The 124,793-nt window shown below is 46.0% G+C and overlaps 7 protein-coding genes and 1 long non-coding RNA gene across 26 annotated transcripts; 5 read left to right on the top strand and 3 right to left on the bottom strand.

Annotated features, from left to right (window-relative positions):
- Positions 1-14,110: 14,110 nt before the first annotated feature.
- On the bottom strand, positions 14,111-34,711 carry PYM1 (PYM homolog 1, exon junction complex associated factor). 2 transcript variants are annotated; one of them, XM_010805224.4, is made up of 4 exons: positions 34,660-34,704; positions 33,497-33,559; positions 15,623-15,716; positions 14,111-15,059 (listed from the first exon to the last, which is right to left on the bottom strand). In XM_010805224.4, the coding sequence occupies exons 1-4, from the start codon at positions 34,691-34,693 to the stop codon at positions 14,576-14,578; spliced, it is 675 nt and encodes a 224-aa protein (XP_010803526.2). In that variant the 5' UTR covers positions 34,694-34,704; the 3' UTR covers positions 14,111-14,575.
- A 2,971-nt stretch (positions 34,712-37,682) lies between these two features.
- DGKA (diacylglycerol kinase alpha) lies at positions 37,683-60,197 on the top strand. Of its 5 annotated transcripts, none has more exons than XM_024991483.2 (24): positions 37,683-37,875; positions 43,605-43,752; positions 44,172-44,245; positions 44,571-44,703; positions 44,972-45,046; positions 45,420-45,469; positions 46,045-46,119; positions 46,309-46,428; positions 46,541-46,655; positions 47,703-47,791; positions 47,923-48,042; positions 48,236-48,334; positions 48,514-48,597; positions 48,786-48,859; positions 49,137-49,211; positions 49,611-49,696; positions 49,788-49,877; positions 57,797-57,957; positions 58,215-58,279; positions 58,512-58,602; positions 58,892-59,090; positions 59,211-59,331; positions 59,524-59,584; positions 59,838-60,197. In XM_024991483.2, the coding sequence occupies exons 2-24, from the start codon at positions 43,689-43,691 to the stop codon at positions 59,919-59,921; spliced, it is 2,205 nt and encodes a 734-aa protein (XP_024847251.1). In that variant the 5' UTR covers positions 37,683-37,875; positions 43,605-43,688; the 3' UTR covers positions 59,922-60,197. The 5 variants fall into 5 exon arrangements, with proteins under 5 accessions (XP_024847251.1, XP_024847252.1, XP_005206587.3 ...); XM_024991484.2 differs by lacking the exon at positions 37,683-37,875 and adding an exon at positions 38,625-42,993; XM_005206530.5 differs by lacking the exon at positions 37,683-37,875 and adding an exon at positions 38,625-43,104.
- A 79-nt stretch (positions 60,198-60,276) lies between these two features.
- Positions 60,277-69,089, bottom strand: PMEL (premelanosome protein). 2 transcript variants are annotated; one of them, XM_005206504.5, is made up of 12 exons: positions 68,676-69,089; positions 68,320-68,444; positions 65,989-66,099; positions 65,697-65,843; positions 64,487-64,621; positions 63,949-64,110; positions 63,012-63,692; positions 61,990-62,106; positions 61,662-61,746; positions 61,347-61,552; positions 61,152-61,239; positions 60,277-60,526 (listed from the first exon to the last, which is right to left on the bottom strand). In XM_005206504.5, the coding sequence occupies exons 2-12, from the start codon at positions 68,393-68,395 to the stop codon at positions 60,385-60,387; spliced, it is 1,950 nt and encodes a 649-aa protein (XP_005206561.1). In that variant the 5' UTR covers positions 68,396-68,444; positions 68,676-69,089; the 3' UTR covers positions 60,277-60,384.
- Positions 69,090-69,170: 81 nt separating this feature from the next.
- On the top strand, positions 69,171-74,736 carry CDK2 (cyclin dependent kinase 2). Of its 3 annotated transcripts, XM_010805175.4 has the most exons (8): positions 69,171-69,521; positions 70,255-70,332; positions 70,450-70,570; positions 71,220-71,390; positions 71,840-71,941; positions 72,608-72,751; positions 73,055-73,258; positions 73,513-74,736. In XM_010805175.4, exons 1-8 carry the CDS (start codon positions 69,406-69,408, stop codon positions 73,615-73,617), a joined length of 1,041 nt encoding a protein of 346 aa, XP_010803477.1. In that variant the 5' UTR covers positions 69,171-69,405; the 3' UTR covers positions 73,618-74,736.
- Positions 74,737-76,269: 1,533 nt separating this feature from the next.
- On the top strand, positions 76,270-91,903 carry RAB5B (RAB5B, member RAS oncogene family). Of its 4 annotated transcripts, none has more exons than XM_059886608.1 (7): positions 76,270-76,531; positions 77,564-77,622; positions 86,456-86,717; positions 87,793-87,944; positions 88,214-88,336; positions 88,889-88,982; positions 89,296-91,903. In XM_059886608.1, the coding sequence occupies exons 3-7, from the start codon at positions 86,555-86,557 to the stop codon at positions 89,409-89,411; spliced, it is 648 nt and encodes a 215-aa protein (XP_059742591.1). In that variant the 5' UTR covers positions 76,270-76,531; positions 77,564-77,622; positions 86,456-86,554; the 3' UTR covers positions 89,412-91,903. The 4 variants fall into 4 exon arrangements, with proteins under 4 accessions (XP_059742591.1, XP_005206708.1, XP_024847771.1 ...); NM_001206191.2 differs by having other exon boundaries at positions 76,297-76,331; XM_005206651.5 differs by lacking the exon at positions 77,564-77,622 and having other exon boundaries at positions 76,270-76,331.
- A 1,919-nt stretch (positions 91,904-93,822) lies between these two features.
- LOC132345301 (uncharacterized) lies at positions 93,823-94,295 on the bottom strand. The gene is made up of 2 exons (XR_009494542.1): positions 94,159-94,295; positions 93,823-94,068 (listed from the first exon to the last, which is right to left on the bottom strand). It is a non-coding gene; the product is annotated as an uncharacterized lncRNA (long non-coding RNA).
- Positions 94,296-94,395: 100 nt separating this feature from the next.
- SUOX (sulfite oxidase) lies at positions 94,396-98,691 on the top strand. 3 transcript variants are annotated; one of them, XM_059886253.1, is made up of 4 exons: positions 94,396-94,672; positions 95,863-95,928; positions 96,178-96,355; positions 96,788-98,691. In XM_059886253.1, the coding sequence occupies exons 2-4, from the start codon at positions 95,873-95,875 to the stop codon at positions 98,195-98,197; spliced, it is 1,644 nt and encodes a 547-aa protein (XP_059742236.1). In that variant the 5' UTR covers positions 94,396-94,672; positions 95,863-95,872; the 3' UTR covers positions 98,198-98,691. The 3 variants fall into 3 exon arrangements, with proteins under 3 accessions (XP_059742236.1, NP_001029538.1, XP_059742235.1); NM_001034366.1 differs by having other exon boundaries at positions 94,422-94,450; XM_059886252.1 differs by lacking the exon at positions 94,396-94,672 and adding an exon at positions 95,052-95,139.
- A 588-nt stretch (positions 98,692-99,279) lies between these two features.
- On the top strand, positions 99,280-124,188 carry IKZF4 (IKAROS family zinc finger 4). Of its 6 annotated transcripts, XM_024992079.2 has the most exons (9): positions 107,777-107,831; positions 110,781-110,930; positions 112,662-112,755; positions 114,040-114,144; positions 115,129-115,389; positions 116,359-116,526; positions 118,946-119,095; positions 119,546-119,677; positions 120,359-124,188. In XM_024992079.2, the coding sequence occupies exons 2-9, from the start codon at positions 110,844-110,846 to the stop codon at positions 121,117-121,119; spliced, it is 1,758 nt and encodes a 585-aa protein (XP_024847847.1). In that variant the 5' UTR covers positions 107,777-107,831; positions 110,781-110,843; the 3' UTR covers positions 121,120-124,188. The 6 variants fall into 6 exon arrangements, with proteins under 6 accessions (XP_005206728.1, XP_005206727.1, XP_024847847.1 ...); XM_005206671.5 differs by lacking the exons at positions 110,781-110,930; positions 112,662-112,755 and adding an exon at positions 99,280-99,543 and having other exon boundaries at positions 107,780-107,831; XM_005206670.5 differs by lacking the exons at positions 110,781-110,930; positions 112,662-112,755 and adding an exon at positions 99,280-99,543.
- The last annotated feature ends 605 nt before the right edge of the window (positions 124,189-124,793 follow it).

The following is a 124,793-nucleotide window of genomic DNA, read 5'->3' as shown; positions in this document are numbered from 1 at the left end:
GTATTCTAGGGAATTACCTGGTGATTCAGTGGTTAGAACTTCATGCTTTCACTACTGGGGCCTAGGGTCAATCCTTAATCAAGGAACTAAGATCCCACAAGTCAGGTACTGCTGCCAAAAAAAATAAATTGTATTTGCTTTTATTTTGTCTCATTTTGTTTTTGTAAAAATACTCTTAACACAACATTCTTGTGATTAAGTCTTTACATACTTCCTTGTATTTTCCTTAGGATACTGTCTTGCAAGAATAATTGCTTTCTCAAAAAAAAAAAAAAACCTTTTGTAGGCCTCTCATTAACATTTTTAAAAATTGTGATAAAATATACATAGTTTAAACATTTTTTAACTAAAAATAAAATGGCATTAAGTACGTTCACAACATTGTGTAACTATCACCACTGTCTATTTCCAGAACTATATTATCTCAAGTAGAAACTCTTTACCCATTGTAGCAATAATTCCCCATTCCACTTCTCCCAGCTTCTACTCTCTACTCTACCGGTCATCTCTATGAACTTGCCTATTCTAGGTACCTCATTTAAGTGGAATTATATGTTTGTCCTTTTTGTGTCTGACTTCTTTCACTTGCATATTTCCAAGGTTCAATCATCTTGTAGCATGTAGCAGAATTTTATTGATTTCATGGCTAACATTATATTATATGTATATACCACATATTCTTTATTCATTCATCTGCTGATGGAAATTTGGGTTTTTCTTGATTTGGGGCTAAAGGCCTCTAATCTTTTTGATAAATTGTCCCTACTAGAAAGCTTTGACAATGTGCACTACCAGAAGTATATATGCACCCATTTCTCTGATACTTATGCACACTATACTCTTTTATATTAGCAACATAGTAGTAAAATATATCCTACTGTTGTCTTACTTTTCATTCCTGATAAAGACACATTACATTTGGAAAAACAAAGATAGCAGTGCAAGACAGAAGACAATGTCTTTAAAGAATGACATCTTTGAAGTAAAAAAAAAAAAAAATCCAACTATAATTCTATAATGAGGGAAAATTAATTTTCTGTTTATTTCTGTCATGAAAAAGTAATCTGACAGACTAGCTCTCCCACCATTCAATTTAAAAAACTAGAAAACTACAGAATAGATGAAACAACTGTTTTCAGATATTGGACAAAGGCAACACAAGACAACGATCCCTGAGAGAAGAGGAAAGAAAACAAATTGTGTTAGCCTTCAATTCTCCCAACTATCTGACAAGAGATATTCCCCAAACAATATTACAGGGACAGCAAATCCAAGCACAGTACGGTGATTTTGCTAAGATGAAGGGACAGAGATTAGATTTGGGGAAGGCTGAGGAGATATGATCTTGTGGAAGAACATACTAGAGAGAAGAGAGCTATGCAGAAAAGGAGCTCCACAAATTTTCATAGTGGTCCTGTGAGTCTTTGACTAATAAATAGACTGCCCATCCATGGAAGTGCAAGGGGAGAAAACATGAAAATGGCCAAAAGTCAACTACCAGGTGAAAAACAACTGCTGAAAAATTACAAAGTGAAAAATTACTGGCACCTACACAGGGGTGGGAAAATTTGGGTTCCAACAGTCAGACTGAACAGACCTTGTTGAATACTCAGAGCATTCAGTAGAGATCTCAAAAAAGCTATGCCTTAGAAGTAGGACTCTATAAACCTAAGAATAGAACTAGACCTATCCTATGGCACCCCACTCCAGTACTTTTGCCCGGTAAATCCCATGGACGGAGGAGCCTGGTAGGCTGCAGTCCGTGGGATGGCTAGAGTCCGACACGACTGAGAGACTTTACTTTCACTTTTCACTTTCATGCATTGGAGAAGGAAATGGCAACCCACTCCAGTGTTCTTGCCTGGAGAATCCCAGGGATGGGGAAGCCTGGTCAGCTACTGTCTATGGGGTCACACAGAGTTGGGCACGACTGAAGCAACTTAGCAGCAGCAGCAGCAGACCTATCCTAACATAGTTTAAATACATGCCTCAAAAGTATCAAGCTGATAGTCAAGTAAATTAGCTGCCTGCCAAAACAAAGTCCAATACTCTTTAAAAGAGAGAAATAAAATCCAGAAACTGAACAATGTAACATTGACAATGTCTAGCCTCTAATAAAAAATTACTAGACTTGCTTCTTCCAGCCACCAAATAATTTAAATTAATTAAATTAAAAAAGAAAATGTGACCTAAAGTCAACAGAAAAATCAGACAATAATCCCTTAGAAGAAATGGAGTAGCCATCATGGTCAACAAAAGAGTCTGAAATGCAGTACTTGGATGCAGTCTCAAAAACGACAGAATGATCTCTGTTCGTTTCCAAGGCAAACCATTCAATATCACAGTAATCCAAGTCTATGCCCCAACCAGTAATGCTGAAGAAGCTGAAGTTGAACGGCTTTATGAAGACCTACAAGACCTTATAGAACGAACACCCAAAAAAGATGTCCTTTTCATTATAGGGGACTGGAATGCAAAAGTAGGAATTCAAGAAACACCTGGAGTAACAGGCAAATTTGGCCTTGGAATACGGAATGAAGCAGGGCAAAGACTAATAGAGTTTTGCCAAGAAAATGCACTGGTCATAGCAAACACCCTTTTCCAACAACACAAGAGAAGACTCTACACATGAACATCACCAGATGGTCAACATCGAAATCAGATTGATTATATTCTTTGCAGCCAAAGATGGAGAAGCTCTATACAGTCAACAAAAATAAGACCAGGAGCTGACTGTGGCTCAGATTATGAACTCCTTATTATCAAATTCAGACTTAAATTGAAGAAAGTAGGGAAAACCACTAGACCATTCAGTTCAGTTCAGTTCAATTCAGTCACTCAGTCGTGTCCAACTCTTCGAGACCCCATGAATCGCAGCAGGCCAGGCCTCCCTGTCCATCACCAACTCCCGGAGTTCACTCAGACCCACGTCCATCGAGTCAGTGATGCCATCCAGACATCTCATCCTCTGCCGTCCGATTCTCCTCCTGCCCCCAATCCCTCCCACCAGCAGAGTCTTTTCCAATGAGTCAACTCTTTGCATGAGGTGGCCAAAGTACCGGACTTTCAGCTTCAGCATCATTCCTTCCAAAGAAATCCCAGGGCTGATCTCCTTCAGAATGGACTGGTTGGATCTCCTTGCAGTCCAAGGGACTCTCAAGAGTCTTCTCCAACACCACAGTTCTAAAGCATCAATTCTTTGGCGCTCAGCCTTCTTCACAGTCCAACTCTCACATCCATACATGACCACAGGAAAAACCATAGCCTTGACTAGACGGACCTTTGTTGGCAAAGTAATGTCTCTGCTTTTTAATATGCTATCTAGGTTGGTCATAACTTTCCTTCCAAGGAGTAAGCATCTTTTAATTTCATGGCTGCAGTCACCATCTGTAGTGATTTTGGAGCCCAGAAAAATAAAGTCTGACATTGTTTCCACTGTTTCCCCATCTATTTCCCATGAAGTGATGGGACCAGATGCCATGATCTTCGTTTTCTGAATGTTGAGCTTTAAGCCAACTTTTTCACTCTCCTCTTTCACTTTCATCAAGAGGCTTTTTAGTTCCTCTTCACTTTCTGCCATAAGGGTGGTGTCATCTGCATATCTGAGGTTATTGCTATTTCTCCCGGCAATCTTGATTCCAGCTTGTGCTTCTTCCAGCCCAGCTTTTCTCATGATGTACTCTGCATATAAGTTAAATAAGCAGGGTGAAAATATACAGCCTTTACACACTCCTTTTCCTATTTGGAATCAGTCTGTTGTTCCATGTCCAGTTCTAACTGTTGCTTCTTGACCTGCATACAGATTTCTCAGGAGGTAGGTCAGGTGGTCTGGTATTCCCATCTCTTTCAGAATTTTCCACAGTTTATTATGATCCACACAGTCAAAGGCTTTGGCATAGTCAATAAAGCAGAAATAGATGTTTTTCTGGAACTCTCTTGCTTTTTCCATGATCCAGCGGATGTTGGCAATTTGATCTCTGGTTCCTCTGCCTTTTCTAAAACCAGCTTGAACATCAGGAAGTTCATGGTTCACGTATTGCTGAAGCCTGGCTTGGAGAATTTTGAGCATTACTTTACTAGCGTGTGAGATGAGTGCAATTGTGCAGTAGTTTGGGCATTCTTTGGCATTGCCTTTCTTAGGGATTGGAATGAAAACTAACCTTTTCCAGTCCTGTGGCCACTGCTGAGTTTTCCAAATTTGCTGGCATGTTGAGTGCAACACTTTCACACCATCATCTTTCAGGATTTGAAATAGCTCAACTGGAATTCCATCACCTCCACTAGGTTTGTTCATAGTGATGCTTTCTAAGGCCCACTTGACTTCACATTCCAGGATGTCTGGCTCTAGGTCAGTGAACACACCATCATGATTATCTGGGTCATGAAGATCTTTTTTATATAGTTCTTCTGTGTATTCTTGCCACCTCTTCTTAATATCTTCTGCTTCTGTTAGGTCCATACCATTTCTGTCCTTTATCGAGCCCATCTTTGCATGAAATGTTCCCTTGGTATCTCTAATTTTCTTGAAGAGAGCTCTAGTCTTTCCCATTCTGTTGTTTTCCTCTATTTCTTTGCATTGATCGCTGAGGAAGGCTTTCTTATCTGCCTTGCTGTTCTTTGGAACTCTGCATTCAGATGCTTATATCTTTCCTTTTCTCCTTTGCTTTTCGCTTCTCTTCTTTTCACAGCTATTTGTAAGGCCTCCCCAGACAGCCATTTTGCTTTTTTGCATTTCTTTTCCATGGGGATGGTCTTGATCCCTGTCTCCTGTACAATGTCACGAACCTCCATCCATAGTTCATCAGACACTCTACATATCAGATCTAGGCCCTTAAATCTATTTCTCACTTCCACTGTATAGTCGTAAGGGATTTGATTTAGGTCATACCTGAATGGTCTAGTGGTTTTCCCTACTTTCTTCAATTTAAGTCTGAATTTGATAATAAGAGTTCATGATCTGAGCCACAGTCAGCTCCTGGTCTTGTTTTTGTTGACTGTATAGAGCTTCTCCATCTTTGGCTGCAAAGAATATAATCAATCTGATTTCGATGTTGACCATCTGGTGATGTTCATGTGTAGAGTCTTCTCTTGTGTTGTTGGAAAAGGGTGTTTGCTATGACCAGTGCATTTTCTTGGCAAAACTCTATTAGTCTTTGCCCTGCTTCATTCCGTATTCCAAGGCCAAATTTGCCTGTTACTCCAGGTGTTTCTTGAATTCCTACTTTTGCATTCCAGTCCCCTATAATGAAAAGGACATCTTTTTTGGGTGTTCGTTCTAAAAGGTCTTGTAGGTCTTCATAGAACCGTTCAACTTCAGCTTCTTCAGCATTACTGGTTGGGGCATAGACTTGGATTACTGTGATATTGAATGGTTTGCCTTGGAAACGAACAGAGATCATTCTGTCGTTTTTGAGACTGCATCCAAGTACTGCATTTCAGACTCTTTTGTTGACCATGATGGCTACTCCATTTCTTCTGAGGGATTCCTGCCCGCAGTAGTAGATATAATGGTCATCTGAATTAAATTCACCCATTCCAGTCCATTTTAGTTCGCTGATTCCTAGAATGTCGACATTCACTCTTCCCATCTCTTGTTTGACCACTTCCAATTTGCCTTGATTCATGGACCTGACATTCCAGGTTCCTATGCAATATTGCTCTTTATAGCATCAGACCTTGCTTCTATCACCAGTCACATCCACAGCTGGGTATTGTTTTTGTTTTGGCTCCATCCCTTCATTCTTTCTGGAGTTATTTCTCCACTGATCTCCAGTAGCATATTGGGCCCCTACTGACCTGGGGAGTTCCTCTTTCAGTATCCTATCATTTTGCCTTTTCATACTGTTCATGGAGTTCTCAAGGCAAGAATACTGAAGTGGTTTGCCATTCCCTTTTCCAGTGGACCACATTCTGTCAGATCTCTCCACCATGACCCGCCCATCTTGGGTTGCCCCACGGGCATGGCTTAGTTTCATTGAGTTAGACAAGGCTGTGGTCCTAGTGTGATTAGATTGACTAGTTTTCTGTGAGTATGGTTTCAGTGTGTCTGCCCTCTGATGCGCTCTTGCAACACCTATCTTACTTGGAGACCATTCAGGTATGACCTAAATCAAATCCCTTACGATTATACAGTGGAAGTGAGAAATAGATTTAAGGGCCTAGATCTGATAGATAGAGTGCCTGATGAACTATGGACTGAGGTTCATGACATTGTACAGGAGTATGGACTGAGGTTCATGACATTGTACAGGAGACAGGGATCAAGACCATCCCCATGGAAAAGAAATGCAAAAAAGCAAAATGGCTGTCTGGGGAGGCCTTACAAATAGCTGTGAAAAGAAGAGAAGCAAAAAGCAAAGGAGAAAAGGAAAGATATAAGCATCTGAATGCAGAGTTCCAAAGAACAGCAAGGCAGATAAGAAAGCCTTCCTCAGCGATCAATGCAAAGAAATAGAGGAAAACAACAGAATGGGAAAGACTAGAGCTCTCTTCAAGAAAATTAGAGATACCAAGGGAACATTTCATGCAAAGATGGGCTCGATAAAGGACAGAAATGGTATGGACCTAACAGAAGCAGAAGATACTAAGAAGAGGTGGCAAGAATACACAGAAGAACTGTACAAAAAAGATCTTCACGACCCAGATAATCATGATGGTGTGTTCACTGACCTAGAGCCAGACATCCTGGAATGTGAAGTCAAGTGGGCCTTAGAAAGCATCACTATGAACAGAGTTACTGGAGGTGATGGAATTCCAGTAGAGCTCTTTTAAATCCTGAAAGATGATGGTGTGAAAGTGTTGCACTCAACATGCCAGCAAATTTGGAAAACTCAGCAGTGGCCACAGGACTGGAAAAGGTTAGTTTTCATTCCAATCCCTAAGAAAGGCAATGCCAAAGAATGCCCAAACTACTGCACAATTGCACTCATCTCACACGCTAGTAAAGTAATGCTCAAAATTCTCCAAGCCAGGCTTCAGCAATACGTGAACCATGAACTTCCTGATGTTCAAGCTGGTTTTAGAAAAGGCAGAGGAACCAGAGATCAAATTGCCAACATCCGCTGGATCATGGAAAAAGCAAGAGAGTTCCAGAAAAACATCTATTTCTGCTTTATTGACTATGCCAAAGCCTTTGACTGTGTGGATCATAATAAACTGTGGAAAATTCTGAAAGAGATGGGAATACCAGACCACCTGACCTACCTCCTGAGAAATCTGTATGCAGGTCAAGAAGCAACAGTTAGAACTGGCCAGGGAACAACAGATTTTTTCCAAGTTGGAAAAGGAGTGTGTAAAGGCTGTATATTTTCACCCTGCTTATTTAACTTATATGCAGAGTACATCATGCGAAATGCCAGGCTAGATGAAGCACAAGCTGGAATCAAGATTGCCAGGAGAAATATCAATAATCTCAGATATGCAAATGATACCACCCTTATGGCAGAAAGTGAAGAGGAACTAAAGAGCCTCTTGATGAAAGTGAAAGTGGAGGGTGAAAAAACTGGCTTAAAACTCAGCATTCAAAAAATAAGATCACAGCATCTGGTCCCATCGCTCCATGGCAAATAGATGGGGAAACAATGGAAACAGTGACAGACTTTATTTTTGGGAGCTCCAAAATCACTGCAGATGGTGATTGCAGCCGTGAAATTAAAAGATGCTTGCTCCTTGGAAGAAAAGTTATGACCAACCTAGATGGCATATTAAAATGTAGAGATAATACTTTGCCAACAAAAGTCCGTCTAGTCAAAGCTATGGTTTTTCCAGTAGTCATGTATGGATGTGAGAGTTGGACCATAAAAAAGCTGAGCGCTGAAGAATTGATGCTTTAGAACTGTGGTGTTGGAGAAGACTCTTGAGAGTCCCTTGGACTGCAAGGAGATCAAACCAGTCCATCTTAAAGGAAATAAGTCCTGAATGTTCTTTGGAAGGACTGATGTTGAAGCTGAAACTCCAATACTTTGGTCCCCTGATGCGTAGAGCTGACTTATTTGAAAAGACCCTGATGGTGGGAAAGATTGAAGGCGAGGGGAGAAGGGGATGACAGAGGATGAGATGGTTGGATGGCATCACCAACCCAATGGACATGGGTTTGAGTAAACTCCAGGAGTTGGTGATGGACAGGGAGGCCTGGTGTGCTGCAGTCCATGGGGTCGCAAAGAGCTGGACACAACTGAGCGACTAAACTGAACTGAACTAGTCCCATTCATGAGAACTCCACCCTCATAACCTATTCACCTCCCAAAGCTCTCACCTCCTAATACCCTTTGGGGGTTAGGATTTCAACATATGAATTTGGGGTGACATGAACATTTGGATCATAGCAACTGGCTTGATTATTTGATGAAGGAGCTTGGTCTCCATTGGGTAGATGAAAGGGAAATAACCAAAGGTTGTTGTCTGATGAAATGATACCATCAATGTTGGGCTTAGGGGAAGTAAATCTTTCTGAAGAACAAAGTCTGTGGGACTGATTGGGGAAGTGGGTGGTGGAGAGAGATCTAAGTTGGAGACTAGTTAGTGTGTTTTTGCAGTCGCTCAGACAAGTAGTGACTAAGACACTCACCTAGATAAGGATAAAAATTATATGACTGCTGTGAAAACCAATAGCCTCAGGCTGCTTTCAGTGTTTGGAGATACTGGATAGGCTTATTTTATAGATGGTCTGGTTAGAGAAAGATTAGGAATTATTAACACAGGTAATTATTGAAATCACAAAATTGAAAGCAAATTTACCACGTACTTTTCATGGTGCCATGCGTTTGTACTTACTTGCTCCCCCTACCTTTCTTGAGATGCTAGTCATGATCTTATTTAACATCTAACTCCATCATTTAGCCTCCCCATCCTCCATAGTCAGAATAGCTTCTTTCTTAGCTCTCCCTCAGCTCATTACTGATACCTCTACCACTGCACATTTGACTAGTACTTAGTGATTTACATGACTGGTGCAAAAGTAGTTGCAGTTTCAGACCATGAGTTTTAAATCATTATAACTAGGCTCCGACACATCTTTATTAATCAAAATAGGAATCATTACAATCAACACATTTTTGTCAATGAAAAATAAGTTTTTTATTCCTATAGTGTAAAAATCCATGCTTCAAGATTCGATGAACTCTTGAAAAGCATTTTCTGCATGTTGCTGGTCGTAGAAATGTTTTCCCTGTAAAAATTATGGAGATGCGTGAAGAAATGGTAGTTGGTTGGTGAGAGGTCAGTTGAATATAATGGATGAGGTGAAACTTCGTAGCCCAATTTGTTCAAATTTTGAAGCACTGTTTGTGTGACATGCAGTCGGCATTGTTTTGGAGAAGAACTGGGCCTTTTCTGTTGACCAGTGCCAGCTGTAGGCTCTGTAGTTATCAGTGCTAAGCTAAGTCACTTCAGTCGTGTCCGACTCTGTGCGACCCCACAGACGGCAGCCCACTAGGCTTCCCCGTCCCTGGGATTCTCCAGGCAAGAACACTGGGGTGGGTTGCCATTTCCTTCTCCAGTGCAGGAAAGTGAAAAATGAAAGTGAAGTCGCTCAGTCGTTTCCAACTCTAGCGACCCCATGGACTGGAGCCTACCAGGCTCCTCCATCCATGGGATTTTCTAGGCAAAAGTACTGGAGTGGGGTGCCATTGCCTTCTCCGGTAGTTATCAGTACATCTCATCAATTTGCTAAGCATGCTTCTCAGGTATAATGGTTTCACCAGGATTCAGAAAGCTCTAGTGGATCAGACCAGCAGCAGACCACCAAACAGTGACCATGACCTTCTTTTGGTGAAAGCTGAGCTTTGGGAAGTGCTTTGGAGCTTCTTCTCAATTCAACCACTGAGCTAGTTGTCCCCGGTTGTTATATAAAATCCACTTTTTGCTGCATGTCATAATCCAATCGAGAAATGGTTAGCTGCTGTTATGCAGAATAAGAGAAGACAACACTTCAAAATGAATTTTCTTTTTTGATTTGTGGTCAGCTCATGAGGCACCCACTTATCGAGCTTTTTCACCTTTCCAACTTGCTTCAAATGCCAAATGACCTTAGAATGATCCATATTGCATTTTTTGGCAATTTCTCATGTAGTTGTAAGAAGATCACCTTCGATGATCCTTTCATTTGGTCGTTGTCAACTTCTGATGGCCAGCCACTGCACTCCTCATCTTTGAGGCTCTCGTCTCCTTTGCAAAACTTCTTGAACCACCAATGCACTGTACATTTGTTAGTAGTTCCTGGGCCAAATGTATTGTTGATGTTGCAAGTTATCTCACTGCTTTATAACTCATTTTGAACTAGAAAATTGCTCGAATTTGCTTTTTATCTAATATCTATAGTCTAAAATATATATAAAATAATAAGTCATTAGCAAAAAATATAACACATCAACATGATATAACATAAACACGTTTATTTAAGAATGTATTCTAATATCAAACAGTAAAGTTCAACAATGCAAAAACCACAATTACGTTTGCACCAAACTTAATACACTGGGCTCATAACTGCCTCTCTCTAAACTAGCCCAATGATTAAGATCCAACAAATAATCAAAATAAACTTTAATCAAACCAAAGATCCAGGATATTTAAAGGTTTACTGTGAGAAGTCCTGTTGCAAAGAAAATAGTCTCTCCTTAATAATAATTGTGAAAGTATAGGGACTTCCCTGGTTGCCTAGTGGTTAGGATTCCAGGCTTTCACTGTCATGGCCTGGGTTCAATACCTGGTCAGGCAACTGAGATTTCCCAAGCGACACTGCATGGTTAAAAAAAAAAAAAACTTAAAATATAGATTCCTCTATAACCTATGAGCTTACAAATCATCAAACACCTACTTATAAGTTAATTAAATCTTATTTAAAATCTTTATAATTGTAGGGGCCTTATACAGGGGAGTTTCTCTTTCAGTATCCTATCATTTTGCCTTTTCATACTGTTCATGGGGTTCTCAAGGCAAAATTACTGAAGTGGTTTGCCATTCCCTTCTCCAGTGGACCACATTCTGCCAGATCTCTCCACCATGACCCGCCCATCTTGGGTTGCCCCACGGGCATGGCTTAGTTTCATTGAGTTAGACAAGGCTGTGGTCCTAGTGTGATTAGATTGACGAGTTTTCTGTGAGTATGGTTTCAGTGTGTTTGCCCTCTGATGCCCTCTTGCAACACCTACCGTCTTACTTGGGTTTCTCTTACCTTGGGCGTGGGGTATCTCTTCACAGCTGCTCCAGCAAAGCGTAGCCATTGCTCCTTACCTTGGACGAGGGGTATCTCCTCACAATGCCAAAGAATGCTCAAACTACCGCACAATTGCACTCATCTCACACGCTAGTAAAGTAATGCTCAAAATTCTCCAAGCCAGGCTTCAGCAATATGTGAACCGTGAACTTCCTGATGTTCAAGCTGGTTTTAGAAAAGACAGAGGAACCAGAGACCAAATTGCCAACATCCGCTGGATCATGGAAAAAGCAAGAGAGTTCCAGAAAAACATCTATTTCTGCTTTATTGACTATGCCAAAGCCTTTGACTGTGTGGATCACAAACAACTGTGGAAAATTCTGAAAGAGATGGGAATACCAGACCACCTGATCTGCCTCTTGAGAAATTTGTATGCAGGTCAAGAAGCAACAGTTAGAACTGGACATGGAACAACAGACTGGTTCCAAATAGGAAAAGGAGTTCATCAAGGCTGTATATTGTCACCCTGTTTAACTTATATGCAGAGTACATCATGAGAAACGCTGGGCTGGAAGAAGCACAAGCTGGAATCAAGATTGCCGGGAGAAATAGCAATAACCTCAGAAATGCAGATGACACCACCCTTATGGCAGAAAGTGAAGAGGAACTAAAAAGCCTCTTGATGAAGGTGAAAGTGGAGAGTGAAAAAGTTGGCTTAAAGCTCAACATTCAGAAAACGAAGATCATGGCATCCGGTCCCATCACTTCATGGGAAATAGATGGGGAAACAGTGGAAACAGTGGCAGACTTTATTTTTCTGGGCTCCAAAATCACTACAGATGGTGACTGCAGCCATGAAATTAAAAGACACTTACTCCTTGGAAGGAAAGTTATGACCAACTTAGATAGCATATTCAAAAGCAGAGACATTACTTTGCCAACAAAGGTCCGTCTAGTCAAGGCTATGGTTTTTCCTGTGGTCATGTATGGATGTGAGAGTTGGACTGTGAAGAAGGCTGAGCGCCAAAGAATTGATGCTTTTGAACTGTAGTGTTGGAGAAGACTCTTGAGGGTCCCTTGGACTGCAAGGAGATCCAACCAGTCCATCTTGAAGGAGATCATCCCTGGGATTTCTTTGGAAGGAATGATGCTAAAGCTGAAACTCCAGTACTTTGGCCACCTCATGCGAAGAGTTGACTCATTGGAAAAGACTCTGATGCTGGGAGGGATTGGGGGCAGGAGGAGAAGGGGACGACGGAAGATGAGATGTCTGGATGGCATCACTGACTGGATGGACGTGAGTCTCAGTGAACTCCGGGAGTTGGTGATGGACAGGGAGGCCTGGTGTGCTGTGATTCATGGGGGTCGCAAAGAGTCGGACACGACTGAGCGACTGATCTGATCTGATCTATGCAAGGGAACCTGGGCTTTTGGTCTCATACTGAGGTGGCCAATCAAGTTCTCATTAACCTCTCAGGTGTGCAAGGCACAAATTTTCCCTCATTTTCTGTTTCTCCGTAAGGCTTACGGCTTCATTCATTCAGCCAAATATTTGAGAATTTACTATATTAGGCATTGGGATGCAATGATAATAAACACAAGCCTAATGCTCCAGGAGCGCATGATCTAATAAGGAGGAGGATGGCTAACAAGAAAATACGTGTGATAGCATAATGTAATAAATGGCATTATAAACATTAAGGGTGGAGTGTTAAGAAAGGAAATTAAGACACCTAGAGGACTTCCCTGGAAAATCCCATGGACGGAGGAGTCTGGTAGGCTGCAGTCCATGAGGTCGCTAAGAGTCAGACACGAATGAGTGACTTCACTTTGACTTTTCACTCTCATGCATTGGAGAAGGAAATGGCAACCCACTCCAGTATTCTTGCCTGGAGAATCCCAGGGACGGGGGAGCCTGGTGGGCTGCCGTCTGTGGGGTCAGAGTCGGACACGACTGAAGTGACTTAGCAGCAGCAGCAGCAGCAGCAGAGGACTTCCCTGGTGGTCCAGTGATTAAGACTCTGGGTTTCCACTGCATGGGGTATGGGCTTGGTTCCTGGTCAGGGAACTAAGATCCCGGATGCAAAAAAAGACCCCTAATATTTGAGGGTAACAGAAGTCTTCCCAGGGAAGATAACATTTAGGCAGAGATCCAAAGGTTAAGAAAGAATTGATTAAGGAGAAGAGATCAGCAAGTGTTCTTGGCAGAGGAACCATCAGGGACAAAGGACTAAGGCTCAGAGAGAATATGGCTCATTTGATGAACTGAAAGTAGTTCAGCAGAATTGAAGCCGTTTGACCAGAGTTAAGGAATGGCAAGAAATAAGGCTGGATTGAGTAGGACCTTAATAGTTAAGCTAAGAACTTTTGAACTCTTCAGATAGTTCATTAAGGCTGACTTCCCTTCTGTTCTGGTAGTTGGCTAGAAAGATTGTGCTAAGTGAATGTGTGGAAGTCAGAGGATATGCAAAAATTAAGTGACAGCTTAATTTCGGCTGTAAATTCCTCTTCTTGTTTGCCCCACAATGCCATCTTGGGGTGGCATCTGATAAGGTAAAATTTCATAAGAGCTGTCCTGGGACTTCCTTGGTGTTCCAGTGGTTAGGATTTGGTACTTTCACTGCAGTGGCCCAAGCTCAATCCCTGATTGATGATTTTCAGAAATAAACAGTAAGGGAGATACTAGGGCTCCATTGCTAGGCAGCACGATAACGATAATACATGCAAATTAATATCAAATTAAATTTGTTCTAAGTTACATTTTATTATAACACTAATTTCTGTTCACTGAAGTCTGAGCAAACATGTACAGAAATCAGTGTTGCTAATTTGGTGATACATGTTAATTTTAAAAAGGCAAAAAGAACACTACTCTGAACACTTATCTTCCTGTGCCCAAATGAAGAGGATAAAACAACTACTAGAAGCTGAAAAGAAAAGAGACAAAGCAAGACATGTTGTCTACTTGAGTTTATTCTGTTCTTTTTAAAAAAAGGAAAAAAAAAAAAGAGGTGAGGGATGGAAGGGGAGATAACCCATAAACACTGTGAACAGGAACCAAGACTCCAAGACTTGGGTGTACTTCCCCAATCCTCAACCTCAGTTCTCCAAGAGACTCCCACCCACCCAATTTTCTTTTAAACAAGACACCCAAATCAGCAGCAAAGGTACCTGGGATAGTCACTGAGATCTTGAATACTGGGGATAGGAGAGAGAGAGAGAAGTCCAAAAAAACAGGAGTTAGGGGAAAAAGGGAAGGAATGAGGGAGAGGCTAGGCTCTGGAGGACGGAGTCGGGCCATGAGAAGTGGAAGTGAGCCAGTCCAGGGATACCCCTCCCGACTGCTGCTGCCCACGTTCCCCAGGACCCCAGAGAGCCCCACGGTTTGTTCTGCAGTCCATCCCCTAATCCCCAAAGGCCTCACAGGCCCAGCTCCAAGTCCTCAAGCTCCTCCTCCAATGCCCTCCTCCTCGCTAGCTTCTCCAGCTGCTCTTTGCTGGGCTGGCTGATTTCTCCAGCCTGGATCCGCTGCTGCAGCTCTTCCACCTGCCGAAGCTTCTTCTTTAGATTCTTTATCTTCTTGGCCTTCTCAGTGGTGGCAGCTGAGTCGGGCTGGTCTGAGGCAGCCGTTGGCGCTGCCCGGGAGGCCTGTGGGGCACTGGGGACCTGGGCTGTCTCTCCCAGGGACACTTTCTCAAGAGTCCGGCTCAAGGCCTCCGCCTCCCCTTTCTCTTGCTGCTGCCGCCTCTTCTCCTTCCGCTTCAGGTTGCGTTTGGCAGTCTTGGAGAGGGCTGGCTCACCGCCTTCAGGCCTGGAAGCGGTGATGGGGGCAGTGGCCTCTGGGCTCAGGCCAGGGGGCAATTCTGGTTTACTCTTGAAAAACTTCACATACTTGTTCTCATACCTGTGGGGAACAGTGTCAAAGAATCACTGACTTTTCAAGTCCTTTTCCCAACCTCATAATTTACATCAGCCTTTTCATTTTCCTGCTGCCTTCCTCTCCCTCCGGGCCCTCCCTGGCTTTCCTCAGCTCTGCAGATTGGAGGGTCCCTAGGTTTTGGTGGCTGATGGTAAGGCCTGCGATGCAGGAGACTCAGGTATGATCCCTGGGTCAGGATGATCCCCTGGAGAAGGGAATGGGAATCCACTCCAGTATTCTTGCCTGGGAAATCCTATGGACAGAGGAGCCTGGTAGGCTACAATCCATGGGGTTGCAAAGAGTCAGACCGAGTGACTAACACACACGTAGGTCCTAAAGCTCTGGATCTCTGAATGCTTCTACAGATTCTGCTGATCAGAGGCCCTAGAAACTGGACTAGTCAGTCATTTGGTTACTCATCCCTCACTCACCCCTGCATCGCAGCCCCCTCCTTCCATTTCTTAGGATCTTGGGACCAGGAAATTCACATGTTCTTTCTTGCTGTATGGTGCCCATTAAATACCCCCACCTCATGCCTAACCACTCACACTGGGACCTCCTCCTGGGGCACATAGCCTTCTTTCACCCTCCGCTGCTTTCGCCAGGTCCCGTCAGGTCGCTGTGTTGAGGCGATGTACTTGCCTGAAATGGGAGAATTAGGTTGGAGAGTTACTCTAATTTTCAAATAGCTCCCAAGATGAAAGAATGCATGAATGCATGGTTTCCCCCAGTCCCTTCCACTAAATGTACCCATTAAGGCATTCTTTTCTCATATCAACCTTTACTCTCTATTTACTGAGTGCCTATACACTGTATAATACACCATTCCTGCCCTCAGAGAGTTTCTACCTTAATAATCTAGTTGGCAAGATGTGGCAGACACAGAGGAAGTTTAAAAAAACACAAGCGACATGAGGACATCAAAAGATAGTACATGAATAAGAAGCCAGGAAGGGCAAAAACAAGAATCATAAGAGGGAGAAATAACCAGAGATGTTATAGAAAATAAGTTTTACTAAGGTGGATGGTTAAAAACACTGGTCAACTTTCAGGAATCCATACTGTAGAAATAAAAGGACCAGCACACAAGGCTATATGCAAAGGATGCTCACATTATAATAATGTTGCTACATTATTTAAATTAGCAAAAAGCTGAAAGCAACTTGAATAGCCATCAACAGATGACTGAACAAATAGATGTAGGTCATCCGCAGGATATAACACCATGTTATTTAAAAAAAAAAAAAGATACAAATGAACTGACCTTGAATGGTATCCATGATATACTAAGTGAAAATGCAAGCTGGAGGATAATATGTAGAGATCCTCAAACTTTTTTCAGAATCTCCCATACACTCTTATTTTGTAATATTATACATTTCATGATGAGATTTGTTTTTAAATCATAGCCATTGATGTTATCAGAAAACTCTTTACTGTGAAGCTGTTGTGCTCATAGTGGCAGATACAAGTTTTCCAAAATTCTAATTTCCACTTGAAGGCTTGAGTTTTATCACTGGCAATAAGCACTGTCAGTTGATATCCATGAAATGACAGGCTCACTTCTTTCATTTACAGGAAAATGCCTATCAGATACTCAGGTCTGAATTATAGTTTGTCAGTCTTTCTTCCAAGTAAAACTAGAGTTCCATGAAAAGGAAGCTGGTTTTAGCTTGCATGTTGGACAACTGTGGCAGTGCTATTCCTTGAGAGGCCACGTCACTTCAGGGGGCAGCAGTGTCTCATGTTTCCTTCCCATTTAATTCACAGAGAACACTAAAAAGATGTGTAATTTTCAGTTATAAGATGAATAAGTTCTGGGATATCAGGTATAGCACAGTGACTATAGATAGCAAAACTGAAATATATACTTGAAAGTTGCTGTGAAGAGTTTTCATGTTCTTATCATAAATCAATGAAATGGTAATTATGTGAGGTAAAGGGTATGTTCAGTTCAGTCACTCAGTCCTGTCCAACTGTTAACTAACCTTATTGTGGTAAACCTTTCACAACATATATAGTGTATCAAATCAAATCACTACATTGTACACCTATAACATTGTACATAATGTTTTATGGCATACCTCAATAATGCTGGAAAAATAGTAAATAAAAAGATATGTATTTAAGGGCCAGCCAGGGTTTAATCAAATTAATAATTTTTAAACTTTTGAAATAAAAAAAAATTTTTGGCCATGCCTCTGGGCATGTGGGTCTTAGTTTCCTGACCAGCGATCAAACCTGTGCCCACTACAGTGGGAACATGGAGTTTTACCACTGCACTGCCAGCCAAGTCCAAAATTAATCATTTTTATTGCATCATCAAGGACATTCTTAAGTGAAACTGGCATTATTTATTATAAGCATGTGGCAGTGAAAAACACAGTGACTAGTATAGTGTTGGTCCCACCACCTTGACTAGGGCTAAAGGGTCACAGTTTTACCCACCATTCCTTTTGTACCCTCAGTACAAACCCTCAGTAAAAGACACAAATAGCATCTTAGTACATTATCAAAATAGCTGTGCTTGTAGACCTCTGGAAAGCGTCTTAGGGAATCCCCAAGGCTCCTGGACAACATTTTGAGGAGTGCTGGTGTAGAGGAGGCTCCCATTCTTGTTGGGGCAAGGACAGGCACTTAGAGGCCCATACAGTTTGTGTATAGGGTCAAAGGGAAAGGTGTGGAAGGACACATACCAAGATTATCAAGACTTTAATGCTGGTTACCTTAAGAGGGACAACCTGGAAGAAGATGTAGTAGAAACCATTAACCTTTAATAACATAAGTTTTACAAACATATATTTATATCTTATGTTACACATTTTTTTTTTTACTATAACTTCTGTTTTAAAAAGGGGAGGCAAGAAAGTAAAAAAGATTAAAAAAATAAAAAGTCAAGTCTAGAGCCTCCCACATGGATTACACAGTGTTATCTGTGTTCATAATGCAAACATCATTTATAAACTAAAACCAAAAAATATGAAAGAAAAATGGATAAGATTTGACAGGTAGAGGGGATGGGAGAAAGGACAAACATGAGCCAAGAAAGGCTTGGATTGTGGGGATGGCCTGGAGTATGCAAGGATCAGAAAACAGAGGCGTGCAGGAGAACCAGACAGTTCATGTTGGGGAATAAAACAAAGCCACATTGAAAACTACAAATAGGGCCATGTCTTAGAAAGTCTTAAAAAGGTCAAGGAATTCAGAATTTATCGGTGAATGAAAGAGGAACACTGAGAACATTGCTTAGCTGCAACAGCTTAGAGACAAAAATAAAAACTCAGTAAGGAGAAAACAGAGGCTCCAAGAGAGGACTGAGATTAGGACTTTGGAGAAAGAATCAAACTAAAGCAAATGAAAATGGAAGGAGAATGGATTCTAAACAGAATCCTATTCTGAAACAAAATTTCCAACATGGCAGTGTATTCGGCCTGGGGAGGACATGGTGACTAGACCAGCCTGGCTGAACCAGGGCTGATGTAAAGTAATGAGAGAATGTTCAGACTTCGAAATGCCAGTTAAGGAGCTTAGTATCTGGCACATGGCATGCATTCACTAAATAGCTGTCAAATGAATGAATCTTTTATCCAATGCAGAGTTTTAGGGCAATTAATCTGGCATGATGAAAAGATGAATTGTTAAGGGAAAACATTGGAAACTGGGGAAATCAGTTAGGAAAAAAAAGACTGCAATAATCCTGGCATGAGACAGAACTGGCTGAAAAAGGAAAGGAAGAAAATGATGCCAGATATATTATCAAAGAAACAACAAACAGCACTTGGTAATTCACTGACTGGGGGAGGGGTAAAGACTTTTAAAGTCAAAGACAACACACTTTGTTTCAGTAAAATCAATCTTGAAAATTTAGCATGAGGAAATAGTTCCAACTGGAAAAAACAAAGAAAAAAGAGACCAAAGAGAAAAAAAGATTCATGGTAATCGTGAAACCATGGCAGTATTTCTAAATAGCTAAAAATTAAAACCAAGCCACATCCAGCTATATAGGAACGGTTTATAATACAGCCATTAAAAAATGATTTTAATCATTAATATGATGTAATGGAATGTGAAACATATATATACTATGATTTCTGATATTAAATGTTAGATTCATAAATTACAAAAAGAATGTGCAATATGCAAAGCTATGTTTGGTGATTGTATTATGAATAACTTTTCCTTTCAAAAATTCAGATTGTTATATTGTGGGTTTTTAAAAATCTCATTTTGGGCTTCAGATCTAAACGGCTTAGAGAATGAGTACACAAAGGAGGGTGAAATTATTTTTGACTAGGTGACTTATAAAGATTTTATGTAGGACAAAGCAACTTTGTGATCTTGGGAAGACAAGCAAGATTTAGACAGGTAGGGGTAGGGGTGTGCTTATGAGGAAAGAGAAGAAAGGGAAGTAGTTCAGGCTTTTAGGACAATGTAAACAAAGGGACAAATTAGTCATTCACCTACCTAAATTTCTTCCTGGATTCCTGTTTCCCTCAGGGTATTTGGATGGACATGAAACCACACACAAAAGCATTCTTGACCCTGGTCTTGCTAGTCTCCAGCCTCTATGCCACACTCTGCTCTAGCCACTGAAATAGTCACAAATCTCACCTTTGTCTTTATTCTCTATGCCCTTCCTTTGGCGTGGAATAGACTTTTCTTCTTATCTTAATGACTACTGGCCTTTAATTTTTATGGGCTCCAAAATCACTGCGATGGTGACTGCAGCCATGAAATTAGGAGACGCTTACTCCTTGAAAGGAAAGTTATGACCACCCTAGACAGCATATCAAAAAGCAGAGGCATTACTTTATCACCAAAGGTCCATCTAGTCAAGGCTATGGTTTTTCCAGTGGTCATGTATGATGTGAGAGTTGGACTGTGAAGAAAGCTGAGCGCCAAAGAATTGATGCTTTTGAACTGTGGTATTAGAGAAGACTCTTGAGAGTCCCTTGGACTACAAGGAGATCCAACCAGTCCATCTTAAAAGGAGATCAGTCCTGGGTGTTCACTGGAAGGACTGATGTTGAAGCTGAAACTCCAATACTTTGGCCACTGGATGCGAAGAGCTGACTCATTTGAAAAGACCCTGATGCTGGGAAAGATTGAGGGCAGGAGGAGAAGGGGATGACAGAGGATGAGATGGTTGGATGGCATCACCGACTCAATGGATATGGGTTTGGGTGAACTCCGGGAGTTGGTGATGGACAGGGAGGCTTGGCGTGCTGCGGTTCATGGGGTCGCAAACAGTCGGACATGACTGAGAGACTGAACTGAACTGGTCTTTAAAGGTCAAGTTCAAGTATAAACTCCTCAGTGAAGTCTTTCCTGACCTTTCCACCCGAAACCCATTTAGAAGTTGCCCTTTGTGCACTCACAGCACCTGTTTTGGCCTTTTATCAGGATCTAATGTTTAACATGATTGTTTGCTTGCTCGAGAGTAGAAACTTTGCCTTTGATCTTTGAAGCACAGGGCCTGAACCATCGAAGACTATAATCAATTCAAATTAACAAATAAATAAATCTAAATATCATATTAGGGAACAGGAAGAATCCAGCATAGTTTGGGCAAAAAACACATGTAATGGGAAAAGAGACTAAAAATAAGTTAATCAGAATATGAAAGATAGCCACCTCCTCTTGAGCTGGAACTCAAGCTTCTTAATGTGAGAGAACAATGAAGGCCATTAAGGGAGTGGAGATGATCTGCTCAAAGCAGTGCTTTAAGAAGGTTAACCCGAAAATGTGTAACATAAACTAAAGGCAGAGGAAAAAAAAAACACAATAGTTTCAATGTGAGAAGACTTGATTTAAATGGTCTGTATGGATGTTGAAAAGAAAATGAAAGAAAAATTTATTATAAAGAGTAAGACGGGATCTCAAGACTGCCAACATTTGAATGAGAGGAAATTATTGCGCTACAGTGGATTTAATCTGGTGCTTTTCACGTTGTCTCGTATTTTTCACAACATATCTGTGGGTACACGGGCACACAGTAATAACATTCTTCACACATGGATTTTAAATGTTTATTGAGTACCTGCTGTTGTGGCAGGCACTGTAACAGGAGCTAGAGATACAACAATGAATAAATAAAGTAAGGGTCTTGCCTTCTTGTAGCATTCATTCTAATGAAAAAGAAAGGTAAGAACACTAACTGCAATATCACTCTTGAATGTGGACAATTTGGAGGAGAATATAAACTACTGATATACAGAAAATCCAAAGGAGAAGACAATTTTGTGAAAATGACTAATTCAACTCTAGGAAGGCAGTGTTTTTACATGGAACTAAGGAGAGACAGCTGGGGCTTCCCTTGTAGCTCAGTCGGTAAAGAATCTGCCTGCAGTGCAGGAGACCCAGGTTTGATCCCTGGGTTGGGAAGATCCCCTGGAGAAGGAAATGGCAACCCATTCCAGTATTCTTGCCTGGAGAATCTCATGGACAGAGGGGCCTGGTGGGCTGTAGTCCATGGAGTCACAAAGACTTGGGCACGACTGAGCGACTAACACACTAACACACAACACAAGGAGAGACAGCTAGGAACAGACGTTTAAGTAAACTGCATACAGATTACAGTTGAAGGCTTAAGACTAGTAAAGATGGAATGTGAGAAAAGATAGGGACAGAAACTTCTTCAACAGCCATCCTAACTGGAAACCGCTTGGAGATACAAACAGCCCATTATCACAAAGGAGCACCTATTTTATGTTATCTTTGGTTTCACTCTCTGGCCTTGATGGTATCCAAGTGAAGTGAAGTGAAAGTCACTCAGTCATGTCCGACTCTTTGCGACTCCACAGACTATACACAATCCATGGAATTCTCTAGGCCAGAATACTGGAGTGGGTAGTCTTTCCCTTCTCCAGCGGATCTTCCAAAGGTAAAGTCAAAAAGGAAGGAGAGATTTACAGATTCCTAAACCTAGAAATAAAAACCATGGGCAGAATATCATGGGCCGGGAGGAGCAACGCCCGAGGCCAGGGGCGGCGGCCAGGAGGACCAACCCCACGTCCAAGGAGCGGTGGCTGCGCAGCAGGCGCAGGAGGGCCTAGAGGAGCTATCCCACGTTGAAGGACAGGAAGGGTGGTGGTGAGGAGATACCCCTCACCCAAGGTAAGGAGCAGCAGCTGCACTTTGCTGGAGCAGCCATGAAGAGATACCCCATGCCCAAGGTAAGAGAAACCCAAGTAAGATGGTAGGTGTTGCAAAAGGGCATCAGAGGGCAGACACACTGAAACCATACTCACAGAAAACTAGTCAATCTAATCACACTAGGACCACAGCCTTGTCTAACTCAATGAAACTAAGCCATGCCTGTGGGGCAACCGAAGATGGGCGGGTCATGGTGGAGAGATCTGACAGAATGTGGTCCACTGGAGAAGGGAATGGCAAACCACTTCAGTATTCTTGCCTTGAGAACCCCCTGAACAGTATGAAAAGGCAAAATGATAGGATACTGAAAGAGGAACAATACCCAGCTGTGGATATGACTGGTGATAGAAGCAAGGTCTGATGTTGTAAAGAGCAATATTGCATAGGAACCTGGAATGTCAGGTCCATGAATCAAGGCAAATTGGAAGTGGTCAAACAAGAGATGGCAAGAGTGAATGTTGACATTCTAGAAATCAGGGAACTAAAATGGACTGGAATGGGTGAATTTAACTCAGATGACCATTATATCTACTACTGCGGGCAGGAATCCCTCAGAAGAAATGGAGTAGCCATCATGGTCAACAAAAGAGTTCGAAATGCAATCTCAAAAACGACAGAATGATCTCTGTTCGTTTCCAAGGCAAACCATTCAATATCACAGTAATCCAAGTCTATGCCCCAACCAGTAACGCTGAAGAAGCTGAAGTTGAACGGTTCTATGAAGACCTACAAGACCTTTTAGAACGAACACCCAAAAAAGATGTCCTTTTCATTATAGGGGACTGGAATGCAAAAGTAGGAAGTCAAGACACACCTGGAGTAACAGGCAAATTTGGCCTTGGAATACAGAATGAAGCAGGGCAAAGGCTAATAGAGTTTTGACAAGAGAACGCACTGGTCATAGCAAACATCCTCTTCCAACAACACAAGAGAAGACGCTATACATGGACATCACCAGATGGTCAACATCGAAATCAGACTGATTATATTCTTTGCAGCCAAAGACGGAGCAGCTCTATACAGTCAACAAAAACAAGACCAGGAGCTGACTGTGGCTCAGATCATGAACTCCTTATTATCAAATTCAGACTTAAATTGAAGAAAGTAGGGAAAACCACTAGACCATTCAGGTATGACCTAAATCAAATCCCTTATGATTATACAGTGGAAGTGAGAAATAGATTTAAGGGCCTAGATCTGATAGATAGAGTGCCTGATGAACTATGGATGGAGGTTCGTGACATTGTACAGGAGACAGGGGTCAAGACCATCCCCATGGAAAAGAAATGCAAAAAGGCAAAATGGCTGTCTGGGGAAGCCTTACAAATAGCTGTGAAAAGGAGAGAAGCGAAAAGCAAAGGAGAAAAGGAAAGATATAAGCATCTGAATACAGAGTTTCAAAGAACAGCAAGGCAGATAAGAAAGCCTTCCTCAGCGATCAATGCAAAGAAATAGAGGAAAACAACAGAATGGGAAAGACTAGAGCTCTCTTCAAGAACTAGAGATACCAAGGGAACATTTCAGGCAAAGATGGGCTCGATACAGGACAGAAATGGTATGGACCTAACAGAAGCAGAAGATATTAAGAAGAGGTGGCAAGAATACACAGAAGAACTGTACAAAAAAGATCTTCACGACCCAGATAATTACGATGGTGTGATCACTGACCTAGAGCCAGACATCCTGGAATGTGAAGTCAAGTGGGCCTTAGAAAGCATCACTACGAACAAACCCAGTGGAGGTGATGGAATTCCAGTTGAGCTATTTCAAATCCTGAAAGATGATGGTGTGAAAGTGTTGCACTCAACATGCCAGCAAATTTGGAAAACTCAGCAGTGGCCACAGGACTGGAAAAGGTTAGTTTTCATTCCAATCCCTAAGAAAGGCAATGCCAAAGAATGCCCAAACTACTGCACAATTGCACTCATCTCACATGCTAGTAAAGTAATGCTCAAAATTCTCCAAGCCAGGCTTCAGCAATACGTGAACCATGAACTTCCTGATGTTCAAGCTGGTTTTAGAAAAGGCAGAGGAACCAGAGATCAAATTGTCAACATCCGCTGGATCATGGAAAAAGCAAGAGAGTTCCAGAAAAACATCTATTTCTGCTTTATTGACTATGCCAAAGCCTTTGACTGTGTGGATCACAAGAAACTGGAAAATTCTGAAAGAGATGGGAATACCAGACCACCTGATCTGCCTCTTGAGAAGTCTGTATGCAGGTCAGGAAGCAAGTTAGAACTGGACATGGAACAGACTGGTTCCAAATAGGAAAAGGAGTACGTCAAGGCTGCATATTGTCACCCTGCTTATTTAACTTATATGCAGAGTACATCATGAGAAATGCTGGGCTGGAAGAAGCACAAGCTGGAATCAAGGTTGCCAGGAGAAATATCAATAACCTCAGATATGCAGATGACACCACCCTTATGGCAGAAAGTGAAGAGGAGCTAAAGAGCCTGTTGATGAAAGTGAAAGTGGTGAGTGAAAAAGTTGGCTTAAAGCTCAACATTCAGAAAACGAAGATCATGGCATCCGGTCCCATCACTTCATGGGAAATAGATGGGGAAACAGTGGAAACAATGTCAGACTTTATTTTTCTGGGCTCCAAAATCACTACAGATGGTGACTGCAGCCATGAAATTAAAAGACGCTTACTCCTTGGAAAGAAAGTTATGACCAACCTAGATAGCATATTCAGAAGCAGAGACATTACTTTGCCAACAAAGGTCCGTCTAGTCAAGGCTATGGTTTTTCCTGTGGTCATGTATGGATGTGAGAGTTGGACTGTGAAGGCTGAGCGCCAAAGAATTGATGCTTTTGAACTGTGGTGTTGGAGAAGACTCTTGAGAGTCCCTTGGACTTCGAGGAGATCCAACCAGTCCATTCTGAAAGAGATCAGCCCTGGGATTTCTTTGGAGGGAATGATGCTGAAGCTGAAACTCCAGTACTTTGGCCACCTCATGCGAAGAGTTGACTCATTAGAAAAGATTCTGATGCTGGGAGGGATTGGGGTCAGGAGGAGAAGGGGACAACAGAGAATGAGATGGCTGGATGGCATCACTGACTGGATGGACGTGAGTCTGAGTGAATTCGGGGAGATGGTGACGGACAGGGAGGCCTGGAGTGCTGTGATTCATGGGGTCACAAAGAGTCGGACACAACTGAGGGACTGAACTGAACTGAAACCTAGAAATAAAAACCATGGGCAGCATATAAAGATCCTTAGGTAGCATCTTTTTTTTTTTTTTTAAGTACGTATTTACTTTTATTTATTTAATTTGGCTTTGTGGTATGTGGATCTAGTTCCTTTACTAGGGATCAAACTCAGACCCCCTGCAGTGAAAGTTCAGAGTCTTAACCAGGTACTGCAAGAAAATGCCCTCAGGAGGCATCTTTGAGAACCAAAAACAAAGCGGTTAGAGACTGCTACCGTAAGAACTTCGTAAATTTTGTTATTTCCTCACATCTCCTGTTTTATAATCCTCAAACTGTTTCCTTAAATTGAAAAAGGCCTAGTTTTCGGGGGGTGGGGGTGGGGAGACAGTGAAGATACAACACAGGAAGGCTTGAAAGAACTCCAAAGGGTGACATGGAAGTGACTGTTAAAGGTGTGTTGAAGCCCTGGTGCCTGCTTCAAAGTTAAGATCAGGGTTACAGATCTGAGCCTGAGGATGACCTCGGGGCCACCAATTATAAGATTCAGGTGTGGTTTCTAACGTAGACTATTAAAAGAGAAGACCCAATTTGGAGGAGTGACCCCAGAAAAACAGTCCTGATTATTTTCCTCAAGAAAGAAAAGGTGTCAGAGACACCAGGAAGTAATCGTAGAAAAGAAAGACTGAGACAGTACTATTCCATGGAGACCAAGAGTCTGAAGGTAGGCCAGGTGATTAACAGTATTAAATACTACAAAGGGATTAAGGAAAAGGAGAACTGAGAAGAAAAAGGTTATTGATTTTGGCAATTTGGGAATCCCTAATTATGTTCAAGAATACAACTTCAGAAAAGTAAAGTGGTCAGAAGCCAGACTACAAATTAATTAAATGCAGTAAACATTTATTGAAAGCCTGTGAGAAAAATCCTCTACTAAATGCTACAGAAATTATCAAGATCAGTAAATTGGCCCCCGCTTTCAAGAAATTTACAGTTTAAGTAAGGAGAAGGGTGGACAAGTTAGGTAAACAAAGAATAAGATAAAAATATAAATGTCTTGGGACTTCCCTGGAGGTCTGGTGGTTAAGACTCCACTCTCCCAAGCAGGGGTCATGGATTTGATCTCTGGTTGGGGAACTAAGATCCCAGATGCTGCATGGTTCTGCCAAAAATATATAGATATAGATATATATGCATGTTTTAGGTATTCCTAAGAGACACTGATACATACTAATAGGCGATTTCAAGAGAATAAATAACCACACCCTACTTGATGGGTGAAAGTGACACGAAATTAGGAAAAACTCAGGGACTTGACCTCAAAGACTATGTAATAGTAAATAATAACAATAGTAAATCAGTGGCTGATATTTGTGTAGGCAGAGAAAGAAAGGGCATTCTAAGAATAACAACAAGCAAAACTATGGCAGTGTAGGGACTTCTCTGGTGGTTTAGTGGCTAATACTCTACACTCCCAATGCAGAGGACACAAGTTTGATCCCTGCTCAGGGAAACAGATCCCACATGCCACACCTAAGAGTTTGAATGCCACAGCCAAGATCCAGTGCAGCCAAATAAATAAACATGAGTAAATAAATACAAGAACCTTTCAAAAGCAACACAATTTTTTCAAACATTTGACAGAGCCGGATCTTGGCATCTGTGGCATGTGGGATCTGTGGATCTGGATCTGGATCTGTGGCCTGTGGGATCTAGTTCACTGACCAGGGATCAAACACAGGACCCCTCCATTGGGAACTCGGACTCTTAGCCGTTGGACAACGAGGGAAGTCCCAAAAGCAACACAATTAAAAAAAAAAAAATGATGGCAGTGTAAAACTCACAGTATGTTGAAAACAATTAGGAAAGAACATTAATAAGTGGCCACAATACACCAGGAATTTTACATATACTACTGCAGTGATTCTAGACAATAGGTAGATTATCATCATCTACAGCTGAGGAAACAAAGCCTTCAAGAGGTCGAAGATACGATTAAGATCACAAAGGCAGCATGTATTAATATGTGCAATCTGAACTCAGTTCTGATGTGATTACCTATCAGCTTACTGATATGTAGTTTCCCTTGCTTTATACTTTACTGCCCAGTTTCACTGGAGGATTTAAGCAGAGACATAGTGTGTGAAAGGCTTTCCTTGTGGCTCAGCTGGTAAAGAATCCGCCCGCAACGCGGGAGACCTCGGTTTGATCCCTGGGTTGGGAAGATCCCCTGGAGAAGGGAAAGGTTACCCACTCCAGTATTCTGGCCTGGAGAATTCCATGGACAGTCCCAGGGGTCGCAAAGAGTCGGACACAACTGAGTGACTTTCACAGTAATAGTATGTGATGATACTGTATTGAAAAGTGGTTTGTGCTCATACTAGAGAGGAGTATCTTTAATGTAAGAGCAAATAGGCTGTATGTTAATTTGATAGCCAATTCCAAAAAGATAATAGCAGCTACCTTTTACTGAGTGTTTGCTTCATTCCAATTAATATAAACATTCAGTATTTATACTAATTTGCCCAAAGTTACAATGTCAGTAAACTGCAGAATTCGAATCCAATCTGTGGGTTCTGAAGGCTATGCTTTTTACACTACTATTGTGTATTGTGTTATAAGTGAAAAAGAATACCAGAAAGTTCAACCTCACTAGTAATCAAAGGAAATAAAAATTAAAACAATAGAATATTATTTTAATCTATCAAAGCAGTAGAATTTTTAAAGATAAGAATTCCAATGTAGTCAAAGAAGTGCTGAAACCAGTATTTTCACATATTGTCAGTGGTAAAATCCTTTAGAAAGCAATCTAAGCAAGGGAATAAGGTAGTCCTAACATTTCGCAGCATTTCCAAAAAATATCGTTATATAAAACACTACTTCTGTAAGATATTAACAAGGGTTACCCCTCAAAATTTCTTAAGTTAGAAATTCTGGGTTAAAACACAGGAAAAAAAATTTGTTTGTTCTTACCAACAAAGACTTAAACACATTATGTTCTTATTCATGTGAATATTCTGATGGGAATATGGTTTACAGTGTTTCTCAAATTTATTTGACCACAGGAACCTTATTTTTATTTTAGCCTTTTATTTTATAGCACATCTCACAGGACTACTAAGTGTTCTGAGAGTTACATCCTGGAAAGCACAGCCATTCAGTATGATCCGAATTATGTTAAATAGATAATGCTGTATATGTGCATAGAAAGAAAAACTAAAAGGAAACATTAACTGTAGTCATCTTTGGGCTCTGGAATTACCAAACATGCATGTGACTTATACTTTACACTAGTTATGAAAATATTTTCTAAGTTTTCTATAAACAATATGAATTTTATAATTAATTAAAAATAAATAAAAGTTTGTACCCTCCAATCCAGTAAGTCTATTTCTGAGAAATCTATCCTAAGAAAAAATCCTAAATGCAGACAAAAACATTCATCGAGTTTTTATAACAAAATTCTAGAAACAATCTGGAAGTCCAATAACAGAAAAAAGGTAACAGGGTGCATGCTCAAATAAAACACTCTGCCAGTATTTTAAAAGATGTTTACAAAGAGTTTTTAATAGCAAGGAAAAATATTTATGTCATGAGGTTAAATGAAAAGGCAACACATAAAAACGTAAATACCGTCTGATTAAAAAATGTTCTTAAAGTGCACAGAAAAATAAAGATCAGAAGGGTATATGCCAAATTTAACAGTTGACAAATTATACTGAACAACTTTACATAATTAAATTGCACTTGAGCAGTAATCTGGTAACAGTGTGTCAAACCGGAACAGAGAGACAGAGGTAGAACAACCATTTAGGAGGTCATGGCAATATCTGCAGGATAAAGGAAACTAGAATTTTATCAGGCAGTTAGATTGACTCAAGTATTCTGCTTGATACTTTGCACATATAATTTCTTCTAAACCAAATCTTTACATAAAAAGTAACAATTACAGAACCATGTCTTAGGTACTGTCCATGTGCTTCCTTAGGACTTAGGTACTTTCTTAGGACTTCCCTGGTGGCTCAGACAGTAGGTAAAGCGTCTGCCTACAATGTGGGAGATCTGGGTTTGATCCCTGGGTCAGGAAGATCCCCTGGAGAAGGAAATGGCAATCCACTCCAGTACTCTTGCCTGGAAAATCCCATGGACAGAAAAGCCTGGTAGGCTACAGTCCATGGGGTCACAAAGAGTCAGACATGACTGAGCAACTTCACTTTCTTTCTTTCCTATGTCCTAGACATGTACCTTAATTCATTTAAATTTTAATTAATTCTCACAATAATCCTATAATGTAGGAGTTACTATTCCTATTTCATTGATAAGAAAACTAAGTCTTGGATTTCCCTAGGCTTAAAATTCCCAGGCCATATAGCTAACTAATACTGAAGATGGAATAACGGTAATGGCAACAGGAGGAGAAAAATGATACTTTGATTGAGGGGGTGGGATTGAAAGACAATGTGAAAATAACACCCCAGTTACATTTGTTGATAATAACAAAAACATCTAGTGTTCTGATCTTGGTTTCCTACATCATTCTTCAGTAAAAAGAACAAGGGTTCCTTGGAGAAAAAGACGACTTTAGTTCTGGGACAGGAAATATACAAGATGAGCCTGGAGCACCTTCTAGTGTCAAAAAGGAAGCACTGAAAAACAACAAAAACAAAAAACCCAAAACAACAAAAACCTACACTGATGAGGGTATGTCAAAGGGACACAGGGCCAACTAAACCAGCTCTCAATGTTCAAAGCTGGAACATCTGAACAGTAAAATAAGTAAAATAACCCAACATCCATATTGATACAAATAAATTCAGTTCAGTTCAGTCCAGTCACTCAGTTGTGTCTGACTCTTTGCAACCCGATGGACTGCAACACGCCAGGCTTTTCTGTCCATCAATAAATTATTGAATAAATGTATCATGGAGAAGAGAAAAATCTCCTGTGCAGATGAATTCCAAACGTGTATAAATATTACATTCTTAAAGGAAGTATAACTCTTTAAGTGTGGACTGTGGATAGTGACTTTCTTCTGAAGAGTACAAAACAGAAAGGAGAAGGGGGAAAAAGTAACTTCACAGTGGAGAAATCTTACAAATACCACCTCTGGCAGGAGATCATGGTAACTATCAAGAGTAAAAAAAAAAATCGACGTGATACTATGTAACTTCAATATGATACGATGAAAATATCACTTTACTTCTATGGTCCCTCTCTAAAAAGCACTTTAGTTCAGTTCAGTTCAGTCGCTCAGTCATGTCCAACTCTGCGACCCCATGAATCGCAGCACGCCAGGCCTCCCTGTCCATCACCAACTCCCGGAGTTACTTAATCCCAGTCTAATCATGAGAAAAACATCAAATTCCTACAGAGGGGATCCTACAAAAATACCTGGTCAATACTCCTCAAAACTGTTAAGGTTATCAAAAACAAGGAAAGTCTCAGAATCTCTCAGAGTTGAAGGTGACATGAGAACTAAATCTAATAAGGGATTCTGGAACAGGTTAAAAAAAAAAAAAGGTAAAAACTGAGAAAATCTGAATAATGTATGGACCTTAGTTTATAACGCTTCCCTGGTAGCTCAGATGGTAAAGAATCTGCCTGCAATGCAGGAGACCCCAGTTCGATTCCTGGGTTGGGAAGATCCGCTGGAGAATGCATAGGCTACCCACTCCAGTATTCTTGGGCTTCCCTGGTGGCTCAGCTGATGAAGAATCTGCCTGCACTGCACGAAACCTGGGTTCGACCCATGGTTTGGAATACTGGTTCATTAATTGCAATAATAATCTCATACTAATGTATGACGTTAATTAACGGGGAAACTGAGTTTAAGGTATATGGAAATTGTCCATTTTCTCAATTTTTTCTGTAAATCTAAAACTGTTCTAAAAAATAGTCTATTTAAAATTTAAAAAGGGAGAAAGAAAGAGAGAAATGATGCAATAAGTTCATCTTAGGTTGGCTAGAACAGTGGTGCCTTTAGCAGAAATAAGGAAAAACTGATAATGATTTTGGTCAGACTGGATTTAAGGTGTGACAGTATATCCAAGAATAAAAGCTACTCACCAAACAATTAGAAAAGGGAACTGACAACTCAGGAGAGAAGTTGGTACTAGAAAGAAGCCATTGTAAAGACTTAAGGAACAAGGAAATTTCCTGGCAGGCCAGTGGTTAGGAAGATTCATTCGGTACTTTCACTGCTGTGACCTGGGTTCAATCCCTGGTCAGGGAACTAAGATTCTGAAAGCCGTGAGGCCAAAAAAGAAAAAAAAAAGTTAAGGAACAAGTAAGCAGTAAGGAAATGGAAATAGTATGTGTGAACCTGATATTCAAATCAGGCTATGAAAAGGAAGGAAAGAGAAATAACAGACCTTAACTTAATGAAATAGAAAGTGAGGCCAGTTGCCACAAGGAGAAGGGAAAGTCACAGAGCTGAGAAAGGTAGGGAAAATAGCCATGTTAGGATGTAAGCATATGGAGAAAGAAGAACTGGATGCAACTTCCCTGGTGATCCAGTCGCTAAGACTCTGCGTTCCTAAGGCAGAAGACCCAGGTTTGATCCCTGGTCAGGAAACTACACCCCACATGCTGCCACTAAGAGTCTGCATGCTGCAACTAAAGATTCTGCATGCCACAACTAAAGACTCAGAGCAGCCAATTAAGAAAAAAAAATTTTTAATAGAAAGAAGAATTGGAGAAAATCCATGACCTTGACAGAAGTTAACATTGTTATATTACACCCAATGTGCTGCAGTCCATGCCTTTTCTCTAGCCATGCACTGTGGCCTAGAAGCAGAAGCCAAGAAAAAAGTTGATGGGTATGATTCAAGATAACAGAAGTGCTTGCTTAGTACTGAAGATCAAAATGAATGAAGAAAGCAATGAAGGTAGTGACTGGTCACAGAGATCCAGCAGGGCAGCATCAAAAGTAGTCACAACAGGGATTTCCCTTGAGGAGCAGTGGATAAGAATCCATCTGCCAATGTGAGAGACACCAGTTGGATCGCTGGTCCAGGAAAATTCCACATGACGTCCAGCAACCAAGTGCATGTGCCACAACTACAGAGCCCGAGTGCTGCCAACTGCTGAAGCCTGTGCGCATACAGCCTGTGCTCTACAACAGAAAAGCCAAAGCATCACAAGAGTAGCCCCTGCTCCCCACAACTAGAGAAAGCCCATGCACAGCAACAAAGACCCAGCTCAATTAAAAATTAATTAATTTTTTAAAAACTAAAAAAAAAGAAATAGTCATAAAGGTGCTGGTAGACTCAATGAAATGAAATGGAGAAGAGGTCAAGGACCAGAGAAACTAAAGAGGGCAAAAAGCTGATTCTATGGGTGTGTGGAAGTAAAAAAGGTGACTGAGTAAGGAAGCTAAAGTAAGTGATGGGGAGCCCTGTCACTGGTGGTGTTCTGTGTAGTAGGATATGTAGTAGGTGCAGACTGCAGTGGTTCTGATGTGTAGCTGGCTTGAAAATTCAAAGGAAAATCAATAATCTCATGTTGAGGAATTATAAAAGTATTGCAGGGACTTCCCTGTTGGTCTAGGGGTTAAAAGTCCACCTTGCAATGCAGAGGACACAGGTTCAATCCCTGGTAGGGGAACTAAGACCACACATGCCCTAGGGCAACTAAGTCTGTGTGACCCAATGGAAGATTCCACATGACACAACCAAAATCCCCTGTGTGGATGCAGCCAAATAAATAATAAATATGTATCTTTAAGTATTCCATAGATGCTAAGTGGAGACACTGAGAAACAGAATGAAATGATATGATACGTCTTGTCCTTGTGGGCAGTGGATGTTGACCCTGAAGTTTTAGAGAAAATGCTACAATTGCATGGCAACATCTTCCAGGAGAATTACAGTGACAGTGGTAGATCAATGATCTGGAAGCAGCAAGGGAAAGCAAAAAAGCAGTGTGATTCCTTCTCTTCTACACGGTCACATGAGAACAGAAGATACCTCTTGGGAGGGTAAGGTGAGATGTCATATCTGAATTTTCATTAAATCAGTTTAAAAAAAACAGTTAATAAATAGAAATGTACTGGACAATGAGTAATATTTTCAAAGCACACATCAAAAGAGGCAAATTGAAGAAGTACCTACTATGTAGAGAGCAAGAGAACTTGTACCACTTTGAAAGGTGATGTTGCAGAGAAGTAGCAGAGACTTGGGTTGTCATTAGATACCATATGAGAGGTGGGTTGAGAAGTAACATGGAAAACAAGAAAAGCAAGAGGCATAAACGTATATTTTAAAACAGACTGCATGTACCAAAGTACACACACACACTCACTGCTATTACAAATACACAATGAGGACTACAAAAAAACAGTAACTCCTTGCCTTGCACAGCATTTTATAAATTGCTTTCACATATACTATCTTATTCGACTGTCACTGAATAGATACGCACATTTTTCCTAAAGATGAGGCAATTAGGATGGGGCATAGCCAAAATGAAAATCTTGATTCCCAATTTTCAACATATCAACCTCACATACACAGCAGACACTTCAGCATCTCAATCAGCCAAGATGGAAAATCTTCTCTGACTAGAAGAAATAGTGGGTTCTATAAACTTGTCAGAGGACTTGAGAGGCCACTAGACACCTTCTCGTTTACCTTCTACCACCTCAGATCCCTCAACTCTTATCACCATCACCAGAGAAGGTACCGAAGGGTGATGGGTGGTGTTATCAAGGAGAGAACTCCAGCTGAAAGTTGTATTAGGTTCCTCTTCTCCTCACACCTCTGGACCTCAGTGAACTAACAATTAAGATGAGGAAGAGTGGAAAAAGAACTATGTAGCAATGAGGAGGTCTCCAACAGATACAGTTTTGATAAATAGTATTTAAAAGGGGCTCCGGTAGGGTAGAAAGCAGGTACACTGAGAGATGGGGGAGGGGAAAAGGGGGGGATCAGGAATTGGAGGGAATTGAGAGTGGAGGCGCCCCCAAGCTGAAGAACCCAAAAGAGATATGGGAGCTCCAAGTGCTGGAGAAAAGCTAAGGGCTCGTGAGGGTCCTGGATCAAGGACCAGCATTGAAGGACCCCAGGGCTTGGGTAACCGGAAGCGGAGACCCCCGAACAAGAGACCAGAAGGGGGCGCAGGTGACACCCCCGTAGGAGAGAATGAATGGGGAAGGCGGTCCGGAGGGCGGGGCAAAGGAGGGGCCCCGGGATGGGCGGGGCACAGACCCCTTTCTAAGTCCGAACCCCTGCCCCGAGAGCCCGGGGAGAAGCGGCTCCGCGACTCCCGCACTCACCGCCGGTCTCGTCAGTTACATAGGGAGTCGCCATCTTGAAAACGCAAACCACTTCCGGCGTGAGCGGGCTGGGGTCCCGCCCCCCTCCCCACCGGAAGTGGAGTCCTGATCGTAACAAGCCACCATTTTAGTCTTAAAGGGAGAGTACACCATTTGGTGGACAGAAGTGAAGGAGGCGGAAAGAAGCTGAAGACTAAAATAAAATAAGAGCTGTAGCCTCTTTTACTGCCATGGATACCAGTATTGGGCGCCTGCTGCGTATTTAGCAGTTGTCTGGGCGCCGAGAGAAGTTCCGAGGCACAGCCCCTATCCCACAGGCACTCTTTCGTCTGTCTAGGACCTGCGGGAGAAAAGGGGGCAAGGCCCACCTGCATCCAGAAGGCGGGGGAGAGGGAAGGCTAGTAAATGAGGAAAAGGATATTCAGGTCCTAGCCTGCGCCCAGGTTCCAGAGCCGCTTGGGGATACGGGGCGGGGCAGGCAAACTCCGGGAACGCACTGGGGCGCACCAGTGTTGGGGGCGAACGCAAGACCCCAACTGACCCTCTCTTAGAAGGTGGGCAGGTAGAAATCGCGCGCCGATTGCCCTTGGCCGCTCAGCTCAACCCTCCCGAGAGAGACGCGCGCGAGAGAGACGTGCAAAGCCGAGGGCGCTGCCTGTCGGTCATTTGTCCCCGCAGCTACAGGGTTGCCGGCGACTTCTACGGCTGAGAAGGCGCGGTGGGCGGGCGGGGCGAATAGCCCCGGCCTGGCCCTGCCCCTGGGGCGGCCCCAGGGACTCGGGCGGCGAAGTGACGACGCCCAAGTTTGCTCTGGCTTTCGACCCGGGAACCTCCTCGGGCTCGCCCCTGGGTCAGAGGGTGAGGTGAAGGCTGCTGGGCGGACCCAATTAGTATTCTAATTAACCTCGGCCAAGTCTCAGCGCTCTGGGGATCCAAATCCGGGCAAAACGCCAATAATCCGAGCCGCACATTCACTCCCTTTGCAGCCCTGCCCGGCCCCGTGTCTCCCTTTTCTTTAGAGGAACCCAAATGTTCTCCCTCCCCCGCTTTTTTCGGCAGCTCTTGTTCCTTCAGGGCTAAGTCCTGCTAAACTCGTTTCCCCCGCAGCTTGGGAGGGGCCGGCTACAGGTTCCTCTCCCCTCCTCAGGTGTCTGCCCGGCCCTCCCTCACCCCCCGTGTTGTTTTTTCCTCATCAACAGTTTTATCTTCCTCCAAATCCCCAGTTTGGCCTAGGTTAATGTCCAACAGAAAAAGTGACCACCTCCAACACTAGGCTGCATGTCCCACTTTAAAAAAAAAACAAAAACCAGCTGAGAGCAATGGCTGACTAGGAATTTACTAAAGCTTTGAAATAAAGCTTCTGAAGTTTTATGGGGTCACAGCTTGCCTTCTCTCCCGTACGCCACCTTCCTGACTTCCACCAGAGGCCCAGCTCAGAAAATCTCAAAAAGACTCGTGTAAAAATACATTCAATACATAATCATTGCAAGTGTTCTAACACTGCCATCCTTAACCCTTGCCCCTTTCACCAATCGTTCTTCAGCCCTGCTGGATCTCCTTTCTATAACCCTGTTACTAATGATTAAAGGTAAGAGTGAGATGAAGTCTCTAAAAACTAGAGGAATGCATTGTTCCTGTCTGTACTATCTGAGGTGTACTTTCTGCAAGAATCAGTCCTAAAGTGGCTCCAGTTGACCACCCAACCCTAGGCCCCCCACTGTGCCCTCAGACATCCTGTCTCAGCTCTGGGGCTGACAGGAAGTGAAACTCAATTGTCTGCATAGCAGACCTGCCTGGGACCCAGCCCTGAGCCCCGGATGTGCCACCTCCCCCCTCCACCCAAGGAGGAAGAGGAGAACGAAGATGATGGGGAGAACAAGGCTGTTGTTTTTTCCTTTCCCTTTGTTCGTTGCGGTTTCTTTCTTTCTGATTTTTATGATGTGGTTGATTAAAGAAATGAGCACCTGGAACTGTAGGCATTAGAAGCCTCCTCCTTAGATGTTTCTTGGCCTTTCTTCCTCTCACCCCCATCAGTAAGTTACTGAGGTATGATGGAGCACAGATCTTGAAGAAGACTCAAGCCCACAGTATAATTGATTCCATCTTATTCCTTATTAGAGGCATCATCTCATTCCCCACTTTGAAGTCTCAAAAAAATGTCTTAAAAGGAGTATCTTTAACTTCATGTAGGAACACAGCTGAGCATGACAGAGTGAAAAACACACGTTGTACATAGGGTGGTAGCACTACAAATGTTATTTGTGAGGAAATCTGAGTTCCTTGAGGATTAGTATCATACCAAGATTTCTAGGTGAGGGGCACAGGAGAATAAAACTGATTGGAAGAGGGGCTAAGGGAGCCTGTTCTTACATCATTCAGGATGGCTTACACACATACCCATACTCTTTGGTGCAGTCCCTAAGCTGGGCTATCTATGTCTTTGGCCGTTCTGCAAAACAAAGTAGAGGACCTGATGCATAATAATCCTTCAAAAGTGCTTATGATTCCATGACTAAGGAGATCATGTAGGAAGAGGAGACGAAGGATAGAGGGTGGCAGGGTTCTTGTCTTTTTAAGCTTAGAGGGGAGACAGAAGCAGAAAGACAGGCTGTCTCCACTCCCTACCTCAGATCTCCAGTTCCGATGCAACAATAATACTCCAAACTCTTATTACTCAGCAGCTATATTTCTGATAAAAATGGAGGGTTCTCTTCCAAGTCTCAAAAGTCAGGAGCTGCTTAGATCCCTGTTTCCACTAGAGGGCCTCATGTATTCATTCCTTCTCCTCTCCAACCCCCACCAAAAATATGTGTATATTACACGTGTGTTTATGTGTACTTACATGCACAACATACACACAACACCCAAATACACCCTTCCAATCAGAGCTCCCCCCTCCCTACTCTCCACCACCAGGTGTAAAAGGGAAGATTCCAAGAACTCAAGCCTTTGTTACTGTGTCCTATTTCAATGAAGGGTAGGACGGGGTTAGACCGGCGTTGGGGCGGGGCCAGGGAGCTGGATGCCTGGGTCCTCAGTTCCTACCAGTGAGTCCCTAGGCCTCTGTCTTTCTCCCCTGCTCTACCAGCCTCACCACCATCCATGCTGCCCCAAGAGCCTTAACTCGGAGCAGATTCCAGACAGGAGAAGCTGAAAGGATCTCCTTTCACCCCGACTTTTGACCAGGGCTTCCACACCACCTGCCAAGGCCAGCAGGTAAAGTGAGGGTTAGAGCACAAAGAAAGGGTGGACACAGAGGAAAATGCTCTTTGCACCTGAACCTTGACCCCAGAATTAAGGGAAGAATCTGTGTCTTGAAAGGAGTTGTTCTTAGCCTGGGGAAAACAAATCTGAGACATCTGGGGTTTGGGTTTAACGGAGGCGAGAAAACTGGAGGCAAAGGTGGGCAGATTCTCTCAAACTGTGTCAAGCAGTGTGGAGCCCGTGGTGGCAGGGAAGTGTTTGGTCATAGGATGTGCAGTTTGGCACTCTGGCCTTGCTGCTGAAGCATCTCCTGAGTGTAAATTCAATCCATGGTGGACTGAAAGGACTTGGGAAGTCCCCTGATGGCAGCATTTAGGAGAGGGTGAGAAGGTGGCTGGGTGGGCAACTGCCAAGCTGTCTCATCAGCGGGCTCCCCATCCCATTCCCACCTATCTTCGCCTGCCTGGGTTGGGATTCGGGGAGAGGCTGTAAGTTACTGGAAAGACGGAAACAGAGCTGTTACCGGGGCGGGAAGATGAGCAGCGTTGGAATGCGGAGAAAGTGGCACAAACCAGAGCCTTGGAGATCTGGGGATCGGGGGAGGAGGGAATCGGTTCTGATGAACTAGAAGTTCCCCGAGTTGGGGGCGCTGGGCGCCGGCTGGCGGGCGGGCTGGCCGGGGTGGGGGGCGGGCAGCTGTGTCGTCAGGAGCGGGGCGGCCCCGCGGCGGCCGCGCCTGCCTGGCCCGTCCCCTCCAGCCCAGCTCGAGCTCCAGCTCCCGCGCCGGCGCTCCAGCTCCGACCGCGCGCCCTCCGCATGCAAGGTAGAGACCCCGCGAGCCCCGCGCCGCCTCCCACCCTCCCGCACTCGAGCGGGTCGGGTCGGAGGCCGCGGGAGGGGACGCCCCACGGGCTGGGGTAGGGCTGCTGGGCCGAGAAGGAGGAAGCGTGACAGCTGGAGTGGGTAGCTAGAAAGGTTTGCGCCAGGAGCCGGGGGCAGCAGGAGGGTTGGCCCAGAACCCCATAGGCAGCGTTTTCCCTATACCTTCCCCTCCATCTCTCGGATCCCTGATCACTCGGACGGATGCTGAAGCTGGCTCCTAGGGACCCGAGTCGGAGGAAACTCAGCTTTGGAACCTCCACAGCGCTGCACGGGTGAAGGGTACTTGTTTGGCCTCCTGGTGCCCAACTTCCCACCCCTCTCCTTTCTACACCTGTCAGCGGGAAGTTTCTGAAACTACCAGGGTCTGAATCCCACTTTTCACCTTTAAATTGGGAAAATGAGGTTTATGGAGGAAGGCATGCAAATATTACCGGGCATCTTCCCAACCTCCTAACCATATGAACCCACATCCCCCAACCATGCCAACATTGTAACTTCCTCCTGTACTACACAGCGACACTCCCACCACCCCACACACACAAATAGCACCTCCTTAATCAGAGAGCACTACCGTCTGCGATGTTTGTGGAAGCTTAACAAATTTCAAGGCTTCAAGCCAAATGATTCCCTCTCAGGGGCCACTGATAGCAAGGATGGGCAGGAAAGAAGGGATCCTCCCTCAAACCTCAGAAAGAGGAGGAGGATGCAAGCCCTGGAATGGCTAAGGGATTCAGAAGTCCAGGTAATCTGTTCTGGGCGGTCAAAGAGGAGTGCCTGCCCCTTGGGGTTCCTTGCTGATCAGCCTGAGTGTTCTGGGGACATAGCTGATTCTTGGGTAGTGGTAAACCTACATGACTTGGAACGTGAGCCGTGAGTGTTGAAGTGAAAAAGAAACTTTAAATGTTAGCACAGGCTTTGGAAATCATATTTATCTCTCAGTTACCAGCAATTTTAGTACTTAATGTTTAAAATAAGATCTAGAAGACCAGAGACACTAAGATTTAATGGAATGGACTAAGGATAGAATGTCTAGAGTCTGGGTGTGACCTTGAGAGAGTAGTTCTCTCTCTGGGCCGCAGTTTTCTCCTCTGTAAGATAAGAGAGTTGGTGCCTCCCAGCTTGGAGGATGTTCTAGGATTCTCCGCCTCCATGTCAACTTCTTACTTTCTCACCCCAAGTTAGTAGGGGCAGGCAGGGAAACCAGAGGAGGGAAGGGAAGGGAAGGGTGAGTCACAAATAGCTGGCAGGCGGGCAGCAGACCCCACCCTCCCAGCCCTAGCATTCGCCTGGACTAGCCCAGGTTATGGCTTCAGGGTTGGGATGCAGCAGGACAAAACTGGACTTGTTTCAGATTTTTAAGGCCCTGGACACCTGAAAAAAATCCCAGGAGGCTTTATGTCCAAGTTCTCAGCCCAGACGTGTCGTTGGACCCTGATCATCTAGTTTCTGTAGCCACCTCCTCACCCTCCCAGAGGCAAAGTGCAGGATCTTGATATTACATGTCTGTGCCTGAGACATGGCACAAGTGGGAAGCTGTACAACTGGGCTTCCCTGCCTCTGGGAGTCCCTTGGAATTTATGCCATCCTGGGTCCAAGGCATCATTTTTCCTAATCTTCAGACATGTTTCTCTAGGTACCACCCTTGTATAATAACAACAAGCTAATGTTTATTGAGTTATTTCTCTGTGCCATGCAGTTTGCTAAGTATATTGCATGTTTTACCTTATGTAATCTCCATGTGGTGACTGATTTCTCCAGGTACCCATTTTACAGATAAGAAAAGGGAGATGAAATAACTCATCCAAGAGCTAGAATTCCAATCCATGCCTATCTAATTAAAAAATCCATTCTTTTAACTTCTACTATATACTACATTTAAGACCAGAAGGGTTTGAAAAGACAGGCAAGAGAGGAGTATTGTGCCTTTCCTGTTTGCCCCTTGCTTGCTCACTCAGTCATTTTCTCTCTCACATTCCATTTCCTGGAACCTTGGAGCCATCTAAGAATCCCCAGGGGTAATCAGAGGCTAATTAAGCCATACGGGCCCCATTAAGCATAAGACAATTATGTATTCATTAGATCTGTTGGCAGACAAAGTTAGATTGTAGTCAATGAAAGGGCCAGATGGGTGGAGTCCTTTCTTCAGAATATTAGTGTCTCAGTACCTGCTTTTAAGTGTTCCCAGAGAGTGTCCAGAATAGGAATGCTATACTTGGAGGTATGTGGCAGAGATGCCCCAAAGGCAGAGGCTGCAGAGAAGGTTCTTGCGTCATCAGAAAAGAAATTTTAGTGGGCCCTAACAGCCTCCTTAAGCCTGCCCCAACAACCCTAAATAAGTGGGCAGAAGTGAGACAGAAGGTTAGGGCCTTGGGTTGAGTACCACAGTAAGTGGCTTTTAAACATCATTCATCATTTTCCTTCTCCAGGGGATCTTCCCAAACCCAGGGATTGAACCCAGGTCTCCCGCATTGCAGGCAGATGCTTTAACCTCTGAGCCACCAGGGAAGCCAGCAAATAATTAGTTAGCACCTACTGTATGTGTTCCAGGCTTCCCAGTGGCTCAGTGGTAAAGAATCTGCTTGCAATGCAGGAGACCTGGGTTTGATCCCTGGATTGGGAAGATCCCCTGGATGAGGAAATGGCAACCCACTCCAATATTTTTGCCTGGGAAATCCCATGGACAGAGGAGCCTGGAGGGCTGCAGTTCACGGGGTTGCAAAGAGTCAGACACGACTTAGCAACTAAACCACCACCACCACCACATGTGCTCCACGTTTTCTCGTATTCCCCTCGCTGTCCAGATGGATGCTCTAGTGTCCCATTTATCATTTTTGGATTAATATTCCCCAAATATGACTCCCTAACTTGATACAACTATCTGTACAACTGTTACGGAACACTTAAAACATGATGGGCGTTAGGTACTGAGGACAGAGTGGTGAACAAGTCTGATAAGCTCCTGCCCTGTGAAACTTATATTTTGGTAGGAGATGACAAACAGTAAACAAAGAAGCAAATGAATTGACAAGATAATTTTCAGTTGTGATAAGTTCTGCCAAGGAAACAAAGGAGGTTGCTATGTAAAGGAGGGGGCCTACCTTAGGACAGAATGATCTGGAAAGGTCTCTTGGAGGAGCTGACATTTCAGCTTAGGCAAGAAGTCATCTCTGCCAAGAGCAGGGAAGGGTGTTCCAGGCAGACAGAACAGTAAGTCTCATGGCCCTGAGCAGGGAAGAACTTCGTGTGCTGGAGGAACAGAAAGGAGGGCAGTGAGACTAGAGAGCACTGTGTGAAGGGGAGAGTGGAACAAAAGGACAGAGAGGCAGGGGTGTGTGTGGGGAGAAGTGGGCGGGGGTATGGGGGGAACGCACCGCACAGTTCTTGGGTTGGAGCCTTGGCGCCTCCACTTTTTACCTGCCATGGGAAGTCCCAACCTCTTTGAGCTCCGATTTTTTTCATCTATCAGATCAGATCAGATCAGTCACTCAGTCGTGTCCGACTCGTTGTGACCCCATGAATCACAGCACGCCAGGCCTCCCTGTCCTCCCTGTCCTGTTTTTCATCTATAGAATGGCTATACCAATGATTTCTTATCTCAGAGTTTGATTTTACTTCTTAATACAATAATAACTACCATTCCTTATAGACCGTCTATATATGCCAGGTGTTATACTAGGTACTTTTCATACATTCTTTTTTTCTTTTCTTTTCTCATGCATTATTTGACTTAATCCTCGCAACTATGAAAGATAGACATCATTCTCCCCATTTTATAGATATAACTTGCCCAAGTCACACGATGGTATCAGAGCTAAGAATGGAATCCCCATATGACTAACCCCAGTTCTGTCTGATTCCAAAGTGGTGCTGTACTATGCTAATGTAATTTATTATTGTTACTGCTGTTATTGAATCTTCAAGGCAAGTTGCCCCCTGCAGCTTGGCCCCTGGGCCAGCAGTGGTCAATATGATCCACACAGGGCTCGTCCTTGGTTCCTGAGTCCCACAGCTGAATGCTGGGGCTTCCTAAACACTGCCAACCTAGCAGGGTGGAAAGAAAGCTCCCTCACTCAGCACAACCGTCCTGGAGCTGATGCTCAGCGCCTTCTTCCCCTACCTCCTCCCACTTGTCTCCTGCCTGGGGCCCGCCCTTCCCCAGTGGAGCTCCGCAGGACGCAGACAGGCGGAGCCGGGGCTGGGGGCCCGGCTAGAGCTGGTTCTGTGTCGCGCGCATCAGAAGCGCTAGAGGTCGTTGCGGGGCGTGGGTGACTCTGGGAGTGGTGGCTGAGCGGGGCTGGGGACCAGGGCTGGAGGCGGAGCAAGATGGGGTCGTGGCCCGGGAGGCGTGCGGCCATCTCAGTGAGAACCACTGCAGGGCCGGGACTGCGGGATCCGAAAGGAAAGGGAGGAAAGGGAGATGGGACTGAGCTCAGGGCCGGCCGAAACTGAGATTGTGGAGATTGGGGGTGGAGGGAGAAAAGGTAGAAAAGCGGACGAAGGACACACCCGCAGAGACACTGTAGCCTAGGAAAGCGGGGGTGGGGGCGGGGAAGTGAGGGTGGTCAAGAGATGAATCAAGACAGACTGGGGCAGAAATCAGAGAGCTGGAGAAGGATCCAGAAATGTTGGAGATGGAGTCAAGGATGAGTCAGAGAAACAGACACAGAGAACAGACACTGTCAGGGAGAGATGGAGACACAAAGGAGAGTAACAGAAGAAAAGGAAGATACTTGGGGAGGGACTCAGACAGAGAAGGAAGAGAAACAATAGTAGGAGTGGGAAATGAATGGAGCAGACAGAAGCGAAGAGGCACAGAGAGTTGATCAGTCCTACCACATGCTCTTGTCATCTTCTTCCAGAACTGCCCTTGGAAGCAAAGTTCCAAGGCCCAGAAGTACTACAAACAAGCTGCCTTTGTGTTCATCCTTAAGAAAAAAAGAAAGATGGCCAAGGAGAGGGGCCTAATAAGCCCCAGTGATTTTGCCCAGCTGCAAAAATACATGGAATGTGAGTCTTCCCTCTCAGTCATTCAGTCCTGGAGACCCTACCCTTAGACAATCCCTCCTCCTCATTCCCCCCAGCTCCCCCTCTTTTCCCTAGTGGCCTTGAGACTGGATGCTCTTGACATATGCCTGACTGGGAGAAGGAGGGCAGGCAAATCGGGAGACACCTGGGGTCTTAGCTTTCTACTCACCTTCTCTAAATCTTAACTGCCTGCTTCAAATCTCAGAGAAGAGAAGTAAAGAGGGCAACCGATTTGGAGGAACTGAAAGGTTTTTCTCTCTGTATTTCTGTTTTTTCTTGAAATTTCTTTTTCAACTCGCTGGAATCTTCTTTCCTGTTGGATGTCGGGGGAGGGGGTGGCTAGCAGAGGGTAGGGAAATCTGAACCAGAATAACACTATCTTCCCTCTCTTCACTCCCTAGACTCCACCAAAAAGGTCAGTGATGTTCTGAAGCTCTTTGAGGATGGTGAAATGGCTGAATATCTCCAAGGAGATGTAAGTGGCCACTGGGAAATCGTCTCCTTCACCAATTCCTCCCACCTTTGTTTTTGCTACTCGATTGGGATCCCCAACTTCCAGGGATTATTCTGGCCGAATCCTTGCTGTCCTCTCTCCAGATTCCCCCCGCACCCATGGTTACTGCAGCTGTTACTTAGGACAAAACGAGATTCTGTGAATTCGGGACTTAGCCCAATAAACCACACTCCTGCCTTGGATGCTTCTCAACTCTGCATTTATTGTCATGTCCCCACCACTCCCAGCGCACTCCCCAATTCCCATCCCGCAGATCTCCCTGGGGTAATGCTTGCTCTCATCATAGGCCATTGGATACGAGGGGTTCCAGCAATTCCTGAAAATCTACCTGGAGGTGGATAATGTTCCAGATCACCTAAGCCAGGCACTGTTTCAGTCCTTCCAGACTGGCTACTACATAGAAGACACTGTAAGAGAAGGTATGGTCACACATGGGTGGGACTGGGCTGGGCCTCCAGCCCAGAAGAAAAGTCAAATTACGTGGGAGTTTGGGGAGTGAGAGTTGAATTGAGTCACATCTTGGGGGCAGGGTGGTGGGAAGGAGAGGTAGAGGGTAGCCAGGCTGGTCTAGGAGCCAGAGGGAGAAAAGTGAAAGGTGAAAGGGGAGAGTTGAAACAAACAAAGGAAAAGAGAAGAGCCAGATGGAGGGAGCCCCAACCTGAGATCTGCTGCACTTTTTGTGACCAGATGTGGTGTGTCTCAGTGATGTCTCCTGCTACTTTTCTCTTCTGGAGGGTGGCCGGCCAGAAGACAAGCTAGAATGTGAGTTGCCATTCTGGACTGGGAGAGGGGAGGAAAGGTGAAGGGAAAGAGGGTATTCCCTAGCCAGACAAAGGTGGGGTCAGAGAATGGGCCCCATTTCCTTTGTTTCCCCAGACTCCTTATACCTAACGCCATCTACCAGAGTCACCCTAGTTCCCATGTCTTATATATTTTCACGTGGGTGACCTAGGATGTTCTTGGGATTTGGGAGGTGTATACTGTTGCCCCTCCCTTTTTGTCTCCTGTCTCAGTCCCAGCCCCAAGTCCTGAGTTCTTCATCCAAACAGTCTCTCCTTATCTCTTTGTTTCCCCTGTATTCGGTTATGAATTCTTTGGATATCCCTCACAAACTGACCCCTAAAACACCCCACAGTCACCTTCAAGCTGTACGACACGGACAGAAATGGGATCCTGGACAGCTCAGTGAGTTGGGGGACCTATATGCTGGGCAAGGGAGTATGTGTCCGTTTGTCTGTGCTCTCCTGTCCCAACTCTTCCAGGACCTTAAGCAGAGGAAGCTAGAGGGAGAAGCTGAGTCCTCCAGGACTAAATTTGGGAGTAGGTCCCAAGCTCTTGGGGCTTCCTTGATGGCTCAGTGGTAAAGAATCTGCTTGCCAGTGCAGGAGACTCAGGTCTGATCCCTGGATCAAGAAGATCTCCTGGAGAAGGAAATGGCAACCCACTCCAGTATCCTTACATGGAGAATTCCATGGATGGAGGAGCCTTGTGGGCTATATAGTCCATGGGGTCTCAAAGAGTTGGGCATGACTTAGCGACTAAACAACCACAACCCAAGAAGCTCTTGACGCCTAAAAGTGGATGCTGGAGACATGATCTGGGGACTCCCTTGCAAAGATAAACACATAGGCACTCATTTACTTGACAGAGGCACTTGAGAATGAGAGGGGGTCTGTGGGTGGAACCTTGATCTCTAGAGAGTTTGGACAGTTGGTAGTGAGGTGGGATATGGCTGTGGCTCTTACCCTCTTCGTCCCCAGGAAGTGGACAGGATCATCATACAGATGATGCGAATGGCTGAATACCTGGATTGGGATGTGTCTGAGCTGAGGCCGGTAAGGCGATTCTTCCTGCATGTCCCTTCTTATACTTCCTCCTTAGTCAGTCCTTTATTTGTCCTCCCCCATTTCTGACAGGCAGCTTGGTTGCCCTCGGCTAGGATGGTTAGGCTGAGTGTCCTAGGGGGCAGTAGAAGTAAGGGGTTACTCACCCCATAAGTGTATCTCCCTGCCTTCTCTGCTCAGATTCTTCAAGAGATGATGAAAGAGATTGACTATGATGGCAGTGGCTCTGTGTCCCTGGCTGAGTGGCTCCGGGCTGGGGCCACCACCGTGCCACTGCTCGTGCTGCTGGGCCTGGAGATGGTGAGTAGGAGAGATTTGTGAGGATGGGTAAAACAGTTGTCTTGGGTTGTAATTGCCAGAGTTGGCTCTCTAAGGGCTTAGACATTCCCCAGTGTCTGCTATGCCCTCCCAGACCCTGAAGGACAATGGGCAGCACATGTGGAGACCCAAGAGATTCCCCCGACCAGTCTACTGCAACCTGTGCGAGTCGAGCATTGGTCTTGGCAAACAGGGGCTGAGCTGTAACCGTGAGTGATGGGGCCTAGAATTGTGGGAGAAGAGGGGAAGCCCAGCTATATGTGGGAACACGGTGCTCTGAACTCCGAGAGACCTGAGTTTGAATCCTGGGCTCTTCCAGTGACTGGTTATGTGACCTTGTTGTGATTGTTTCAGGTCTCAGCCATACATATACATGTATCCATTCTTCCCCCGACCCCCCTCCCATCCAGGCTGCCACATAACATTAAGCAGAGTTCCATGTGCCATACAATAGGTCCTTGTTGGTTATCCATTTTGAATATAGCAGTGTGTTCATGACCTTACCAAACTCTCTAACTATCCCTTCCCCCCAGCAACCATAAGTCCATGCTTTCAGTCTGTGAGTTTCTTTCTGTTTTGTAAGTTCATTTGTATCATTTCTTTTTAGATTCCACATATAAGGAATGTCATACGATAGTTCTCCTTCTCTGTCTGACTTACTTCACTCAGTATGACATTCTCTAGGTCCATCCATGTTGCTGCAAATGGCATTGCTTCATTCTTTTTAATGACTGAGTAATATTCCATTGTATATACATACCACATCTTCTTTATCCAGTCCTTTATCGATGGACATTTAAGTAGCATCTAGGTCTAGCCACATAACATCTTTAAGTCTTAGTTTCTTCAACTGAAAATGAGATAATATGAGCGTTAAATAAGTTGATACCAGAAAAGTACTTCATTCATTGCATGTATCTACTATTAAGTCTGCAATAAAAATTAGCTATTATTTTTGGTGGTGTTATATCTGGGCATCCTTTTACATCATCCAGCTCAGTTTCTTGACACGTGAATGGAGTGGGGTTGAGCATTTGGTAGCAATTGCTCTTTTAGGGGGAAGAGTGAGCAAAAGACCCAGGTCTTGGAGGTGAGTCCAAGTCCAAGTCCACCTCAAACTTTAATTCTGTGCCACACCCTCACAGCAAGGGGTTAGATGTCGGCTGCAGTGAGTAATGCTGCCTGGCCCCCAGGTAAGGAGGAAATAGGGGATGGGGGCAGCAGTTAAGGTGCTGACCTTTCTCCCTCTGGCCCAGTCTGTAAATACATCGTTCACGACCAATGTGCCATGAAGGCCCTGCCCTGTGAAGTCAGCACCTATGCCAAGTCTCGGAAGGACATTGGTGTGAGTGACCCCATGCCCACTCAATCACCACCCACATCCTGGCCCTGGGTCTTGGCCCGTAGCTGCCCTGAGACCTTCCCCAAGTCCCTGCCTCAGACCCTCTCAGACAAGAGATTGCCTTTCTCCCCAAGGTCCAATCACACGTGTGGGTGCGAGGAGGCTGTGAATCTGGACGGTGTGACCGCTGTCAGAAAAAGATCCGGATCTACCACAGTCTGGTTGGGCTGCATTGTGTGTGGTGCCACCTAGAGGTCAGTTTGGGAGCAATCAGCCCAGCCTTGCTCTGGGCCCCTACATGAGCGGCCCTTTCCACCCCACTACCCACCACCACCCACGCCCGCCTCCTCCAGCACGTCTCCCTAACAGCCTTGGTTATACTAGACTGCAAGTTGACAGGTGATGGGGTTCCCTTCATGATCTCTCCACACCTGCCTTGTCTTTCAGATCCATGATGACTGCCTTCCAGCCATGGGCCATGAGTGTGACTGTGGGCTGCTCCGAGATCACATCCTGCCTCCGTCTTCCATCTATCCCAGCGTCCTGGTGAGACTCTTGGGCAGCACTTGGGAAGGGAGCAGGAGAGCTTCCCCACTTTAAACACGGACACATACAATGTCACTTAGAGCAGAGAGCCTACATTTCTGGGATTCAAGTCAGATTGTCATCTGTTTATGGAGTCACACAATCCAGTTTTCCTTCCCTCTGCCTCCTTCCCTTCCTAGGCCTCTGGACAGGAGCGTAAAACTAGCAAAATAAGCCAGAAGACCATGGATGATTTAAGTTTGAGCACTTCTGAGGCTCTGCGGGTACAGGGCCAAGAGGGCTTCATGGTGGGGACTTCATGGGAGGAAACCTGGGTGTTGGAGCCTGCTCCCTGGGAGGGGAGGGGAAAGCCTTCTGGGGGGAAGCCAGCCCTCTGCCCCTGTTTCTAGGGTCCATCTTCACTCTGACAAAATCCTGCTTTCCTTATCCTTACTTTCTTCCCTCAATGCAGATTGATCCTGTTTCTAACACCCACCCACTTCTGGTCTTTGTGAACCCCAAGAGTGGCGGGAAGCAAGGCGAGAGGTGAGGAGAGAGAGAGAATAGCCTTTGTGAAATCGAGGGAGAAGACCAGCAGAAGTTGGGAATCTATATGTATGGAGGGGACATACCTTACGGACATTAAGAGTGTGGAGTACAGGGACTTCCTTGGAGGTCCAGTGGTTAAGACTCTGAGCTTCCACTGTGGGGGGCAGGGATCCCATCACTTGTTGGGGAACTAAGGTTCTGCATGCCACGCAAAAAAAAGAGTGGAGTACAGAATGTCCATCCCCTCCATGAGCTTTCTTTTTTCTCCACACAGGGTGCTTTGGAAATTCCAGTATCTGCTGAACCCTCGACAGGTGTTCAACCTCCTAAAGGATGGTCCTGAGCCAGGGTGAGGATAGATTAGGGGCTGTATCACAGGGTTGTGTGTGTCTGCCTTTCTGTGTACGTTGGAAGAGAGCAGGAAAGAGTGCATGTTGGGAGGGAAGGGCCAGGGAAGCCCAGAAAACCAGACTTCACGATGCTGCTTTTGCTGGGTATCCCCAACCCTGAATTCTCTGGCTCATCTTTGCTCTGCTCTCAATGGAAGGAGATAACTGTTTCTGTCTCTTCACTGAGGAGTGGCTATAAGGTTGTACTTTTTTTAGCCTTAATGGAAACAAGTCTTTTGACAAAGGGAAAGGGCATTATAAGGAATGAGAGACAATGAGTACTTACCCTGCCTTTCCAAGAGTTGGGGAGCCTTAGTCCTGATAGCCTTTGTCATTTTCCCTTTCACTTTTTGTCTCAGACTCAGATTCTTCAGAGATGTTCCTGATTACAGGATTTTGGTGTGCGGCGGAGATGGCACAGTAGGCTGGATTCTAGAGTCCATTGGTCAGTGAAGGCAGAGGCTTCAGGCTGGGCTCAGGGGGAGTGTCCCTCCAGAGCTAACTCTCTCCATCCATCTCCTCACCTGCCTCCCCAGACAAAGCCAACTTGCCTTTTGTGCCTCCTGTCGCTGTGTTGCCCCTGGGCACTGGAAATGATCTGGCTCGTTGCCTAAGATGGGGAGGAGGTAAGTGGTTAGAAATTGTTTGGTAGCTCAGCTAGTAAAGAGTCTGCCTGCAACGCAGGAGACCCCGGTTCAATTCCTGGGTCTGGAAGATCCCAGGAAGAAGGGATAGGCTATCCACTGTAGTAATCATTGGCTTCCCTGGTGGCTCAGACAGTAAAGAACCCACCTACAATGTGGGAGACCTGGGTTCGATTCCTGGGTTGGGAAGATCCCCTGGAGGAGGGTTTGGCAATCCACTCCAGTATTCTTGCTTGGGGAATCCCCATGGACAGAGGAGCCTGGTGGGCTATAGTACATGGGGTCACAAAGAGTTGGACATGACTGAGCAGCTAAGCACAGGGGAGTGAGGGAGTTGGGTAGGAAGGGGAAGGCACATAGAGAAGGCATTTAGGGGACTTCCCTGGTGGTCCAATGGTTCAGACTCCAAGCTTCCACTGCAAGGGGTACAGGTTCAATCCCTGGTTAGGAAACTAAGATCCCACATGCCATGCGGAGCAGCCAAAAGTTTTGTTTGTTTGTTTTTTAATTTAAAATAGGCATTTAGGCATCTGGTGAAGAAAAAGTGTTGGTGGAGAAGAGAGGCACAGATAGGTGGGTCCTAAAGTAGATCGTCTCAAAGGAAGAGGGCTCTGGAAGAAGCCAAGGACCTGAAGGGTCAAGGATGACAGTCTGGACTTAGAAGGGTCAAGGGAGACAGTCCTCTTCCCTATAAACTTGAAAATACTCTTTTGTTTCTCCCAGGTCTTAGAGCTCAGAATCAAAGAAAATGTGAGTGAAGAAGACAATGTGGGAATAAGAAAGGGCTATATGTAAGAGCTATGTACAAGAGCTAAGCCAGATACTGAGTGATGAAGCTAGCAGGGAACTTGGCTGTGGCTCATTCATTTATTCAGCCAATTACAGTTGGCCCTTGAACAGCATGATCTTGAACTGTGCTGATCCACTTACTGAGGATATTTTTTGGTAGTAAGTGTTACAGGATTACACAGTCCATGGTTGGTTGTATCTACAGATGCAGAGGAACAGTGGATTTGGAGGGCTAACTATAAGTTATACTCAGATTAACCCCTATGTTATTCAAAGGTCAACTATAATCAGAAATCATTCATTCATTCATCATAGTTTTTTTCCCAAGTCTATTGCAACAGTCCCCTAAGGGCTCTCCCATTTCTAGTCTTTTTTTATCCCTTCAAAGAGAAGGTTTGAGGGATGGTATTGATAGATAAAGAGGTCAGTGTGGGGGAAGGTTGAAACTGTCTTGGAATGAGGAAGTTGTCTTGGAGTTGAGGCTCTTGGATTCAGAGTCCAGCTTTGAGATCTCACAGGAGATTATGGAATGGGAGCTTGCTAAGGAGAGAAAAAGGTATTCTAGGTGAAAGAAGTTGTGTAAGACCAGCAGAGCCACCAAACAACATGGTGATGCGTTTTGGGAAGTGTGAGTCATTCACTGTGACTGGGACTAGGACGCACAGTGGGCTGTGGGGAGAGGGAAGCTCGACCGAAGCAGGGTTCAGATAACAGAGGGTCATGAATGCTGCGGAGTTTCTAACTTCATCCTGCCAGAGACTGAAAGCTGACAGCCCACAGACATGATTCGTACTGTTTCATACTAGTATGTTTGCCTTGCAGAGTTTTAAACTTTTTTGACCTTGGCTATATCTAAAAATGGATCATGTATTCTTCAATTCACCATAATTCTCTCAGCTCCCTGCTACTCATTCACTTTACCTTTCTAGCCTCTGAGGCATTTGAATGTGCCATCCCTGAACCATGGGGAACTCTGGAACTCGTGAAATATATATATAGGTATATAGATACAAATATATTACTTTCTATCAGTTCAGTCACTCACTTGTGTCCGACTCTTTGGGACCACACGGACTGCAGCACGCCAGGCTTCCCTAGTCCATCACCAACTCCCGAAGTTTGCTCAGACTCATGTCCATCAAGTCAGTGATGCCATCCAACCATCTCATCCTCTGTTGTCCCCTTCTCCTCAAAGTAATATGTAATATTACTTTGTATATAATAAAATTTTTTTTGGCCGCATTGGGTTTTCGTTGCTTTTGCAAGGGCTTTCTCTAGTTTCAGCGAGCAGGGGCCACTCTTCATCGTGATGCTCAGGCTTCTCATTGTGGTGGCTTCTCTTGTTGCAGAGCACAGGCCCTAGGCGCTCAGGCTTCAATGGTTGTGGCTCACAGGTTCAGTAGTTGGAGCACATGGGCTCAATAGTTGTGGCACATGGACTTAGTTGCTCTGCGGCACGTGGAATCTTTCCGGACCAGGGTTCAAACCTGTGTCTCCTAAATTGGCAGGAGAATTCTTATCCGCTGTGCCACCAGAGAAGTCCAAAATTACTCTTCATATAAAATATTATCCCAGAAAGTAGAAATATCTCTGTATATAGTAATTTGAATCTTGTATGTAAACATATGACCATTTTTGGAGGGGTGTTCTTAAATTCTCAGCATCTGACTTTGTTTCTTTTTTCATTACAGTTACTGTTTTTTTAAACATTTATTTATTTTATTTGGTTGCACTGGGTCTTTTTATCTTTTTTTGGCTGCTCTGGGTCTTTGTTGCTACTTGGGCTTTTCTTTAGTTGCGGCAAGCAGGGGTTACTCTCTAGTTGTGTTACACAGGCTTCTCATTGCAAGGCTTCTCTTGTTGTGGAGTATGGGCTCTAGGTGCCGGCTCAATGGTTGTGGCACACGGGTTTAATTGCCCTGAGGCATGAGAATCTTCCCAAACCCGTGTTCCCTGCATTGGAGAGCAGATTCTTAACTGTCGAACCACCGGGGAAATTCCTGACTGGTTTCATTGCAGTATTAGACTCTTTGAAATCATGAACTTTGAATCTTCACTCTTTTTTTTTCTAAAGAAACATACAGTTATTTTATTTATTAGTTATTTATTTGGCCGCACCCAATCTTAGTTGTGGCATGCAGGATCTTTAGTTGCAGCACGCACGCTCTTCGTTGTGGCGTGCGGGATCTAGTTCCCTGACCAGGGATTGAACCCAGGCCTCTGGCATTGGGAGCTCAGAGTCTTGCATCTGGACCACCAGAGATGTCCTTTCACTTTGTGCTTTACAAATGAGATCTCATAGCAGTTTCTGCTAATTCCATCTGAACCATGAAAATAATTATTTGAATACAGCGCTAATGAAAAATTTGTATTGATATTGAAAAAAATCCTAAGATTCGAAGAGGAATTGATGAAAGGAATACTGCTATGGGAGCTCTATGGAGGATGGATTGGATGCAGAAAGCAATACCTCAATTGCAGTAGTCTAGTTGATTCCTCAGTGGGTAAAGAATGTGCCTGCAATGCAGGAGACACAAGAGATGCAGGTTTGATCCTTGGGTTGGGAAGAGCCCCTGGAGGAGGAAACAACAACCCACTCCAGTGTTCTTGCCCGAAAAATGACATGGACAGAGGAGCTTGGTGAGCTACAGTCCATGGGGCCGCACAGAGTTGGACACTGAACACAGTACACAGTCAAGAGAAGATGAACACAGAAGCAAAGGCAGCATGACCAGTGAAGTCATGAGGTAGAAGCCACAGTGAAAGTGAAGGAAAGTGAAGCCGCTCAGTCGTGTCCAGCTCTTTGCGACCCCATGGACTGTAGCCTACCAGGCTCCTCTGTCTAAGGGATTTTCCAGGTAATAGTACTGGAGTGGATTGCCATTTCCTTCTCCAGGAGATCTTCCCGACCCAGGGATCGAACCCGGGTCTCCCACATTGTAGACAGATACTTTACAGTCTGAGCCACCAGGGAAGCCACAGTACTTGGTAACTAATAGACTGGGGGATGAGGTGAAGACAAGTCTAAGACATTTTCTAGGTTTGTGAACTAAGCAGATGGGCTACTATTTATTAAGACAGGGAATTTAGAAGGAGGACCAGTTTAAGGAAGAAAGATAGATTCTGTTTTGGATATATCGAGTTCAGGTATCAGTGGAGCTCCCAGATGGAGATGTGTGGTGGGTAGTTAGAACTTGACGTTAGGAATTTAGGAGAGAAGTCAGGGCTGAAGATACGTGTTTGAGAGACATCTGCTCCAAAGAGAGAATTGATGTCCTCAGAGGAGATGAGTTACCCAGGGAAAGAGATAAGAAGAGAAGGTAGATAAGGACAGCCAGATCTTGGTAAACATTCTATTTAAAGGTTGAACAGAAAAGATGAATTATTAAAGGAGTCTGTACTAGTGTCCTATTGCTGCTGTAACAAATCACCATGGTGCCTTAAATCAACACAGATTTATTATCTTAACAGTTCTGGAGGGCACAAATCCATAATCATTTCCACTGAGCTAAAATCTTGGCAGGGGTGAAAACATACTCAGAGACTTAGAGAACAAACTTATGGTAACCGGGGGGAAGAGTTGGGGGAAGGGATAGTTAGGGAGCTTGGAATCAACATGTACACACTGCTATATTTAAAATGGATAACCAACAATGACCTTCTGAATAGCACAGGGAACTGCTCACTGTTATGTGGTAGTCTGGATGGAAGGGAGTTTGGGGGAAAATGGATACATGTATGTATATGGCTGAAACTATCACAACGTTCTTAATTGGCTATACTCCAATATAATACAGGGCTATATTTTTTTCTAGAGGCTCTAGGGGAGAATCCCTCGCCTTGCCTTTTCCAGTTACTAGAGGCTGCCTGCGTTCTCTGGCTCATGGCCCACCTTCCGACCAACAGTGTTATCATTCCAAGCTCTGCTTCCTTGTCATATCTCCTTCCATGACTCTTCTCTCTTGTAGCCTTCTTTCACTTATAATGAGCCCTGTGGTTACACAGGGCCCAGCCAGATAATCCAGGATGATCTCCTCATCTTAAAGTCCTTAGTTTAATCTTGTCTGCAAAGTCTCTTTTGCCATTTATTCACCAATTTTGCAGATTAGGTTGTGGACTTCCCTGAAGGGCCATTGTTTTGCTTACCACAGAGACTCAGAAAAAACAGAACAGGTCCTCTGTAATTTGGTGGTATTTTAGAGGCTAAGTGAGGAGTTTCATGAATTAAAATGAGAACTAAAGATATACTGTTGGTTTTGGCAGGAATCACTGGCAGTCTTTGCCAGAAGAGTTTCACAGGGTGGTATTGAGAAAGGCAAATTATAGTGGGTTGAACCATTGATGAAATGTGAGGAAGCGAAGATATTTTTTTAATCTTTTTTTTTCTTGATTACAAAAATAATACATGCACGTGGTAAATAATAATAATAATAATTCAGGACTTCCCCAGTGGTTCAGTGGTTAACACTTCATTCTTCCACTGCAAGAGGCAGAGAGGTTCGATCCCTCATCAGAAAAGTTCCATGTCCTGGCCAAAAAAAAAGTCAAACATCTCAGATATACTTGCCAAGAAAATGAAAGTTCCCTGGAATCTACCTCCTCAAGTTTTGGAGTCTGTTCTTCCATATTTTTCTCTCTAGACACATACTAATATGTATTTAAGCAATAAGATCATTTTATTGATGATTTTCTATTTTCAATAAACGGTTCATCTTAGTTATATTTCAATATGGTCAGGTTTGCCTCACTTTTTTTTTTTACTACTGAGCGGCATTCCATTGTGTGAATATGCCATAATTTATTTAAGTAGCCCCCTCCACCCACCCACCCTTTTTTTCGGCCATACCATGAGGCTTGCAGGATTACAGTTCCCCAACCAGAGACTGAACCTGAGCCTTGGTAGTAAAAGTATCAAGTCCTAACCACTGGACTACCAGGGAACTTCCTAACTAGTCTCATATTGATAGACATCCGGGTAGCATTCAATTTTTTAATCATATACCATGCTGCACTCTATTTCTGTACACAGCTGTGAGAATTTCTCTAGGAGAGATTTCTAAAAGTGGAATTGCTGGCTCAAAGAGTATAAACATTTTACTGGTTATTTTATCTTTTAAAAATTATACAAATATTGCATCAGTACATTTTCACTGTGAAAGATTTTAAAAAGTAAAATATGTGAGTCTTCACATAAAAGTTTCCTCTTCCCTACCCCCTCACCAAATTCCACATTCCTCCCCAGAGATAACCACTGTTCCCTATTTGCACTCATTTTTCTGTTTACACAAACACAGAGAGCTTTTAAACAAACAAATGGGATCACACATTGTCCTGGCACTTCTTTTTTCTTTGAATATGTCTTGGAGAACTTTCCAAGTTATTTCTTAGAGATTTGAATTAGATTATAATAGCTGCACATTATTTCATGGCATGGATTTGGCATAATTTATATAGCTTTCCCCTCATAATGGATATTTAGTTTTTTGGGGTTTTTTTTTTTGCTGTTTTAGAGAGTGAGTACCTCAGCAAGAATCCTTGTACATCCATCCATCTCTATATACATTTGTGTTTCTGGAGGAGAAATTCCTAAAAGTGGAATTGCTGTGTCAGAGAATATGTTTTGATAACATTTCAATAAAAGTTGCCAAATTGTTTTCCAAAAATGAAATACCAATTTATGCTCCAACTAACAGCAGATGAGAGTGCCAGTTTATTCATAATCCCATTAACACTTGGTTTTCTCAGCCTCTTTATAATTTGTCAATCTGACAGGCAACAAAAAGTTAACTACTTTACAGTTTTAATTTACAATTCTTTTAGTTATTAGTAATACTAAGCATCTGTAATAGGCATATTGGCCATGCATATTTTTTCTTTTGTGATTGGCTTGAGTTGTTTGCCCATTTTTCTATTGACTTTTTGAATATAATGTTTTGTAAGTACTTTTCAAATGTTGGATAAGTTAGTCTATTATATGTGCTACAGGTACTTTTTCCCAGTTTGTCTTTTTTAAAGGTGTGTGTTTATTTAACCATACAGAAGTTGTATGTTTGGGCCTTTTTTTCTTTTGGTCAGAACTATTTCTGTTTATTTTATGTCAATTTTGAAAATTCCAAAATATATTTGCTTTACTTTTGTTTGATTTCAGAAATTTTTAATTTAATTTTAATATGATTGGATTTATTGGCCTTTTTATTTGGCTCTAAGTTTTGTACTATGTTTCTAAAATTTTTTATTTTATAAAATAAAAGTTATATTTTTATACAAATATTTATAAAATAAAAATTTTTATATATTTTATGGCATACAGCTGATTAACAATGTTGTGATAGTTTCAGATGGACAGCAAAGGGACTCAGCCATACATATACATGTAGCCATTCTCCCCCTGCCCATCTAGGCTATACTATGCTTTAGAAAGGCTTTTTCCACTCAAAAATGATAAAACATTCATTCATGTTTTCTGCTAGTACAAATTTTGCTTACTTTTAAATTCTTTGACCCATCTTGAATTTATCTTAGTATCAGGGGTTGTTACTTCTGCATCCAGCACCATTTACTGAATAATCTTTCTTTTTCCATTTCTTTGAAATGTCATCATATACTAAATTCCCACATACACTCGAGTCTATTTCTGGGACACTCTGTTCTTTGCTATTGAACTTTTTATTCTATTCATGGCATTCATGCCAGTATCAGCCTGTTTTGATACTGTTGCTTTATACTGTGTTCTATCTGGGAGAAGAGAAAGCATCAGAGAAAGAGATCATTGCCATTCATCACTCATCTTTTTCAGCGCTTTTCATTTTCCTGGCAATTTTCTTTACTTTTCCAGATGAACTTTGGCATTATGGTTAGATGTGCACACACATTGGAAACTTTCACCCTCTATGACAGTGACAGTGTGGAGAAAAGGGTCAGTAAGTGTCTGACCTTAAGACTGGTTCATGGAAGCCCTGACTGAGCACCCTGCCCTTGTGTGCTTAGGGCTGGTAGGGTCTGCAGCACAAGAGCATAGTCTCCCTGAGAATTTGTGGAGCTGGGAGCTTAGAGGAGGTCCCTCCTCTGGGACCCAGGGCTTAGTACTAACCTGTTTTCTCCCCCATCCTTAGGGTATGAGGGACAGAATCTGGGGAAGATCCTCAAGGATTTAGAGACAAGTAAGGTGGTACATATGGATCGATGGTCTGTGGAGGTGATACCCCAACAAACTGAAGAAAAGAGTGACCCAGTCCCCTTTCAAATCATCAATAACTACTTCTCCATCGGTGTGGTCAGTAGAGTGGGGCATGGGCAGGGGAGGGAGAGGAGGGAGTGGGGGTCAAGCAGGGAAAGGCTAGAAGAGGGCAGAAAAGGAACGTAGAGGCTAAGGGAGCCATGACCCAGGGAAATGAGGAGTTGGGGGATAGTGGTATGAATTGCAAGAAGAGAATGTGGGATGTATCACTCCCAAACTGGAGAGTGAAAGAAAGAGGGTTCTGTGCTGAGAAAGGAGGCAGTCTCTGATCTCACTTGCCCTGGACTCCCCAGGATGCCTCTATTGCTCACCGATTCCACATTATGCGAGAGAAATATCCTGAGAAGTTCAACAGCAGGTGAGGGAAGGGAGAGTGTGGGCATACACAGTGGCAAGGACCAGCTTTGGCCAAGTTTGACTCCATGCTTTGGTGGGCAGTGACACTTGTAGGAAGCCCCTTGACCAAGCTTCCCTGTTCCCACTGGGACAGCAGTTGGGGGGTGATGCCCTTCCCTGTCACTTAATCTACCTCTGCCAGCACTGTATAACTTGTCCCGTCCCTCCTGGGCCTGGCGTTGGGGCCAACACAGAATGAAGAACAAGCTATGGTACTTCGAATTTGCCACTTCTGAATCCATCTTCTCAACGTGCAAAAAGCTGGAGGAATCTTTGACAGTTGAGGTGGGTGTGTTGAGAGCCAACCCCACATCCTTTTCAGCTTCTTGTATCTTATTAGTAATTTCACCCTCTGCAGGAGCCCTCGGGAACTTCCCATATTCTTGAACCTATACTTTGACCTCTCAGCTCTCTAATTCTGATTTCCCAAGCTCTCAAGAAACACCAGTCCTTCATTCTCTCCACCCCTTGCAAACCTGCACGTCCTAGCCTTCCCTGTGTGTTACCTGGTGGAGGGAATGGGCACGGCCATTGTGATGCCATGAGGCAAGGATCTGTGCTCTCCCCGTCTCAGATCTGTGGGAAACCACTGGATCTGAGCAACCTGTCCCTAGAAGGCATTGCAGTGCTGAACATCCCAAGCACACATGGTGGCTCCAATCTCTGGGGTGACACCAAGAGACCACATGGCGATATCCATGGGATCAACCAGGCCTTAGGTGCTACTGCCAAAGTCATCACCGACCCTGATATCCTGAAGACCTGTGTACCAGGTGAGAGGAGCAGCCTTGGGAGCTGAGTTGGGGGTGGGTGGGCGGTACTAAGGGCAAAGTATGACTCTTTGGTGGCACCCTGCTTCTACAAAACCTATCTCCCTACTTCCCACCCTGCAGACCTAAGTGACAAGCGGCTGGAAGTAGTGGGGCTGGAGGGTGCAATTGAGATAGGCCAGATCTATACCAAGCTCAAGAATGCTGGACATCGGCTGGCCAAGTGCTCTGAGATCACCTTCCAGTAAGAAAAACTCCAGCTGGGGGCTCTGAGGGAAGCAGTGGAGCCAGGAAAGCAGACAGATTATGGGAATGGTGGGGAGGGCCTGTCCCAGATCTTCCTTGGTAACAAAGGGGCTTAAAGCCAACCTGGGAACAGAGTTGTGGTACTCAGCTGGCAAAGAGGCCGCCACCAATTTGTCTTGACCTTACACAGCACCACAAAAACCCTCCCCATGCAAATTGACGGAGAACCCTGGATGCAGACACCTTGTACAGTGAGTATTGCCTGTGCCTGCCAGAAACAACCTCTGGGCTCTATGGATCCTAAATTTCCATTCCATGGATTCTTTACTTCCTTCTGAGGCCTGAAGTTCCCCTGTGCATCTTCCTCCTAAATCCTGATTTCTCAGCCCCTGGCCTTCCAACTGTGGCCTCTCTAGGACCCTGAACAGATTTTCCCCTAAGTCTCTGCTGCTCTAGCCCCAAGGCACCAGGTCCTGCCTCTGAATGTTCCTCCTTCCCTTCCAGATCAAGATCACCCACAGGAACCAGATGCCTATGCTCGTGGGCCCACCCCCTCGCTCCTCCAATTTTTTTGGCTTCTTGTGCTAATGGGGACATCTCAGCCTCCAAGCCAGCTGTGAACCTCCTTGTCCCTGGACTGTCCTCCCCAGGCTCTGTAAATTGCTGCCACACCCTCCTGCTAGCTCAGGGGGGTGTTCCTCCACCCTCACAGTATTTATTATCCTGCACCACCTCCACTACTCCCCATGCATATGTGCACACACACACATACACACACACACACATACACACATCACAAATAATTCATTTAAAGTGCCTCATCTGAATAAAATGAACTTTTTTCCCCACTGGGATAGCTGTTAAGTAAGTGGTACACCTCCTTCCTTTATCCCTCCACCCCTTAAGTGACATAGATTCTTCCAGAAACAAGGAAATAACAGCATCAAGTTCTGAGTCTTTATTTCAGGCAATGGTAGTCTCTGAGGGAAGACCAGAGAAAAGACAGGCCTTGCTCTCCACCTGGGTAAATCATGACTTCACATAAGAGCACTCAGACCTGCTGTCCACTGAGGAGGGGTTTGCTCTCACCAATGGGGCAAGAGCGGAAGACCCAGGGCAGACGTAGCCACTGGGTTCTACCGTGTGGCAGCTGGGGAAGGGGGACTGCTGAGCCTTGCTTCATAAGTCTTCGCCTGATATTGGGAGAAAAGCAGGGATACTGGTTAGTGGTGGTCAATGGCAACCTCTTTGTGCTTCTCTAAAAAAAAAAAAAGACTAAACCATAACCCAGGTTGACTTGGTCTTGATCCTGGCTCCCTCCTCTTCTCACCAACAGGGTTTATCCTCTCTTATGTTTATGGTAAGCTCTGACCATTTTCCTCTCACCCTACAGGCTTCCCTGCTTTGAGGACCTCAGCCCTCCAGGCCTAGGGATTTGCCTTTCTGGCAGGTGGAGAACTCAGTTCACTGAGTTCTTCTCCACTGTTGATATTATTCATAACAACAGTCATTGAGATCATCATTTATTCCACTTTTGTTTCAGAACCAGGTGTTTTACTCACATTGTCTAGAGCCCTGAAAACAGCCCCACAGGACAGGTATTATGTTTCCTACTTTTCAGTGGCTCAGAAGGGTTAATGGACTTCCCCAGGGTCCCACCAGCAAGACTGCAGCCTAGACCTGTTGAACTTCCAAGTCTGGGCTCTTTCTTGGACTCTACACTTTCCCAAAGGGGTTGGTGGTTTCTTCTTCCCATGAGGAAGAGTGGTGGTGGTAATAAGGGGTAAAGGAGTGGGAGCAGGATGGCGGGGATCTCACCTGTATATCAGAGATGCAAGCAACAAAGCTGTTAGCACCAGCAAGATGCCCACGAACAGAGGAGCCTGCCTGAGGCCTGCTTCTTGCCCTATGGGTGGAATCCCAGATACGGCTGCATTCAGTGTCTGCTTCCTCTAGTAGGTAACCTCTACCATCTCCCCGTGTCTTCATCCTACCTCTTGTCCAACTACCTACCAGGCATGACAAGCTGGGTGCTGACCATCGCCAGGCTATTGGCATCAGCCAAAGACACATTGAGGCAGTAGGTCCCTGAGCCACCCTTCAGTACCTGGTGCAAAACCAGCTGGCAGGCTGGGCTGGGGGGCACAGGCTGACACAGCCGCTGGGCAGGCAGCTGACACCCTGGCGATGAGATGTCCATGCAGGCTTCCTTGGGTAGCCTGGGAGAGATGTCAGCTTACGTCAGGGAATCTGGGAAGGGACACTAGACACCAGAGAACAGGACAGTAGTCACCCCAGGAGTTCTCAGGGCAACCGTGGGACACTCACCCGCCTTGGCAAGACACAGTCAGCTCAAATGCATCTCCTTCACTGGATGACACAGCCTGTAGGATCTCAGCACTCTCAATACCCTCTGCAAAGTTGCAAGATTTTTTTAAGTCTGAGACTCCTCTACTTATCCTCCCCCAAGGCCCATGGCCAGGAAGGTCCTCGGGCTGCCTCCCTAATCCCATTCTGCCTTCATATGAAACCCCTGGGATCTGGGTATTCTCCTTGTCCAGGTGAGTAATTCCTTCCAAGGTGTGCTTCCACTGGGCAACCCTAAGCAGCACACGCCTCCCTCCACCAGCTTACGGACAATGTAGGCAAGACTCACGGACAATGTCCAGGGTGAGGGAAAAGGAGCCATAGCGATACAGAACACAATCCAGGGGGGCTTGGCGCTTCTCCAGGACTAAGGTGGCAGTGTCATCCGGCAGGGGACTCAGGGAGCCTGGAGGAGAGGATTAAAGAGGCAAAGTCAAAAAGCAAATGACTAACCTGAAAACAGGCCCAACAAGCATTTTTCCAGGTAGAGTCAGAGCTACTGGATCCAGGCTTAGAATCAGACAAGAGCTGGAAACTCTCATTTTTTAAGATAAAGAAAGGCCCAAGAGAAATGACTGCCCCAGAGTCACAGGGTTAGAGTCAGAATTTTAGACATCCCAAATGTTTATCACACCCTACACTGTGCCAGGTCCTGGGTCAGACATTTGACATGTGTTAAGTCATAGTGTCACTATCTCACTTCTCCCTTTTTAGTATTCCTACCACAATTCCAGGTAAACCTACTTTGGGATGGGAATCCAGGGGTGGGAAGTGGTGTCAGAAAGATTTCTGTGTTTACACTTAATCAGAAAATGAGGTATAAGTATTATCTAATGATCACATGGGACTTTCTAGGTGGCTCGGGTAAAGAATCCACCTGCCAATTCGGGTTTAATCCCTGGGCAGGGAAAATCCCCTGGAGAAGGAAATGGCCACCCACTCCAGTATTCTTGCCTGGAGAATTCTATGGACAGAGGAGCCTGGTGGGCCATAGTCCATGAGGTCACAGAGTCAGACATGACTGAGCACCACCACCAAATGATCACACACTGCTTCCTGAACTTCTCTTCAGGAAGAGAGAATAAGCTCTCTACCCCTGGCCTAGGAGAAGACCCTGGTTTCCTGAACTCTGGATCTATTCTGTGCCATTAAGAGGGACTTAGGGGGTTTTAAAACCAGTGAAGATTCTGAGGGGACTCCACTGCTAAGCTAAGGATTGAGTAACATCTGGGTCCTGAGCAATTCTTTCAGGTCTTCAGAGCTGTGACAAATGCCCCACCTCTATGAACTCATTCATGGTAGCCCCCTTACCTGCAGTACCTTCTGTAGGCATGAATGAGCTAGTATTTGAACCCGCAGGCTCAGGAGTGGACACCTCTCCAGCTGTGGTCTCCACCAGCTCTGGAGTTGTTCCCTGTGTAACTGTGGTTCCAGAGGGCTCTGTAGTTGACACTTCAGGTGTCCTACCTGTAGCTTTTGCAGTTGGCATCTCCACTGGTGTGGTACTTAAGACTTTGGAGGTTGCCACCTGCTCAGGTGTGGTACCTACATCCTCTGTGGTTGGCACCCACCCAACTGTGGTGCCAGGGGCCTCTGCAGTTGGCACCTGGCCAGGTGTGGTGCCCATGACTTCTGTAGTAGGCACTTGGCCAGCTGTGGTTCCAGGAGCCTCTGCAGTTGTCACATGCCTATCTGTAGTGCCTGGAACTGGAGAGGAGCCACAGGAGGTGAGAGGAATGGCAGCCTGCAGCACCACCTGTGCAGTGACTGGGCCAGACTCTAGGTAAGTGTGAGTGACCGTGAGTGCCCGAGAGATCAGGGTCCCTGTACTGTCACCAAAGTCCCAGGTGTAGGAAAGGTCAGCCCCAGCCAAATAGCCACTGGGATCATGGAGCTGGAGGGCAAAGGTCAGAGGCTGCTTTCTCAGGAAGCGCTTGTTCCTTCCATCCAAGGCCTGCAGCTGAGACACACTCACAGAGAAGGGCACCTGGTCTGGGATTGGAGTCAGAGAAAGTGAGAACCATAAGTTCTTCTTTCTGTCAGCTTCTTCTTTCACAGCCATATTTTTCAACCAACCCAAGCTGCCTGGCCCTTCACGGGCTCCAAGCCCCACATCCCTCTGCCCACATCTTCCTGGTTCTGCCCCTGTAAGGTTACACACCATTTCCTCTTTCCCCTTTCCTGTCCAGCCCAGCCTCCCCACCTTCTCCTGCCCTGCAACTGGCCTTGTCCCCTCCTCAGTCCTTACCAGTAATGGTGAAGGCTGAACTGGAGTGAGCGAGGGGCACATAGCTCTGGGACCCCCGGCGGTGGTAGACAGTCACTTCCATGTTATATGTGCCCAGCATTGCCTTGTCTGTCCCGATGCTCAGTCCAGACACTGGGCCCCCCAGAACTTGCCAGTATTGGTCTGAGGTTTTTGGAAAGAAGAGTAGGGAAGGGGGTTACTGGTCAAAGGAGACTGGGGCAGGGTTAGAGATGGAACCAGAGAAGGAAGGTCAGGAGATGTATCAAGGATGGTTATTTCAGAGAGTTTAAGCTTGCATATGTTGGGCAGGAAAAAAGTCCTTATGAGAGGGTCCATGGGATGGGACTATAATTGGAGCAGGGCTCCCAGAAAGAAGTATAATAGAGTTGACTAGGTGCTGTGGAAGAGGAAGGAGTCATGGGGGAAGTGAAGATTAGGGAAACTCACAGAATTTAAGGATGAGACCAAAAGAAAGGGGATCAGGTAGGAAGAAGTGAATTTAAGTGTGAATGACAGGCCAGAGAAGGGAAACTCTTACCCCAGGTCTTCCAGACATAAACAAAGCATCTTTTCTGAGATAGAGGGCCAGAAGGGCAGGGCTCCCCATCGGGGAAGATGCAGGTATCATCAGGTTCTTGGGGATATACCAGCTGTCCTCCCCACACCTGGCTCCCTGAAAAGAAGACAGCAAGTCTCCCTCAATCCCTGGCATTCCTCACTGTACACCAAAACCTTTAACATGACTCCCAGAGAGGGGCTCCAGGAATACTGCCTAGCTACCAAAATACATTCTCCTTGGTATAACCTATTTGGAGTGGTAGAAGGGAGAATGGAAACTATAAAAGATTCATGTGTATATACTTAAGGGGTTTCCCAGGTGGCTCAGTGGTAAAGAATACACCTGCCAATGCAGGAAACACAGGAGACAAGGATTCAATCCCTGTGTTGAAAGATCCCCTGGAGGAAGAAATGGCAACCTGCTCCAGTATTCTTGGCTGGGCAATCCCATGGGCAGAGGAGCTTTCGCGGGCTACAGTCCATGGGGTTGCAAAGAGTCAGACACGACTGAGCCACTGAGCACACACATGTATATTCTTACACTGGAAACAAATTGGTAGGCCATGTATCAAAATGTCTAGGATGATGTGCTCTAGCTAGTGGGATAAAAGTAAAAATAACAGCATCAATTAATACTGTAGGCTAGGACCTGGGTTCGATCCCTGAGTTGGGAAGATCCCCTGGAGGAGTGCATGGTGACCCACTCCAGTATTCTTGCCTGCAGAATCCACATGGACAGAGGAGCCTGGTGGGCTACAGTCCATGGGGTTGCAAAGCGTCTAAACTAAGGTACTAAGCACAGCACAGGGCAGGCATTATGCTAAAATCTTTATATATTATCACATTTTAATCCTTACAAGAACCTTTTAAAGTGTTATCATCCCCATTCTATAGATAAGGGAATGGAAGAACAAAACAATTCAGTGACTTGTCCAGGGTCACATACTGGTAACCAGTTTAAATCCAAGTCTATCCAACTTCTATGTCCACTGGGTCTTCTGTGCCCCATTTGGGGAACTATAATTTTTTTTCTTTTTGGTTTATCTGTGTTTTCTAATTTTTCTGCAGTGAATATGTGTTACATATATAATTTGTAAAAAAAAAAAAAAAAAAAGAGGAGGAGGATTCCTTGAGCTCATTGGGGATACCAGGGATTCTGGACCTTGGGAAGGAGGCGGAGAGGTACTCACCATTGATGATGGTGTTGTTGGCCCAGATGACCTGCCCATCTGGCAGCACCTTTTGGCTTTTAGGAAAGTGCAAGGCAATAGAGAAGGAAGCATTTGCCCCAATCAGTGTAGGCCCATCATTGCTGACCTTCAGGGATATGTGGCCACCTGAAAAGGGCAGCTGCATTAATTAGCTCCTTGGCTTCTCCTCCCTGTATGCCTTTTCCTTCCCTATCTTCCTAAGTACATTCAACCCCATTCCCCTCCCCACCCATTTCCACCATATCCTCCCTGGAAATTGCCAAGTTCCTACCTCTCCAGCAGTCAGGCCCCTGGCTTTCTGTCCACTCTGGATACAGCTGTCTGTTCCATGCTTTAATTCTGAGCTGCCTTGAGACACCAAGCCAGTCCCTGTCTCTGGGTCCTAAAAAGGAAGATATACTATGAGGGCCCTCAAATCATTACTCACTCCCTTCTCAGGGGACAACAGTGTCTGTGACACATCATTCATTCTCACATTCAAAGTGCATTAAAAAAATATATTTAACTGCACTAGGACTTAGTTGCAGCACGAGGGATCTTCGATTAGTTGTGGCATGTGAGGTCAGGTAGTTGTGGCTTGCAAACTCTTAGTTGTGACCTGTGGGATCTAGTTCCCTGACCTGAGATTGAACCCTGGTCCCCTGCATTGGGAGCACAGAGCCTTAGCCACTTGATGGACAACAAGGGAAGTTCCTTAAAGTGCATTTTAATCTACTGAATACCCACGACGTACCAGGCACTGGGCTAGGTGCAAAGAACTTAAGAAATGAAAAAGAAATGGTTCTGAAGGGGTTCAGGTTAAAGTATATGAAATAGACATATACATAAATTACTATAATCCAAGGCATTGCTTAATATGAGCCATAATAGACATGCACAATGTATAACAAAATGATAGATTTTAAACAGGTAAATTGCACTCTGGTCGACTGAAGAAGACAGTAAATAGTTGGCTGGGGCATAAAGCATTCTAGGCAGAAGGCCATGAGCAGACACTAGCAATGTGGCTGATGTACATCATGAGAGATGAGGCCAAGAAAATAGAGTGGGGGCTTGGAGTGCCAGGCAAAGGAGTTTGGACTTTATCCTGTAGGCAACGGCACCTCAGACGATTTTGTTTGTTGTACTGATATATGGCATATACCATAAAACTTACCCTTCAAAAGCTTTTTGAATATGATCAGATTTGTGTTTTAGAAGGATCACTTTGGCAAGCAGTGAGGAGGATGGACTAGAGGCAAGTAGAAATTGGGAGTGGGGACAAACAAAATGATTATAACTGACCAAGAAAGATGTCTGAAAAAAAGTGATGTGATGGCTCTGCATGTGTCTCCCCAAGGTCCAACAACTATCAGCATTTTGTCACATTTGCTTTATCTATCCTTTATTTTTGTTGTTCGTTTGTTTTTTGGCTGAAGCATTCAAAAGCAAATCCCAGACATCATGTTATTTTAAAACCCTACAAATTCAGTAGGTTTCTGTAAAAAAATATTTTTTTTTCTTAAATAAACACAATGTTAATTCACACTAAACAAAATTATCAAACTCAGTCCATGCAAAATTTCATGAACTATATAAAAATGTCTTCTTATGATTTTAAAAATCTGGATCCAAAAAGTAAGCACAACATATTAAGAGCCTTGGGTGGACACATATGAACAGGATATTTCCAGAATACAATAACGAACATAGTAAAAGAATAAGACTTGAAATGACACCATGAATGAGGGAAGTCAGATCAAGGAGAAGTTCCAAGAAGTCTGTGAGACCAGGGATCTAGAGAAAGGGGGCACTGGGGTACAATGTAGATATTTCTGCACATCACAGACTATCCTCACTCCATCTCTAACATGTACCAGAAACCTGGTTGATTCTCTTGGGGGAGGATCTAGAATTATCCCACTGAATACCTCACCACAAGAACAAGAGAATCATAAGATGCCCCATTCTTTCTCCACTCCCAATCCTCCCTCCTCAGAGCAGCACGGGACATTCCAGACCCTCTCACCATCCCCACCCCACCCGCCTTGCTCCTGTCACGAGGCCCCAATCCCCCAGAGCCCTTTCATGTGATGCTCAGCTGAGACCCTTCTGCCTGTCTCTTCCAGCCCCAGAACAAAAGCCTGGGCTGTGTTCACCCATGCCCATCCCAAAGAGGGGATGAGGTGCCTCATTACCCTTCTATCCAATACCACATCCTCTTTCTCCTTTCTCCTATCTCCTATCTTTCTCTATCTCCTAAATACCCTATCCCAAGTGCCTGAGACAAAGCCTAAATGAGTTTCCACTCATTTTACTACCTTGGCACCCATGTTCCAGCTCACTATTCAGAGCATCTCAAAATTAGGGCCACGGAGACATACTGTTCTCTCACCCATCCAGGTAGATGGGGTTGTTTTCAGGTTCAGTCCCAAGTGCCTGAACACACATGCACCCAAATCTTCATGTGGGGAGGGAGCTCAGTTGCCCATGTCCTCACTAAATCAAATGGGTGGGAGACACCTGAAGCACTACTGATATCTTCCATTTTAGGGAGAGAAAAACCAGAGCAGGTGTGCAACCCCAAATTCACACTTGTTCATGTCCAACATCCCACACTCACCTTCTGTGGTCCCTACAGCCAGAAGAACACCCATCAGAGCCACATGGAGAAGGTATTTTCTCAGCACCAGATCCATCCTGTTCTTCCTTCCAGCAACCAAAGACTCTGGGGCATTGGACAAACCCCTGTATAAGAAGGGGGTGCTTATTTGCATAGCCCTTCCTCCCCTCCCTCCAGGCAAATCCTGGGAGGAGCAGAAGGACCTGAGAAAGAACTGAGTAGGGATCCTGGTCCCTGGACATCCTGCTACTCATTGACAGTTTCTGACTTCACAAGGTCAGTCTCATCTTAAAGCACTCCATCTCCCCTCGGGGGGAAAAAATGACTGAAGGGCAGCTACAAAACATAACACGTACCAGACACACACAGTTCATCATTGGGGAGAGGATCAATCTATTGTGAGTCAAACCAGGAACCTCTCAAAATAACTGTAGAAGCAGTGACCCTGGATCCAAAAACAGACAGTATTGGGGTAGGCTGAGAGAAGCGGGACAACGACTCTTCGGAGCCCCAGGAAACCCTTACAATGAGATTTCCAGTTTCCTGCTTTCAGAGGAGGCTCCAGGGCGAGGTGGAATTTAATCTTAGATCAATACATATTTTCCTAGGGGTGGCGAATTAGAGATCAGGAAATCCCTATAGACTCAGGACACAGGGAGACAACTCGATCCCAAATCAGATACTTGGAAAAAGGTGTTCAGTCTCCCCTCCCAGATAAAAATTTATCCTTAATACTCCTCGGAACCAAAGTTGCTCTGGGTGGGGTCGTTTGCTGCGAGGGACGCAAGGATGGCCCCGCCCTCCATGACGTAGACCAATAGGAAGATCTGAGGGAGGAGCCAGGGAAACGCGGGAAGGAGAGGCGGGGCTTCTGGTGGCGGTAGGGAACTACAGAGGGGAGGCGGCAATATTGTTTCAAGTTGGACAAATTGACAAGAGCGGGAGATACACTGCGTTCCATCCCGACCTCGGGTCGCGGTGCTGGGCCCTGTTTCCCTCCTCGGCCCCCGAGAACTGGGTGCCGTTTTCTGCAGGGTTCCCAGGCCCCCGCTCCAGGGCCGGGCTGACCCGACTCGCTAGCGCTTCATGGAGAACTTCCAAAAAGTGGAAAAGATCGGAGAGGGAACGTACGGAGTTGTGTACAAAGCCAAAAACAAGTTGACGGGAGAAGTGGTGGCGCTTAAAAAAATCCGCCTGGACACGTGAGTGGCCTCTGTACCCGGGACTCCTAACTCGGGAGCTCCTTGAGTGCCCCCCACCCCCACCGCAACAGGCGGGTAGCCTTCCAGGGACCGGAAGGTAGCAGGGAGGGAAGTCTTTTGAAGTGGAGAGGTGGGTTGAAGGACGAGTAGAAGGTTTCCCGGTGGAGACTATAGGGTAGTGTCGAATCCATGGGAAATTTCCTCCCCCAAAGCGGTTAATGTCCCCAAATGTACAGTCAGAAAGAGTCAGGAAGAGGAAGGAGCCTTTTGAGATGGGATCCAGGACTCCCCGACGAGGAGATGGGTTTTGTGATAAGCGGTAAAGAGCACCCTTATAAATGACTAGACGAGCCCTCAGTACTCCAACCCCACCCGCATCTTAGAATTCTCTCTTTCAAAAGAATGGCAGTTGAACCTCACTGGCACCTCTAGAGAGGCTGGGTGCTGTTACTCCCCCCCGACATACATACACTTTTCCCCCTTTTAACTTCACCTTCACCAAGAGGCTTTGCTAACCTAACCCTGGGCAAAGAAGAAATGATGATCTTAAAGTGTCTAAAAAGCCACTCCTGTCCATCCATGAATTAACCCCTGAAGCACCCTTTCTCTCACTTTCGTAGGGGATGCTGGGATGGTGGGGGCTGGGGGTGGTGTGGGGGGAATGACTGTACTGCTGAGGGAAGAGGAATATTTGTAACCACATTCCCATCTCTGCTTTCCCAACTTCTCCAAGTGAGACAGAGGGTGTACCCAGTACTGCCATACGAGAGATCTCTCTGCTTAAGGAGCTTAATCACCCTAATATTGTCAAGTAAGTATGTATCTGGGAGGTGGGAGGTGCTCTGACAGTAAAGGAGGATGTCTTCTGTTTGTATTATCTGGGCCTTTCTCTCCCTCACGTGTATTCCTGGACCTCCCCCTTCCCTAGGCTGCTGGATGTCATTCACACAGAAAACAAACTCTACCTGGTTTTTGAGTTTCTGCACCAGGATCTCAAGAAATTCATGGATGCCTCTGCGCTCACTGGCATTCCTCTTCCGCTCATAAAGGTACTCCTTCTCATCAACTCCTCCCCAACATGGGCGTGTCTTAGGGGGACTGAAGGCAGACAGTCTGGACTGAGTGTTGATTTGTGATCTTGGCTTCCTTCCCAGCCTTCACCCCCCGACACACACACACATACACACCTTTTCTTGTGGCTCTTTCACTGCTCATTATGCTTTAACCCTAGGGCTGGGCAGGGGAATCAAAGACGTTGAAACTCTAGTGAGTCAACTTAGCAGCTCAGGTGGAAGGTTCTTGAGATGAAACTCAGATAAATGGGACTGGGGGGTACTTGGTAGACGCCTCCAGAAAGCCCTTCCACCTGTTTGGTGGGAGCAATAGCCAGTGAGTCTCTGTTGTCCGTTTTTCTGGGTTCCTTACTTCAGAAGCTACTTTCGATCAACCAGCAAACATCCAACACATATTTATTGAACACCTTCAATGTGCTGGTCTCACGATATGGAACATAAATGCAAAACTGAATGAGACCTGATTTTATCCTCAATGGATTGACAATCCAATTGGAGAAATAGCTTGAAAACATATAATTACAATTTAAATAGTAAAGGCTTTAGTAGAACTTTGGAGTTACAGAGGAGACCCTAATCTGCTCATGGTGGTGGAAAAACACAGTCTTTTCTCTCCCCTTGTCAGAGCTACTTGTTCCAGCTGCTCCAGGGCCTAGCTTTCTGCCACTCTCATCGAGTCCTGCACCGAGACCTTAAACCTCAGAACCTGCTTATCAACGCAGATGGGTCCATCAAGCTAGCAGACTTTGGACTAGCCAGAGCTTTTGGGGTCCCTGTTCGTACTTATACCCACGAGGTGAGTCCTCCTCTGCATGTCTTCTCTGAACTTCCTGGGAGGTGTTAACAAGGACATTCACAGAGTTTTTAGTAACGATCTGGCCAGCAGTTTCTCACTACATGGAAAGTATTTCTGACACCCCGGGAGGTCTTAGAGTATGCATAGAGTTCATATATTGATAGATACCGAGCCAGGAGACAGGTGGAAGGCATGAAATTTAAAATTATGACCATTTGCCTCAAGTTTTCCAAGAGGTTGCAAATTGGGGGTTCAGAATATATGTTCCCCAGAACCATGGATTAGGCTAACTCTGGGCTAAGAAGTTGTACCCAGTTATTTTACTTAGGGGCAATGAGAGGGAAGGGAAGGATGTAGGGATAGAAGCTGCTTGTTAAGAATTGAGTTAGCAGAATAGTGTTTAGGAACTGACATGTGGGTATCTTCATGTCCTGTACTCTTGTCCTTAGGTGGTGACTCTGTGGTACCGAGCACCGGAAATCCTTCTGGGCTGCAAATACTACTCCACAGCAGTGGACATATGGAGCCTCGGTTGCATCTTTGCTGAGATGGTATGGAGGCATGCCCATGGTCTACCCAGCCCACTCCTTCCCACACTCAAGAACAACAGAACTGTTTCTTGGCCCAGACCCATGGTCCTTCTCTTATCACAGGGTTTTTCCTCTAGAGTAGCACAAAGAGGGTGGTGGAGAAAGGAGAGGGCTGTCATCGCTGATGTCAACCACAATGTTAGGATAGCCTCAAACAGCTTAGCATCCAGTATACAAATCTTATCTCAAACTGAGCTAAATCATTTCTGCAACTGCGCTAGCTTTAGCCTACATATATTTGGGAAAATAAGTTCCATTTAGCATCTCCTTCATTTGCCTATAGACCTTATTTTAGGGCATCAGGAAGTGGTGAGGCCAGCTGTATTCACCTTATCCACACCTTTTATTTAAACTTCAGACATGTCCCCCCCTCAACCTCTGGCTTTTCAGATTGAAGGATCCCTGAGGCCCAGCCTTATAAGGGAGCTCTCATTCCCTTTAATACAACAGTGGAGTGAGCTGAGTTTTCGAATCAAATCAGCAGTATGTTTTATGGTCCCTTATCTGGGTTGTAACTGGGGGCATGGAGACCATTAGCCCATATATATAACATGCATTTATCCCCCAGTGCAATACTTTACAATTGCCCATATACGTCTCTCAATTCATCAAAAAATATTTGTTAAGCACCTAGTGTGTACCCAGCACCATGCTAGGTGCTGTGGGGAACACAGAAGAAATGGAAGACACAGTCTCTGCCCGCTGTGCTCCTATCTAGAAGTGGCTGCATCACAAGGAGGGGGGATGACCGCAGTGTCTACCCCATACCCCGTGAGTGGCTTGACATCCCTTTGCTACATGTCAGTGGCACCCCAGACATTCACCCCCTCCCAGCCCCACCCAGCCTTGGGGATCTGCAAAGCCATGGTTGGGGGAAGGAAGGAGGGAGCGAGGAGGCAGATGAAGGGACTTCATTGTCTCAGGCTCTGTGTGACTGACCCCATGAAAGACCCTGGGGAGGGAGTCAGGGGGCCCTACTGACCTTCCACTGCCTGTGGGAACCTCCATTATCCTTTGGGCAGTTCTGATTGACGTCAATGTCAGTCTTGGCCTTTCCTCTTTCCCCATTTTCAGGTGACCCGCCGGGCCCTATTCCCCGGAGATTCTGAGATCGACCAACTCTTCCGGATCTTTCGGACCCTGGGAACCCCAGATGAGGTGGTTTGGCCAGGAGTTACTTCTATGCCTGATTATAAGCCAAGTTTCCCCAAGTGGGCCAGGCAGGATTTTAGCAAAGTGGTGCCTCCCCTGGATGAAGATGGACGGAGCTTGTTATCGGTGAGACTAGGGAGTGGGCATCCATTTCCTCTTGTTCCCTCCCCCTGGGCAGAGTTTTTCTAGCATGAAGGAAGAATGAGGCCCTGGACTCCTGGTCTCAGCATTTCCCTTGTCTCTGCTTCCCTCTTGTTAGATATAGGGAGGAGGAAATGGGAACTCGGGGTGAAAGAATTCTGTTTCCCAGTTTCTCAATACCTGCTGCCCATTTAGTCCATTACCACATTACTGAAGTCAGCATGCATCTCTCCCTCCAGCAAATGCTGCACTACGACCCTAACAAGCGGATTTCAGCCAAGGCAGCTCTGGCTCACCCTTTCTTCCAAGATGTGACCAAGCCAGTACCTCACCTTCGACTCTGATCGCCTTCTCAAGCCCCTACCCCCAGTATCACCCTCTTCTCCAGTGTGAGTGTGATCTGGCTCAGCCCGGGCGCTTAGCTCACTGATCTTGTCTGGTTGCCTTAGCACTCAGCTGCCCCTCTTAGCCAATCCACTCTGGAGTGATGGGGTGGAGAGAAGAAATAGGCGGAATTGAAAGGACGCTTCAGTATTAGATGCACTTAAGTCAGCCTCCACTACCCTCTCTCCCTCCTCTTAGTCGTTGCTTAAGAGGGCTGGTATTTTTTTAAAAAGACAAAAAAAAAAAAAGACTTTCTCTTCCGTCCACATAAGTTTGCCATCCCAGTCTCTGAAAGCCCCACTATTAATTATTTTCTGTATCTGGGATGATAAAGACCCCAAGCCTCCAGAGCCACTGTGTAAGGCCAACTTATAGCAGTGGGGGCTAAGTTGGAACTTTAAAAACCACACAAAACAAAAACATTATGGAGGGGCCTGTTTCAAAGAATTAGGTTTAAAAAAATAGATCCAACCGGTTTATACCCTAGTTTTAGTGTTTCATCTCACCTAACTCTGGGAGACTCAAGACTCCCAGCCTCTGTGGTCCCAGTGGGGCTGCAGTAGAAATGATGGCTCCTAGGCTTCTTGCCTGTCCCTCCTATGGGCAAGATGTGTCTAGGAGGCTCTGGGACAGGGACTGTGCTTCACCTTGGCCTTATTAGGCAAGTGAAAGATGTTTGAATTTTTCTCTTAAGATTCTTAAGGTGCTAGGTCCCATTTTCCTCTGAAGGCCACCCCGTAAAAGTTAAGGTTGAGACATCATTTTGAGAATTCTGACACTTAGGGCTGTGACTGAGCGGGGACATTGGGGGAAAAATATTTCTTTAAAAGAAGGATGAACAATTATATTTATATTTCAGTTTATAGTAGTTTTTTAAGTGGGAATGGGTGGGGATTTGTTGCCATGTGCACCTTGGGGTCTGTAATGCAAATATGTTTTTGTTTTTTTTTTAAAGCTCTTTTTCTTTTTATGATTTTGTCTCTCTTCTCCCACCTTTTGTCCTTGAGTGTTCTTGCTGTTAATATTATTTGTAATTTAGTTTGTAACTGATTAAAAAAAGTTCCTAGTTTTACAGTTCATCTCTTTCCCCTTTTGTGTATTTATTGAAAGAATGGTGTGAGAGAGAATATGGATGTGTGTATGTGATAATAGATTTCAGACCCCTCTTAATATGTCTGAGCACGGCTACCCACCTCACTCCATTTCGACCTCTGTGAAGCAATGTGATAGTGTGCGGGTGGGCGAAGCGGGAATTATTGCCCCCATTTTACGGCTGGGGAAAGTGAAGCTTATGTATTTCCTGCTTCATTTCCCCCTAAACCTGCGCATCTTACCACCCTACCCCCCACCTATATATCACACATACATACATACAAGGCTCCAGTTCGAGATTTGCAGTGTTTGTTAGGGCTCAGGAGCAGCACTATGTTGGAAGTGAGCTCCAAGGGAATTCGCATTGACGCTGCGTTTCCCAATAAGTTTGCCTTTTTTTCTTTTCTTTTTGCATATTACAAACAGCAGAGTTTTTCAAATATATTTATTCACATTTACATATGATTCTGAATGTATCAACCGTCTGTACGAAAATTATTGTAAAGGGGCTAATTTTTTTTTTTGTTAAGTCACTTCAGTCGTGTCCGACTCTGTGTGACCCCATAGACGGCAGCCCACCAGGCTCCCCTGTCCCTGGGATTCTCCAGGCAAGAACACTGGAGTAGGTTGCCATTTCCTTCTCCAGTGCATGAAAGTGAAAAGTGAAAAGGAAGTCGTTCAGTCGTGTCCGACTCTTCGCGACCCCATGGACTGCAGCCCACCAGGCTCCTCCGTCCGTGGGATTTTCCAGGCAAGAGTACTAGAGTGGGGTGCCATCGCCTTCTCCGGTTAAAGCCTCCCCAAACTACCAGTTCTTGGACCTGCCACTGTCTCAGCTCACCACAAAACATCTCAGACTGCCCGAGGGCCACCCCCGAAATTCCTGTGCTCTGAGGCCCCAACTAAAAGGAGGAAGCACCGACGTGAAGGCTGCTTAAATTCCCAGGCTCCGGGTCCTTAGGAGAGGTATTTCCCTTCACGCCCGCGAATTTGTCATCCAAGGCGGGGCGCTGGAGGTAGCCCCCGCCAAACCCCGGGGGAGGGGCGAAGGTCAGTAGCGGCGTTCCTAAGGCCTCTTTCAACCCCGCCTTGCCTGCCATTCAAGTCCCGACTTTTCTCAGTACTGGTTGAAGTTTCACTTTGGCCCGCCTCCATCGCTCACCTGATTAGATGTTTATAAGTTAAAAGGCGGGGTCATGAGGGCATCGAGATTTTATTGGTTAAAGTATACGCCTATCAATGGGGTGCCGCCCCCTACCTTGAAGAGTTCGCCCTTTAGTGGCTCCTCACCTCGTCCATCTTCAAGGTTTCCCTCACTGTATTGGTCTGGAGTCTCGCCTATCCAGTCCTTTTCTCGTACTCGTTGGTGACAGCGCCGAAAGAGTCCCGCCTTTCTCCAGAGGATTGGCGGATTAGCACGCAGAGAGCCCACCCTTGATGGTAGGCGGGTAGTCGTGCAATTGGCTGGGGCCCCGCCCCAGGGCGAGGAGGAGGAGGAGGAGGGGCAAGAGGGTTTGGTTGAGCTGCAGCTGTTTGTCTGTTCGACACAGGCTTGGGCCCGACGGGGGAGACGGAGCCCCAGGTACCGGGCTGATGGAGCCCGCAAGGGCAGGGGCGGAGGCACCCCGGAAAGGAAAGCGGCCTGGTCTGAGGGCAGAGGAGGGTCTGGGCCTCTGCGAGGGGTTAGAATGGCCCACTGGAGAGGGGAGAAGGGGACCAGGCCCCGGCAGGCCTAATGGGGGCGCTGAGGAGGGGGCCGGGCGGGCTGGGAGCCCGAAGTTGGTGAGTCGGGGAAGCGGCCGGGAGGTTTTGGCGGCTGGGCTGGGGGCCGGCGCAGGAGGCCCGGGGCTCGCGTGCGGGCAGGGGCAGGCCTCAATGAGCGGCGCCGAAGAAGGAGGAGCTGGGGGAAAGGGACTGGGCGGCGGGTGAGGTAAGTCATTCGCCGGGAGGTGAGGAGGGGTCAAACCCGACGCCCTGGCCCCGAGGGGAACCGGGGCGGGACTCTCGAGAGGTCTCATTGGAAGGGTGAGGGAAGGGCTCTTAACTGGGTAAGAGGCATTCTTTTCAGGCAAAGTGGCTATTATAAAAATAACTAGGGTGCCCCAGAGTTGAGCCGAGAGGGATCAGTGTGGGAGGACTGACACAAGCGAAGAAAGCTTTCCTAATCTAGAAGACTCAGGTAGCCGGACTAGTGGAAGCAGGGCCACGAATCAGTGATGGGAACTTCAGGGAATGCTGAAGGGTGAGCTGGGGGCCTTGGGTTTTGCGAGTACTCGCGCTTTTGTTCCCATTGGTGTGGAGATGTGGCAAGTTGAAGTTTTCTGATACTCTCAGGGTAGACAGTGAAGACAAATTGTTTTTTTTCTGTGACTGTTGGCAGTTCTCAACTCAGCCCCTACTCTCTCCCTTGGCCTCAAGCTGGTTTAGGCTGCAGTCTCGGTGTTTCTTCTTACCTCCTGTTTCATGTCCTGTGAAAAAGCTAAGAAGTTGGGTTTGGGGGATGTTTGTTCCTTTCTTTCCTGCTTAATAATGTGGTCTATATTGGGGACCATATCTCTCACCTGGAAGTGGGGAATTAGTGATTCATTTTCTGCTCTAGAAATGGGCTTATGTATCCCCAACCATCCAAAGATCGTCTGACCATAGTTGGTGAAACTTCTGTGGTACTTAGACTTGGGTATTTCCCAGGCAGGTAATGATTATGTGGAATCAAGCCTGGAAATATGAGGTGATATCACAGAGGAAGGGATTTGGGGAAGAGAGAAATTTCATTCCAGAAGGTTGGCATCACCCGTTCTTTGTCTCCTTCTTCAGGAGCCGGGGTTTCTGAGCTATTAGAAAGCTGGGTCAAACAGAGGCACTCGGGGAAGGAGGTGAGTAGAGAAAAGGAAGATGGATTTCTAAGACCCAGAGGTCCCTTCCTCATATATTTTTAACAGTCTACTGACCTCCTTAGTTCCCCCCATAGATTGGAGCTTATTGGATTTTCCCTTATTATACTTCCTCCTTTTTCCATTTTATACCACTGTATTTTATAACTACTTTCTTTTTAATTAGACAAGTGGTATGTACATATTAAAATATTCAGGTTTTATGGAAGTGTAAAAAGTGTAAAACCTCCCACATATACCCTGCTCATTTCATCCAGAAAGGTCAGAGATAAGAGACAGTAGATCAAACTAATCTTACTTCACTTTGGGGAATGTGCCACCAAAGGCAGTTCTGTTTTCATGTTCCCACCATGCTCTGGCTTCTCCTTTCCAGTTTTCCCTTCTGGGATGATACTCTGTTATTTATTGTGCTCCTTTCACAGTTCATTCTGTCTTGCTTTTATCAAATTCAGACAAGTAGAGAGCTGTACTCTGGGTTATCCCTTCACATTCTTACACAAACGCACACACCCTACTTGTGCACTGGGTATCCTAAAAGGAAAGTGAAGTCGCTCAGTCGTGTCCGACTCTTTGCGACCCCATGGACGGTAGCCTATCAGGCTCCTCCACCCATGGGATTTTCCAGGCAAGAGTGCTGGAGTGGATTGCCATTTCCTTCTCCAGGGGATCTTCCCGATCCAGGAATCAAACCCAGGTCTCCCGCATTGCAGGCAGACACTTTACCGTCTGGAGCCACCAGGGAAGCCTCTTCAAGAGGATCTTCCCGGGTATCCTAAGGAAATGCCCAAATAGGTGGCCAAAACGTCTTTCTCTTTTATGGGCAGGAAAGAAAAGTTAAAGTGAATCATTTTGTTTGGGAAAATTATTGGCATTTTTGCTAAAGTGAGGAATTTGAGATTTCTGTCCTGTGGTTCATGGTCTCTGCATGTTCAAATTATATGACTCTCCCTTCATTATCCCCAAAGAAGATGGTGGTTCTTCTAAAGGCCCTTTGTGTCTGTCTTTCTATAGTGATATGAGAAGCTTCCAAATTTTTCTGGCTTTGAAATTGGTTTTCCTCTAAACCTCAACACAACTGGGACACTTTTTTACACCACCTTATTAATTGAATTTGTCCTTACTGGCTTTAGAAGCCCTGTGATGTGCCCAGCCTTTGTACAGTGCCCTTGGAAACCTTGATTGTTGTCCCTCCAGAAGCTTTTGTTTTCTCTTCTACAAAGCCAGTCCTAGAGAAAATTGTGTAGATGTGTATGTGTTTTAAATCCTCACTAGGCTTTGCCATTTCCTACATCCTGATGGTATCCTGTCCCTTTTTTTTTTTTTTTGTCACTTTCTTCTATACATCTCTTCTTATCTTTTCTACCTTCCCCTTAATAAAAGCCTACTTTCAAGAAAAATGGTCTAAAATTGCTCCACATTAGGGTGTAAATAACGAAGTCATTTAAAGTATTAATCCTCCCAAGAATTCTTGCTTTTTAAAGAGGGAGTTAAAGAATGGAAATTATCAGTATAGAATTTCAAACATAGATCTGGAGTTACAAAAATATATTTGGAGAAGAGGAGTTTCCCATTGCTCTTGAAATCATACCTCATCCCTTCTTTTTGCCCAGGAGCAAGGATTGCTCTTTTACAGTTTGCTTGTTTGTGCTCACTGATACGAATTTGACTTAGGAGGGGACATAGGTATGAGAAGCAAGTGCCTGCTCCCTAATCCTATGGCATTTCAGATTGGTAAGTAATAACCAAAGTGTGAGACAGTGTATTTAAATTAAGGAAATGCAACAGCCTGGTTGGAGGAGGGATACCTTAAAACCCTACACAATACACTCCCACTTCCCAAAAGAGTGTTTTAGGAAAGATTTAGTCATTGACTGAACAGTAACTGAGCTGAGTAAGGAGCCACCCAGGTGAGCAAAGTGTGCATATTCTAGGTCAGGTTGTAGTTTCTGTTGAGGGGCAGAAACCTTTTCAGATGTATGATTTTTTATTTTTCCTTTTTTTAAACTTGTGTTTCTTAAGTTTAAGAATTAATGGAGATATTGAACCAAAGTTTTTTTTAGCACTTAACATTAACTGAAGATTCAGAAAACTTTGTTTTTAACCATAGTTGCCTCAGTGTTACAGTGGGAGGGCTGCATATTTGGTGTGATTAGGCCATCTGAAGCATAGTAAAGTAACGGGTGACAGGAAAAGCAGTTAGCCCATGTGAGTTGCAACAGTACCTTGTGGGCTGGGTCCCAAGAGGGCCCTCTATCCAGGGGAGATGACAAACAGGCGAGAGAGCAATTTGGCCTATTAAAAACGTTCCCAAATGGAAATAAGATTCTGTCCAGAAGGGGAGGAGTAGATGGAGGAAGCAAGCAGGATTGCTTTGACATTAATGAATACCTACTAGGGGACGACAGAAAATGAGATGGCTGGATGGCATCACCGACTTGATGGACGTGAGTTTGAGTGAACTCCGGGAGTTGGTGATGGACAGGGAGGCCTGAACTAGGAACCCCGACATTGTGTTTTGCTCTGGAGATTGAAAATGACATAAATAGTCACTCTTTTTGAGAAGTTCTTAGTTTAGCAGAGCAGACAGATACACTTAAATAATGTAGTAAATGTTGTGATAAGAATGCAGTTTTTTTTATTTTTTGACCAGGCCACATGGCTTGTGGGATCTTAGTTCCCCAACCAGAGATTGAACCTGGCCCCAGGCCGTGAAGGCCCTGAATCCTAACCACAGGACTACCAGGGAATTCCCAAGAATGTAGTCTTAATACTATGGGATTCCAGAGGAAGCAATGGTGAATTCTCTTGGGGTGAGAGGGTAATTACACAATTTCACAGAGAATGTGACATTTGAGTTTGTCCTTAAAAGATACATTAGGCATTTGCTAGGCAGACAAAGTGGAGAAAGGCATTCCAGTCTTTCCTAGGTCAATATGAGGGACTTTGCAGTACCATGCTGATAAGAGATTAAGTGTGCTTTTTTGCTTTTGGGGAAATATAAGGGAGAGGATTGGAGAAGGAACTGGCAACGCACTGCAGTATTCTTGCCTGGGAAATCCCATGGACAAAGAAACCTGGTAGGCTACACAGAGTCAAACATGACTGGAGCTACTGAACAGCAGGGAGAGGGTAAGGGGAAGTGGAAAAACTCTTTTAAGCCCATGACTCATTGGTTAACATTGGATCAGTGCAATGAGCCAAGTAGTGAAATTCAATTTAAGATTTTGGTAACTTGGGGTCTAAACAAAGTTGGAGAGTTGAAGACACTTACTAGCTTCTGTGCTGTCTTTCTATTCAGTAAATCTCACATTAATCCCACGGCCCATTGAATTCTGCAGAAATTACCACTTCTTTCCCTAGTGCCCGCCATTGAATTGCTCCTATTTCAGCTCTCCTGGCAGGGGTTGGTCAATACCTTTTAGAGAAGCATAGTAATAAATGATTGCTTCTATCAGAAGGATATGGGACTAGATTCTAGTTCCCAGGGAAGGCCTGGGGCTTCCTAACTTGTTTTCAGTCCCAAAGGAAGTACTTATCCAAACTGTATAGAGGCAGAAACTATCCAGTCTAAGCTCTTGTTCCTGTCCTGGTACTTTCTTTGAATTTCAGTTCAGAGTTCAGCATCTCCTGCTTCCTTAAGTGGTATAGTGGTATTATAGGAGCAAGAGTGCCTTACTAGGAGTACTTGCTAGAAGGATATTTGCTACTAATCTGTTGTGTGATAGCTGGCTGTATGGGCAAGTTGGTTGATTTTATTTGCCTCAGTTTCCTCACTGTAAAGTACAGATTGGACTAGATGACCTCTAAACTGCCTCTAATCTGCAAAACTGAATTTATAGGGCTAACATAAGGGAGGGAGCTAGACTCCAGTGGCTCTTTATCTGAAACTCAGTCTCTATTGATAGATGACAGACTTCTGGAGGCATCCATTATATGTAGTTGGGCTTCCCTGGTGGCTCAAATGGTAAAGAATCTGCCTGCAGTACAGGAGACCCAGGTTCAATCACTGGGTTGGGAAGATCCCATGGAAAAGGAAATGGCAACCTACTCCAGTATTCTTGCCTGGAGAATTCCATGGACATGGACAAAGGAGCCTGGCAGGCTACAGTCCACGGGGTCACAAAGAGACACTACTGAGTGACTAACATACACATCATATGTAATTGACATAGGAACTCAAAGTTACCAAGTGGGAAGGGATCTGAGGAATGGAGTCCTGCCCTACTAGGCATCAGCAGGCTAAGCTGCTAACAACCCTTTGTGTTGGTTTGCTTGTTTGTTTGGTTTTTTTGCCATGCTGCTTGTGGGATCTTGGTTCCCCAACCAGGGATCAAACTCTTGCCCGCCTTGCAGTGAAATCTCAGTTTAACCACTGGACCGCCAGGGAAGTCCCTTAGAAAGCTTTCCTGTTCATATTTTCCTCTGCTGGGAGAGCTACCTACACTAAAGAACTTGCCCCTCATTCTCCACGTTCCCCTTCCCCAGTGGACTGATGACAGAGTCAAGCCTTAGTCATTTGATAAGCCATTCTTGTGAAGCTGGAATTCTGAGGGAAGTTAAGTCATTCTCATCTGAACTGAAAGGGCTGAAGGGGAGAAAAATCTCCTCCCTTTCTTGCCTCAGGTTTGAAGGTAATAGTCATCACACCACCTGACTGGTTGGCTGTGTTTAGTTTTTTGCCTTCGGATAGCTCGTTTGCCCACTGTCAATTGTCAGCCAAAAAAATCATCACCAGAATAGGGGAGAAATCAATTGAATCTTATGTGTATTATTCCATTTCTGTACCCCTGATCTTTCAAGAGTCTAGCTGTTGCATAGAAAATGTGATACTCTTATTAACAAGCTGGGATTAAAGATGAAGGCACAGAGATGGGCAGCTGGTCAATTACCGTGAACAGAGAAGATAGGACACAGTCTTGAGCTGAAATACTGGAGTGGGAGTTAGTCTTTCCTAACCCAGTAGTTACTAATCTCTGACAGTTCAAGAAAGTTTGCTCATTGACTCTGGCTTGACTTACCATCTGTTGGGGTCAGTGACGAGGGGCTTTTCGACCCGAGTGTCTGTGACTGTTTCCTACCTTTTTTTTTAATTTTCCTGGCCACGCCATGCCACTTGCAGGTCCCTGACCAGGGATTGAACCCAGGCCACGGCAATGAAAGCATGGAGTCTTAACCACTGGACCGCCAGGGAATTCCCTACTGTTTCCTATCTTCACACTTCCAACTCCTACTGTTTTCCCAGGCCTAGAAAGATGTGTCTGCAAATGAGAATTTAGTTCACTCTAACTTAGTGTTCTGCCCCTTGGATCAGTTGCTTTGAAATGTGAGGAAGTAAGTCAAAGAATCTAGTCACTTTTCCTGTTGTTTCTTAAGAGTATAGTATATGTGTATCAACCTAAAGGAAACTTAATCAGCTTATCATCTGTAGGTTTTTTTTTTCTCCCTATCATTTCATCTGTTTTCAAGTGTAGAGTTATAATGGCTTATCCTCTTTACCTGTGAAACAATGTATATGAAGTATTACATAAATATATTTTTAAAAATAATCCTCACAGATGCTGAGAAACTGTATAAAGAAACATATTTCTTAAAGGTACCCAGAACTTTGAATTCAAATTCTGCCTTTTACTATTTTCCCCTATTATCCTTCTTACTCCACCCCCAGATCCTCATAGATAAGGAAGCTGAAGCCAAGAAAGGTAAAAGGAGTGAGTGGCCTAGGATCACAGTGGGTTAATTGACAAAGCAGAGAAAAAACTAAGGCTTGCCTGATTCCAGAGCCCTTACCACTGTGCAGGACTGCCTCTGTTGACTTTAGCATTCCATTTTCCTAATTGCTCCATAACTTTAGTGGCAGGATTAGAAAACCTCTGACCCCTGGAGAGCTATATTCAGCCCTCATCTTAATTTCACCTGGAAGTGCTTTTGTAGGCCAGCCAGAGATTAGACTTCCTACTAACCCATCTTCAGTGGCAGGCCTCTCCAAAGCAATGTTTGTTGAATTTTTTTTTTTTGATCATGGCTCAAAAAAAAAAAAAAGTTTTTTTACATCAAAATTCAGTGTGTGTACATACAACCACAAGTGAAGAAGCATTTTCACAAAATGATTCTTGTGCTTATTATTTGCATGCCACATGGTAATTTCTTTCTTTTTTTTTTAATATACTGATCATGATCCACCAAGCAATTTCAAGATCACTACTTGGCTTACACAATAAAAACACTCCTTTAAAGGTTTGAGGATGAAAAGAGCTAAAGAACTGTGACTAGTAGTTAAGAAGCTAATTAATACTAATTCTTGCAGTTGCAGTACTGGTTCCCAGAATTTTGGATTTAACAGACAAATTAAATTTAAGGGTTTCTGTTTTTCCACATAAGTATATTTAAAAAGCTTACTACTGACTAGCAACACCATTATTTATTTTTAAAAAAAGTTATGTAGGAAACTTTATATATTTCCTGTTAATAAAAGAAAGATTTATGTAGCATGAAAATATCTGAGTTCTTTACATACCATTTTCCTTAGTCTCATTCTCCCTAGAGGGAAGATGAGTATGTATCTTTCCATACCTTTGTCTTTGTAGAATTTTGCTTTGTTTATAGAAATAGAATCAGCCGAGTGTTTTGCTTTTTTTAAAATTGAACTATAGGTCTTAGAGGCTTATCCATGCAATAAATACATATTTACCTTTGAGAGAAAATTGATACTAAGAAGTTAGAAATCATGTTATAAAGGATACTCTTAAATTGAATAAATTTAGCTTTGTGAAAAACTTGCTGTATCATTTTAATTTTAATCATTTCATCATAAACCAGTGAAAAGTTCATCACAAAGTGGCACATGTATATCTGAATTCTTAGGACTCATTGACCTGGGGGACTACAAAATACCCAGTAAGATCAGAGTAATTTTATTCAGTCCTCTGTCTTAATCTAGTCTATGCTGAGACTTTTCTGGGCTTTCTCATTTCTATCTCATTTCTCTGTTAACTTCCTCTTACACTTTTTTTTTTCTCTTTTTTTCCTCTACCTCCTTCATGTGATGGCTGCTCTTTAGGATTATATTGATAACAACTAATATTGAGATGTCCTTTAATATATTAAATTGATTATTTCTGTGAATCAGGGCCACTAAATAATACCTGTCTTACTATTTATTAGCTCTATATTAAACACATGTTTCACGTAATCCTTAGGGCTATTGTACGAGATAGGTATTTTTTCCATTTTATAAAGGTAGAAGGTAAGGCTCAGGAAGAGAAATTTTCTTGATGTCATATTAATAATGATTAGTAGCTTAATAGTACCTTTTGTCAAATATTTATGTTCTTTATATGTATTATTGCATTTAGTCCTCACAACACCTTTTGAAGTAGGTGCTCATAGACTGTTATCCCATTTTACAGATGAGGAAACAGATGCACAGGTAGATTTAGTAATTTGTCCAAAAGTTCATAGCTAATAAGCAGAACTAAAATGAATCCAATGAATTGGACTCCACAGCTTTTGTTCCTCTATGCTTCTTCCTCTATGGCTTTTCTATCCTTTCCATGTTTACTAATATTGCAGATATATTTTTAACCCTGATATTGCAGATATATTTAACCCAAAGCAATTATTTTTTCACTATATATGTCACAGAATATGATGTTTATGGAGTCACTAGAATCAGTCTTGGAGAAGGGAAACATCAGTTTGAACCAACAAAGTACAGTCCAAGCAGTGCTTAGTTTTGGGGTGAGGTGGTTTTGCATGTTCTGATCATGCTAACACTTCTTTGAATCTCATAGTTCTTTTCCCCTCAGAGTCAGGTTTGGATGATTGAACACTCAAAGTCCCAACTTCTCTCTCTTTCCTCTGTACCACCAGCTTTCCTAGCCACTTATAAGGTAGAGAAGGTGGTTCAGTTATATTCTTTCATCAAGTATTTATTGCTTGAAGACTTATTCCTGTGCCATCTTCTGGAGATTGCTGCATGTGTTTAGAAGGTACACCTTCTTTCTCTGCCTCTGATTTGGAGGGCTATAGCTATTAGGCCTTTTCAGTGTGGAGAGTAGTCTTATCCCGAGAGTAGTCTTATCCCTAGGCATCAAGAAGAGAGCTGCAAGTTGAGAGTAAATCAAGCCTACTGACTCAGACTTGATAGATTTTCAGACTCAGAGGGGTGGCAGAAACAAAGGGAAAGAGTTAACACTGAATGTAGTCTGTTTCTCTGTTACCTTTGAGCAGAAATGAGGATAGATTTTTCTGGTAATTGGATCCTGGTTTGATTTTCAGAAATGTCAGTTTTCAGAAATGGTCATGTATGAAGGATATAGAACCAGAAGCTATCCCTTTGCTCTTCACAGGGATGACTGTTACCTACACCCCTAGAGTGAATTTCTCATTTTGAAGGCTAGAAAAAAGGGGTAAAAAAAGGACAGCACCAGGACACCAAAGAGATAGTAGGGATCTGGGGCACTTTTGGGTGGACCTGGGTGTTCTTTAGGCCAACTAAAAGTTGATCGATTTGCTGTTCTTTGAAGACCTGGTGGGGAATGGTTGGGAGATTAAAGACTACTCTCACGCAGTTTTTAGTCTTTCTGTTGCAGCACACTCTACTTTAAATGCTATTCTTATTTTCTTGATGTCCACTCTTAACCACTGAGTGCCAGGTGCCTGGGACCCTCTCAGTGGTGTAAGCTTTTAATGGTGGGTGATTATAAGACTTAAGTCCTTATTGGAGCAAAGAAATGGAGATTCTGTCCTTTCTCTTAAAAAATGATTGCCATTGTCATGGCCCTATGTTTAATTTTACCCACTTTTTTTCTTGCAGAATTGTTGAAGCCTGGACGTCCCCTCCCCTCCCCCTCCCCCCTCTGCCGCTTTGTGGCATCCCCCTCCCTCCACCCTTTCCCACTCTGATAATCTAGCCATGACTAGCAGAAGCACAGCCAGGCCCAATGGGCAGCCCCAGGCCAGCAAAATATGCCAGTTCAAACTGGTCCTGCTGGGTGAATCTGCAGTGGGGAAATCTAGCCTGGTATTACGTTTTGTCAAAGGGCAGTTCCACGAGTATCAGGAGAGCACCATTGGAGGTAAGTACTTCAGGGAGAGAAGAGAGTTAGTGTTTAGAAGGGCTATTGAAGGGGAGATCTAGGGATCTGATTATGCCGCTGGCCCTCTTAGCTCCCTGAAAAGGAAATCTTTTATGAAACAAAAAAATTGCCAAAATACCCCAAAACAGGTCTCTGTTCATCCTCTTCCTAGAAGAAAGAAAGGTTGGCCTTTGAGCACCAAAAAAAAACACTTTTTGTTTTAAGCTCAGACTATTTTCCTCTTCCCAGTGAAGTTCAGTTGAGGGTCATCTTGAGCAGGGTTGATTTGAGGCAGTGGCTCATAATCAAAGGTGTACATCTGAAACTCCTGGGGAGCATGCTGGGCCCTACCTCAGATTGGCTGATTAGTTTCGGAAGGAGGGTGAGATTGATGGCAGTATAGATGTGTATGTTTGGAAAAGCTCCTTAGATGATCTTCGATGCACACATCTGGTAAAGCAGAGGTTAGAACTAAATACAAAAGATAAAGAAATATTCCTTTCCTACCTTGGCTACCTTCTCTCTGCCACTATCCCGAAATAGGGTGCTAATTCAATATGAGAACTCCCCATATTTCTCCTTCTCCACTTTTATTACTTACCTTGGAAATACATTCTTAGACCAGCAGAAGTGATACAAAAAAGTTTAACAGCCAAATAATATAATGGTGGGACCTCACATCAGGCTTTAAAATCTTCTAATCAACTTTTATCTGATGCTTATTGTCTCTCATTATCTCTTAATCTGTTTTGGTTAGAAGAGTGTTGACTCTGGTATTAAAGCTGGTTCTTTCTAGCCCTCAGAGTTTTACCATGGCGCCCCCATTCCTTAGCTGGAAAGACTTCTGGCAGGAAGGATTTAGCCAAGAGCAGGCTTAATTCTGGTGCCAGGACCCGAAGGAAAATGCTAAACCTTTCCAGGGTATAAGAAGGAGAATGCTAAACCTTTCCTGTAGCTGAACGGCCTGGGTAGTCACTGCTCTTAGACTGACAGTGGAGATATTTTGAAGGAGGGTGGGATGTTCCAGTGCATTCTCCCACTTACACCAACTTCTCCTCTGTTTTCTCATTCATAGCGGCCTTCCTTACCCAGTCTGTTTGTCTAGATGACACGACAGTCAAGTTTGAGATCTGGGACACAGCTGGGCAGGAGCGATACCATAGCTTGGCCCCCATGTACTACAGAGGTGCCCAAGCTGCCATTGTGGTTTATGACATTACTAATCAGGTAAGTGGGCTGAGAAGATTGTCCTTGCTTTTATTTATAGGAATTACATTAGGTGGGGGAGAGAAAACTGGTTCTTGCAATAGCAAAATAAGAATACAAATTACGCTTCCAAGTGTTGAGAAGACAGAGGTAATGAATTACCAGAAACAAATGGTTTCAATGAGTAACGGCTGCTTAGAAGAGGTGAATTTTGAGATTGGACCTGAAGGTGATAGCCCTAGATTGGCGGTTGTTCCAGCCTACCCATTCTCATCCTTGTGTTTTCCCAGGAAACCTTCGCCCGAGCGAAGACATGGGTAAAAGAACTACAGCGACAGGCCAGTCCTAGCATCGTTATTGCCCTGGCAGGGAACAAAGCTGACCTGGCCAACAAGCGCATGGTGGAGTATGAAGTAAGCTGGCCACCGAGTCCTTCCTGACACACTCCCTCTATGCTTGGGACCTCTTTTTTCCAAACCTGCCCTCTCTGAAAACCTCATCTGAGGACATTCATCATCTCATTCCCCAGTTCTGCACCAAGTTAAATACAGCAGCACTGTGACCCTAATGCCAGCCAGGAGATTTTAGAGGAGTCAGAAGAAAATTCCAAAGCAGAGGGGTAGGGGAGTACCAGTACCAGCTGTGGGGGTACCAGTGTGAAAAGAGGAAGGAGGGAGCAATTGAATTTGAGGTAAGGGACTCAAAAGTGTCAGAACCCAAAAGCCCCTAACCAACTTACCTTCTTCCCTGTAATTAAGTTTCCTGACATCTGTTTGTTGGATTAAGTGGTGGAGACCATGGGATATCCCTTGAGGGAGTCATCACCAAATTATGGGTCCAGGGCCAGCTGGCTCAGAGGGGAGGGAACCTAGGATGTTGCCTAGCTCCAGTGCTGCATGGGAGTGGAAAGGCAGTACTTGTCTCTGCCCTACAGTCTGAGTACCAGTACACCCCACCCCTTGCAGGAGGCCCAGGCGTATGCAGATGACAACAGCTTATTGTTTATGGAGACTTCAGCCAAGACAGCTATGAACGTGAACGATCTCTTCCTGGCAATAGGTAAGGTCAGAGCAGCCTGAGGTCTTCCTGTCGTTTTTCCCTTGCCTCTAGGCAAGATCACTAACCCAGGTCATAAAGGTAAATGGGAGTATCTCCCTTTATGAAAACTTTAGGTGTGGAAATACTGTAACTTTCCATCGTGACCTCCATCCTTTCGTTCCAGCTTGAGCTCCCTCATCTTCAATGTTGTTTGCAATGAACCCTCCCCTCTTGAGAACATTAGTCTCTCACATTTCCCCTTTCCCCCAATAGTCTTTTTTGGGGAAATGAGTAAAATCTACCATACTTTGTTCCCTTCTGTTTTTATTTCTAGCTAAGAAGTTGCCAAAGAGTGAACCCCAGAATCTGGGGGGTGCAGCAGGCCGAACCCGGGGTGTGGATCTTCACGAGCAGTCCCAGCAGAACAAGAGCCAGTGTTGTAGCAACTGAGGGGGTGGCTAGCAGCAAACAAGTATGGAGCTAGCACGAGAGCTAAGAAATAACCTCCATCCCCACCCCTCAGCACATAGCCCCTACGGTAACAGCACACTGAGCCCTGGCTCCCAAGGGCTGCCTCTTGACAGCTCCGTCATGGCACTTTTTAACGCTTCAGCAACAACACCAGGCAGCTGTTGCCACTGGCCTCCTACCCCTACTCTGGGGCTTGGGGGTCAGATCCCCCAGGACTTACCTTCCAAAACAAACTTTCTTCACTTTGTATTATAGGTGCAAGACAGTGACCTACTCATCTTTCCTCCTCCTTCTGCCCATTTTTTCAGAAAACTTTTTTTTTTTTTGTCTCCTGCCCCTGCCCCTTCTGCTTTTGGTCAGTCTCTGTTCTTGATCTCCTTTTCCTCCTCTCCCCAGGATGGAGAAGGTGGTAAACCCAGGAACTGAGGAAGGTTTCCAGTTCAGTCACATTAAGGGCCTTGGAGGAAAGTAAGGCTCAGAGCAGGGGGTAGTAAGGAAACATTGCCTTTTTGTTTTTGTTTGGTTGGAGATTCTCCTATCTGAAAGCACTGCAGCATCCGTGAGTTGGCCTTGTGGAGGGTTTTTCTAGGTAGAGGTGGGAATGGGACGGCCAGCTCCTGGGCACCAGGTTGGAGTCTTGCTATTGTCTGACTGGGCAGAAGTGGAAGAGGTGGAGAAGCAGCGTCATCTGTGGCTCAAGAACTCTTCCAAGGCCTATTTCCCCCTCACCCAGCTTCTTAGGTAGCTTCTCCCCCATAATGGGGGAGATTCCGGACCCCAGAGTCCTCCAAAGAATCTTCACTGGTTGCCTGCCTTTTGGCTCTGTTGTGATCTAAATGGAGGAGGGACCAGTTTCTGATACCCATCCTCTGACTTAGGCATTTTTTTCTCTCTGGCCTTCAGATGGCCTCAGCCCCAGCCACCATATCCCCCTGCAGTTTGCACTTTAATTGATGGTAGTTCACTTGTGATACTTGTTTAATGGGCGGTTTGGTTGATTTACTTGCCCTCTTTTTAATTAAGTGGAATCCAATGTGTATATGAGATTTGAGGAGGGGCTGCAAAGAACTTTACCGGTGGCAGCTAGTCAAGCCCAATCTCCACTGCTAGCTTCCTCTAACTCTAATTCTTACTTCACCTATATTCTTGCCAACCTGACTCTTGGGTATAGGTTTACCTTTCCTGGGAAATTAACTGAGCAGCTGGAGAGCAGTCTCAGGATAGCATAGGCGACTCACTGTAGGGGAGTGAAGAAGAGTCCGGCCAGAGGGAGGAGTTTTCTGTGCTTTTCCAGGGTTCCCATTCAATTTGATCCACCCATTACCATGTCTTTTCTACTTCCCTGTAAATAGGTATGATCTTTATTCCCACTGTACAGTCTGTTCTGCCCCCCTACCTCCCATCAGGCCCGATTTCTTTTCTCCTTTGTTAGTATCTTCAGTTTGTCATGCTTACTGCCCCAAACCCATCCCCCATGCAGCCAGTGGTTTAATCCACATACCACTAGGGAGTTGTACCACAGAGGTCTACCTGTGGCCCCCTCATATCATAACACCTGTTCCTGTGGACAGGGAATGACTGGCACTCAAGGTCCCTCACAACTGTCTCACATCACCAGAGGACATTGGTCCTTTCTAAATCTCTAGCCTCTCTCCACGTCCCTCACAGATATTTTAGAATGTCTTTGGGAAGCCATCAAGGCAAGAGAGAACTCTAAATTCCTTCTTGTTCTAGCTTAGAATTTTGGGGAAATTGGGGGAAATAAGATAGGAGAGGCCATAGTGAACTAGGAACCATTTTGCCCTTTGGGCTTGTAGACTGCTTTCTGTCCCAGAGCAGCTGAGAAATCCATGACGCTGAGATTCTGAAGGACTGAGCTTAGGTTCTTCCACTTATGCCTCAATTCCCTTCCTTTCCCAGGGGCAGCCTTAGTTCCCACGGCCCTGAGACGCGTATTCTCCCCCTCTTTTCCCAGCACCCATTAGCCCCCTAAAGCACCCAGTGTGTCCTTAGAAGTGGAAGAACTAGGATGGCTCTCATACGTTTCTGAGAAATGAAGTTCTTTGTGCAGTTTTCCCCATGGAGCAGGAGTGAAGACGTTTCATTGCCTTGGGGCTGGGAAACCATTTCTCCAGGCTTCTCCCTCCCACTACCCCCCTTAGGAACAGGATTGGCCTTAACTTACGGGCCTGTCTGTTGCCTTCCTTCTACTTTCTAGGAGCTCTTCTGCTTTTCTTTGAGCTCTGGTGGGCTTGGGGAATCTTAGTTTTTATTTCCCAGCTCTTCATTTTTTCTTCTGATCAGTTTGTTTGTTTTTTAAGGGGGGGTATCTTTTTCTTTTTTTTGCCTCTAAGAAAGCATTTGCCTTTTTCCCCTTTTCTTCCTCTCCCAACATAACAATCGTGGTAACAGAATGCGACTGCTGATTTACCGATGTATTTAATGTAAGTAAAAAAGGAGAAAAAAAGGTGTATTGGAGTGTTGCTTCTTCTCTTCTCTTTTTTTTTTTTGCTATTTCTCTAATACTAGAAATTTGCAAGGCAACCCAGTAATGTTTTACTGAACCAGAAACACACCTGCCTTTGCATCTTGGTGCATGCATGTGTGCGTGCGTATGTATGTACATGCTTAGTTGTTTCAGTCATGTCCAACTTTGTGACCCTATGGACTGTAGCCCGCCAGGCTCCTCTGTCTATGGGATTCTGCAGGCAAGAATACTGGAGTGGGTTGCTATGCCCTCCTCCAGGGGATCTTTACCGCCAGGGATTGAACCTTCTTTACTGCTAAGCCACCAAGGAAGCCCTGCATCTTGGTAACTCCTCATTACTCATCTTTCCTTGAATAGTGAGATAATCCAATTTGTAAAATAGCCCTTTTACTGCTGTTTAATCACTGCAAGCCATTAGAGAGCTCATCAAATCTGTCCCTAGCTTAGTTTTTTAGGCTATCCTTACAGAATGTATATATGGAAGGGGTTGGTCATCTATGGACCTGTGGGCAGACAGTTGATGAGACTGGAGGGAGAGGTGTTTGTAAATACTTTTAAGTATTATGCAAAAATTTATGTGCACCTCTCTAGGGAGAGGGCCCACTGCCTTAATTAGTATCTCAAAGGGGTCCATGACCTAAAGAAAGTTTTTAAAAAATCACTGAATTAACATTGTTGATTGATCATGTGACTTCTACCCCAATAGGAAGATTTCAGCAGGAAATTGTCCTCCTTTTCCATGTATTCTTGAAGCTCTGACCCTCACAGTCTAAGTGGAAGTGGTCGGGGAGAATGATACAGAGAAAAGATTAGGTGTGGTTGCAGGAGGAGTTTTAAATTCCAAAGAATCTGAAGGACAGGAAAGATAGCCTGGAATTCAGTCCCACCTCTGACAGTTTATTAACTATGGCCTTAGTCAAGTTACTTAACTGTTCTCTGCCTCAGTTTCCTCTGTAAAATGAAAATTTTTGAGATTTAAAAGGTCAATTCTATAAAGCCTGTGTGTAGCTTTATGTAGGGTGACAGTTACAAGGCAGAAATCTCATCTCATGGCTTCAGATAATCCTTAACTGATTCCTCTGTATCCTTGGACTGAGCCTGTTTTTTAAGACTGGAAGGATAGGTTGGGCATCAGCCCTGTCTGATGATTAAATTGTACAGTTAAATTGGGAATCTTTTTTTCCAAAAACCTTAGAGCCAAAATTACCTTTTCACTGTCAGTTCCCCTTTCTTTATATTACCACCCCCACACGACTTCTTCATTTCTAGTAAAAGCTCTTCTAGTTCAGTTTTGGAAAGAAGAAAGGGAAGGAGGGGATATGATCTTCCAAAGTTAAAGGTGGGGGAAAAAAGTCAAAGTGTTGGTCGCTCAGTTGACTTTTAAAGTAAGGTTGTAACTGAGCCTTCTCACCTCTAGAGGGCAGTGTTGGGTACGTTTGCCCCAGGTCCACAGCTCGCCAATGACAAGTTTTCCCTGCTGCTGCTAAGTCGCTTCAGTCGTGTCCGACTCTGTGCGACCCCATAGACGGCAGCCCACCAGGCTCCCCCGTCCCTGGGATTCTCCAGGCAAGAACACTGGAGTGGGTTGCCATTTCCTTCTCCAATGCATGAAAGTGAAAAGTGAAAGTGAAGTCGCTCAGTCGTGTCCGACTCTTCGAGACCCCATGGACTGCAGCCTACCAGGCTCCTCCGTCCGTGGGATTTTCCAGGCGAGAGTATTGGAGTGGGGTGCCATTGCCTTCTCCGAAGTTTTCCCTAGCCAAATGATAAAAGGGTAATAGCAAACAATTTATGTTAGTGTCCTTTACTCTGATATTATGAGCAACTATAATCTTCCTACTTTGAGGTGTTAAAATGTCATTAAATAACGACCTTTTAAAATAAATTGACAACTAAGCAAAATATAAAAGATGGTTATTCAGTGTTGTTATTTCTACAATTTGAGGAGAAATTGTTAGACCAAGGAATCTCGAAGCCTTTGAACCACTGTTTAGACTCCATTTCTGCCCTCATTCCTGAAAATAAAAGACTTGAGCTTTTGATCTTGTTTTCTTTAAAAGACAAACAGGGCTGTGGTAGTTGCAACAGAGACGCTTGACAAGAGGCGGAGCTCACCACCGGGAGGAAGCCGACTGGATGCCGAGGCCTCTAGCGAAAGCACCTTGTGTCTCAGCGGGCGGGGAGGGGCGGGGCGGGAGCACCTCTCAGCCCAACCCTTGGGAGTCCTCATCACCTTACATTGCTCGGGTTCCTAACATCCTGAGGCTCCCACTCCTCGTCTGGCGCGGGTGGAAGGAAAAACAGCCTGTCCTGTCTCCAAGCCTGGGTGGCGTCCGGCCTTCCTTGGCCTCCAGGAGGCGGGCACAGCAGCTGGGAGGCGGCCCGCCGCCCGCCAATGGCTGGAGGACGAGCCGAGGGGTGAGAGTGGTCCTTTACTCCGCAACAACGTCACGGCCCAGGCCCCACCCCTTCGCCGATAGCCGCTGGGTGCGGAGCGGGTAAAACAGCTACCCAGCGTACGTTGAGCCGGGTAAGGATCCTGGGGCCAGGAAAGGGAAGAGGAGGGGGCAAGGCCAATAACCTGGGCGGGGGCTTGGCACCCGGGGGTGCTCCGAATCCCAGGCACAGCAAAACTGCCGGTACCCGCCTCCACCCCCTTTAGCCGGGTGCTCCTGGGGCCTTGGGCTATTGCTACAAGATACTCTCGGGCCAGCTGTTAGGCAGTGACGTGGAGCCAGCTGCTTGCGCCCCGGTAAAATATCCATATTCTGACCAGAGTGACCCTGGGGAGTGACTGGTCACCACCCGCACAAGGGGGTGTCATCTGTTCTGTAGCAGAAGACTGCTTCTCCCAAGACGGACCTTGGGCTTATCGAGTTCACTATAAGTCAGCTCTACCCCACTGCTCCAGCATAGAGTGGGCTGCTGGCACTGATGGGAAGTGGGCGGGAGAGTGAGGGTCCCAAGGGCCGGGAGTACAGTGCAGCCTCTGCTCCTACTCCTAGCTTTCTTGCATCTCATCAGCAATTCTGACGCTTCTCACCCCACCCCACCCCCAACGTTGGCCCTCCTGTAATCAGTGATCTGCTCAGTGCTATGAAGAAAAAACTGCTGCGAGCCCGAGCAGAAAAATTACCTTCTTCCTTCTCTAGCCAGTTCCCTGACACCCTGACCATTAACTACTCAATTTGCTGAGCTCACTGAAATGGCATAGACAAGGTAGGGGTGTGGACCCAGGTTGGGATCCAGTTCCCAGCTGGGTTCAATTTTCATTTTTTTAGGGGTGGGTGGAGGGAGAGGAGGGAAAGTCCTTCAATGACAATGTTATTACTTGTTTGCACATCATAGCAACTCTGCTACGTAGATCTCATTTCATAGATGAGGACACAGGTTCAGAGAGGCCTGGTATCTTGCCCAGGAACAGGGCTGGTTAATGGCGGGACTGGTTTTTATAAATGCAAAGCAGTTTTTGACTCCAGAATCTGAGCTTCCTTTACCTCATTAGGCTGCCACTATCTATATTTTACTTTTTTGTCTCCTTTTATGTGAGCATACCCCTCAGTTGTCCTCTGCTAGCTTCAGAAAGAATTAACTGGCAAACTGGACGATAGACTTTTGGCTCCCATTGTTCTCTGTAGTGGACAAAGTAGAGAGTAGAGGATGTAGAACAGGTGATTCTCAGAGGACTCCCTCCCACCCCCTGTTCCTTTCCATCCTGTCAGCATATTCTGTCTCTGAACTCCTCCAGGTTTTCTCTAAGGGCCCATTTGGACCCCTACTCCCATTCTTTGGCCTCGTTACCACAGAAAAAGTTTCCCCATTTGTCCAGAGAGCTCCTAGCTGGTCTCTGTGTCATCCTCCTACCCATTGCCTCAAGCTGCCCTAATCTCATCACCTCCCAGCACTCCCTATCTTGATCCTGGAATCTTCCTCCTATCCTAGGTCTGCCATAATGCTGCTGCTGCTGCTGCACAGAGCTGTGGCCCCAGGGCTCCGACAGGCCTACAGGTAGGCCATCCAGTTCCTAGTCCATATCTCCTTTTAAGTACTTTTATGACACTTATCTTAACTGTCAGATAAGATGGTTGAGATAGTGGCCTAGGAGGAAAGGGAAAGCCACATCTCACTTGTCCCACCCATTGCTGAGAAACTAAGTCCCAACTGAAGGAACCAATGGCTAACCTGGGAGAGGTACAGGCCTTCCCCAGCCCTTTCTTATGATCACAAGTGTGCTACTAAGACTTCTCTCTCTTCCAGACTCAAGTCAACCCCTGCAAGGCTCTGCATTCGGGCCTGCTGTACAAATGATTCTTTTCAGCCCCAGCGCTCCAGCTTCACCTTCTCTGGTGATAACTCCAGCACCAGGGGATGGAGAGTCATGGGCACACTGCTAGGCCTCGGGGCAGTGTTGGCCTGTCATGATCAGCAGTGCAGGGTAAGTAGGGAAGGAAGGGACTTCACTATCAGAACCAAGGGGCCTGAGTGAGTTCCCCTGGCAACCCAGGCTTTATCACAGACCCCATGATTACACAGCCTTCATGGTCTTCATGCACAGCACAGATGGAATCTTCTACCTTCCCAGTGGCCATAACTTTGTGGGTTGGGTCAGGGTGTTAGTCACTCAGTTGTGTCTGACTCTTTGCGACCCCATGGACCTCATCAGGCTCCTCTGTCCATGGAATTCTCCAGGACAGAATACTGGAGTGGGTTGCCATGCCTTTTTCCAGGGGATCTTCCTGAACCATGGATCAAACCCAGGTCTCTCGCATTGTGGGCAGATTCTTAACCATCTGAGCCACCAGGGAAGCACAGGGTCAGAGTGAGGTAGAGTGATTTCTTCTTAACATTCTGTTCCCTTTTGCCTCAGGCTTCTCAAGAGTCACCACGCAGATATACCAGGGAGGAAGTGAAATCCCACAGCAGCCCTGAGACTGGGGTCTGGGTAACTTTGGGCTGTGAGGTTTTTGATATCACAGAATTTGTGGACATACACCCAGGGGGGGCATCAAAGCTGATGCTAGCAGCCGGGGGTCCTTTAGAGCCCTTCTGGGCCCTCTATGCTGTTCACAACCAGCCCCACGTGCGAGAGATACTAGCTCAGTACAAGATTGGGGAGCTGAGCCCTGACGACAAGGCACCCTCCATCTTGAAGACCTCTGATCCTTATGCGGATGATCCTATACGTCACTCAGCTCTGAAGGTCAACACCCAGCGCCCCTTTAATGCGGAGCCCCCCCCTGAGTTGCTGACAGAAAACTACATCACACCAAACCCTATATTCTTCACCCGGAATCATTTGCCTGTACCTAACGTGGACCCAGACACCTATCGCCTGAATGTAGTAGGGCCACCAGGGGGTCAGTCACTGTGCCTGTCCCTGGATGACTTGTACCAGTTCCCTAAGCACGAGATCACGGTCACTCTGCAGTGTGCTGGCAACCGGCGCTCCGAGATGACTCAGTTCAAAGAAGTAAGAGGTCTGGAGTGGAGTTTGGGGGCCATTAGCACTGCACGCTGGGCTGGGGCACGGCTTTGTGATGTGTTAGCCCAGGCTGGTTACCAGCTCTGTGAAACTGAGGCCCATGTCTGCTTTGAGGGACTGGACTCAGACCCCACAGGGACTGCCTATGGAGCATCCATCCCTCTGGCTCGGGCCATGGACCCTGAAGCTGAGGTCCTGCTGGCATATGAGATGAATGGGCAACCTCTGCCTCGTGACCATGGCTTTCCTGTGCGAGTGGTGGTTCCTGGTGTGGTGGGTGCCCGCCATGTCAAATGGCTGGGCAAAGTGAGTGTGGAACCAGAGGAAAGTTTCAGCCACTGGCAGCGGCGGGATTACAAAGGCTTTTCTCCATCTGTGGACTGGGACACTGTAGATTTTGATTCAGCTCCATCTATCCAAGAACTTCCTATCCAGTCAGCCATCACACAACCCAAAGAAGGGGAGACAATAGGGTCAGGGGAGGTGACTGTCAAAGGCTATGCATGGAGTGGTGGAGGAAGAGCTGTGGTCAGGGTGGATGTGTCTCTGGATGGGGGCCTAACCTGGCAAGTGGCTGAGCTGGAAGGAGAGGAGCAGCGTGCCCGAAAGGCCTGGGCCTGGCGACTATGGCACCTGCAAGCCCCTTTGCCAGCTGGGATAAAGGAACTGAACATTGTCTGTAAGGCTGTAGATGAGAGCTACAATGTGCAGCCAGACACAGTGGCCCCAATCTGGAACCTGCGAGGGGTGCTCAACAATGCCTGGCACCGTGTCCATGTCCATGTCACCCCATGAGAAGGTGAAGCAGAACCACATTCTGAGCCTCTTTCCATACCCATTCTTTGGCCTCATTAGCACAAAAAATCTTTTCCCTCCACCTCTTCTCCATGTCTTGGATCACAACACTGACTATGCATTCTGAAGCCACATACAAATACATTCCTCACACATTTCCACCCAAGCACTCACTCCTCCTTGGACACTATTTATAGTCACAGGCCACTGACCCTGTGCCAGAAGGTAAGAGCTATTGGAGCAAAGGACTAGAAGCAGGAAGAGTAATTCTGGAAATAAGCACTATTTTCTCTATCTGCCCTATCTCCATTTCTAATGACTGTCACCACTGAGGCCTTATTTTGCCTTTGTCCTTGGGATTCTTCAGAAAATGTGTGTATATGTAACTTTTTACTGCCTCTAGGTTGCCAAGGGTTGTGAAGAGCGCAACACAACCCTCTCCCTTTATAGTTCCACTTTTCTAAATACATCAATAAAATATCTGCTTAAGACTACCACTTTGAAAAATTTTTTAAAGATGATTTGGGGGACTTCTTGAGGCTGGGGAGTGAGCAAATTGAAGAGAGGGAAATGCACTGGTATTGGGATATCTCTTGAGAACTCAAAACAAAAGGTGAAGGGAAGTCAAGAAGTGGGGTTTCGTTCTCTGAAGTCTGTCCGTGTCTGCAGGACTACTTAGGTGAATGACCTCAAGATATCCCTCCAAGAGGAAATTTTTTTTAATTTGTCATTCTTAAGTCCCTCCGCTACACAATTCCTTCGCCCTTGCAGGAAAGGCGAAGAATGTTAAGGAGGTTAAAATCAATATTGTCGTAGAAGGGGCAAAGGCAAAACTTGGCAGTAGAGGCAGGCATGCCAGGGCAACTAGAGCGCCCAACGTGGACTTGTTTGCAAAGTAGATGTAGATGAAGGGTCAGTCCTTGAGTTTTCCTTTGCCTGCGACCGCGCCTTTAGGACTTGAATCTTTCGGCGCTCGACTACTCTCCCCTAGCTCTCCTTCCCTGGTCTCCCCAGCTTGGAGGCGCTCGGTGTTCGGCCACACCGCCTGTCGCCTGGTAGTGGGACCGGAAGTTGTTCAGGGGAGGGGGACAGTCGTACTGGGGGGGTTTATGGGGGGGGGCCTGTCCCTCCTCAGGTGAAGCCGCTGATGGAGATGGAGCCGCCGCCGCCGCTGAGCGCCCGGGTCCCGCCTCCGGCCCGGTTGTGGCCAGCTCAGTGACCCCACTCCCCCCGCACTGGGCCGTCCGGGCCAGAGTGGGGGACCCCCGCTGCCCCGCCTCCCTCTCTCCCAATTCCGTCCCCTCTCCCTCACCCCCCCATCCTGCGCGCGCGCGGAGCTGCCTCAGGTGAGTGAGGGGCGGGGTTTGGGCGAAGCGCGAGAGGCGGGGCCTCGGCCGCCGGGGGCGGGGCCTGAGGGGCCTGGGCGTGAAGGGAGGGGGACACGTGGGCGGGGGCCTGGTGGGGAGAGGGTCGCTGGGTGGGCTGAGGCCTAAGGGAGGAAGCTGGCGGTGGGGGGTAGGGGTTGGCGCGAGGCCATAAGATTGACAGGGATGTAGCAGGGACCTAGGCGTCCTAAAAAGGCGGGAGATGGGTCAAAACAGAGAACCGAGGACAGGCAAGACCTGGCGTGCGCGACGCTCCTTCGTTGGGTGAGGCTGGGGTAGAATAGGATAGGGTGGAGAAAGGTTTAGACTGGGTACTTTGGCAAAGAAGCAAGAGGCTGCGGGTGGCTAGGGGGAGATGTCGGTCAAGAAGGTTAGCGAGAAAGACATAGGCCTAAATGGGAAGGCAATGAGCAGAGTGGGAGAAACAAGTGGTAGAGAAGAAACTTAGGGTGGAGCAAAAAGTGCTGTGTGCGGCACTATGCAGGGTGAGAAGTCCGGGGAACCTGAGAAGCAAGGCTGGGAAGGAAGAGATTCATTGCATAGGAGCCTTAAGAAAGAAATGTAACAGGCAGAAGTCTTGGGGCAGACAACCAGAGAGAAAAACAGACCTGGGAAGCAAGTCTAAACTAAAACAGCCTTCCTTGTACCTCCTCACACAGCCCCATCCCAGTTATTTTCTTACCCCAGTTTGCTAGAGTTGTAGAATCTCATTGTTTGATTTCTGTGTTTTAAAAAAAAAAAACAAACTATGAGTGATCCTGTCTAGTGACAATGTTTAGTGGGAACATGGGACTTTAGATAGGAGATATTTAGAAAATATGGTACCCCCCAAGGTCATGAATTTACTGACTCTGCTTCCAGGAAGATTTGATATATCACCAACCACAGTGTGTCAACACTGAACAACTTCTTTCACCTCAGTCCCTTCTCTTATAAAGCAAAATTGTCTACTGTCGTGACTTAAACACCTCCATTTATTTACATATTTGAGAGCTCCAGCTATGCCCCAGTCTCCCCAGTATGAGCCCTCAAAGCATCAGTGGTGAGCTTGGTATGATTGTGACTTATAGGTCAACTCTAGGCCTTCCAATATTATGACCAAACAGAAGTCTTTTGAGGCCTGGCTACTTCCCCTTACTGCTACTTGTTCACCTTGCCTGTGTGAAGGTACATGTTCATATCCTTGGGGGAAAAAAAAAAGTGAAAATCCCTCAGTTTTGTCTGACTCTTTGCTACCCCATGGATTGTAGCGTGCCAGATTCTTCTATCCATGGGATTTTCCAGGCAGTAATACTGCAGTGGGTTGCCATTTCCTTCTCCAAAACTGTCTACTGTTGTGACTTAAACACCCCCACTTACATGTTTGAGAGCTCCAGCTTACCCTAGTCTCTCCAGTCTGAGCCCTCAGAGCATCAGTGGTGAGCCTGGTGTGGTTGTGACTTGCTCACAGATCAACTCTAGGCCTTCCAATATCATGACCAAACAGAAGACTATTGAGGCCTGACTGTTTCCCCTTACTGCTACTTTTCCTTGGGAGGAAAAAAAAAAAAAAAAATGTCGCTCAGTCTTGTCTAGCTCTGTGGCTACATGGACTGTAGCTTGCCAGGTTCCTCTTCCCATGGAATTCTCCAGGCAAGAATACTGGAGTGTGTAGCCATTCCCTTCTCCAGGGGATCTTCCTGACCCAGGGATTGTACATGGGTCTCCTGCATTGCAGGCAGATTCTTTACTATCTGAGCCACTTTAGGAAGCATTAACAACAGGTGTCTGACTACCTAGAATATTTCCACTTAAGATAACTCAAATTCTGAGGACAAGACCAGATAAAAGGCCAAATTAGACACTCTGGGTGTGGCATCTTATTTGGTAGGGTATGTGAAATGTCCAGCCAGGAATTCCTCATCTCCTCATGGGTCTGCCAGTAGGTCAGTGAATCTTTCTTTGGGGTATGCGGTATGCGGTATTCGGCCTTCCCCACTTACAGCCTAATTCAGAGAATCCAGACAGCTCCCTGGATCACAAGAACCGTCAAACTAGTGGCTCCTGAGATAAAGTCTTTATAAAAGAAAATAGCCTTACCATTGGGAATCAGAAGAGGTCTCAGTGGACCTTCTGGGGTGGGCCCCAGGATGGTGGGAGATGCCCTCAATTTGGCAGCTTCAGAATTATATCTTGTTCTACTCAACAGATGTTGACTTCTCAAGCACAAAACATAATGACTTTGCTGCCCACTGAGTGGATATATGTGTAAGAGATTCACTTTGCTGTACACTCGAAACTAACACAACATTGTAAATCAACTAAACCTCCATAAAAATTAAAATCATCATCATCATCATCACTGGGGAGGGACCTCCCTGGTGGTCCAGTGGCTATGGCTCAACGCTCCCAAGGGGGCCTGGGTTTGACCCCTGGTCAGAGAACTATATTCCACATGCTGCAAGGAAGATCAAAGATCCCACATACCACAACTAAGACCTGGTGCAGCCAAATAAATAAATATTTTAAAAATAATAATGATCCCTGGGCTTCACTTCAGATCCTAAGTGAGACCAAAGGAAAAAAATTCCCCTTCTCCCTACTGCAACCAAAAGGATGACATGGAGACTTAGCCCTCTCTCCACTTCCACCTGCATTTTTCAGCAACATCCTTGTCACTACCTTTCTACCCATGAAGCCACATGGAGTGTGTTTTAAATTCCAATTTTGGAGTATCACTGGGTCAAACAGGATTCTTTGGAGGATTTGAAGAGCTTTCATTACTTGTGATGTCCACCTTATTTCAGGCTTTCAGAGCCAGTACATAGAGAAAACTTGACTTTCTGATATTTTTGTCACCAATAGTTAGAGCTGTGGGTATGTTTTTGTGGAGATGGGGATGGTAGCTGAAGCCTGACCTTGGAAGTCAGACCTTGGACTGGTCTCAGTTGCTGCTTGTCAGGAAGTGTGGTGGGAAATCTTCTGTCTAGAAGGGAATACCTGTTCCTGCCCATTCCTGTTCAAATGCAACATTATGTTGATGAGAGAAAGCCAGGGCCTTGGAGGGCTCTGTTTAGGGTGCCAGGTGCATTTGAAAGAACAAGGAAGAAAATCTTTGTCTCAGGTTACAATGACCAACCTTTCCTCCCTCCTCACAGAGATACTTCCTTTTAAATTGGGAAGCTGGCTGTTTCTAGGTACTTTGTATTCAGCTCACTGAACTGAATTTACAGTACATATATGCCTACCTCCATCACTGAATGATGTCTGTGTTGCTGTAAAGTCAGTTTCCTTTTGAGATCTTTGAACTAAGCCTATCTTGTGTTGCTAATTTCTCTCACATTATACCTCCTCCCCCTCTGGTGTGTCTCCAATCTGCACTGCCTAATTTGACCCAGTTCCTCTAAGGAGAGGCCTGGCAGGCCAGGGAGCCGGGAATGGGAAGGTGGAGACGGATATGCTGCCTGGAGATTTGAGCAAACAGTGAAGTACATCTCTTGATGTGCTCCTGGCTCTCAGAATACCAGAATCAGGAGCAGCAGAATCTCAGTTCCATCCCACTCCCAGGGCTCCCAACTTGGCATTTAGACCAGTTGGAGGCAGCTAAAGACTGATTTTGCCCAAGATGTGTCATAGAGCACCTGTTGAGAACAATTAAGAAGCAGAAGAGCTCAGTTTACTTCTAGGAATCAAGTTCAACTCAGAAAACAACTCCTTCAGACCCTTCTGGAAATTGTTTTAAGACCATTTGGACAGGTGTCCAAAAATGAGATGCACTTCCTGAGCCAGTACTAACTGAAATTCTATGCTTCAACTGCTCTGCCCACCTAGTGCCTTTCTAGCTCCGGGTTCATACAAACACACAATCCCATTAGGATGTTTCTCCCGGTAGAGCCTGTTGAACTGGCTTTTTCTTTTAAGTAACAGACCCCACTCCCATGGGGATCACAGCAAAGGAAAAGATGTAAGAACCAGGGAAATTGATACTAGAACCAGGGAAAAGCAAGAAAATCCAAAGGCATTGAGTACCCTGGCTTAAGAAAGGAAGTAAGACGGTTTAATGGAAAGAGCACACCTCAGAGAGACAGGAAACGGGGGTTCCTTTCGTTGTTCCAGCTTCACTGTGAGCCCTAAGACAAGTCACTTATCTGCTCTGAGCCTCAGTTTCTCCAAGCAGAAAATGGAGAAAAACATGCTCACTCTTGCTTCTCCTGCATTGGGGGGTGTGAGTGTGTGTGTGTGAGTGTGTGTGTGTGAGTGTGTGTGTGTGTGTGTGTGTGTGTGTGTGTGTGAGGGAAATAACCTGTGGCATCTTGAGTTTTACAAAATCCCAAAGGGCAATTATATAGCTAATGATTCGGAAATGAAAGGGATCCCATGAGTATGGGAAGGCCCTCCCTCATATTTGCATCTCTAACTACCGAAGTTCTAGGCTAATTCCAGAGAGTTCACTAGCCACTGTGGACTTGGGCTCTTCTCATCATTGCCCCTAAGAGACCCTTCAAGGAACCACTTATTATTGGCATGGTCTAGCAGTCTGGTCCTAAAGCTCAGTCCATACCAGGGAGGATGTCAAGAAAAAAGGAGCTGGAAATAAACCTAGAGAAATTTTTTTTTCCACATCCAGGCTTCCTAGGTGAGACTAGAAATCTCTCTAATGAAATCTAGGGAGAACTGCTTTGTGAAGTGAAGCAAAGCCCCATGTCTCAGGCTTTCTCGTGAGACTTTTTAGAGCATGATATCTCTCAGCACTAGACAAGAACGATAAGGGGTGTGGTGGTGGTGAAACAGAATAATAGATGCTTTCCTGATATGTGCCCTCCAGAACCCCCCACCCTCACCTCAGTCAATATAGTAGTACACTCAAACCAAACTTTCACCCATTTGCTTCAGTGAGATCCTTCAAAGAGACCCAAGAATCCTGATAGCAGCTCAGGCTGTTCTGTTGCCCCACTCTGTTGTTGTTCAGTCACTAAGTTGTGTTCAACTCTTTGCAACCCCATGGACTGTAGCACGCCCTCTGTCTTCCACTATCTCCCAGAGTTTGTTCAATTCATGTCCATTGAGTCAGTGATGGTATCTAACTGTCTCATCCTCTGATGCCCCCTTCTCCTTTTGCCCTCAGTCTTTCCCAGCATCAGGGTCTTTTCCAGTGAGTTGGCTCTTTGCACCAGGTGGCCAAAGTATTAGAGCTTCAGCATCAGTCCTCTCAATGAATATTCAGGGTTGATTTCCTTTAGGATTGACTGGTTTGATCTCTTTGCAGTCCAGGGAACTCTTTAAGAGTCTTCTCTAGCACCACAATACAAAAGCATCAACTCTTTGGTGCTCGGCCTTCTTTATGGTTCAAGTCTCAAATCCATATGTGACTACTGGAAAAAATAATAACTTTGACTATATAGACCTTTGTCAGCAAAGTGATGTCTCTGCTTTTTAATACCCTGTCTAGGTTGGTCATAGCTTTCCTTCCAAGGAGCAAGTGTCTTTTAATATAATGGCTGCAATCACCGTCCACAGTGATTTTAGAGCCCAAGAAAATAAAATCTGTCACTGTTTCCACTTTTTCCCCTTCTATTTGCCCTGAAGTCTGGGATCAAATGCCATGATCTTAGTTTTGTGAATGTTGAGTTTTTAAGCCAGTTTTTTCACTCTCCTCTTTCACTCCCATCAAGAGGCTCTTTAGTTCCTCTTTACTTTGTGCTGTTAGAGTGATATATTTGCATATCTGATATCCAGATATGATATTTCTCCCAGCAATCTTGATTCCAGCTTCTGAGTCATCCAGCCTGGCATTTCGCATGATGTACTCTGCATAGAAGTTAAATAAACAGGGTGACAATATATAGCCTTGACGTACTCCTTTCCCAATTTTGAACCAGCCAGTTGTTCCATGTAATGTTCTAACTTTTGCTCCTTGACTCACTTTCAGGTTTCTCAGGAGACAGTAAGGTGGTCTGGTACTCCTGTCTCTTTAAGAATTTTCCATGGTTTGCTGTGATCCACACAGTCAAAGGCTTTAGGGTAGTCAATGAAGCAGAAGTAGATGTTTTTCTGGAATTCCCTTGCTTTCTCCATGATCCAACAAATGTTGGCAATTTGATCTCTGATTCCTCTGCCTTTTCTAAACCCAGGTTGTTCACTTGCATGTTCTTGGTTCATGTACTGCTGAAGCCTAGCTTGAAGGATTTTGAGCATAACCTTGCTAGCATGTGAAATGAGCGCAATCATATGGTAGTTTGAACATTCTTTGTCATTGTCCTTCTTTGGAATTAGAATGAAAACTGACCTTTTGCAGTCCTGAGTGCAGCACTTTGACAGCATCAGCTTGAGGATTTTAAATAGCTCAGCTGGAATGCTGTCACCTCCACTAGCGCTTTGTTTGTAGTAATGCTTTCTAAGGCCCACTTGACTTCATACTCCAGGATGTTTGACTTTAGGTGAGTTACCACACCATCGTGGTTATCCAGGTCATTAAGACCTTTTTTGTATAGTTTTGTGTATTTTTGCCACCTCTTCTTAATCTCTTCTGCTTCTGTTAGGTCCTTCCTGTTTCTGTCCTTTATCGTGCCTGTCTTTGCATGAAATGTTCCCTTGATATCTCCAATTTTCTTGGAAAGATCTCTAGTTTTTCCCATTCTATTGTTTTCCTCTATTTCTTTGCATTGTTCATTTAGGAAGGCCTTCTTACTTCTCCTTGCCCCACTCTAGCTCCCCAAAATCTGCCCCTGGGGTATTTATTTTTCATTAGATGACTGGTGGAAGCAATTTTAGATGTATGTAGTGGAGAAGGCAATGGCACCCCATTCCAGTACTCTTGCCTGGAAAATCCCATGGACAGAGGAGCCTGGTTGCCTGCAGTCCCTGGGGTTGCTACGAGTCAGACATGACTGAGCGACTTCACTTTCACTTTTCACTTTCATGCAATGGAGAAGGAAATGGCAACCCACTCCAGTGTTCTTGCCTGGAGAATCCCAGGGATGGTGGAGCCTGGTGGGTGCCATTTATGGGGTCACACAGAGTTGGACACGACTGAAGTGCTGCAGTAGCAGCAGCAGCAGTAAAAGTCACTCAGTCGTGTCCAACTCTTTGTGACCCCATAAACTGTATGGTCCATGGAATTCTCAAGGCCAGAATACTGGAGTGGGTAGCCTTTCTTTTCTCCAGGGGATCTTCCCAACCCAGGGATCAAACCCAGGTCTCCCGCATTGCAGGCAAATTCTTTACCAGCTGAGCCACCAGGGAAGCCCTATTCAGTCAATGCTACTACTATATTTGCTTATTTAATAAACTTTAAGTTCCATTCTTCTAGACTGTTGCTAGTATTCTCAAAGACTTTTCTCAAAATTTTGCATTTTTGGTTTTCACTTTTTGGAAAATGTAAGGATGAATTCCACTGCTCTGAACATCTACTATTGTTCTAGATAGGAGATGGATGTATGTAAATTTCTACCAAATAGGGATTTTTTTTTTCTCCTCCCACAGGCTCCTAAGAAGATAATTCATTGCAACAAATTATCACTTTTAATTGTCCTCACTTCTGGATTGTTTAATACTCTACTGCCAATTACTGTTTGCCTTCCCTCAAATAGACTAATCTGCATTTTAAATTCAGGTCCCCCCTCAACTCCCCTTTAAAAAAAATAAAGGTAGCAAAGTAATTGACAAAAAGTAAGAAGAAACCACTTAAGGATTTAATGTCCCCTTTCTGAACCTGAGATGGGCCACTCTCCTCTATCTTCTACTTTCCCGTCCCCCTTCCTCCGCCCACCCAAACATGTTTCCCTTGAATGACTGGATCTAAACTTCTTAGATTACTACTCCCTTCTTAACAAAGTGTAGCGACTCTGTGGGGTTGTTTCTTTGCCTGATGAGCACTGAGCTGTAACGTGTCTCCCTTCCTACACCATCAGCTTCACTTACAGAGAGAGGGTCTACTCTCCAAACAACACAATCAGGGACCAGTTCGGAATGAGACAGCGTTTCCACCTGAGAGACTGGGGAAGCCTGCAGAAGTTGGGGGTTGGAGGAGACCCTGGGGTTTGGAAGTCAGGGTACATCGTCTTTGTCATCAGGACAAAGTCTGAGGTTTTGCTTTGTTAGAATAGGGTCAGAGCACACTTAAGTAGTCCTTTAGGGTTCTTGCTAACTCCAGGATGTTAGAAAAACTACTCCCTTTCCAGATCTGGCTTCTAATAGTAGCTGTTTTCTCTTCCAGCAGAGTCTCTCTAAGATGGACATAGAAGACTGCAATGGCCGCTCCTATATGTCTGGTATGTCCTCTTGTGCTTTCTGTTTGTCAGGGGCTGGGAGCGCGCTCTCCTGTGGAGCAGAGTGGAGAGCCTTCAGCTTAGCACGTGACCTCCCAGTGCATCGCAGTCTTGGAACTGTCACTTTTGGTAGTGCTAGATAGAGTGGTTTATTTTGTTAATTTTACTTTCCCTAAAAAGTGATTCTCTTCCCAGACTTCTGGGAGGATAGGAGCAGGGGAAGGAAATAAGAGGGGTACTGTGAGTGGAGACTACTAGAGAGAAGAGATTTGAAACAAAGTAGTGGAAGCAAGATCTGGTTCCTTCTCCTGTGCCGAGGTCACTAACCAAACATGACACCCAGGGTTTCAAACCTCAAAGGCCTGAAGGGGCCAGGTAGGATGTAACAGAGTGAACTGGGCTCAGATAATGAGCAGAAGAAAGTGATGGGGATGGTCATGGGCTGGAGAGTACATGTCCTTCCTCAAGGAGCAACAGCTCTGTAGGGTCCACCGGAATGTGTATCCAGTGTGGCCAAAGCTTCCAGTTTTTCAAAAGAAATCAGAAATCAGGATTTTATATGGAATGTCTCCCTTTAAAAATAATAATTTGTATTTTAAGAAATGTTCCATGGGGCAAGCCAAATTTGTCTATAGTCTGAATTCAGCCAGTGGGCCAAGAGCTTACACATTTGAAGTAGAGAGAGAGGGAGACCAATTCTCCCCCTATCTTTTCCATGATCATAAAGCTTTTTATACCTGCCAAATACTCTTATGAGGCAGAAGAGATCCCAGCTTGTAGTATGGATGGCTTTTAGGGATACTTTAATATCCCTAAAATGGATAAAAAGGGAGATTGCAAGATGGACCAGATACACATATGAGAGTTATTGGCAGCACCCACATAATGTCAAAGTAAGAAGTTGACTCTGACCCCTTTCTCACTTAAGGAGGGAAGGAGTTGGGATTGGTACAGGCATTGATACCTGCTACATGCTGGACAACACCTGTTCTCAGGACCCTGCCTTGGAGCTGAGGACACTCAGAGGAAAACTAGTCCCTCCCCTAAGGCAGGCAAGTGAGAAACTGGGAAGCTGGCTGAGGAAATACCCACGGAGCACTTTTCAGCCTATCCCTGGAGAACGTTGGATATTAGAAGAAAACTGAGTGTATTAGCATCACTGTGCTATGAAACCAAGCTTTCCCAGCTTTCAGCAAGTTGGCACTTCCTAGATGAGAAGAGTCCTCAGCAAAGGATTGTTTTTGAATGAAAGTGGAGGCCAGAAACCACTCACCTGTGTTTTGAGAATTCTAGATGTCAGCAGCTACCATAGAGAGGGACGGGGACTGGGGGAGGGAGGCCGAGAGTCAAGGAAGGGCTAACATGAGCTCTGAAAAGCAACCCCTGCAGGACCAGACATGGCTGAGACAGTCCATGTGAGGGTCTCCTGAGAGCTGCCTCCGCACCCCTGCCCTGCGCTGAGCCATCTCTCCTGGACTGATGGGGAAGCGGTGGGAGAGGTCGCAGTGTGCACCCCCTAAAGCGCATGGCGGAGGGTCACCACCACTCTTCTGCCTCTATACCCGGGGACTTTCCCTTGCCTGGCCAACTGATGAAGGGGGAATCTCTCCTGTTCTCCAAAGAGGTTTTCGCCGCACAGAACCAATTACAGAAAGTCCACCTCTTCCTTCCTTATCTCTTTCTTTGGAAAGATCATTCCCTGGGGTTGGGGGAGGGCAGTGGGGTGGGGAGAGAGGGAAGAAAGGAGAGTCCATTCGTTTACCACACAGATGCTCTCCCCGCCCCCACTCCCTATCTTTCTAGGGAAACTGAGTTGCTCAAACCCAGCTCATGCAATTAATTGACTGAGCAGTGCTTGTTCGAAGTTTTCTGGTACTGTGAAATGTTTAAGGGAACCTTGGCAGAAAGGGGTCCAGAGGTAGGCAGCCCAAAGTTTTCCAGCCCCTCCCATCCCCTAATTCTTGGAATCAGAAAATCTAGTCTTCCAAAGTAGGTCAGCACGGCCGTGAGCAGCTCTTCTGGAAGGGAAGGGAGCCGAGGCCTTGTCTTGATGGAGGGCGGATTCATCCAGGGCTGTCGGCGGCTGGGGCCCCAGGGGCACAGGAGGGGATGGGAGGTGGGGAGACCAGACCAGCACTTTGCCTGGGATCCGAAAGGGCTCCAGGCCACAGTGCAACACTAGCCCGGAGATCAGACTGTGCAGGGCCCTCTGGCTGCTGGGAAGGGGGAGGCTGTCAGTCCCGCCCACCCCACCCCACCCCAATCTGGAGAGCAACCTCCCTCCTGGAGGAGGAAGAAAAGGAGGGAAGACAAGGGCCTGAGTTCGGTGGGGGAGGGGCTTTCTGCTGATCTGGAGCCTTGAAGCTGCCCCTTGTCCTGGGCCCCATGACCTCTGAGGCCTTGTCTTCCCCAGCTGGCAAAGGATTGGGCCTTCCCTGGGGCCCCCCTCTTTCTCCCCCTACCCCGCGGGCCCATTCATCTCCCTCTCTCTCTTGCACACACTCTTGTGTCTCTCAGGCATTTGTTGTGCAGTTCCTCTTTGTCTGCTGGGCACGAGGGCAGCAGCATCTGCCTCCCTCCCTGTGCACCCCCCACCCCAAGCCCTTCACCGTATTGAGAAAGGGATGCTGTAGCCTAGCGACCCCCCCACCAGAGGCACAGACACATTCTCTCCAGCCCCCTCCCCAGGCACATTCAAGCGTGTGCTGCTTGCGCTCTCTCCCTCTCTCTCTCTCCCCCCCACCTCTCGCACCCTCTCTCTCTCTCTCTCTCTCTCTCTCACACACTCACACACACACACACACACACTCATACACACACACACACTCATACACACACACACACACACATACACCCTGGGCTGAGTTCTTCTCGCTGGCTGCAGCCGTGGGCCTCTGCTCACCGAGCCGCTGCCGCTGCCTGCGAAATGACGGCGGTTCCCCTCACTTCCAGGAATCCACGCTTCCTGGAAGGTGAGTGGCTGGGCTCACCCCTGCCTGCCACCGAGACGCAGACATGCACACACCACCCGCACTCGCTCGCCGTTTCCAAGGCGGCGGCCGCGCTCGCACCCCAGGGTCTCAACGGCAAGGGAAGGATAATGTAAGTTCAGGCAGAAGGTGGCTAGTGGAGGGGGGCGGGGAGGGGGGGCTGCTGCTGGGGCTGGGGAGCCAATTCAGTAACAACTCCCCGAGCCTGAGGAGAGGGAGAGGACTGGGGGCTGTGTGTGGAGCGGGGGAGGGGGCGTTCCTCCTCACACTTGCGGAGGATGGGGAAGGGTGTTTGGTGTTGCTAAGCAAAGGCTGCGACTTGGTCAGTGCGAGCTTGTGGTGACATCTTGATTAGGCCTTGGGGACAGATGTAGAGCTGCCTGGGGTGAAATGCCGAGACAGGCTGGGGTGGGAATGGGTCATAAAAGAACCTAGGTAAAGAGGGGTGCCCCGGCAGCAGATGCCTCCACCTGGAACTGAGATGCGAGGGGCCTCAGCCTTCTCCCCACAATAGAGCTGGGGATGGGCATCTTTCTCTGCTCCTGTCCCCACTCTTCCCTGCCAGCGGGCTAGCATCCTGCCCCCTGGAGCCCATGGTCAAGAAGGCAAAGCAGTTAGGACGAGGTCCCTTCAGAAAAGCGTGGAGGCTCTGGGACCCCACAGCTGGCTCCTCCCTCTGTTTGGAGGAATGGAGGAAGGGCAGCAGGACCCGAGGGCTGGGCCCCCTCAACTGGGAAACACATCTAGCTGGTGGGACACTGCTCCAGTTCCTTTCTCTCCTTCCTGCTTTTCTGCCCTTTACCCACCTCCTGGTTCCTCTGATGTGAACCTCATGATTTGGCTTTGCCCTCCAGGGGGTTTGGATTCAGCCAACCTAGGATGACTTTGACCAAGAAAATTTCTCTGAGACCTAAGGGCAACCCTAATTCTCGGCTTTGGTAGTCTGGGATTTCTCGGGAGTCCCAGGCATTTGAAATTCCCTCACTGGGTTTTCTGGGGCCGAGAGAGGAACTGCTGAACTTCCTAAATCGGACTCTTGTTCTCTTCACCATCTGGCTAAAACTCAAAATCCCTGGAGCCCCCAAAGACTTTCTAACCCCTGAAATGGATTTATTTCAGGTATTAGTCCCATAAAAGCTGGCCTGAGCCTGTTTCGCCTCTTACCTGTATCCTAGGGAGGGCAATGGCATCAAAGAGCCTCTTGAACTACAGGTGTGACCCTGGAAGTACCTGCTCCTCCTGTACCCAGGCCTTAAGAGGGAGAGCTGAAGAGAACGTTTCCCCTTACTGTCCCTAAATATCCCTTTAAGGATGTTTTCCCCATATATCAAGCCCCAGGCCCCAAGAGGCAGCCTCAGCCCAGTAGGCTGGGGCCAGCGATGGATTTCCAGCAACCTCACTCATCCTTTTAGGGTCAAGGACTTAGCACCAGGCCCCGGAGCCCTGTTCTTCCCCCATTACTAACATCCAGTGATTTAGGACAAGTCAGCCCTTTCAGCCCTTCCAACCTTAGCCAACCCTACTCAGTTAAAAGGACATATTTTAAAACTGGGTCTGAGTCTACAGGTCTCAACCCACAGCTCTGAGATGCTCACTTGGTGATATGTGTGTGGTATTGATAGGGGGCAACATTTTTTTTTTTTTTTTAGATAACCACGGCTCATCTAAAGAGCCGCAGCTGGGGAACCTCGGTTTCAAGCCGTAAGGCTTCTTCGATAGGTAGTGAATGAATGTCCTCAGGCTTTGATGGGCTAGAGTGGGGGAAATGGGACTTTTAGTAGAGGAGATGAATGGGAAATGGTCCCAAAGTCCTGAGTGGTTGTTTTCTTCCCACTGACCAAAGCTGGAGAGGGATCCCTCAGGAGGGTGTGTTCCGGATTTCTTGCCTCAGGCCCAAGACTCCAACCATTTTATAATGGAATCTTTATTTTGTGAAAGTAAGTATGTACATAGCTGGGAAATTGGGTAAAGTGCTAATAGGTGGACTTTAGGGATGAATTTTAGGGTTTCTCTCTCTTTCTCTCTCTCTCTGTGTCTTCCATATTTAGACCTGTGTGCACACATCTATGCATGTTCATGTTAGCAGATAATGTAGACGGCTAGCCCAGTGTTTATCCCCGTAGGTATGTTCTCTTTATGTCTATCTACCTATGTGATATGTGTCCGTGTCTGTGTTTATCTACGTGTGTTGTATTTCACATGTATATTTGTGCAGAAGATTGTGGGGAGGAGGGTTTTTTTTAAAGACATGATTCGTATATTCAGGTATGTTATCTGATTTTTAAAAACATACGTGACACTCATAGAAAGCATTTTTACAAAGCTATTTGTCAACAAGTTAAAATGCATATATATTGAGAATACACTGATTATTTCACTGTCAAGGGAATGTCAAATAGTAACTATGTGATTGGAATACTATCAGATGGAGGTTTTCTAGAATAGCTACATTTTTGCTGATTTTAGAGTGAGATGGACCCAGGTCTCCCCTTCTGAAACAGTGACTCCCAGTTAGCTCTACACAGGTGAGGGTTAAGGACACGGGTACTTACTATTTGTGATCAGATCCAGGTTCCACCGCTACCAGCTCTGTGACCTTGGACAAGTAACAGAGCTGTTTTTGTGCCTCAGTTTCCTCATCTGTAAAATTAAAGATCATACCAGCCCTTACTTCACAGGGTTGTTGTGAAGATTCAATGAGATAATTCTTTTAAAGTGCATAGAATGATGCCTGGCATGTAGTAAGCACTCAATTAATGTTAGCTGCTATCATTATGATTACTATTATTATCATTAGATTCAGGGACAATTCCAGCTGCCCTTCCTGCAGATCCCGAATCCAGTGTCGGGGGCTCCGGAGAGTAACAGTAGGGAAGAACGTCTGTCCTGAACTGCCTCCCTCGCAAGGCCCCCATTTTCCTCTCCACCCCGGCCCGCCTAGCCCCAGCCCTGCTTCCTGTGGACGTCAGGCAGTGATGCTCTTCCCCTCAGGCCTAGATGAAGGTAGGGTGGGCAAGGCGCAGCCACTGAGCTCGCGGAAGTCAGCACCGGGCACCCAGGCTGGCGAGGGCACCAGGTATGGTGCCCCACATACAATGCTGCCTCGTACGTGGCTACAAGATAAATGTTTGTGAAATGTAACTGAACTTTGAAGAGATCAGATGTAGACGGAAAATGGCTCAAGCTGCAGCTTCACCTTCCTTCTTGTTCTCTCCTCCAAGGTAGCGGGGACTCATCTCTGGAGAAGGAATTCCTCGGGGCCCCAGTGGGGCCCTCAGTGAGCACCCCCAACAGCCAGCACTCTTCTCCCAGCCGCTCCCTCAGTGGTAAGTGCAGCCTCCAGCCTCCCAGGCCCTGGGCACCCAGTGTGTGTCTGGCCCTCAGTTCACCTTCCATGGCAGCCATTTCCCGCTCACTGCCTCCCTCTGATTTCCGGCCCAGAGTACCTAACAGCACTAAGGAGCTCCGTGTCTAGGGTTTCCGTGACTTCTGAGAGGAGGGTGAACCTTCACTGCCTAGTGACTAGGGTGGAATTGAAAGAGGCACGGGTGGGATTAAGGTAAAGGCTCCAAAGAGAAACTCTGGAACTGAGCAGATGGAAGTGGTCATGAGCTGGAGTTAAATAGGAAATAGAGATGAGAAGGATCCCCTCCTCACCCCCGCCAGTCTCCTGCCAGACAGGGTCCCCATGACTGCCCCTCCTCGCTGGCCCTGGATCTGTGACATTCTCTAAATGGTTGGAATAGCCAGGAATGTAGGTCAGAGCCAGAGCCAAAGCTCTCTCCTCAATGGCTCCTCCCTCCTCCAGTCCCCTCCAGATTTTCACAGAGGGGAATAGAGGTGTCCGGTCCTATGGGGTGGGAGGATAACGTGAGCTATGTCTGTCTTCCAGTTTTGCTCTCTTTTCAGCCCGCCGTCTCCATCTTCCTAGGACCGTTTTCCCGCCACTGTTACTCCCTGGCTTCCTGCCTGGGGCCAAGCCAGACATCTTCCTTAATGACAAGAGAGTGGAGGAAAAGGCTCCGCTTAGTTTCCCCCTCTCCCCAGTAACTGAAGACATCCCATGTACCCCAACTTTTTTCCTCTGGAAACCTGTTTGCCTCCTGGGTGGGAGAGGAGGACAAAGGTTGTCTCAGGTCCCAGCAAGACCCCATAGCACCACCCAGGATACTTAGGAGATCAGCTTCTCTTAAAGCCTGAATGTCTCAGGGCTTGGAGACAGTCTTTGGGACTTAAGGAGGGCCTCTTTGGCCCATGGGCAGGCTCCCTCCTTGGTCTGTCTCTATCCTAAACACGCTCCCACCCTCCAGCCAACTCCATCAAGGTGGAGATGTACAGTGATGAGGAGTCGAGCAGACTGCTGGGGCCGGATGAGCGTCTCCTGGAGAAGGATGACAGTGTGATCGTGGAAGACTCCTTGTCAGAGCCGCTGGGCTACTGTGATGGAAGCGGGCCGGAGCCTCACTCCCCGGGGGGCATCCGCCTGCCCAATGGCAAGCTCAAGTGTGACGTCTGCGGCATGGTCTGCATTGGACCCAATGTGCTTATGGTGCACAAGCGCAGCCACACGGGTGAGTACCACAGGCGCCCCAGGCCCAGGCCATGCGGGGTCGTCTGAGGAAGGGGAGGTCTCTCCCAGCACTGTTTCTAGCTGCTAAAAAAAGGTGGGGGATGAAATCTGGACTCCCATCAACACCTGTATTTCCTGGCACTTTCCTCAACTGTAGTTATAAAGGCAAGCTGGTGTTTGTCTCAGGAGGTGATGGAGGAGAAGACGTGTTGCCTCAAGAAGTGTCCTATAGGGGACTTCCCTGGTGGTCTAGGGGTTAAGTCTCCAAACTTCCACTTCAGGGGGCATGGGTTCGATCCCTAATCAGGGAACTAGATCCCACATGCCACAACTCAGAGATGCCACAACTAAAGGTCCTACATGTTGTAACGAAGAGCAAAGATCCAAGGGCTGAAACTAAGACCGGGCACAGCCAAATAAATAAATTTTTTTTACAAAAAGAAGGATCCTATAGTCCAACAGGGTATTGTTTGGGCTCTTCTGTCTTATGGGTTTTTTTTTAACTATGCCAGTTGGCATGTGGGAACTTAGTGCCCCACCAGGGATCAAACCTGTGCCCCTTACCATGGAAGCGCTGAGTTAACCACCGGACCACCAGGGGAAGTCCCTGTCTGATGAGCTTTTAAATAAAGGAAAACAGAAGCCTCTTCACAGTTATCTTGGGCTCCAGGCTCCTGGGGCAGAGCAGGCCCTGTGGGGCTCAGTTCTTGCTAACAGTCTTAGGCCCAGCATTCCAGGCCCAGTACCCTTCGCCCTGCCACACACCTCTAGTCCACTTCTCAGGGTGAGACTGTACCCAAGGGGTCCTTTTCAAGCAGCATTTGTGTGTGTGTGTGGCACTGCCCTGCCTTGCAAATGTGTTCTGAGCACCTTCCTTCCCTGGGCTGGGTAGAGCAGAGGGTGAGGGACTAGGTTCAACCTTCACGGTTCCTTACCCTCGCTCATCTGTGATCTCTTCTTCCCCTCACAGGGGAAAGGCCCTTCCACTGCAACCAGTGCGGTGCCTCCTTCACCCAGAAGGGCAACCTGCTGCGTCACATCAAGCTGCACTCCGGGGAGAAGCCCTTCAAGTGCCCCTTCTGCAACTATGCCTGCCGCCGGCGCGACGCACTCACTGGCCACCTCCGCACACACTCGGGTAGGCCGCATGTCCGGAATACCCAGTAAATAGAGCTCAGCCACTTCTGTAGTATTGGAGGGTTACAGTGTCTACCACTGAGGGCGGAAGAGCACTCCCAGAACAGAGCAGCAGGCCCCAGGGCATTTGGGGCTCTTTGATGGGATATTTTACATCTGCCATGCTCTGCGACATGGAGCAAGAAGAGCATGGGTGATATTCCTGGCTGTCAATAGTCACCCTCCCTAACTTGGCTTTTAACGTTCATGCTGATGCCAGAACCATCTGGGGCCTATCACCCTCCCTTCTGAGCACCAGGGACACCCCTCCTTCCACTCTGATGTGCTCCAGCCCCACACCTGTCACCATCTTCACCACCCCGCACAAACACCAGAGGTCTCTGGCAACCTCTGTCTGTCCTCCCCGAGACTTCCGGCTGGTTCCTGTAAATTTCCACAGGCCTCTAAAACTAGAAGAAAGGGAGCCTAGGAAAAGAGTGTCCCATTTCTGTTTCCCATCTCACGAGGTCGTCACCTTCCTAGAGGCAAGAGCAAATCCAGAGGGTGCCGGGAGGTCAGTGTTGGGAACACTGCCAGGGACCCGGACTAACCAGGTTTCCTAGCCCCAGCCAAGACAGGTTAAGTCAACATCTTTCTGGATCAGCTGGACAGGCAGCACTTTTGAAGCCTTTAAGTTTTAAGCTTTTGAATTGGACTTGGGAAAAGGCCAGGAGCTGAGCTGGCAGGAAGGAGGGAGCTCAAGATTGGGAAAAGGAAGGAAGAAGGGCAGAGGGGAAACGATTAGTAGGGTCTGTCCTTGGAAACTTTCCTTGTTTTTTCTCTTTTCTTAAACTCTCCTGGGCCAGGATTTAAAGGGCCAGAACAATCACCTCACCACCCTCTTGTTCCAGATTTCCCCAGCCACCTACCTCGTTCTAGCTTCTCTTACTTTGGAACTGAGACCTCTTTCTCTCTATGTATGTGGAGAACTAGGGAGAAAGATCATTATTGATTCAGGCATTATAATCTACAAATATTTTATATGTGTCTCCTCCCTCATGTAATTCTCATAACAATTCCAAGGTAGATGTTATTATCACAGAGCTTTCTATAGCCTCGCTGGAATCCAGTTAATGGCAGGTGTGAGCAGCAGGTGCGAGCAAGTCAGACTCCTTTTCTGAGGAAAAGGGTGGCTCCCCCTGCTGGTTTGGAACAAGGATGGCTTGGCCCCCTAGAATTCTTACCAACCACAGCGAAGCCAGCTGGGAGGACACTGGATGTTGTTGTGCAGGACATTTTAGGGACACAGGTGGACAGAGATACACTGTTGGGTCTCATCTCTGTGAGATGTTTTCTATCACAGCCCACACTATACGAAAGAAAAGGGAGTTCCCCTCCCAGATGTTAGACCGTCTCCCCAAGAGTCTTGGGTGGACGAGGACTGCAGCATTCATCTTATCCCCTAGCCGCTTGGGTTTACAAAGAAAGAGCAAAAAGGCAGTTGGTGACTTAGTCTAGGCCCAGGTTAGGTGTATGTGAGTAGGTGCAGGGGCCAGTAGTAATTACCAGCCTCCTGAAGATACCCTCTCCTGTCTCCCTGTTCAGTAGTGGCAACATACTTTCACAAATATCCTCTCTCAAGTTGTTTTCAAAGGAAGTGTTGATCTCAGTTTTCCCAACCTTTTTTTCATCACTGGAAACAAAATCTTTATAACCTCTTCTTTGTTTAAAAAAAAAACGAAGACCCCCAAAATTGGTGTTTTCTCCCTTTACTTTCCTCTGGTTATTTTATTTATTTTTCTCTTCTCAGAATTTCTGTATCAGTTATGGTTTTTCTGGGGCTCTCTTGGTATATCTCAGTGTAGCGAAAAAGAAAACTGAGCAGTTAAAACCAGGCTGGGGATGGAGGTAAAAATATAAGTAAAGGTCAGTGAACATGCCCCTCCCCACCCTGGCAGAGCTGAGGGCTCTCATTTCTGTCACCCCAGCCCACCAGTTTCCCCCAAACTGAAGCAGATAGTTCGTAAGCAAAAAAATCCCCTTGTCTGATAAACAGCCCTTACACCCGCCTGCCACATGGAAAGGTTAAACCACAGTCTGGGCCCCAGACTCTGAGATCCTGGGGTGGGGCCAGCCTGCCTGCCAGGGATGATCCCCTGCAAAGTCCCTGGGTCCTTCCTCCCTTTGAACAGCAACGTGGCCATCTTGAGGCCCACCAACAGTCCGAAGCCACGTGCCCTCTCTCCTCCCATCCCAGTGCATTGTCTCTCTTCTTCAAGGTTCAGCCATCTGGCCACTGAAGCTGGGGAAAGAAAGATGAGCCAGAGAACTCAACTGAGCCACGTCCCTTCCTCCTCACTCCCGTGCATACCTGCTCCTGGATGATTCTGCAGCACCAGCAGGCAGTGACTCTAATGCCCTCTCTTCCCTCTCCTCTGCAGTCTCCTCCCCCACGGTGGGCAAGCCCTACAAGTGCAACTACTGCGGCCGGAGCTACAAACAGCAGAGCACCCTGGAGGAGCACAAGGAGCGGTGCCATAACTACCTGCAGAGTCTCAGCACTGAAGCCCAAGCTCTGGCTGGCCAATCAGGTGAGGCCGCAGGCAGGACCATCAAGGAGTGCAGGACAGGGGCGACCCCAGCACCTACCCTCACAGAGGGATGGGATCTCTGAAACAGATATATGTGCCGAGCACCCGAGTTGGTGCAGAGCCCCATGGTGGGTGCTGCAGGGAGATCCAGAGGTAGGGAGGATTTCATCTATGTTGTCAGTCTAATGGGAGAGAGAGAGAGCACCCAGGAGGTATGCACTCAAGGGCCAGATGCATATAATTGTCCCCACATCGCCGGAAATGTGCTGTAGTGAGCTCTAGATGGGGTGTAGTAAGCAGAGTGCCATTTCCCAGGCATCCGATATTACCTTCCTCAGCTACCGACCTGCTGGTTTTCTCCAGGCAAAGGCAGCTGGGCCTCTGCTTCCCCTGCTCAGCTGCTCCTGCCTGTCGTGCCCTCCCCACCCCACTCCTGCTCCCTCCCACCAGGTGATGAGATACGGGACCTGGAGATGGTGCCAGACTCCATGCTGCACTCATCCTCTGAGAGGCCAACTTTCATTGATCGTTTGGCCAACAGCCTCACCAAACGCAAGCGTTCCACCCCCCAGAAGTTTGTAGGTAAGAGTCCAGTTGGAGAGGAGACATCAGCTGGAAGCCACCACTTGTCTAAATCTGAGCACTGGTGGCTATTAGACCAGCTGGATCTGGAGATTTGCTTGGGGTAGAAGAGAGCAGCCTGGTGGTCTCTTAGTGTTCAGAATGTATTGCCAGAATCGGGGGGGAGTGAAGAAGGAGAACATCCCTCACGAAGGGGAAGAGGGGTCAGAGTTGAGGGCTCTCAGGATGGTTGTAAGAGGAGAGGGTTGGGGGTCAGGCTTTTCCAGTTTTTGAAAATGGCAAGGACTTCTGTTTATGGGGGCTGGGAGAAGGGCCCTTTGAGTCAGAGAGAAAAGGTGTGTATGGGGGTCCTTGGCCATTAGCTCTCTTTATGGAGAGCAATGAAGGAAGGAAGTTTTCAAGACCAGTGGGTTGGGACCAAGTCCTTCTCTAAGATTATAGCCCAGGGTTGGGGAGCAGCCCCACAGAGGACCTGACCTTGTGGGAGGTAAATGAAGGGTGGTGAATAATGTTACACCCATCCCCAGGGAAAGGAGGGTGTAAAGGATTCTTTACAGGAATCCTTTGTAGGATTCTTTAGGATCCTTTTTAGGAATCTTTGTAGGATTCCTACAAAGAAGGAATCCTAGGGGAGCTTGGACTTACCCAGAGTCAGCCCTCCTGAGACCCTTCTCTCCGCAGGTGAGAAGCAGATGCGCTTCAGCCTCTCAGACCTCCCCTACGATGTGAACTCGGGCGGCTATGAGAAGGACGTGGAGCTGGTGGCACACCACGGCCTGGAGCCTGGCTTTGGAGGTTCTCTGGCCTTCGTGGGGGCCGAACATCTGCGTCCCCTCCGCCTCCCGCCCACCAATTGCATCTCAGAACTCACGCCCGTCATCAGCTCTGTCTACACTCAAATGCAGCCCCTCCCTGGCCGACTGGAGCTTCCGGGGTCCCGGGAAGCAGGTGAGGGGCCCGAGGATCTAGCTGATGGAGGTCCCCTCCTCTACCGGGCCCGAGGCCCCCTGACTGACCCTGGGGCCTCCCCCAGCAATGGCTGCCAGGACTCCACAGATACAGAGAGCAACCACGAAGATCGAGTTGGCGGGGTGGTGTCACTCCCTCAGGGCCCCCCACCCCAGCCTCCTCCCGCCGTTGTGGTGGGCCGGCCCAGTCCTGCCTACGCCAAAGAGGACCCCAAGCCACAGGAGGGGTTACTGCGGGGCACCCCAGGCCCCTCCAAGGAAGTGCTTCGGGTGGTGGGTGAAAGTGGTGAGCCGGTGAAGGCCTTCAAGTGCGAGCACTGCCGCATCCTCTTCCTGGACCACGTCATGTTCACTATCCACATGGGCTGCCACGGCTTCCGAGACCCTTTCGAGTGCAACATCTGTGGTTACCACAGCCAGGACCGGTACGAGTTCTCTTCCCACATTGTCCGGGGGGAGCACAAGGTGGGCTAGTGACCTCCTGCCCCACCGCAGTCCACCACTCCATTGCCCTGCCTGCAGGAGGCTAGCCCTGCCCCCACCATGTCCCTAGCAGTTGGGTTGTGTAGCCCCCACCACTGGCTACCTGACTTCACCCTTGACCCTGACCCGTCCTCACCCATGCCCCTCCTACCCCCTGACTGATCTAAGCGTTGTGATGAAACAGGTCTTTTGCTTATCTTTCTCCTTTTTCTCTTCTCCTTTCATCCCACCATACTCACTGAGTTATTTATTAATATAATTTGTTGAGTTTTCTTTTGCTTCTTTTTTTTTAACTTATATCGCTTATCACACCCCCACCTTCCTGCCCAGTCCCCTTCCACTGTAGGCCTAATTTTTCTCTTTGCGCTTTCTCCAACAGCCCCAGGAGTAGGAAGCTCCTCTTAGTGCTAAGAGGCCCTGGGCTTCCTGATTTAGGTCCTCATCTTTTGCTGTATCTGATTCTTCTGTTTTGATGCTGATCGCTCTCTCTATTCCTACCTTAGCTCTGTGGCATTACCTCTGCTCTCTGGGACCCTTCAACCTGGTACTCCATACCTCTTGTGCCCTCTCACCTTAGGCAGCTTGCACAACTCCTGATCAAATGAAGAAATCCCTCATTTGGAAGTAGGAGAGGCTGAAGAAATTCTCCCCAGGCACCCTGGGACTGAGGGTCCTCTTGACATCCCACTAGGAATTAGAGTTCCCCAAAGCCCACATTCGGGATCTGCCTCTCCAATGTGATCTCTCTCTCTTCTCTCCTCAAACAACGCCCAACACTGCTGTACTCTCTTCAAACTGCCCGTCTACTCAGTGGTGGTTTTTCTCTCCTTGGAATGCCCCGACTTTATATTCTCAGGGGCCAAGGCTAGGTCAGCAATCCTCTGTCTCTGACACATGTGGAGCCACAGGTGCCTAACTGGGAACCAGGGAAGGGAATGGGTCAAAATTCCTCTCTTTCTCTCCCACCTCTCAAACTTCCTCACTCTAGTGACCTACTTGGGCTCTCAGGGGCTCCTAGGTCCCTGTCCTATGAGAAACTGGTGGGTTGCTGCCTGATAACAAGGGGGTATCCTCAGCCCCCAAGTCATGCTGCCTTCTCCCCCCTAGCAGGATTCACCCTCTCATCCCCGGACTCCTGGGCCCTGTTCTTAGGATCAGTGGCAGGGAGAAAAGGATGTCTCTTTTCTCTCTCCTAACTCTCCGTATAACCAAAAATTATCCCCAGGATGAGCAAGGGCATAGGCCCCTCTCCCGATTCCACTCTTGTGCCAGCAAGAATGGGATGGACAAAACTGAGCTGGGAGAGTCATCCTTTACTACCCCCTCTACACTCAGCTCCCAGATGTAGGGCAGGAGGGGGCACTCTCCTGGCTGCTGCAGAGACTCCTGGCTATTTGGGTGACCTAGATAGTGAGACGGGGGCAGGAGGAGATAGCTCCACCGCCAAGTGGAGGTCTCTTTCGACAAGAGTTCCCTGCCCAAGGCCACAGCCATCCCATTCTCTGCTTCCTTGAGATTCAAACCAAAGCCTGTTTTTCTATATTTAAAGATTAAAAAGTAAAAACCAAACAGAACACCTCACAAGTTGTAACACTTGGTCCTTTCTTTCTCTCTCTCTCTCTCTCTCTCCCCCTTCCCTTTTCTATCCCCTTCCATTTTTCTTTCCACATGTCCTTTCCTTATTGGCTCTTTTGCCTCCTACTTTTCTCACTCCCTATCAGGGATAATTCAGGGGGATGGTAAAGGGTTGGCTAAGGAACAGACCCTGGGATTGGGGCTCTTAAGGGCTCTAAGAGAGTCTACCTTATCCTATTATGGGAAGGGAGACCCTAAAAACTTCTTTCTCCTCTTCTCCCCCACTATGTGGTCTCCCCAAGAGAACCAGATTGTCAGGGAGGGACACTGTGGGTTGATTGTTTCTCCTTGACAATGTAGCAATAAACAGATGCTGCCAAGGGCAGGGGATCAGGGAGCCACTTGGGAGGAGAGTGGTCTCTGGAGAAGGGGAGAGTCTTCTTGAGAGCACCCCCAGGGAACTGGCTCCTTGTTTCAGAATGGCAGCAGAGTTGAGATTCATATCTGGGGTTCCCCTCAACTCTCCTGGTTATCGAGCCCCTTCCTATTAGACCTGCCCTCACCACCTCTTCTGCGTCTGCTGTGTATTTGGTGACACCTCATAAGGACTAGTCCCTTCTGGGGTATCAGAGCCTTGGGGTGCCTCATCCCCTCCCTGTCAATTCTGGCACCTGTAACCTCCTGGAACATGAAGGACTATGCTCTGAGGCCATACTCTGAGCCCATGAGAGCAGAGACTGGAAGGGCAAGACCAGGTGCTAAGGAGGGGAGAGAAGGGCACTCTGTCTCTCTCCAGACCATCACTGCACTTTAACCAGGGTCTTAGGTACAAAATCCTACTTTCCAGAGCCTTCCAGCTCTGGAACCTCAAACATCCTCATGCTCTCTCCTAGCTCCTTTTGCATAAAAAAAAAAAAGTAAGAAAAAACACACATTGAAACCCACATGGAGAAAAGAGGTGTTTTCCTTTTATATTGATATTTAAAATCAACACCACACAAAAAAATTTCTAAATAGACACTTTTCCAGACCTTTGTTTTTTCGTGTCAGTGTCCAAGCTGCGGATGCGATTTTGTAATACTTCTGGCAGCTTCTTTCCTTGTGTACATAATATATATATAATATATATTTTTAATCAGAAGTTATGAGAACAAAAGAAAAAATAAAACACAGAAGTAAGTGCAATACCACCTCTCTTCTCTCTCTCCCAGGGTTTCATTTGTAGCCTATGCTTGGTGTCTCCTTGGATCTTACCCCTTCACCTCCTCCTCTTCCTCTGGGGCCCCCTCCCTCCTTTTTTTTTTTTTTAAAGAGTTTTTCTCCTTTCTCAAGAGGAGTTAAACTAGCTTTTGAGACTTATTGCAAAGCATTTTGTATATGTAATATATTGTAAGTAAATATTTGTGTAACGGAGATATACTACTGTAAGTTTTGTACTGTACTGGCTGAAGGTCTGTTATAAATAAACATGAGTAATTTAACACCCCTGGTTGTTTTTGCAGACTTCCTTTGCCTTGCTTTTCTGCTGGGAGGGAGGGGGGCCTCCTTGTAGCGTATTATACCAACTACTAAATGTTTTGAGGCTCAGCTGGTAAAGAATCTGCCTGCAACGTGGGAGACCTGGGTTGGGAAGATCCCCTGGAGAAGGGAAAGGCTACATACTCCAGTATTCTGGCCTGGAAAATTCCATGGACTATATAATCCATGGGGTTGCAAAGAGTCGGACACAACTTAGCATTCACTTTCACTTTCGCACGTTTTTGAAGATGAACAAGTCTTAAGACTGAGAGGAAACCAAACAAGAATGCTCAAGATGTTACTACAGAACAGAAGAATTTTCAAACTAGAATGGGAAGTGGAGGAGATTTTCCCACCAGGAGTGCCTTCAGGATAGGAGAGAAAGCCCAACCTGCCCATGCATACAAAGCAGAGATTCATCAAACATTTGTTGAGTACCTACTACATGTAAGACATACTATACACCGAGGGAGATACAAGACACATAACATGAATAGTTATGTATGATGATGATATGATGATAGTAAGTCTACCAGTTCTTGAGCAATCCATAAATGCAAAGCACTGTGCCA

Source organism: Bos taurus, chromosome 5 (genome assembly GCF_002263795.3).
Source record: "Bos taurus isolate L1 Dominette 01449 registration number 42190680 breed Hereford chromosome 5, ARS-UCD2.0, whole genome shotgun sequence".
Taxonomy (NCBI): Eukaryota; Metazoa; Chordata; class Mammalia; order Artiodactyla; family Bovidae; genus Bos; species Bos taurus.
Note: the sequence above shows the minus strand (reverse complement) of the source record. Positions and strands in the feature narration are given on the sequence as shown.

What these genes read in the sequence shown, in the direction of transcription:
- PYM1 (XM_010805224.4), bottom strand. Translation starts at nt 34,693, where the DNA reads ATGGCGACTCCCTATGTAACTGACGAGACCGGCG. An exon ending in TGTAACTGACGAGACCGGCG is followed by an intron (nt 33,560 to 34,659) that starts GTGAGTGCGGGA and finishes TGACAACCCAAG; the next exon opens with TCTCTGCTACTTCTCTGCAA. An exon ending in GTTCTCTTGCTCTCTACATA is followed by an intron (nt 15,717 to 33,496) that starts GTAGGTACTTCT and finishes CTCCCATTTCAG; the next exon opens with GCAAGTACATCGCCTCAACA.
- DGKA (XM_005206530.5), top strand. Translation starts at nt 43,069, where the DNA reads ATGGGGTCGTGGCCCGGGAGGCGTGCGGCCATCTCA. An exon ending in AGGAATCTTTGACAGTTGAG is followed by an intron (nt 58,603 to 58,891) that starts GTGGGTGTGTTG and finishes TCCCCGTCTCAG; the next exon opens with ATCTGTGGGAAACCACTGGA. An exon ending in CCTGAAGACCTGTGTACCAG is followed by an intron (nt 59,091 to 59,210) that starts GTGAGAGGAGCA and finishes CCCACCCTGCAG; the next exon opens with ACCTAAGTGACAAGCGGCTG.
- PMEL (XM_005206504.5), bottom strand. Translation starts at nt 68,395, where the DNA reads ATGGATCTGGTGCTGAGAAAATACCTTCTCCATGTGGCTCTGATGGGT. An exon ending in GGCTGTAGGGACCACAGAAG is followed by an intron (nt 66,100 to 68,319) that starts GTGAGTGTGGGA and finishes CTTCCTTTTTAG; the next exon opens with GACCCAGAGACAGGGACTGG. An exon ending in CAACAACACCATCATCAATG is followed by an intron (nt 64,622 to 65,696) that starts GTGAGTACCTCT and finishes TCTTCTTTTCAG; the next exon opens with GGAGCCAGGTGTGGGGAGGA.
- CDK2 (XM_010805175.4), top strand. Translation starts at nt 69,406, where the DNA reads ATGGAGAACTTCCAAAAAGTGGAAAAGATCGGAGAGGGAACGTACGGA. An exon ending in AATCACCCTAATATTGTCAA is followed by an intron (nt 70,333 to 70,449) that starts GTAAGTATGTAT and finishes CCCCTTCCCTAG; the next exon opens with GCTGCTGGATGTCATTCACA. An exon ending in TTCCTCTTCCGCTCATAAAG is followed by an intron (nt 70,571 to 71,219) that starts GTACTCCTTCTC and finishes TCCCCTTGTCAG; the next exon opens with AGCTACTTGTTCCAGCTGCT.
- RAB5B (XM_005206651.5), top strand. Translation starts at nt 86,555, where the DNA reads ATGACTAGCAGAAGCACAGCCAGGCCCAATGGGCAGCCCCAGGCCAGC. An exon ending in AGCGCATGGTGGAGTATGAA is followed by an intron (nt 88,337 to 88,888) that starts GTAAGCTGGCCA and finishes CACCCCTTGCAG; the next exon opens with GAGGCCCAGGCGTATGCAGA. An exon ending in CGATCTCTTCCTGGCAATAG is followed by an intron (nt 88,983 to 89,295) that starts GTAAGGTCAGAG and finishes TTTTATTTCTAG; the next exon opens with CTAAGAAGTTGCCAAAGAGT.
- SUOX (XM_059886253.1), top strand. Translation starts at nt 95,873, where the DNA reads ATGCTGCTGCTGCTGCTGCACAGAGCTGTGGCCCCAGGGCTCCGACAG. An exon ending in GGGCTCCGACAGGCCTACAG is followed by an intron (nt 95,929 to 96,177) that starts GTAGGCCATCCA and finishes TCTCTCTTCCAG; the next exon opens with ACTCAAGTCAACCCCTGCAA. An exon ending in GTCATGATCAGCAGTGCAGG is followed by an intron (nt 96,356 to 96,787) that starts GTAAGTAGGGAA and finishes CTTTTGCCTCAG; the next exon opens with GCTTCTCAAGAGTCACCACG.
- IKZF4 (XM_024992078.2), top strand. Translation starts at nt 113,575, where the DNA reads ATGTTAGCTGCTATCATTATGATTACTATTATTATCATTAGATTCAGG. An exon ending in CCACCTCCGCACACACTCGG is followed by an intron (nt 116,527 to 118,945) that starts GTAGGCCGCATG and finishes TCTCCTCTGCAG; the next exon opens with TCTCCTCCCCCACGGTGGGC. An exon ending in AGCTCTGGCTGGCCAATCAG is followed by an intron (nt 119,096 to 119,545) that starts GTGAGGCCGCAG and finishes CCCTCCCACCAG; the next exon opens with GTGATGAGATACGGGACCTG.